We start from the raw sequence: 136,796 nt of genomic DNA on the forward strand, positions 1-136,796 counted from the left end.
CTTACCCTAGGAGACACGGGGAGACTTAAGTACAATTTGAAGGTCTTCTTTAATTTAGTGGAGTATTTCCAATTTTCAATACTTGTACTTTTACTCCACTACAATCATTTGAAAACTTCAGTTACTAGTTACTTTTTAAGCTATGAACAAAATACAAGAGGAAATACCCCTAGAGTCTGAGAGAGGGCGGAAGAAGACTCGCAAACGGATGACATGACAATAGACCCTGGAACGGAAAAGTCTACGAGGAAGACATGCGCATCATCATCGTCCGAGAAAACGCTTCAGGTCTGTCCCTGCAGCTGGAGGAATGTGACATCTTCACTGGGCCTGAAAATACATCAAGGGAGGAAAGACAGGAGGGAAGACAGGGACCACACATTGATATGTACTTCTTGAGAGGTCAATCAAGTCAGTCGAATGAAGTCCAGCCACCAGAATCTCACCAAAGTTCGCAGGACATCAGCCCCCCTGAAGAAGGAAACTCAGGACAGTGGCGGAAGCAGAGGAATGTATGGAGCTCATCCAGCCAAAACCAGCAATGGAGAGGAAGATCAGTGGAAACATACCCCGGGTGAAATGGCCTGGAGCCTCAGAGAAGAAACAATGGGAGACAATAAACAGAGACCTGACTAGTGTCCTACAAAGAATGAGCGGCACAGTTGAAAGACAGCTTGACAAGCTGGGAGACATCGTCTACTCATACGAAGCAGAACGGTGTGGAGTAAGGAGCAAGCAGCGAAAGTTACCAGCACTAGAGAGCAAGTACAGACGACAACAGGAGATCGACCAGCTGATCCGGGAGAGAAGGCAACTCAAGAGGCAGTGGAGGAAGGCTTCTGATAGTGAGAAGGAGGGCATCAACATCCTCCCGGGAAACATCAAAAGTCGACCTACCAATCTGAGACGAGCATAGAACCTGTGAAAGTCACGGCAAAAGAGAGAACGAGCAAGATCACGTTTCTTCAAGGACCCCTTTAAGTTCGTGAAAACTCTCTTCACCAAAGGGAAGGGAGGAAACCTGAAAACATCAAGGCAGGAGTTGGAAACATATTTGGAAAGAATGTATGCGGATGACAAGAGGTGTGAGAAGATAGCTATTCCATCTGACATTCCACCAATCGAGGAACCCGAACATCAAATGGACATTAATCCTCCCAAGTGAGGGAGGTGGAACACGCAGTGAAGGGGCAAGAGCTTCATCAGCCAAATGGAGATACAAGAATGCCCCGGATATTCTTCGTTTTTTGTGGTGACTAATGAGAGTGGCCTCGGAGAAGGGTATCATACCCAAAGCATGGCGCAGGTCAGGAGGAGTCCTGTTTCCAAAAGAGAAGGAATCCACAGATATCAACCAATTTCACGCTATCAGTCTGCTTAATGTAGAGGGTAAGATTTTCTTCAGCGTCATAGCTCAGAGGGTGTCCAGCTATCTGGAGAGGACAACCTTGTGGATACAGCAGTCCAAAAAGCAAGCATCCCAGGGTTCTCTGGATGCCTTGAACACACCAGTATGATTTGGCACCAAATCCAAACTGCTAAGAAGGAGAAGAGGGATCTCCATGTTGTCTTGTCGCAAATGCTTTTGGATCAGTCCCTCACAGTTTCCTCTGGGCATCCTTTGATTTCTTTAGGATACCCGAGACCATCAAGCACCTTGTAAAGTCCTATTTTCAGCTCTGTTTCACCACGCCAGACTTTACCACCACATGGCACCGCATGGAGATTGGCATAATGGCAGGATGTACCATCTTCCCACTGGCATTCACCATGGCAATGGAAGTCATTATAAGAGCCTCCAAGTGGGTGGTGGGCAGTGAGAGGCTGACGTCTGGAATCCGGCTACCGCCCATCAGGGCCTATATGGATGACATGACAACCATGACAACAACAACAACAGTACGATTCTCAGATCTTGCAGCAGAGGCAGAACAGCGGGGCTGGAGAGCAAAGGTCTGCCCAGCAGAAGTCTCATGTCGGGGCTTTGTGACAACATCAACTGTGAGGCTGATGAAGGACCTAGGCATGAGCGGACAAGTCCTACGCCAGGCCACCAAGGAACTTTCCAGGCTGGCAGAGCGGAATAGCCAGTGGCTTTGGCCGAAAAGGAAAGACCCTAGCTGGTCTCCCAAATAAGCCGGCTGGACAGATGCTGAGGGAAGTGTTTCTGGGACGCCAGAAAGCACTGCCGACCCTACTGGAGACGTCGTGGGGTTGAATCAGCGAAACGTTGGTGAAAGTAGGAACCCACTTGATTATCCCTGTGAAGTGTCTGTCCAGCTGACCCAACATTACAGTGCTCAAGTCTCCCATCTGGTGATGATTGACAGACAGAATTGCTCAGTAGCACCCCTCTGCCCAAAAGGACGTTTTGGTATTGCAGCTGAAAAAGCTTGGAATGACAGACAGTCAGATTGTGAGAAAAAATATCTGGATGTTTTTTTAGGCTTACAACCTGTTTAATACGTATTAGGGGGCAATATTTATATATAATATATTTCTTTTTACATTCATGGTGTAGCCCCTTTAAGTACATTTTGATACACAACAATATTGTTGTACTTTTAGTCAAGTAAATTTAGAATTCCGGACTTTTACAGAGTATTTCTACATTGCAGTATTGATACTTTAACTTAAAACATTTGAGTACTTTTTCCACCACTGCTGCAGAGTGACATGGCAAAGGACAAATGTGACTCAGAGGAGCGCCACAGCGTTCTAGACCTGCTAAGGTTCACCAAAACCAGAAACACAACACTCATACTCTTCCTAGTGTGGTGAGTATCCACAGGTTGTTTTGCACTCACCTTATCACACATACTGTAGAAGGGTATGTCTATAAGTATGTGCTTCTTTTGCATGTCTTAAGACACATAGACGTAGCATATGCAGTGGTGTAAAGTAACTAAGTACATTTACTCAAGTACAGTACAGTTTTGGTCTGTATTCTAGTGAATGTTCTGAATCTATAGGGAGAAATTGTACATGTGTGTGTGTGTCCCTCCCAGGTTCACTATAAACACTGGCTACTTTGCTCTGTCCCTGAACACATCCCGTCTTCACGGCGACCGCTTTCTCAACTGTTTCATCTCGGCAGCCGTGGGTTTGCCGGCGTCCGTCTCCAGCTGGCTGGCGCTGCAGTATCTTCCCAGGCGGCTTTCTGTGGCACTCAGTATGGCTCTCGGAGGAGCAATGCTGAACTGCATTCAACTGGTGCCACAAGGTGACAGTAGAGACTTTATCATATAGGAAACAAGACTAGCCTACTCCTTCTCAGTCTAAAGATGAAACCTGTGTGTGTGTGTGTGTGTGTGTGTGTGTGTGTGTGTGTGTGTGTGTGTGTGTGTGTGTGTGTGTGTGTGTGTGTGTGTGTGTGTGTGTGTGTGTGTGTGTGTGTGTGTGTGTGTGTGTGTGTGTGTGTGTGTGTGTGTGTGTGTGTGTGTTTGCGCGCGCGTGTGCATGCGTGTACAAATTCTGCTAATCATTGCAAATTTCGGATATACTGTACATTCAGTAATATGAAGCACTTGCATGCACATATGTACACAATTACATATATACACACAACATATCTAAATAGATAGATACATGCATCTATTCTACTTGTTTCTCTTCTGTTCTTCTGTTTGCTTAGGTTTACCTAACCTGTCCACAGCACTGGAGATGCTGGGTAAATTGTGCATTTCCACCAGTTTCCAAACCATTTTTGCCTACACCGGAGAGCTGTACCCAACAGTCATCAGAAACACAGCTGTTGGCACCTGTGCCATGTTTTCCAAAGTGGGCGGTATCCTTGCTCCCTATCTCATGCAACTGAGTACGTTTCTGTCCATATAGATCTGCACTGTCAACTTCTACTCTGTCAAAGAGTAATAACTATTACTATTTGTAGTAATAACTACTATTGCATCTGAACAGATACTTCCGAAGTGAGTTACTGGCACAGAAAAGTGTACCAATATGACACAGTACTTGGCAAATGGTCTCGCATTTCTATAGCGCCTTTATCCAAATCGCTTTACAAAGTGTGTTACATTCATTCTGCTTACACACACAGTCTAAACTATTAAGTCATTAAAATGTGCTCTTCTCCATATACAGGTATATACTACAAGTATCTACCATATCTAGTGCTGGGTTCTCTGGCTCTTCTGTCTGCCCTTTCCACTCTCTTCCTTCCAGAGACCTTTGGTCGACCTTTGCCTGAAACTATCCAGCAGATGCCTGTGAGAGAAAGGTATGCTCCTGGGAGAGTTACCAGTCGTGATCTTGAAGATAGGACATTTGTCCTACTTTTTTGGGCATGTTTTTTCCCCCTAAATGTTCAAAAAATAGCAAGAATAGCCAATGCACAAGCTTGTACATCTGCAAGTTATGCAATTTTTCCTACGATGAGGTATATAGGGCTTTAGTGGTTATCTGCATTTATACACAACACTAATCCTATGCCTTTTCTTTGCCAGGATAAAGTGTGCATGTTTCGTCAAAACAGAGGATGAGACCCCATCTGTGCCCCATGTACAATATCGACACAATTCTACAAAATGTTAATGTTTGTACATTTCTGTATATTTTCAAACATATATTTATTTGACTAGTATTGGTTGAAATGTGTCAATTAATCACTTTAAAATAAACAACATAAAAAAAGTATTTTAAAAAAAACATACAGTAATGTTATAAATCTGAGTCTAATATGAGCACAGCTCCTAAGGGCAGGTACACACTGTAGGACTTTTAAAGTGGTCGGGGAGTCATCTGATCGTTAAGCATGTCACACTACAGGAGTCTATTTCTTGAATTCGGCTGTCATATATCATTGTGGTTTTCACACTATAGATTGATCGCCGACACAGGATCACACACTGTAGGATAGTTCACTCGGACGCTATCCAGACCCGATACATACATTTGTTTTTTTCCAATGCATTTTAACCAGCGTCTCATGAAAGCGTGCAATAATTAAGGCTCCCGTGATATGCGCGAGACCTAGACAGGGCGCTATTGATTCGACATTAAATAATTCATTCTCTATTTCTCTGTATGTCTCTATCTCTCTCTCTCTCTCTGAAACAAGTCAACCAGCTTAATTCTTGGCCTTATTTGTGTAGTTGCTTATTTGGCCTTGTTTCCTAATTGTTTAAACCAGCACACACCAACACATAATATGTATTTGTCCGCAGACGCCCTTTCTGAAAATATGTTGTGCCATAGATCCCCATACAAGATGTGTGTGGATTTGGAAGATATTTTACAATTTTCATCTGCTATTTTCAATTATCCGATGTATTTGTATATAGGTTTAACATGCTCATGTGGCCTAGTCGCTTTTGTAGGGCATGTTTTCATAGACCTAGTTGCTTATTTCTCTCGCAAAATCTGGCACACACACACACACACACACACACACACACACACACACACGCTGCACACACAGAGATCTCTCTCTCTCTCTCTCTCTCTCTCTCTCTCTCTCTGTGCAATTCCTCTCAAATAAACAGCCCCCACTCGAGCACGCTCGCTCACTCTCTCATCTCAAACGTCACGTCCCTCCCGTTCAATAAACGAACCTTGGGTGACGGGGCCTTCTCGGCGGCTGCCCCCACACTGTGGAACTCACTCCCAGCTCACATCAGAGCTGCCCTCACCCTCGCCATGTTTAAAACCACACTCAAAACCCACCTTTTCAGACTCCCTGCCCCTCCCTTTTGTTTTTGTTTACCTCTACCTTTCTTTTATAGTTTTAACCTTTTTAATTAGTCTGTTCTAATAACGTTGTTTTTATCTGCTCTGGAAAGCGACTTTGAGTACTTAGAAAAGCGCTATATAAATCGTATGTATTATTATTATCCTGTTTTATAATGTTTAACTTAATGCAGGACTGGACAGTAATATTGCGGTTCTATGCGGGCGTCTGTTTGTTGTGGTCAGGTCCAGCAACCCTCTCCTAGCCACTGTGTGTAATGTGCTCTCATTGGCAGTAGCAAGGATCTGCTCACAGAGAAACACTCGGGAACGCATCGCTGAGCGCTATTATTGTGGGTAGATCGTCTCGCAGAGCCTTTCACAAACAGCGAGCATTATTTCGCCGATCAAAGCCCGATCGGCGATCGCCAAAAAAGGTCCCCAACAGCATAATCAGACCAAATATCCTACAGTGTGTACCCACCCTGACTGAATGCACTGTATCGCAGAAGAAGTCTTGCTTTCACAATGTCTCGTTGATGCTTTCTTCTTATCCTGTAGTCTGAGGGAGTTTGTAATGTTTCCTTTTGCAACACCTGAGGGAAACAAAAGAAAATCGTATCTGAACGAAGTGGATGTGCAAATATGTTTTATAAATTGTTAAAAGGTCAAAAATATTTCGTTATTTTGCTTGTGTCACATGTATTTGAAACAATAACCTGGGTGAAATAAAAAATATACTTTATTCAGTGTAAACGTAATATGTTTAAACTGAACACTTAGTAAAAGAGGAGATTGTCATTCAGATCAAATTAAACTAAATCTATTTTTTAAATGTCTTTCTGTGCGGGAAGTCAAGCTCTTCTTTTTACCCCATTTCCACAAAATACACTGTATCTTCCAGTCATTACCAGTACTATTTTACCCCGGTGTTAAGAATACGACGTGACAGAGAAATACAGCCTCACCCAGGGAAGAGCTGCATGTGAGCGATGGTGTCAGGGAGCAGGAGGCTTAGACACACAGACACAGCTGTGAGACTCCCTGTGGTTCATTATGACACAACTGAGATGTAGGTTATTGTTTAAAACCATCTGTTAGAACATTTTTGTAAATCAAAACCAAGGAAGTATTGTACCTGGCTCAAATGTTTCACTGAAGAGCGTGCAAGAGAAGGCTAAGTAATTACCATAGTTGTCACAAATATTTCCTGTGTGACTGTGGTGCAGGATATATGGCAGGATTTGATGTGTAGAAAGTCCCTGGTTCCAATCAACCTTTTGTATACACACTCTGTATCTGAATGCTGAGTAATCAGTTGCCACAATGACCCTTGCATAATTCTGTGGTGCAAGCAGATAAGTCAGTGCTTTGCAAACCAACTGTTCTTGATTCCAAACAACCATAGTGGTGCAGTGGTAAGATACAGAAGTCAAAGATCAGGTTTAGGTAGTTGGTTCAAATTCACCTTTTGCAATATCGTCACTCTGCATGTAAACTCCACTCTGTATCTAAATGCTAACTAATTGGTTGTAACAACAAAAGGTATGCATGCTTCTGTGGTGTGCTAGACCAAGGTTGAGTATTTTTTTTCCAATGTTGTACCCAGCTCTAATCGTTCACTGAATTACATTCTCTATTAAATACTCCATATCTGTTTGGCTCAAGAGATAAAGCAGGGTCTTAAAAACCAAAGGCTTAGGGTTCAAACTACACAGAACATTCCCCCCCCCTGACAGAATCTACAGATACACCCACTGATGATCAGGGTTCATTATGACGCTGAGATTTAGGTTATTGTTTAAAACATGTTCACTCTGCACCCAGATTCTCACCTAGGACTGTTCCATTAAACAACTATGGCTATAAAGTTTTCAACTAGTTTCTCAAACAGTGCTCTGTTATGATCACAGATCCTCTTTGATTAGTTGAATTAAGTTTGAGAAGATAATGTATTTTTTTTAATTGAATGATTCGCTTGTTTTTAAAACAAGCGAATCAAAGTAAGAAAATAATAAGTAAGAAAATAATTTTCCTTATTAGTGTGGTTGCCCTAACAGGGCAACCAGACTATTATACTCTATACACTTTATTTCTTTATTTATTTATAGATAAACTTTTTTTCAAACCGGATCTCCTCCCACAGTTTTTATCCCCTAATGTTGTGCCATATATCAAAATGACCGTCTAAATCGGGAATCGTGCGCTTGTATTTTGCTAAGAGATTGGTTAAATAGTTTAATTGATATTGATTTATTAGTGCATTAAATTTCCCCATCCACTTTAATGTAAAAGTGAAAAAATTCACATTCAAGTATTTTTTTCTCAGAAACCGTAAGAGCTAGAGTTACCACATTTGGAGGAGAGGTTCATAATATTGTCCGAAATTATTGAAAAAATAATTACACCAGTCGGCCTCATGGTGGCGCTATAACAGCCCCCTTTACGTTTTGGCCTACAACTCTTGAACCGTACATCGTAAAATCAAAATTTCTTTTCCCCTACATTCCTTGGGTCATTACGCAACTTTCCATATAGGCCACGCCCATTTGCGTCAGGATAGATTTTTTTATATTGATTTATTAGTGCATTAAATTTCCCCATCCACTTTAATGGGAATTGCAAAAACTCCCATTCAAGTATTTTTTTCTCGGAAACCGTAAAGGCTACAGTTACAAAACTTGGAGGGGAGGTTAATAGTTTTTTGAAAAATTATTAAAAAAATAATCACACCAGTCGGCCACATGGTGGCGCTATAACAGCCCCCTTTACCTTTTGGCCTATAACTCTTGAACCGTAGGTCCGAAAATCAAAATTTATTTTCACCTGGATTCCTTGGGTCACTACGCATCTCCCCATATAGGCCACGCCCATTTGCGTCAGGATAGATTTTCCGCCATTTTGAATTTTCTTCAAAACACACTTTTTGCTCCTTTTCCTTCAATTTTTTTCCAAATCTCACACAAATCGGTACACGTGATCTATGGACCCATGCGATAAACCTATCCAAGCGGAATTTTGATAGTCCGTACCGTCCGTCCGTAAATGGCTTCCAAAGTTAGCGGGAGGGGCCCGTTTGACCAAAAATGCCATAAATCACGAACGAAACGTCCGGTCAATCCCAAATTTGAATCACATGTCGAGGGTGGTATACTAAACCAATCCCCAAAAGCATTTCCACTTTGATCCATAGGGGGCGCCACGAATGCTCAAAATGTAACCGTTTCATGCAAAAACCTTATTTTGGGGGGATCGATCCTCTCAAAATGAAACGCAAGCGATCTCAGGAGTGACGACACAATGTAATTGGCGCAGCCTCCGACGTTATTCCTCCCGGCGTATTCCTCGAGTCCCGGCGGCCGCGACCCGCGACCGGCGTCGGCGCAACCACACTCTGCAATTTCCCCGGAATTGCGACGCGTCTAGTTATTATTATTTTTGCAATAATATAGAAAAAATAATTAGGAAACAAAAAGGGATGTTTACTCGTCACCCCAAGAAATGTGCCTGCGACCCAAAAATGGAGTACAGTACAAACGAACATTATCCATGACCACTGACATTCAAAATACAAATATTGTCATGATATCAAACAGACATTTAATTTCACCCCAAAAGGGGTTCCCGTCTTGAAAGGTATAGTTACAAATAGGGGTTCTAAGCCTGATTTATACTTTGCTGTACGACCATAAAACCTCCCGCATGCTGGGAACACTGCCAGAGCTGATGTAACCCTCACCCTGGCTGTGGAATCTCACAAAAGGCCGTTCAGGCCCGGCGGTCGAACTCGCTGACCTTTTTCTTGATGTGGGACAGTTTGTACTTCAGATATTTACACCTGCGTTTCTTCATCTGATAATCTGCAGACTGTGGGAATAATGGAAAATATATATATGTAATGAATGAAAGGCACCATTATAAATACCGGTTTATTATTATCAGTGGTGTAAAGTAACTAAGAACATTTACTCAAGTACTGTACTTAAGTACAATTTTGAGGTACTTTTACCAATTTTGTATTTCCAATTTTCAGTACTTTTACTTATACTCCACTACATCTCAGAGGAAAATATTGTACTTTTATTCTACCTCAACAATTTGAATACTTTAGTTAGTAGTTACTTTGTAGATTTGCATTATTATTACAAAACAGACAGTAACCACTTCAGCCCTACAGTATATACAGTACATTTCGTCTATTTGAAAACAAGCTCACAACGTGTCGCGATGCGACTCATTGTGAGCTTGTAGATCGGCTATTTTCAAACGATTTTTAGACATTTTATATATTTGAAAACTTGTTAAATGGGACATTCTGCATAAGGAGTACTTTCTATTTTTGATACTTCAAGTACATTTTGATACCAATACTTTTGTACTTTTACTCAAGTCAACTTTTACTTGTAACAGAGTATTTTTACGTTGCAGTATAGATACTTTTAATTTATTTAAAAAAAATAGTACTTTCCACAGAAATAGACAATTTCTGACAACAGAGCTCAAAACTGCCACAGCTAAAATATTGGAGGATTTCACATCTGCCCAAATTCTTATCTATGAAATGTTGACAGAGACTAAAACTATTGACTTTTTCTCTATGATTTGATAGTTAGTTTTCTGAAGGCTCATTTTTATTTCAGATAATTAAAACATAAAGGTGGGTTTACTAGTTGTTCTTTTTAAGGCTTTTAGTTTAAAAAAAAATAGTTTTAGTGTTCGTTTTTTATTGTAATATGGACTATAGTCAGGGGTGAGATTTGATTGAATATTGATTGAATATTTTATTAGGCAAAAAATGTAAAACAGTACATTTACATTTAAAATACTTTGTCTAACAGGTCCGTTCATGAAAGTCCTTGCGGACTTGTTTCCAATGAGGGCCTTGGTATTCAATTCATAGACATGTATAGTGGCACCACTATAGATTGAAACATTTGTAAAAAAATCACACCTGTGTGAAGGTAGCGGCGCCTTTGATACATTTTGTCATAGATATGTGTTTCAATATTAATATCTAATATATAATATCAATATTAGTTTATACCCCAGTTAATAAGAATACAGAGGACGAACATAAGGATGGACATACACCTGGACATAGACACGGACATACGTACACACAGAGAAATACTAGAGAAACAATATTAAATCTCTGTAAAAACATACGTACACACAGAGAAATACTAGAGAAACAATATTAAATCTCTGTAAATTTATTTCAAGGCTTCCAGTGGCACTAAATAGTGCCATTGGAAGCGAATCACCAAATGCATTCCAAGGTAAGTGGCAAAAACTGATCTGTCTAGCTGATAGAGTGGGTACCTAAAAAATAAACTTTGTGTGTCCGTGTGTATACATGTGGTACCAGAAAGATATGTATGTGTTATGAAATAATCTATACAATTTATAAGCCGTACCCAGAGTGTTTATGTTCCGGACTTTTACAGTTTATATAAACCATCTAAATTTGTATTCATGATATAATATTTATGTCATGAATAGTTCCCTTGCCTGACCAATCAGAACGTTGACGGGCCTGACCAATCAGAACCTCGACGGGCCTGACCAATCAGAACGTTGACGGACCTGACCAATCAGAACCTTGGCGGGCCTGACCAATCAGAACGTTGACAGACCTGACCAATCAGAACGTTGACGGAAAAGCCAGGTATAGAGCAGGACCGCTCTATAGAGCGGCGCCAGCGCCGCTAAAAATACGGAAATTGCAACGCATTGTGAGCTTGTAGCTATTATTGATGATTTAGGGTGACTTCTAAAAATATTTGTAGATTTCATATCCACCCAAAATACTATGGTATTTTGGGTGGCATAAGGAGTTTACAATGCAGCTATGCCCAAATATGGAATGTGTTGTCTAATGTGTCGTCATGGCATCAGGGCAAACAAATCAGTCAGCTCCATATATGGGCACAAAAGTGGGCATGCCCACGTACTTATGAGCATATACTGATGACATCAGGGATCTCCATATTTGGGCATAAAGGGGACAAGGACTAACAGATAGCCTACAGAGATCTCCATGTATGGGCATCTCAGTCGGATTTGCGGTGCTAAGTAGATGTGAGGGCCGCGTAGTGGCCCCCAACCTCTAGTCTATGAAATATTGACTAAACATTTTGTCTATGGTTGTAGTTAGTTTCGTAAACACGCAATCCAGTTTCAGATAGGTATAGTTTTCTTGTAAAGGCTCATCTTTTAGTTAACTAAAATGTTTGTTTGGTTATTTTATCAGTTGACTTTACTCTCCCTGTCCTCCACCCAGTACGTCCGTCTGTCCGTCCCGCTGGCCGATGACACCGTGCCCTCGGGCCTCTGTGGCGACTTCACCTGAGACCCGTCAGACGACCTGGGGCTCTGCGGAGCGGGCGTCTAACCAACAACTTGGCGGAGTTGCATCAAAGCTGGGCGGTGGCTGCAGCCTCCGGACAGCACAATGACAGGTTGGTATAGTTCTGGATTTGTATATTCCATTTTGAGGTTTTTTAAATTCCTGTTTAGATTTAATTGTTTTTTTTTAAAGTGGGTAGTGTTTCATTTTTGCCTCTCATACACCAAGAATGGACGGTTAAAGCAATTGTAGCTGCTTACACTTTATTATAGTTTAACATACTCTGTCAGCTTGGCTGCCCTGGTGTGTCACACTGAACTGAGTCGGTGTGGAAACACCGACCCACATACCAAACATAACAATCCTATTGTTACATCCTTTTTCTTTTCTTTTGATGTGTAAACTCTTATACAAATAGAAAAAGTGCAATAACATCAAATAACAGAAAATAATGTCACTTCATCTGTAGGTTCTTGTCCCTTGCATGTGTATTACCACAAACTTTGCATGAAACTGTGTTTGTGTTCTTTTCCTGCCATGCTGTCTGTTTCATCATGTGCACTTCTTCCACTGTATGTCTTGCAAGGGTTCTACTATCACTTTGTGACAGTTCTGTAGCCCTGCTCAACTGTAGGCACATTTATACAATGGCAGGTTGTCCTCCCTGGGCAATCTCTCCCTCGGTCCAGAATCAATAATGCCACATACTATTCTATCACATATGAATGAGTCTCTTCAGGTCTGGATTAACAGCTCTGAGGGCCCCTGGGCACTGAAGCTCCAAAGCTCTCTCTCTCTCTCTCTCTCTCTCTCTCTCTCTCTCTCTCTCTCTCTCTCTCTCTCTCTCTCTCTCTCTCTCTCTCTCTCTCTCTCTCTCTCTCTCTCTCTCTCTCTCTCTCTCTCTCTCTCTCTGTGCCTGTCTCTGTTATATCAGTCTTTTTTTTCTTACATAAGTTAAGGAGAGGCTGTTATATCAGTCTCTTTTTTTTTTTACATAAGTTAAGGAGAGGCTGTTATATCAGCCTTTTTTTTTTCTTTTTACATAAGTTAAGGAGAGGCTGTTATATCAGCCTTTTTTTTTTACATAAGTTAAGGAGAGGCTGCTGAAAATAGCAGAGCTTGTAGATCGGCTATTTTCAAATATTTTTGTACTTTTACTTTTGGTACTTTAAGTACATTTTTATGTCAATACTTTTGTACTTTTACTCAAGTAAATTTTGAATTCCGGACTTTTACTTGTAACACAGTACTTCTACATTGCAGTATTGATACTTTTACTTAAGTAAAACATTTGAGTACTGTCGTATATTAGCCTGTATGGCTTATAGTTATGAAACAGTATTCAAGTAAAACATATAGAATGATACTAAAGAAGTGTAATCTTGCTAAAGTCAGAATAATAATGTGTTGTTGACTCAGAGCCAGCCTGGCTGGCAGCTGCTACTCAAGGACACTCGGCATAGCTGTGAAGTACATTTACATGCCTTTGTCTTATCATCCTGATCACACTTTGAGCAGGATAGAGGAAGCAGTTAGCCATTTGCCAATGTTCAAAGAGACAATGTTTGATCTTCGACTGATCAAAGGGGTGATCTCGTCACCTACAGGGTGACCCCACACCCCACCCGTTTGTTTGTCATGTGAACATACAGTTTAAAAGGTGACCTAAGATGTAGCTCAGGACTGTCTCACACGCCGTTAGGCTGTGTGGGACAGGGGCTCTGCCCCTGGTTCTCATGCTATGCTGTTTGCGGCCTAAGATGAATGAGTGGAAACCTTGTTCTCCTCTACTTTTATAACATCTACCAGCCTGCTAGCCGCAGTTAATGCCTCAATTACACGACATTATTGGCGAGCCAGCTCCATTGTTGTGCATGCTTTTTTGGCTGTGGAGGATGTTTGGTTCGGATCCTTGAGTCTTCCTACGGCGTGGTGGACCGCGACGCCAGCCATGGAGACGTCAGAGCGACCTACGATGGTGAACCTCGCAGCGGCTGCTGTGATGACTACGACGGCCTCCTCATGATCTTAGATGGCTACACGACGCGACTAATCTTCCCATGGTTGCTAGCGGAGCGCGCGGCTGTGGAGGCGGCTGTGCGGGGACCTCGTTGATAGACGGAGGTCCCCGTGGGGGGAGAGGTGAATGGAGAGGCTATCTTTTTGGCTGGAATACAATGATATCACCTGGAACAGCGCTCAGCTTTTCTGCTGAGGTGCTTGGACATTGAGAAAGAGACTACGAAAGCAGCATTATCGGAGGGAAGTGACAGTGTAAAGCGAGGATTTTGTTGTGACACTCTCTGGTCACTGGTATCTAATGTGAGTTTACTTTTTGAGTTATTATTTCATTAAATGTACACTCCTTCTGTATCTGTATGTGGGCATCTCCGTTGGAGTTATCATGTGTAATTAATTGGTACAATGTTAGCTTAGTGAAAAGCTTAATGTTGTCTTTTGGTTACTAATTGTTGCTTGGCGTGGGGGGACATCGGTCTGAGGGAAGTTTTATCGTTTGATGAGGTGTATAATTCAACTGTATACTGTCAGCTTTCAAAGTTTGTTGGCTGTGTAACATTTTATTCCAGAGTTTAAGGTTAACAGAGAGACCTGCACACTGATTTGGAAGGGAAATACATTTTGGTGTAAAGTCTTTTATTATCCCCGGAAAGAACTAGGCGGATAGCAGATAGCCATTTGCCAATGTTCAAAGAGACAATGTTTGATCTTCGACTGATCAAAGGGGTGATCTCGTCACCTACAGTGTGACCCCACACCCCACCCGTTTGTTTGTCATGTCATACAGTTTAAAAGGTGACCTAAGATGTAGCTCAGGACTGGTGCAGTCCTGACGCCGAAGGGCTGAGGGCAGGGGCTCTACCCCTGGTTCTCATGCTATGCTGTTTGCTGCCTAAGCTGAATAAATGAATGAGTGGAAACCTTGGTCAAGACGTCTCTTCTCCTCCACTTTATTACATCTACCAGCCTGCTAACTGCAGCTTAATGCCTCAATTACACGTCAGTACTTTTTCCACCACTGGTCAGGGGGAGTAGACGAGTTGATGGGAGAAAAAAGGAGAGAGGAAAGGGATCGAGGACAAGTACAAGAGGAAGTGTAGAGAGCAGTAAGAGTGTAAGGGGGGCTACGATGGCCTAGTGGTTATGGTGCGTATACCACGTAGAGGCTCTGGTGCAGCCTGACAGCGAGTCGCGGGTTCGATTCACAAGCCTGCATGTCGCTCCCCGTCTCTCTCCGTGTTTCCTGTTACTCTACTATCCAAATAATCCCACAAGATTTTATACCAGGGAGTGGGACCTCGTAAGAGAAGATTTGTGTTAAATAATAGCAGATCTACAAGCTCACAATGTGTCGCATCCTGGCGCGCTGTGACTTTGTAGATTTTCAATTGGTCAAAGTATGCAATAGTTACACTGACTTTGATGCTATATTCATTTTGCTGGGGACCTCCTGGAACGCCCTTAAGGACCCCAGGAGGTCCCTGCACCCCACTTTGAGAACCAGAGCTGTATACATCACTATAATAAACCTAACATACAATGCTACACACTTACAGTAGGTCTACTATGAATATGCATGTTGTTCATATTGTGTTCATATTAGTGGGCCTGTCCCCATTAGACAAGAACCTCAAACCCTGTAAATATAAGTGCTAGTTCTTCTCACTGATTTACAGTTTATATAACACAGGGGTGATGCAACTTTGATGATGGAGAGAGCCACTAAATTTCCACACTCACTCCAGAGGGTCACATTGCATATGCTGTCTCTCCGTATTGTAACTTTTTTCGCCAGTCATACAAAAGTAGCAAAAATAGCCAATCTACAAGCTCAAAACGTGTCGCAGTGCGACGCGTTTTGAGTTTGTAGATCTGCTATTTTTGCTATTTGAGTTTGCTTTTCTGTAGATTGAAAACCTGCTGAATGAAGCAACAACTGATAAATCGCCGGCTGCATCGGTCAATCCCTTTATTTTTTATTCCCTTATTCACTGTTCATCAGAATAGAAGTGTTAACACCACCTTGACCGTAGTTAATGGTGTTCTAGAGATGAGACACTCTTCCAAACAAAAGCCTGCTTAGAGAAAGCTGCGCAAACCAGGCTCATGTTTTAGGAGCGTTGACAATACAAACTAAACAGAACAGCTGGCCGACCGCGCCGACTGTAAACCTTTTGACACCGGATTTCCGATTTTAAACCAACAACTTTGCAGGAACAGGCTGGCCTGACAAAACATTAGGCGACTGTCATCATGGGTGCGGCGGCTATACGACATCCATTATATTATATGATACCCATTGTTCACCCTGCAGCAACGGCATCACATTCCAGATACCAAGTTACAGCAATTGCACTACTGTAGGCTATCTATACTTTGTTGTAGGGAATGCTCCACAACAACACAAGTACCCACAACAACACAGAGCGTCCACTGCTCCAGTGAACGTTGTTTATGTGCAGATACAGATAGCTGCTCTCATATCATGATTATTGGTGGTGGCAATACTAAGAATTTGAGCCTAAGAGGGTCACACGAGAATAGCATGCACATTTTTAAACAAAAAAAGACCAGAACCAGATTTGATTATTTAAGTCTGCTTGAGGCGTAATGCAGCTTTAAACGTAGCAGCCAGTGGTATGTACAGTATACTGAAACTCATCCTCTCCTACAGTAGACCTCTTCCCATGTTCCTTATCACTGCTTTAAAACACACACACACACACACACACACACACACACACACACACACACACACACACACACACACACACACACACACACACACACACTGCTTATGGCTGTCTATCGATTTCCAAGAATGGGTTATCGAGGGGGATTGCGGTTATGACATTGCATGTGACTATGCAGGCCAATGCGTGACCCGCATGGTTTGCCACATGTGGGGCAGATGAAGTCCACACATGAGAGGGGGGCCCCTGCAGCATGAGAGGGGGGGGCCTGCAGCATGAGAGGGGGCCCCTGCAGTGCAGCACGCTGGTGTCGCTGCACACGCTTGCTGCTTTCTCCTCTCTGTGGTCAGCTCCTGGAGGTGTGCGATGCCCTCGTGACTGATGGTGTGGCGATCAGCAGTCAGGTCTTCTAGTGCCGAGGGTTGGATAGCACAGCACTTCAGGAGGGTTTTTATGTGGTCCTTGTAGCGTTTCCGCTGTCCCCCGGGAGACCTACAGCCTTCCTGGAGTTGGCCGTAGAGGATCTGTCGGGGGAGCCTCTGGGTGGGCATGCGGATTACATGCCCCACCCAGCGCAGATGTCTGCGCAAGGTCAGGAACACTTGGATGCTGGGTGTTTGGGTCCGGTCATAGATGTCCACATATGGGACCCTGTCCTCCCAGGTCAGACCCAGGATCCGTTGTAGGCAGCGGATATGGAATCTCTCCAGGATTCTGACGTGCCTTTGGTATGGGGTCCAGGCTTCCGAGCCATATGGCATGTGGACAGACAAACTGCTCTGTATACAGCTGCCTTGGTGGAAACTGTCAGGTTTCTACTCCGAAAGACCCTGGCTTTGAGCCTACCAAAGGCAGCAGAGGCTAAACCTACACAGACCTGGATGTCATTGTTCATGTTACATGTGGGGGACAGGACGCTTCCGAGGTAGGTGAGGTGTGGAACGATGGTGAGCTGCTGGCCATCAATGTTGAAGACAGGCACCTCTGACTGGTGGGTAGAGTGTTGCACAATGACCTGGGTTTTTGATATATTGACCTTGAGTCCTAAGGCACTGTATATGGATGAGAACACGTCAAGTGCACGTTGCAGAGAATCTGGCGTGTGGGCAAGGAGAGCACAGTCGTCAGCATACTGAAGTTCTAGGATGTGTTGTTTTGTGGTTTTGGTGAAGGCCTGAAGGCGCCGGATGTTGAAGAGACTGCCGTCCAGCCAGAACTGTATGTGGATGAACTGTATGTGGATGATGTGGATGAACTGTATGTGGATGAACTGTATGTGGATGAACTGCATGTGGATGAACTGTATGTGGATGAACTGTATGTGGATGAACTGTATGTGGATGCCGTCTGTGGGTCCCAGAACTTTGTGTGAGAGGAGTCTGCTGAGAGGAAGAGGTTGAAAATGACAGGGGCTAGCCTAGGACACACCCTTGCCTGACCCCCACTTTCACATTAAAAGAGGGGGATTGCCGGCCTCTGATGCGAAGACAAGCTTCACACACACACACACACACACACACACACACACACACACACACACACACACACACACACACACACACAAAAATCAAGCAAGCAGTCTAAGAAACCAGGCTAACCGACCTAAGTGTTTGCGAACCTCGAAGGTGCGCCTCCGCCCAAGTGGAGCTTACTATGAAAGTCTGCTCGGCTTGTGTGTGTGTCTGTCTGTCTGTGTGCAGTGCACTGCCTGGGTGCGGCCGACAGAGTGCGCCAGAGTGCAGCTACAGTCAAAACACACACACACACACACACACACACACACACACACAAAGTCCGTAAATACACAATATTTTCGAGCTTCGTTCGCTTCCAGCGTTCGCGCGTCTTACTTGTATACTTTCTGTCTGTCTGTCTGTCTGTCTGTCTGTCTCTCCGTTTCAGTAGCCTAGCCCAACACACAACAAAAAGCGCTGTCCATGGTCCTGAATTCTATAGTCCCCATCTGTCACCAGGTAGCTGCAGTAACAATAACACATGATAATGCCATAAGGCATATATCTATGTGCACAATAGACAGCAGTTAGCCTTCTCTAGCCTACATTATCCATAGCTCCTGTCATATAGGCCTGTATAGCAGATGCAATGCACGTTATGCATATAAAATAAACCCATCACAAACACACAGCAGACAAAGCATCACCGCAGTAGCCTGATTATCAGCCTGAAGCTGCGTAGAGCTTCAGTCTGAAATTAGCTCCAATGTCCGCGATTACTAGGGGGAGGGGATTCAAATTTCCCTAAACCAATCACAAGAGATCTACGGATCCGTCTACATCTAACGTCATCGCACAGCTTGTTTTAGCAGATATTCGCTGATTGGCTCGTCGTTAGACCACCCCCACCTCCGACTCTGATTTGACAGATTTGTCTTAGATCGTGAAAAGCCATAGGCTCACATTATATTATGACACCAGACCAAGAGGAGCTCACTCAGAGAGTGGGCGGGGTCTATGGTCTGGAACCAGGCTATCACCGCAGCACTGACAGCTTAAGATGGTTCTTACCTTTAGAAGTTCTTCTTTCTTGACTTTTTCTTTGAGAGTCCATGATTATGTCCTCAAAGTCCAGGCCCCTCACCAACTCGGACTCCACGGCCATTAAAGAGAGCGCTGACAGTCTTTTCTGACCCATAGTTGTTCTGAGTTCAATCTTTATCTGTTTCAGTTTTGAAAATGTGCTCTCTCCCTCGCAGTTGGATACATGCAGTGTGAGGAAAAGCCTAAGCGCACCAAAAACATTGGGGAATGACGACTGGAGGTTATTCCTCAGTATAACTTGCAAATGTTAGCAGGACTCTTATTGTTTTGCCTTCCAGGCTATTGTCTGTTTTATTTTGAAGGATTTTGTGTGCCTGTTTGTGACCCACTTTCCTTGATTGTATCACCTGTGTAACTAGCAATTGAGGGGTAATCAGTCTGCACCTGTGGGAGGGAGAGAAGGCAGAGAGATGTTTGCTGTGCAGAGAGATGTTGGCTGTGCGGCTTAACACTACAGAAGAAGCATTGTTTGTAAGTTTTGTGTTTATTGAAATGCTGTGATGACAATTATTTGATTGCCTTTTGATGCCTGTATACATCATGCTTATTTTAACTGTATTGCATTTTGTACACTTTACTGTGTTACAGTTTCACTCCTGACAAAGATCAGTAAAAAAAGAGCAAGACGCCTAATGTCCTGTCTCTTTTTTTAATGGAGTTTGGCTGGCTGCCTAATTGTTGTTGCCTTCAATGAGGGCAGTACACTTATCTTGCTCAGTGCTGGCAAAATACCTAAACTGGATCAGCTCATCAGCTAAGGCAGGGTTCAAGTCCGTTGGATATGAGGAGGAAAGGGCCTCAGCCCGTTTGCGGAGATCAGCGCCATCGCATTTCGTCAGCCATGTATGTCTTTGTAGGCATCCAGCCGTCCTGAGAGCAATCTGTCAATGATCACATTGAATGTCTCAACTTGGAACTTTTTACTCCCACTGAGAACCACTTCATTGTCAACGTCCTCATCCAGAAAAACTTTTCCCTTGCTTATGCGGCGAGTCTCGTGGTGATACGTGCGTGTCACGCCTGTGACAGCCAGGGCAGATGTCTCAAATGTGCCAAACTGCCCTCGTAATGAGGCAACATAAGAGCACAGTGATTCCAAGTAGAGTTCTCAAATACTGCCAAATACTATAATGGCCCGACGTTTTCGGGCCGGGCCGAGCCTCGGGTTCCGTAAAAAAGAAAATTCAAAAGAGAATTCAACTGCCCCTAGCGGCCTAACGGTAAGGCTGAGGGAAATGAGAATGGATGTGTTGGATGCAGCTCAAAGTGAACTTTACTCAGGTATCTAGTTTGTCGCCGTCTAGTTTGTCGTGTTATTAAAGAAAAACGGGCCAAATGGCCAAAACTTAATTGAAAATAAGCAAAAGTGGCCGTTTTCAAGATTGTTTGGCCATTATCTCTGGAACGGAAGGTCCAATCTGCTCAGTTCAAAGCTTTTTGGATGCGTGACAATCATGGCTCAATGTGGGGCTCTGATCCATGGACTATTACCAAGAAGACAGGATTTCACACTCACAGTACACATACATGATCATAGGGGCTGATTGAACACAAAGCTTTTCCTGTGTAACAGATTATATATCAATGATAAATAGATTACCACTGGAAAAAGACGTTAATTTTACAATAATGAACAAGACTTATCCATGTAATAAATTCTTACACATACAATTTTAATGTTTTGTACTTTCTGCAATAAGGTAAATGCGATACTGATATTTAATATTAAGAACAGTTATTGTTCTCTGCAATACTGATTTGTAACAGTGTTCAATAAAGTTTTGAAAAGAAAAAAAAGCCACAAGCCAATCGCAATATGCCACGTCATCGTTCAGACGTACAGCCAATCATATTGTGTGACATCAGTCGCAGGCGCAGGACTCCGAACCAATCGCGCAGGCCGAATAGATCTTTTACCCACAACGTCACGCTTTGATCGCGCCGCAAATCGGCCTGCTATGGGCTATTGAGATAGACAGAGCACTTCCGCATTCCATTCTTACAATGGGAGTCAACGCTAGTTTCATAACTCTCCTCTACACTCTGGTAGAGGGGAACGGCGCTGTCTCCTCATCAGATGCACTGTGGTGTTTGAGAAGAACAGACGTCGTATGTAAATCTCTCTCATTGTCTCTTTTCCTGACAGATATGTTTTTAAGCCTGTTAAAATAACATGAGAAATATCCCATTGGCTACAGCAGGTTAATAACAAAATCATAGGCAGTATTAGGCCTATGGTTGAATATGACATCAAGGCATTTAATAGCAAATTAAGTAATACGTTGCTATTAGCCGTCCCCATCACTAAACTGCATACACTCGTCATGTGTTGACAGAGCGTGAAGGTCACTGATACCTATAGTGGACACTAAGGCTATCAGCAACGCAGTTTCGAGCACCAGACGCCCCATGTAGAAGGACATAATGACTGTCAAGGAGGCCTGATAAGGTTTAGTGTGAGTTTCCACACACCATAGCTCGAACCTCTGCTATTACCCGTCGTAGGTTTTTTACGAGTAACCGAGTGAACCGAGATGACACTCTGAGGCAACCCCTCAGTGCTCAGATTCAGTCTCACACGGGCCAGCCCAGAGAGTCAGGCTCTCTGGGTGTTGTCCCCTGCCTGCGCTGCATTAGCATGTTCCTGCGTAACGACAGCTGCCAGGGGCGATCGTACAGCAGAGGTGTACATGCGTGACAATCATGGCTCAATTCGGGGCTCTGATCCATGGACTATTACCAAGAAGACAGGATTTCACACTCACAGTACACAGTACACATACAGTCAGTCATTGTTCTGTGCAATACTGATTTGTAACAGTGTTCAATAAAGTTTTGAAAAGAAAAAAAAGCCACAAGCCAATTGCAATATGCCACGTCATCGTTCAGACGTACAGCCAATCATATTGTGTGACATCAGTCGCAGGCGCAGGACTCCGAACAAATCGCGCAGGCCGAATAGATCTTTTACCCACAACGTCACGCTTTGATCGTGCCGTAAAGCGGCCTGCTATGGGCTATTGAGACAGACCGCATTCCATTATTTACAATGGGAGTCAACGCTAGTTTCATAACTCTCCTCTACACTCTGGTAGAGGAGAACGGCGCTGTCTCCTCATCAGATACACTGTGGTGTTTGAGAAGAACAGACGTCGTGTGAATTCATTCACTCACCCTTTGCCCCCGTTTACAGGTAAAACTGTCGTTCAAACTTTGTCGCTAAAAGTTTGAACAAATATATTCGGGCAAGTTTATGATGTGAACTGTGATATCGTTTTGTATATTTACTTTAAGAGTTTAATTCAGACCAAATGATAATAACTAGTGGATTGTACATGGGCAACTGGCAGCCCCGGGGGCCGGAATACTGATATATTATTGATTTCAGCTGTTACAATTCCAAACATGCAAACATGTCCCGCTTTAATATTAGTAGTAGCTTAATGACTAGTATTAAAATTCTGTTTTATGTCCAATGTATTTGTATTTAAGTTTATAAAGTTAACATAAGTATAACTAACTGCATTTGAAATGAAATAAAACATTGCATTTTCAGGATTCTAATACAAAAATTGCAGCTTAGCGATGTGTTTTGAGCTTGTAGATCAGCTATTTTTGCTACTTTTGTGCGACATAGAATGGCAAAGTACAGCATTCATTTACAGGAAAAAGTAAAAATATGGAGATATGGAGTTTCTGCTCGACAGAGTGTGGACATATGGAGGCCCTCTCCATCATCCAAGTTGCCCAACCCCCTTTAGAGCCACATGGTAATGCCATTGTCCCCACCATCGCTGGGGTTTGCATCACTGCACGTTGTGTATTTAGGGTGACCAGATGTCCCCCATTGCGTGGGACAGTCTCACATTTACATGACTTTTCAGGCGTCCCACAAATTGGGACGCTGTCACACAGCACTGCTCATGCAGCATGTGAATACATTATAGGGTAGGCTACGCTGTTATTGAACAATGCGGTCACGGACATTTATTTTGTTGAGAGACAATGTTCAAAGGAACCGCTGCAGCATTGTTGATCTAAGCAAAAGCTAAATAGGAGTAGTCTACTACAGCATCAACTTAGAACACACGGTTATTTACAAGCTTGTTTTAAAAGCAATGGTTCAAAATGAAACAATGTAATTGTTGCAGTTTTAACCTATCCTCCTAATAGTTGGCTTTCCACTTCTTTTTCAAATCTCTCTCATTGTCTCTTTTCCTGACAGATATGTCTTTAAGCCTGTTAAAATAACATGAGAAATATCCCATTGGCTACAGCAGGTTAATAACAAAATCATAGGCAGTATTAGGCCTATGGTTGAATATGACATCAAGGCATTTAATAGCAAATTAAGTAATACGTTGCTATTAACCGTTCCCATCACTAAACTGCATACACTCGTCATGTGTTGACAGAGCGTGAAGGTCACTGATACCTATAGTGGACACTAAGGCTATCAGCAACGCAGTTTCGAGCACCAGACGCCCCATGTAGAAGGACATAATGACTGTCAAGGAGGCCTGATAAGGTTTAGTGTGAGTTTCCACACACCATAGCTCGAACCTCTGCTATTACCCGACGTAGGTTTTACGAGTAACCGAGTGAACCGAGATGACACTCTGAGGCAACCCCTCAGTGCTCAGATTCAGTCTCACACGGGCCAGCCCAGAGAGTCAGGCTCTCTGACTCTGTTTTGTCCCCTGTTCTATAACCAGGTGTTTAGTGTTGGGTTGTACTGGGATCAGTGTGGTCAAATCTAAATGCCAGGTTTGCATGGAATGAAGTAGACTAAAAGATTTATCATTGACTAAAATGTAAACCGTTTTTGTTGACTGTAACTAAACTAAATACTTAATGTTTTGTTGGACTCAGATAAAGACTAAAATGCTCGACTTTTAGTCCACTAAAACATGACTAAATAAAAACAGGATGAGGTTGACTAAATATGATTAAAACTAACGAGGGTGAACTGGACTTAAATTGAAAAATCAACACTGGTACAAAGCTTAACACAATGTTGAATACGTGTGACTAACAATAGCATAATGTAGTTGTGTTTTCCATCATCACACCAACTCAAAAACAAAAAAATAAGAATTAATTAATGAATTCCTAAAAAAAAAAAAAATTGCGCATGACTCTCCCCTGGCCTAGCACCGGGCCTAACTTTTTTCCTGCAGGAAATCCTGCACAGGGGGTACAGGCACTATTTCTAAATGTCAGTGTTACAACTGGATTTTCAGCCGTTATCTCTGCCACTCTCTCTTTATCTCTGCCACTAGTAATAGACAGCAGAACATGGATCAAAGTCTATCTACAGTAGTAGTGTAAATAGAGGGGTAAGACATTAAACCAGGAAGACGTTACGTATTGTTGTCGGCGGCAGCAAAAAATAGGAGATTCCTGGGCCTGGGGCTATGAGGGGTTATGAGGAGGTCTTGGATAGTTTCCAAGAATTAGTTTCCAAGAATTGTATTTCTTGGGACCATTGTTGACCATTGGACTGACACATCACATGACTAGATGAGGTATTTAATGTCAGCAAGAGGAGGAGATTCTTGAATTTTGATTCTCTTCATTCTCAGACTACTGGGTCTTTGGCCATGAAGGACTATGAGGAGACCACAGCCTTCCTTGGACAGTGGGGACGCTTCCAGCAGATCGTGTTCTTCCTGCTCTGTGCCAGCACCATTCCAAATGGCTTCAGTTCCTTCTCTGTCATCTTCCTGGCTGACACCCCCCGCCACCACTGCCTGGTTCCAGATGTCAACCTAACTGCAGAGTGGCGCAAGGCCATCATCCCAGTAGAGGTGAGCACCTGACGCCAGTGTATTGTTCTTTATGACGGTGGTTCTCAAACTTTTTGTCAAGGACCCCCAACATGACATGTACTGTATTTTGCTACGGATCCCCATCTCAAAATATTTTGTTCCAGGGACCCCCAGAAGCAAAGATTTGAGTACAAATGTTCGCTTTAAAAAATATATATTCAAAGATTTGCACAAATTTTCATGATTTAAAAAAAATAGCAGATCTACAAGCTCATAGTGCGGCTATGAGTGCTATGAGCTTGTAGATCTGCTATTTTTGAATAGCCAAAGTCTAAAATATGGATAAAGGGGTTAAAATGATAGTAATGCTTTATTAACTAATTTTGCTGGGGACCCCCTGGCACTCCCCCAAGGACCCCTGGGGGTCCCCGGACCCCACTTTGAGAACCAATGCTTTACGACATGTTTCCATTCGTTAATATACATCAGTATCGGCTATCTGTTATTGGTCAAATTGTTAATTTATCGGTATCGGTAGGGGTCCAGTATTTCCATATCGGTGCATCCCTGGTCACCATACATACCATACATACGGCTTATTGCACTGTAATAGAGGTTATTATATTTGACAAGGTGGTGAACGGACAGGAGGAGCAGAGCCGATGCCACCGGTACAGACTGGACGAGGTCAGGAACCTGTCTGCTCTGGGCTACATCCCCGGTCGGGACGTGAACCTCACTGAACTGAGACAGGAGAGCTGTGTGGACGGATGGAGCTACAGCCAAGACATCTACCAGTCCACCATCGTCACGGAGGTCAGTGCGTGCGTGTGTGTGTGTGTGTGTGCGTCAGTGGTGGAAAAAGTACTCACATTTCTTAAGTAAAAGTATCAATACTGCAATATAGAAATACTTTGTTACAAGTAAAAGTCCAAAAAGCTCAAATGTGTTGGTATCAAAATACACTCGAAGTACAAAAGTAGAAAGTACTCATTATGCAGAAAGTTTTCAAAAGTATAAAATGCATACAAATCTTTTGAAAATAGCATATCTATAAGCTCACAATGCGTCGCATTTTGAACTCGTAGATCGTCTATTTTCAAATGGCCGAAATGTATATAGGGCTGAAGTGGTTAATGTACAGATGTGCCACTTCAAAACTTCACACGTTACTGTTCTTTCCCTGATAGTGCCCTGAAAATGCATTTTTTTCCTCCCTTTTCTGCCCTTAAAATGCACTGTTTTGCCCCTGAAAAGAAGTTGTCACTACACACCCCCGTTTTTCCCTTCAACAGACATCCATATACATGAGAACAAAAGAATGTGTGTTGAAGAACGTGTCAGACTCATTATGAGGAAAGGTGATTTGACCAGTTGCTCAAATTAATTAGCATCATAAAAGCAGTGATCATCAAAATAATTCAGTATTTTAAATGCCCTTCTTTGTCCCTCTTATTGCCCTGGGAATCCCCTGAAAATGTACTGTCTTGGCGATGGCAGGACATGTGAAGTTTTGAAGTGGCACATCTGTATGTTTTGTAATAATAATCAAAATCTAAAGTAACTAGTAACTAAAGTTGTCAAATAAGTACAGTACAGTACAGTACAGTACAGTACAGTACAGTACAGTACAGTACAGTACAGTACAGTACAGAGTAAAAGTACAATATTTGCCTCTGAGATGTAGTGGAGTAGAAGTAAAAGTATTGAAAATTGGAAATACTCCAGTAAAGTACAAATACCTCAACATTGTACTTAAAGGGACATTTCACCCCTGGAAGAAACTGACCCAATGGTAATGAAGTTTAGGACTCAATTATTATTATTTTTGTGTATGATCTGTGTTTTGAGATATCTAGTAATCTTCGAACTTCTCGTGACGTTATTTACGTCACGAGAAGTTATGTCATTCCTTTTCCGCACTACGTGTTGTCTCGACGCGTCTCACACAGACCAGCTCCAAAGACCGACCCAATGGGGTGTCCCCACACGGCCAGTCACTCCCATTAGCTGCGCCCAGCGGACAAACCCCCCTGCAGAGTGAGACTTTACCTGAGTTATCTTCTGATAGTTGTACTTGAATGTTGACATGAAATAATAATCCTTTGTAGTGTTTCATAAGCGCAAGCGTGAAAAAAAAAGACAGCGTGTAGTGGCAGCGCTGGTAAACAAACCGTCGCGAAAGGCTAGGATAAAAATACCAAGGATTCGACAGTGATGTCACTACTATGCGACACGGAAGTAGAACTGTATGAAGATAGCAAGGATTTGTCAGTGATATGACATCACTAACGAATCCTTGGACATATATGTAACTAGATGAACGTGTCCGTTCTTCAGTCAGTGTTGCCAAATATTGTGAGAGAATTAAGCAACCAGGTCTATGAAAACAAACCCAAAAGACGATAACTAGGCCAAGAGCACTTTACCTAGACATGGGATATTATATATTTGAAAATTGCCGATCTACAAGCTCCCAACGCTTCGCGACCCATTGTGAGCTTGTAGATCTGCTATTTACAAATAAATCTTGAGGGGGAAAAAGTGCAAAATGTGGAATATTTTTGACACACACATATTTGTTAGGGGCTCCCTGGCACAAATTATAATTTCAGATGAAATACATGAACTACATGAACATGTTTGAGAACCACTGGTTTAAACAACAATCAAAACATTTAGAAACAAGCCCAAATATCAACTACATTTTAGAAAGAAGCCGCTTATAATAAGCAGACATGGCAACACTGCCATGCTGTTTCAACGTTGTTGTTGGAGATCCCACCCACACCGAACCTCCCCTGCCACAAGGAGGGGCAGTGCACTGTCGTATCTGGTCATATTTAATATACCAGTATGCAAGTAAAAATAGATGGCTAAAGTAAAATAGATGGAACTGTGAAATGTAACCTACTAAAGTCAGAATAATCATGTTTTGACTCAGGCCCAGACTGGCGTCTGCTAATCAATCAGGGACACTGCATGCAGCTGTGAAGTACAGTCATTTAAATGTCTTTGTCTTCCCATCCTGCTAACACCTTGAGCAGGGGAAGATAGAGAGACAGTACTAACCCTTGCATTCTAATGTGAAGCTATTGTGTTATAAAAGCTGAACTAAAATGTAACTCAGTACTAGGACAGTCTCACACGACGTGAGGCTGTGTGTGGGACAGGGGCTTCTGCCCCTGGCTCTATGCTGTTTGCTGCTATGATGAATAAACAGAATCATGATGGAAACTCTGTGTCCGAGACGTCTCTCTTCTCCTCCACTACTTTTGTAACATCTACCAGCCGGGTAACCGCATTTTGGGCCTCTTCTGACACGTCAGCACCAAAAGCATTATGGTCATTGTAGTAATAAGCAGTCCAGTCAAAACCTAGTCAAACACACAGATTTCATTAATTTTCTGGCCATAGGGTGCAAATTTTAAATTGTGCTACTGTTATCTACTACAAATACTATTACCATTGAGTGATTGCAGTTTCTTCCAGGGGTGAAATGCTCCTTTAAGTAATTGTACTTAGTTACTTTCCACCACTGGTGTGCGTGCATGTGTTTACACTTTTAAGTTAATGCTACACAATCCATAACTTTAGCGTACAATGAATTTCACATGCCTTTTACTTGTAATTGGTATAGAGGGTATGCGCATGCTTAAAGTGAATAGCACATCGAGTGGCAAATCGAGTGGCATAGCAACATGCAAAGTGAGTTTAACGTTGTTTAATGCAATCAGATAGGACTTTTATGTTTGGATGCATGCGTTTCAAGGCCAGGAAATATTTTTTTGCCACTCAGTAGGCATTCCTGCATAACTTCCGGGTTTGATGATGATGTCACACGCATACCCTCTATTGTTGACAATAAAGTTGAACCTTGAGCCTTGAACTCTAGTGAATACAACTTTATTTTAATCAAAGGTGCACCCGGAAGTGTCAATCTTTCTTTACTGTAAATTCTCAACCTGCAGTTTGACCTGGTATGCAGCAACCAGTGGAAGCAACCGTTCACCTCCTCAGTGTACTTCCTGGGAGTTCTGTGTGGAGCCTTCTCCTCTGGACAGATCTCAGACAGGTATATGAAACCCATGACATGCTGATTTAATAATGCCCATGTGTGACATAATGATTCATGGTCATGGTCATGTGACTGCACCCTTTGACCTTCAGGATGGGTTATCCTGTGTTATCGTTGGTTTATCTGGTTTATAATCCACCAATAATAACTAACAGTTTCACCCTTTGTCCAGATGTGTATGGCTGGCCTATTAAAAAGAAGATAACTTATTTTATCTGTGAACGTGTATGTTGGGTGAAAGTACCACTTCTAGATAATGTTTTAGTAGAACGACAACTTTTTTTTATTGTTATAACTGCTCAAAGGCCTCTTTTGAGGCCTTTGAGTACAATATTTGCCTCTGAGATGTAGTGGAGTAGAAGTAAAAGTATAGACATTTGGAAATATTCCAGTAAATGTAAAAGTACCTCAAAATTGTACTTCAGTACAGTACTTGAGTAAATGCACTTAGTTACTTTACACCACTAGTTATTGTGCACATAACGTCACAACATTTAGTATGCGGTTTGCTTGTCCACAGATTATAATGTTTGCCTCACCTGCCTTCTTACTATGTACGTCATTGTTTTTCTTTGTACTCTATTTACGTGATCATTGACCCTATCATTTGTTGACTAGGGTTCCAGCCATTTACTTTGATCTTGCACTTTGTAAGTTGTCCGCCTAGATATGCGCATCTGCAAAATGTCTTAACATGCAGAGGTGGAAAGTAGCTAAGTATATTTACTCAAGTATTGTACTTAAGTACACTTTTGAGGTATTTTTTTTACTTTACTGGAGTATTTCCAATATTCAATACTTTTACTTCTACTCCACTATATCTCAGAGGCAAATATAGTACTTTTACACAATTAACATTTTGAACACAGGCCTTTTACTTGTAACAGAGTATTTCTAATATTGTGGTATTGCTACTAAAGTAAAACGTTTGAGTACTTTTTTCCACCACTGCTAACATATAAATTGTAAATAGCAAAGGAAAGAGAAACAAAACACACTCTTTTTTTTTTAGGTTTGGAAGAAAGCCTGTTATGTTTGCAACTATGGCAGTCCAGATGTTTTTTACCTTTGTCCAAATCTTCTCTCCCTCGTGGGCGGTGTTCTCTATCCTCTTCTTCATCGTTGCTTTGGGACAGAACTCCAACCATATTGCTGCTTTTGTCTTAGGTATGTAACAACTACTCAGATGTTGAGAATGGATGGGAATGTGCTGAATGTAACATGTAGCCTACTATTTAACTTATTTAAGCCTGATTTATACTTTGTTGTGCGATCGAGTCATGGCTGAAAATAACTGACCAACAAGCTCACAACACTTGTTGTGGTAGCTTGTAGATCTGCTATTTTCGGCCTGCAACTCCAGCATTAGGAATGCAATGAAACGATACATTAGACATACTGTGCATATCGATATTATTGCAAAATACAGTGTCTAGGTCAGGGGTGATGCAACTTTGATTATGGAGAGGGCCACTATATTTCCACTGTCACTCCAGAGGGCCACAATGTATATACTGTCGGGCAGACACCTCTTATCTCCGTATTTTTACTTTTTTCATAAATGATGTCACATAAAAGTAGCACAAATAGCCGATCTACAAGTTCAAACAAAACGTGTCACAGTGCAACACGTTTTGAGCTTGTAGATTGGTTATTCTTTTGGGGCCGCATTTGGCCCCCGGGCCGCCAGTTGCCCATGTATGGTCTAGGTCAAACATGGGCAACTGGCGCCCCGGGGATCACATGCCGCCCCCACCTTCACTTAATGCGGCCCGCAGGTTAATATTGGAATACTGGTAAATTATTGATTTCAGCTGTTACAATTCCAAGCATGCAAACATGACCCGCTTTAATTACTTCAGTCTATATTATAGTAGCTTAATGACTATAGTATTAACATTCTATTATAAAATCAAAAAATACTTACCCTCTGGAGTAAGTGTGGAAATATAGTGGCCCCCTCCATCATCAAAGTTGCATCACCCCTGGTCTAGGTTTATGGCAATCTGTGGAACGGAGGAGCTCTAGCCGATAAACGTGTTTTATTTTGGTGTATTTCTCTCCCTCTGCTTCCCTCCAGGTGCTGAGATCTTGTCCGGAAAAGTACGTGTCCTGTTTGTGACTCTGGGAGTGAATCTGTTCTTTACTTCTGGCTACATGATGCTGCCTCTCTTTGCTTATTTCATAAGGAACTGGAGGCATCTTCTGCTGGCTTTATCTCTGCCTGGCCTGCTCTACATGCCCCTCTGGTGGTGAGTTACAGTCATTGTAGAATAACCATCACTACTGAGGTTTTTTTTACTCTATACTATCGGGGGACTTAATGTTATCACTATTACCTGTGACAGCCCACTGTAGTATAGATGCTAATAGTTTCTTTTTGTGACAGGGTGGAAAACGGGATGTTATTATTATTTTTTGTTATTTATATTAATGCACTGTTTCATCATCTTAACCCTCCTTTTAACCTTATTGTTGATGAAAGCACTGTATTTATTATGATGGACATGTTTTCCCCCGGTCCCCACGCCCCGATTGACAATGACAGCGAACAGCTGTGAGATTGACCGAAACTCGGGCGTGGTCCCCACGGCCCAATCCCACAGCAGGTCACGTCACCAACAGCCAACCACGACGGAGGAGGGCGCGGTGTCTCTCGTGAAACGAGTAGACCGGTCGTTTCAAAAAGGAGAGCGAGCGAGTAGGAAGGAGAGCAGGAGTGTCAATTCAATTCAATTCAATTCAATTTTATTAAAGTGTCAAATCACAACAAGTTGTCTCAAGACACTTTACATGTAGAGAAGAGACCCGACAATCCCACCCTGAACAAGCAATTTTTGCGACAGTGGCAACGAAAAACTCCCTCTTAACTGGAAGAAACGTCAGGCAGGCCCTAGGATCTAGGGTGGCGGCCTTCTGCCTCGACCGTGTCGGGGGAAAGAGGAGAGAGAGAGGGAGAGAGAGAGAGAGAGAGAGAGAGAGAGAGAGAGACAGACAGAGACAGAGACAGAGACAGAGAGAGAGAGATACAGTGCAGGTAGTAACAGTAACAATAGTAGCACATATAATAGTGTAATATATGATATATATGATAGTATAATATAGTACAGCAATAATGTGTATGTAGTATATAATGGTATAATATAAGAATATTAAGATAATATACAGTATATATAGTATAGTGGTATAGTGCAGTGTAGTAGAAATCCACGGTCGTGCTCCATGGAGAGGCCCGGTCCGCAGTCACAGTCTTGAGCCGCAGCTGGGGGTCCGTATTGACAGTCCATGGACCTGCGACGTGGGAAATAAAAGAATCTCCGGGGAGCGGGTCCCCGGTTGTAGAATTAGTGGCAGGCCTTACTAGAGCGTGAATCCGTACAGGGTTAATTACGATTGTACCATTGGGACACAAACCCACACAACCAAAGGGAGAACGAGAAGAGAGAGGACGAGAGGGGAGAGGGGGGGAGGGTGGGGAGGGGAGAGAGGATAACTATAGGGTGACTGAGTCTATACACTTCGGCTATAGGCTTTATCATAGAGAAAGGTTTTTAGTCTAGTCTTAAATATACAGAGTGTGTCTGCTTTGCGGACTGAGACTGGGAGAAGGTTCCACAGCTGAGGTGCCTGAAACTTAAATGCTCTGCCTCCTGTTCTAACTTTTTTGGGGTTTCCTGGAGCCGTAAGCATTTTTTCATACTGTGGGCGCAGTGGTGTTCTGGTTGGTTTATGGGGCTCGATGAGTTCTTTGAGATATATTGGTGCCTGTCCATTGAGAGCCTTGTATGTGAGGAGGAGAACTTTAAACTCGATTCTGTATTTAACCGGGAGCCAGTGCAAAGAGGCCAATGAAGGAGTGATATGATCTCTTCTTCTGGTTCCTGTCAGTATGCGCGCAGCGGCATTCTGGACAAGCTGCAGGCTATTTAGGGATTTATTTGGGCAGCCTGATAGTAAGGCGTTGCAATAGTCCAGCCTAGAAGTAATGCGTGGACAAGTTTTTCTGCATCATTTTGGGACAGAATGTGCCTAACTTTTGCAATATTACGCAGGTGAAAAAAGGCATTTCTTGAAATTTGTTTTATGTGGGACTGAAAGGACATGTCTTGGTCAAACGTGACTCCCAGATTTTTTTACAGTGGCCCTGGAGGTCAAGGTAATACCATCTAGGGTAAAATTCTCATCGGCTAATTTATCTCTGAGGTGCTTAGGGCCAAGTACAATAACTTCAGTTTTGTCCGAGTTGAGGAGTAGGTAATTACGGGTCATCCAACTCTTGATGTCTATAAGACATGCTTGAAGTTTAGCCAGTTGATCCGTTTCATCTGGCTTCATTGATAGATATAATTGTGTATCATCTGCATAGCAATGGAAATTTATAGAGTGTTTCCTAATTATCTCACCTAGAGGAAGCATATATAGAGTAAATAGTATTGGTCCAAGTACAGAGCCTTGTGGGACTCCGTATTTAACCTTTTCGCGTAGTGAAGGTGTATCGTTAACGTTTACAAATTGAAATCTGTCAGACAGATAGGACTCAAACCAGTTCAATGCAGCACCCTTAATGCCAACCAGATGCTCAAGTCTATATTTCTAGAGATGAGCGCCGCACCATCCCAAGTTGGATGTATGCAGTCTCTCCCCATCAGACCAGTTTTCCCCTCGAAAGTTTGCCAATGATTTATAAAGCCCACGTTATTATCTGGACACCACCTTGATAACCAGCGGTTGAATGAAGACATACGGCTGTACATCTCATCACCAATCATATTTGGCAGGGGACCAGAGAAAACTACGGAGTCCGACATTGTCTTTGCGTATGTGCACACAGACTCAATATTTATCTTTGTGATCTCTGATCTCTTACGTCGTGTAATATATAAGGATAATTCCTTTTTAACAGGTCGTTCATGAAAGTCCTTGTGGTCTTGTTTCCAATGAGAACCTGTGAGCAATTAGGGGTTAAGAGTCTTGCTCAGGGACAAATTTCATTTCATCGACGCATATGCTGGGATGGCCTGGAATCGAACCTGGGGCAACCAGGGCCTCTGGTTCCCTAGGCGTGCTCACTAACCACCCAGCTATGGCCGCCCCACCGCATTGCCACCGCATTGCCACCGCAGTGGATTACAATTGTATCATAACGTTTATGTTTAATTTTAGCCAGCATTTTTAAATCTGATTCGATGTCGCCCGCTCTGGCCCCGGGGATGCATTTGACTATGGTCCCTGGTGTCACTAACTTCACGTTTCTCATTATAGAACTACCAATAACCAGAGTTTTATTCTCAGTGACACGCGGAGGGGGCGTGTCACAGAGTGGGGCTGACGTCTCACTGCTAAACTCAACGGGTGTAGCAGCGAGTGGGGAAAATCTGTTTGAAACGTGAAGTGGTTGGTGTCCCGTGTGCTTTTGTTTATTTCTACGCTTACGACCAGGAGCAGTCACCCAGCCGTCTTGGGTCGTAGGGTGCGTGTGGGGACTATGATCAGTCACGGTCGGTGACCGTGGCTGGTAATGTCCCCCTGTTCCCTGTTGCACGGGAGCAGAGGCTAGGCTAAAGTGAGCACCACTAGACATGGTTTCCTCTAGCCGCCAGAGCCTCTCCTCCAGCGCTGCAAACAAACTGCACTTGACACAAACATCCGTACATCCAATAAAGGCGTCGGAGCTGTAACTATGCATTTGACATACAGCACAGGAGCGAGGATGAGAGCGAGACGGGAACCCGGGGGGGAAGGAGGGGGGGAAGGAGAGAGAAGCCATCGCCCAGCAGCCCAAAGTAGCCGCTAAGCTAAAGCTAAAGCTAGGCTAACTGTGAAGCCAACAGCCAACGGCAAAGTTAGTCCTTTAGCTAGACAGTCAGCCCAAGCAGCGATAAAGTCGCCACACAGTAGAGAGATAGGGTAGTAGTTAGCAGTGATAGTGTGTGTTCAAATCACAACAATACAATAATATCAACGTTAGCGTCTTGCGCAGCTAAACGATGCACGTCTCGCTAGCGTCGCAGACAGTATAGGAAGTGACGTAACACGCTTACCGTCAGGGCTACGTCAGGGTTGCCAGGTCTCAGTCTCAGAGTGTGTGTGAAAGAACCGGTGCGACACACAAAGTCCCAGTGCGTAGCCGAGGTAAAGGGCAAGAGAGACGGGAGAGCGCGTGCTGCCAGCCACGGAGAGAACGAGCAAACATTGGCAGACGGCTCCATTACAGAAAGACCCGTAGAAAGAGGGGAAGGAGAGACAGCAGCAGAGACCAGACCTTATAAGGAGCGAAGCAGGGCCTGGAGTGGAGCGGACGACAGAGAGGCTAAAGTGTTGCAACGCGCAACTCCATCAGTAGGCAGCTTTTCGCTGCCTTCGGAGTAAGTTTTCAATCCATGCAACACTCGTGTTTGTGATAGCCACTACTGCTAGCAGCCACGGTATCTTGTCTGGAAACAGATGAACTGGCCCCATTGCTTCTGTATTTTCAGACGGAGAAAGAAACAGACGAATATTGAAGAGTCCTGGCTTGTCTTCCCTCTACCTCTTTCCCCCAGCATTCGCACACACATTGTCTTACTTATTTATAGCATTTCATTGTATTTTAATAGCACATATATTTGATATATATTTGATGCACTATTGCTATTATTTGCACATTGCTATTGGCCGAAGAAACCCCTGGTGTTGCACTTGAACTGGCCTAATTAGAAATAGTATTGAAACGCACTTTATTTAGCACCACACTTTACTCACGCAGAGTATTGTTGCCTATTTGCTAATTATTTGCGCTCTGCTATTATTATTGTTTCCGCCCATTGTTGCATTTTAGTTTTGTATTGAATGTATTTTAGTTTAGGTTAGAGGCGCCATAGGATGTTAGGGTTTATATTTTAGGACTGCTGTTTATTTGGTATTTGTTTTAAAGGCACAGAGGCCTCTTGTATCAGGGACAATTATAATAAATGTATGTTTACCCCTTTTTATCCACTGTGTCGATCTCAGTTCCTCCTTGGTTTTAAAAGTGTTGTTCTCCTAAAGTCTAAGTACTTACCCAGTTACCTCGAACCTGTGTGTAGCCTGTTGAAAAGAAAAGAGTTATTTAAGGAGTTCCTAGGCTCCTCCATTCAAACCTAGGTGGCGTAGTCTGCAAAGTTTAATCATTTTATTCCATTGGTATACACAACAATTACGCACCCCGCACTTTAATGTGCATCTGATATTTTATTGTTGTGGACGAATTGTGAATAAGTTAAAGGGTGTCATTATTCTACCAGTAAATTGACACAGTTACATGTGACTCAGTCGGCCACCGTCACATTTCATTCTTTTATGAATTCAAATTCTAAAGGGTTTTTCTTGCATGTATTTATTTTATTTTATAACTTTTTATTTCATTTTACAGGAGAAAAAGAACAGGTACTGATCCTTAAAGGGATATTGCACTTTCAAGGGCTGTCCTCACCAAGACCTGGCCATCACCATTGATAATGCTGTGCTGACGTCAACTCGGACTGCGAGGAATCTGGGTGTGACCCTGAACGACCAACTGTCGCAAACATCGCATCAGTGGTCCTGCAGATTCCTCCTCTACAATCAGGAGGATTCGCCCCTTCCTCACTGAGAAGGCAGTGCAGGTGCTCATCCAGCCTCTCGTCATCTCCCGCCTGGACTACTGCAACTCCCTCCTTGCTGGTGCCCCGGCATCTACTATTAGACCTCTGGAGCTTGTTCAGAAAGCTGCGGCTCGTCTGGTGTTCAACCGGCCCAAGTTCTCCCACACAACTCCCGTTCTTCGTTCTCTACACTGGCTCCCCGTAGTGGCTCGCATCCAGTTTAAAACCCTGGTGCTAGCCTCCGGGCTATGGTCGAGGTTTACACCTCTGCCCGACCACTTCGGTCTGCCGCCTCGGGGCGACTGGTTTCCCCGTCACTCAGTGGTCCTTCTGGCCGATCTATGCGGTCACAGCTTTTTTCTGTTCTGGCCCCACAGTGGTGGAATGAACTTCCCACTGATGTCATGACAGCAGAGTCACTGCCCATCTTTCGCCGCAGGCTGAAAACCCATCTCTTCAGGAAACAATACCCTGACCCTTCCACTTAGCCTTGCCTACTTCTTGTCAATTATTTGTACGAGCTCTTGTTTTATTGGATCTTACTTATTTTTATACACTTATTGGTTTTAGCTCTTGTTCATTTGATTTTCCTATTTCTCTCATCTGTTTAAGAAAGTAGGTAGCTGATATAGTGCACTTTTACCTTAGCGCTAGGTATACTCTTAGTTGCTTGTTTTAGAAGAGAATGCACTTAAAACCTCCGGTGATTAGTAGTTTTCTTGCCTACCTATGTTGAATGCACTTATTGCATAGTCGCTTTGGATAAAAGCGTCTGCTAAATGACCGTAACGTGATGTAATGTAATGTAAGGTTATTTTAGTTTTTTGGAGACTTCTTTTTCTCTTAAAATTATTACATTTTAAAAGGATGATATTTTCTGTTCACTGTAATCACCTGTATGGGACCATGAATTGCTTTTGAGGTAAAGCCCTTCCGACTGTTTGAGCGTGAACCTCTCTCTACTGTGTTCCATAACCAAAGCGTGGACCTTCTCTCTCCTACCTGCGAGGCAGGATCATCCCAGAGTCTCCTCGGTGGCTGATCTCCCAGGGAAGGATAGAGGAGGCTGAGGCCATACTGAGAGAAGCTGCTAAGAAGAACAACGTAGAGGCTCCGAAGGTCATCCTTGAAGGTTATGATGTAAGTTGACTTTAAGTCATACTGTTTAACCTTTTCAATTACATTTATTTCTAATATAGATAATTCTTCACTTGCATATTTTTCATACATGTGTTGTGTGAACACTTCCCTAAACACTATAAAATACTATTTGTAATCCCAGAGGAGAGGGGGCGGGATTAATGGACTGTGACATCAAAGTCCAGGGCCAATCACACATTACTTTTCAGCCTAATTATTCAGAAAACCCAAGACCATAGAAAATCCACTGAATGTTCAAAGTTTAGGTTTTTTGGGTCTAATTGAGGTCATAAAACCCCCAAATAAACATTAAAAAAAATGTGAAAATGAATGTCATAGAACCTTTAAGTAAAACATTTGAGTACTTTTTTCACCACTGCTGCAGAGTGACATGGCAAAGGACAGATGTGACCCAGAGGAGCGTCACAGCGTTCTAGACCTGCTAAGGTTCACCAAAATCAGAACCGCAACACTCATACTCTTCCTAGTGTGGTGAGTATCCACAGGTTGTTTTGCACTCACCTTATCACACATACTGTAGGGTATTTGTCTATAAGTATGAAATAGAAATCTCCCTATTAAGATCCCCATTACTTTGAAATGTTACTTCTTTCATTTCGTTTTCCCAGTAGTTTTTAGCGGCGGATCCTGCTCTATACCTGACTTTGTCCGTGTTCACCGTCAACGCTCTGATTGGTCAGACCCGTCAACGCTCTGATTGGTCAGACCCGTCAACGCTCTGATTGGTCAGACCCGTCAACGCTCTGATTGGTCAGACCCGTTAACGTTCTGATTGGTCAGACCCGTCAACAAAGTGATTGGTCAAGCTTCACGTGACACATGGCTATAAACACATTATAAACACATATCGATGACAAAATGTGTCAAAGGCGCCGCTACCTTCACACAGGGTGTGATTTTTTAAGTATGTGTCACCTGTCTCATAGTGGGTCATAGTGTGTGTGTATTCAGACACTCTTGTGACCGACGGTAGCAAAGGGAAAAGGGAGGGAGCCTTTTGTCTGTTTGAATATGTGAGCGCATGTCAGTGGGGATGAATGTTTGACCTCCGAAAATGTATCACTAATTGTACTTTTTTTCAAGTTAAAATACTGCAAATTCACAGAATAGCACAGTAAAAATCACACCCTGTGTGAAGTGGGCGGTGTGTGGTCATCACAACATGACTCACTTAAAAAAAGGAAAGATGACTGTTTTTTAAGTCCATACTGCTATTCATAGGGCTGCACATGTGTCATGTGTTTCGCTAGCCAATCACAGTCCTGAATTTGGAAAGTCAGCCAATCACATTACAGCTAGTGGTGATGACACTAGCTGTAATGTGATTGGCTGACTTTGCAAAAGTATAGATTTGCATTGACTGTGGAAGGGTTAGGGTTGTAGACTGCGTTGTAGACTATTGGCCAATCACGGTGCAGGATTGGTCAGTGTCCAAAACTCACTTATAGGGGGCGGTTCCGCCCCAAAAATAAAAGCTGAAGGGGTTGGCAAAAATCTGTGGAAATTCAGTAATAACAGTCAGTGTGTGTGCTTCAGAACAGTGTACAGTTTTGGTCTGTATTCTAGTGAATGTTCTGAATCTATAGGGATATATATATATATATATATATGTGTGTGTGTGTGTGTGTGTGTGTGTGTGTGTGTGTGTGTGTGTGTGTGTGTGTGTGTGTGTGTGTGTGTGTGTGTGTGTGTCTATATATATATATATATAAAAAAAAGAAATCACACCCAGTGTGAAGTGAGCGGTGCTATTTAAAAACAACAGTGGTCATCACAGTGATGGAAGCTCACTTAAAAAAAAAGTATTTTTTTTTGGAGTGAGTGGTGCTATTTATAGGTTATTAATTTCATCATGTGTCTCGCTAGCCAATCACAGTACTGAGCAAAGGGTCTGAATACCAATCAGCCAATCACAGTACAGCGTCCCAAACCCACTTATAGGAGCGGCTACACCGCTCAAATATTGATTAATTAATATATAATATGCGTGCATATATCTATCTATCAATCTGCCCATTCATCTAGCCATCATCCATCCATCTGTCAAACATTGATCAGTACTTACTGCTGGGACAAAGACTGTTACTGTGTGTGTCCCTCCCAGGTTCACTATAAACACTGGCTACTTTGCTCTGTCCCTGAACACATCCCGTCTTCACGGCGACCGCTTTCTCAACTGTTTCATATCGGCAGCCGTGGGGGTGCCGGCGTCCTTCTCCAGCTATCTGGCGCTGCAGTATCTTCCCAGGCGGCTGTCTGTGATCCTCTGTATGGCTCTCGGAGGAGGAATGATGTACAGCATTCAGCTGGTGCCACAAGGTGACTGTATAGGACTTTATCATAGGAAACTAATGATTGTTGGAAGTTACAAGACAACTCCTTCTCAGTCTAAAGATGAAACTAAATTCTTCTTTATTCTCTTCTATTCTTCTGTTTGCTTAGGTCTACCTGAACTGTCCATAGCATTGGAGATGCTGGGTAAATGGTGCATTTCCACCAGTTTCCAAACAATTTTTGCCTACACCGGAGAGCTGTACCCAACACCCATCAGAAACACAGCTGTTGGCACCTGTTCCATGTTTTCCAAAGTGGGCGGTATCCTTGCTCCTTATGTCATGCAACTGAGTACGTTTCTCTCCATATAGATCTGCAATGTCAACTTGTACTCTGTCAAAGAGTAATAACTATTACTATTAGTAGTAATAACTACTATATTACATCTGAACAGATACTTCCGAAGTGAGTTAATGGCACAGAAAAGTGTACCAATTTGACACAGTACTTGGCAAATGTCTCGCATAAAGCCTTTATCCAAATAGCTTTACAAAGTGTGTTACATTCACCCATTTACACACCAATGGTGCAGACAACCATCAAATGACACAGGTCTAAGGTTGGGATTTTTAAGATCTACAAATATTCTTGAATAGTTTGACTTATACTTGATGGCAGCGAAGCTTATCCCATCGTTCCTGACCCATCAAATCTACTGCTGCTGCTGCTGCTACTATGGGAAAAGATCTCCTCCGACCCCAGCCTCCAGCTCTGTAGATTCTGCTCTATCTTGTGGCGGGTTCTGCTCTAGCTCGGTGGAGGGGGGGTGTTCGAAAATGTATTGATACTGTATAAATGTGTGGGAACCCTGTGTAGTGCTGCTGCAGGGAGCAGCAGCACATATAGATATGCATATATCTCCATATGCAATAATTAGTTAATGAATTAAGCGTTTCCTGACAGAAGTATGGTACTTCAACACTTGTGAACTCCCATGCACATGCTGCATATTAAACTATTAAGTCATTAAAATGTGCTCTTCTCCATATGCAGGTATATACTACAAGTTTCTACCATATATATTGCTGGGTTCTCTGGCTCTTCTGTCTGCCCTGGCCACTCTCTTCCTTCCAGAGACCTTTGGTCGACCTTTGCCTGAAACTTTCCAGCAGATGCCTGTGAGAGAAAGGTATGCTCCTTGGAGAATTACCAGTCGTGATCTTGGAGATAAAGATAGGACATTTTGTCCTACTTTTTTTGGCATGTTTTTAGGCCGGAAAATATTTTTTTCCCAAATGTTTTCCCAAATAGCAAGAATATCCAATCTACAAGCTTGTACATCTGCAAGTTATGCATTTTTATATAGGGCTTTGGTGGTTATCTGCATTTATACACAACACTAATCCTATGCCTTTTCTTTGCCAGGATAAAGTGCGCATGTTTCAAGGATGAGACCCCATCTGTGCCCCATCTACAACAAAAGTCTACAAAATGTTAATGTTTGTACATTTCTGTATATTTTCAAACATACATTTGTGACTGCCCGTATTTGAAGGGCTCATCCCGCAACGTCTCATTTTCCACCAGAGCAGAAAAGAGCAGGAGAAAAAACTTTTATTTTACTTATTTTTTTCATCTAAAATGTTCTAAACACACTATAGCAATCTGGTAATATCAGGCTACATATCACTTAAATGTCAGAGCTTAACTCGGCATGTAAATATGACATAAATGAATGAATGTGAAGTGGAATCAAAAATAATAGTGCAGTCCACCTGGAGTTAGCCAAATATGGCTAATAGTTAGCTTCATTTTCATTACTCACCCACTGTTTTTAGCCAAACGCGGAAATGTCCGCGCTCCATTAGTTATCGACGCAAGTCGCGTTATTATTCCCGTAATGTTTGTGTATTGTACATCCCAAAAAACTATTATTAACCACACTATGGTGCCATAATGACTTATTGTTTTTACAACATAATAGTGTTGTTTTTTGCTGTTCTAACAAAAGGGGATCGTTTACGCATTTTCTTCTTCGGTGGTGTAAACAATGACGGTGTTGCCAGAATTCTGAGAGAGAAATAAGCAACCAGGTCAATGAAGACAAGCCCAAAGAATTAAGCGACTATTAGGCTACATGAGCACTTTAAACCTATATGCATCAGCTATTTGAAAATAGCCGATTTGGAAATAGCCGATCTACAAGCTCTACAACAAAAAAACTACCAATATTTACAAGCAACTTTACAGAAAACGAGGTTGCTTATAATAAGCAGACATGGCAACACTAGTTGGTGCGTGTGTGTTGTGGAACGCAGCAGCGAAACACAAGCGTTTTTTTTTTTGCATTTTTTCAGACAAACAAACACGTGCACTAGTGTGTGTGTGTGTGTGTGTGTGTGTGTGTGTGTGTGTGTGTGTGTGTGTGTGTGTGTGTGTGTGTGTGTGTGTCACCCACATAGTCAAGCTAAATACCATTTTAAGGTACGGCCCTTGTGATTAAAATGATGCAAACCACTCCAAGATAGCATCAAATCTGAAGCCACAATCAACGTTAAAGTCCGACATACACAAACACAAAACTTGTTTCGTGAAAATAGCAGAACGCACTACGACGCTTTGTAAGCTTGTAGGTCGGCTATTTTGGATTTTTGCACAGTGTAACATTACTGTCCTGTTTAAAAATGAATGCATAAACAAAGTTACTGTAGCAACATTAATGAAACCAAATGGACCCATTTGGGTAATGTTTTCATGTTGGGTACAGTAAGCCAGTAGTGAAAAGGGCAAACGTGCATTTATGCATTAACAACTTGAGCCCTGTTTCAAACAGTGAAATTAGAAGACAATTTGTGAGCTTCACTTTTATAAAGGCTAAATGTGAATTAATAGCAGCATTTTTTATTATTTCCTTTTTTAATATGACTAAGACATTTTGTGTCAACTGTATTCTTGACTACTGTTTATGCAGGAATGCACAAGTACTAAGCAAATGTTTTAGCACTTTAGATTTTTTGCACAGTGCAATTTGCACAGTCAAGATTTTAGTCTGGTGGACCATACTTGATGTTATTATCATGACTGCCCTGTTTAAAAATGAATGAATAAACACTAATAACCAAGGTTACTGTAGCAACATTTTCTGAGGTGCATCTGAGGTGTTTACAAGGCCCCCCTCAGACCCCCACCTTTCAGCAATGCATTCTGGGATAGGTGTTAAAAATCCTCACAGATCACAGAAGTGAACCTTTGAGGTCAGTTTTCTCAGTTCACTGAATCTCTACAAGACATCATTCTATAAGCCATATCTCGAAAACTGGTGGGTCAAACTGCACAAGCAATATGTCAATTTGTAGCTATGATTCCTTGCTTTCATATGACATGAAAAAACGAAAATGAAAAAAGCCTAGATGACTTATCCTTTATCGTGCTGGGTCACATTTATTTTACTAGTATTGGTTGAAATGTGTCAATGAATTAATTTAAAATAAACATTAAAAAAAGTATTTTCCAAAAAACATACAGTAATATTATGAATGTGAGTCTAATATGAGCACAGCTCCTAACTGAATGTACTGTATCACAGAAGAAGTCTTGCTTTCACAATGTCTCGTTGATGCTTTCTTCTTCTCCTGTAGTCTGAGGGAGTTTGTAACGTTTCCTTTTACAACACCTGAGGGAAACAAAAGACAGTGAGCCGCCATGTCTGGGTCAAATATCATTCTTCAACATGATCTTACTCCCTGAACCACATCAACCCTAGATTCCCTATTCTGGGGGCGAACATTCGGTGAAAGCAGATCTACAAGTTCACGCATTGTGTTGCGTATAGTGTTATGAGCTTGTAGAGCGGTTATTTTAGGTAAAGAGATCTGGTGTAGAGGGAAAAAAGGAGGGGGCCTGGTATAGACCCTGGGGGACTCGGGTCAACGAAATACATCGGGCTTAAAGGAAGAGTAACACAATGATAATGATAATGAATTTCATTTGTATAGCACCTTTCCAAACAAAGTTCCAAAGTGGTGCACAGAGCAAGATTAAAAACAACAGACAGCAAAACAAAACAAAACATGAAATTAGAAAAACAACATTACAGTGTATACAGTCATATAAAAATAATTAGGTAAAACACTTAGTGTAGAGGTAGGTTTTCAGAAGTGACTTAAACAGAGGCACGGATGGTGCTAACCTTAGCTGCACCGGCAATGCGTTCCACAGCCTAGGTGCCCGGGCGGCGAAGGCCCGATCTTACCTCGTAACCAGTGTTGGGTAAAGTGCGTTAGTAACGTAACGATGTTACGTAATATATTACCGAATTGCGGTAACGGGTAATATAAGGCATTACTACTTTAAGTCCAGAGCTCGATGAATGTTAGGGACCAAAAAAAAAGTCACTACCAATCAACTTTAAATTGCCTGAAACGTACTCCTAACAGGTTTTTGGGGGAACAATTTTTTTTCCGTTTCGGTAGTGACACCATTGTGTCACTACCGAAACGGAAAAAAAATTACTAAGTCCAGAGCTCGATGAATGTTAGGGACCAAAAAAAAAGTATTCTCTAAAATTCAAATGGTAGCCGATATGTCCTAAGTAGGCCGAACATTGTAGAGTTGGAATGAGTTCGATGAATGTTAGGGACCAAAAAAATTGTCACTACAAAGTACTACCAATCAACTCTAAATTGCCTGAAACGTACTCCTAACAGGTTTTTGGGGGGACAATTTTGGCCTCCACAATTTTTTCGGATTTAACTTTCGTTTCGGTAGTGACCAACTTTCGTTTCGGTAGTGACACAATGGTAGCCGATATGTCCTAAGTAGGCCGAACGTTGTAGAGTTGGAACAGAGTTTGTAGCTAAAAGTATGAAGGACTAGTTAGGGGTCAAAAAACGGGCCAAATACATAGTGACAATAATGTCAAGTGTGCTCGCTAAATATATACTGTTAGGCACATACGTGAAATGTGTCCTCTGCACTTTAACAACTAACAGCCTCAAATCACTCTAAGATTGCCACATTGTTGACCGGACCTGGAATCGTACCCAGGACATCCAGGACCTTTGGTTCACCAGGCAGGCCCACTAACCACTCAGCTATGGCACTCTGATTAACATCATGTCAGAAAATGAAAGGAAGCAAAAGTCTGACTATACTGAGTCAGAGTCAAGCTTTACAAAATGTAAGTTGTGTAATAAAAAGTCTGACTATACTAAGTTGTTATTTGTTTGTTTAAGTCAGGCTATACTCTACTCAGAGTCATAAGTTTACAAAATGTACTAAAGTACAGTGAACGTCTGTGCGGTTTGTCTCCATCACTGAAAATCACGTACATTTAAACAGATATAAAACTGCTGTCCTGTGCAGTTGGGGTGAAAAAACACAACCATTCCACTCCTAATAATACCTATTTGATTTGACAGCCTGACTTGCTGCTGTGGCTGAGCCTTGAACCTGTTACCTGCAGCTCACTAGTCAGTGACTCTATCCATTCACCTACAGCTGTTTCCTTGAAATCTGTGGTTCTAAAACCTTTTGTTGTCAACCCCCCAAATTGACATGTATTTGGGCAGTGGACCCCAATGTGAAAAGTAACACATTTATTTAAGTTATTTGTCTTGTTTGTTGTTCAAGTCAAAGCACCAGGAAGGCTGTATTTCTTGGCCAACAGTTAGCTCAATGGGTTGAGATGCAGTATTCATGATCCAGAGGCCATGAGTTCAAATCCCACTGGTGTCTTTACTGTGATGCTTTCCTTTGCAGACTGGCTTCCAGAAGATCAAGTGAAAACCACCAGGAAGGCTGTATTTGTCATCCAACTGCTTAGCTCAATGGGTTGAGATGCAGTAGAGCGTCTGTCCAATAACATGACTTGACTTGACTGGGTTTGATTCCCACTCGAGTCAAGTGTCCCCGGTAACTTGGGGCAACGGATAAATTGACTGATATCCTTAGTGATGCTTCCCTTTGCAGACTAACTTCTAGAAAAACAAGTTAATTCTAGAAAAACAAGTTAAAACCACCAGGAAACCTGTAACTCTCAGCCAACAGCATAGCTCAACTGGTAGAGCGTCTGTCCAATAACATGACTTGACTTGACTTGACTAGGTTCGATTCCCACTCGAGTCAAGTGTCCCCGGTAACTTGGGGCAACGGATAAATTGACTGATATCCATAGTGATGCTTCCCTTTGCAGACTAACTTCTAGAAAAACAAGTTAATTCTAGAAAAACAAGTTAAAACCACCAGGAAACCTGTAACTCTCAGCCAACAGCATAGCTAAACTGGTAGAGCGTCTGTCCGAAGAGACCGAATTGGCCAGATTCGGTTTCAGTTACTAAGGTGGTGACTGGATTTGAACCAGGACACTCCTACAAGTTATTCTACGGATATCAGTCAATTTATCCGTTGCCCCAAGTTACCGGGGACACTTGACTCGAGTGGGAATCGAACCCACTCAAGTCAAGTCAAGTCATGTTATTGGACAGACGCTCTACCAGTTGAGCTATGCTGTTGGCTGAGAGTTACAGGTTTCCTTGTGGTTTTAACTTTTTTTTCGAGAAGTTAGTCTGCAAAGGGAAGCATCACTAAGGATATCAGTCAATTTATCCGTTGCCCCAAGTTACCGGGGACACTTGACTCGAGTGGGAATCGAACCCACTCAAGTCAAGACAAGTCAAAAAAATATTTTTTCACCATTGTGTCACTACCGAAACGAAAGTTTGTTCGTTTTTTAGAGTTGATTGGTAATTTTACCGGAACGAAAATTACCAATCAACTCTAAATTGCCTGAAACGTACTCCTAACAGGTTTTTGGGGGGACGATTTTGGCCTCCACACTTAGTGATTTTTTCGGATTTAACTTTCGTTTCGGTAAAATAAATTTTACCGAAACGAAAATTACCAATCAACTCTAAATTGCCTGAAACGTACTCCTAACAGGTTTTTGGGGGGACGATTTTGGCCTCCACACTTAGTGATTTTTTCGGATTTAACTTTCGTTTCGGTAAAATAAATTTTACCGAAACGAAAATTACCAATCAACTCTAAATTGCCTGAAACGTACTCCTAATAGGTTTTTGGGGGGACGATTTTGGCCTCCACGCTTAGTGATTTTTTTCGGATTTAACTTTCGTTTTGGTAAAAAAATTTACCAATCAACTCTAAATTGCCTGAAACGTACTCCTAACAGGTTTTTGGGGGGACGATTTTGGCCTCCACACTTAGTGATTTTTTCGGATTTAACTTTCAACAATCATTTGTAGTTTTGGAGATATTTAACTTTAAGCGCCCCATTCATTGTCGATGCGGCAATGGACATTTAAAGGCAGGCTTACAACTACATACTTACGCCTAGCAAACCATGTTTGCCTGAAAAGGAATCTTTGAAATGTTGCATAGTTTTAGAATTGTACTCCTTTAAAAGTTCCACCAGGAAACCTGTAACTCTCAGCCAACAGCATAGCTAAACTGGTAGAGCGTCTGTCCGAAGAGACCGAATTGGCCAGATTCGGTTTCAGTTACTAAGGTGGTGACTGGATTTGAACCAGGACACTCCTACAAGTTATTCTACGGATATCAGTCAATTTATCCGTTGCCCCAAGTACATACTTACGCCTAGTAACCTCATTCATACTTTAAAATGTTCATCTTACTCTGGACATGTTTGCCTGAAAAGGAATCTTTGAAATGTTGCATAGTTTTAGAATTGTACTCCTTTAAAAGTTCAGAGATTTAGAATGGAGGCGGATGGAAGGTTAGGGTTAGGGTATAGGGACCTCAAAAAAATACTTTCACCTAGAAACTCCATTCACAGTTCAAAAATTCCACCTTACTGTGGACATGCATGCTTGAGATTTTTTCTTTTGAAATCATTTGTAGTTTTGGAGATATTTAACTTTAAGTGCCCCATTCATTGTCGATGCGGTAATGGACATTTAAAGGCAGGCTTACAACTACATACTTACGCCTAGTAACCTCATTCATACTTTAAAATGTTCGTCTTACTCTGGACATGTTTGCCTGAAAAGGAATCTTTGAAATGTTGCATAGTTTTAGAATTGTACTCCTTTAAAAGTTCAGAGATTTAGAATGGAGGCGGATGGAAGGTTAGGGTTAGGGTATAGGGACCTCAAAAAAACACTTTCACCTAGAAACTCCATTCACAGTTCAAAAATTCCACCTTACTGTGGACATGCATGCTTGAGATTTTTTCTTTTGAAATCATTTGTAGTTTTGGAGATATTTAACTTTAAGCGCCCCATTCATTGTCGATGCGGCAATGGACATTTAAAGGCAGGCTTACAACTACATACTTACGCCTAGTAACCTCATTCATACTTTAAAATGTTCGTCTTACTCTGGACATGTTTGCCTGAAAAGGAATCTTTGAAATGTTGCAGAGTTTTAGAATTGTACTCCTTTAAAAGTTCAGAGATTTAGAATGGAGGCGGATGGAAGGTTAGGGTTAGGGTATAGGGACCTCAAAAAAACACTTTCACCTAGAAACTCCATTCACATTTCAAAAATTCCACCTTACTGTGGACATGCATGCTTGAGATTTTTTCTTTTGAAATCATTTGTAGTTTTGGAGATATTTAACTTTAAGCGCCCCATTCATTGTCGATGCGGCAATGGACATTTAAAGGCAGGCTTACAACTACATACTTACGCCTAGTAACCTCATTCATACTTTAAAATGTTCGTCTTACTCTGGACATGTTTGCCTGAAAAGGAATCTTTGAAATGTTGCATAGTTTTAGAATTGTACTCCTTTAAAAGTTCAGAGATTTAGAATGGAGGTCGATGGACGAATTTGGGACCTCAAAAAAACACTTTCACCTAGAAACTCCATTCACAGTTCAAAAATTCCACCTTACTGTGGACATGCATGCTTGAGATTTTTTCTTTTGAAATCATTTGTAGTTTTGGAGATATTTAACTTTAAGCGCCCCATTCATTGTCGATGCGGCAATGGACATTTAAAGGCAGGCTTACAACTACATACTTACGCCTAGTAACCTCATTCATACTTTAAAATGTTCGTCTTACTCTGGACATGTTTGCCTGAAAAGGAATCTTTGAAATGTTGCATAGTTTTAGAATTGTACTCCTTTAAAAGTTCAGAGATTTAGAATGGAGGCGGATGGAAGGTTAGGGTTAGGCTATAGGGACCTCAAAAAAACACGTTCACCTAGAAACTCCATTCACAGTTCAAAAATTCCACCTTACTGTGGACATGCATGCTTGAGATTTTTTCTTTTGAAATTATTTGTAGTTTTGGAGATATTTAACTTTAAGCACCCCATTCATTGTCGATGCGGCAATGGACATTTAAAGGCAGGCTTACAACTACATACTTACGCCTAGTAACCTCATTCATACTTTAAAATGTTCGTCTTACTCTGGACATGTTTGCCTGAAAAGGAATCTTTGAAATGTTGCATAGTTTTAGAATTGTACTCCTTTAAAAGTTCCACCAGGAAACCTGTAACTCTCAGCCAACAGCATAGCTAAACTGGTAGAGCGTCTGTCCGAAGAGACCGAATTGGCCAGATTCGGTTTCAGTTACTAAGGTGGTGACTGGATTTGAACCAGGACACTCCTACAAGTTATTCTACGGATATCAGTCAATTTATCCGTTGCCCCAAGTATACTTACGCCTAGTAACCTCATTCATACTTTAAAATGTTCATCTTACTCTGGACATGTTTGCCTGAAAAGGAATCTTTGAAATGTTGCATAGTTTTAGAATTGTACTCCTTTAAAAGTTCCACCAGGAAACCTGGTTTCATTCATTGTCGATGCGGCAATGGACATTTAAAGGCAGGCTTACAACTACATACTTACGCCTAGTAACCTCATTCATACTTTAAAATGTTCATCTTACTCTGGACATGTTTGCCTGAAAAGGAATCTTTGAAATGTTGCATAGTTTTAGAGTTGTACTCCTTTAAAAGTTCAGAGATTTAGAATGGAGGCGGATGGAAGGTTTTGGGACCTCAAAAAAACACTTTCACCTAGAAACACCATTCACAGTTCAAAAATTCCCCCTTCTGTGGACATGCATCCTTGAGATGTTTTACTTTGAAATGATTTGTAGTTTTTGAAATATTTAACTTTAAGCGCCTAATGCATTGTCAATGGCAATGGATATTTAAAGGGAAAAGGGTACAAAGTTTTCGAGGCTAAGTTAACAGAACAAGTCAGAACCTCTGTGGTGCAGTGGTTTAGATACAGGACCTGCAACCAGAAGGTTACCGGTTCAAATCCAACCAGGACAGGTCTTCAACAAATACCTGACTCTTGCACCTTTATCTGATCTTTCACTGAACAGCGTGTAAGACACCATAGAAAGTATGTACCATGATGGAGCAGTGGTTAAGATTCAGGCCTTACACACTGAAGGTCCTGAGTTCAAATCTCGCAAGGACATCTTTCTAACTTTTACCTGGGGCTTTTACCTTTATATAATCTTTCAGACAAATTCCACGCAAGTCAACAGAACATGTAAGGACCTCTGTGGTGCAGTGGTTTAGATACAGGACTTGCAACCAGAAGATTCCTGGTTCAAATCCAACTGGCACACTTTTTTTTCTTTCCCAAGACTCAAGACCCAAAAGAGTCTTGAGTCGAACCAATTACTCCCGCGGAGACATCAAATTTCTCATTAGACTCAAGACCCAAAAGAAGGTGAACTGACTGTAATGATTCAAAATGTCATATATAGAATAGAAACCCCATTCAAACTTTAAAATGTTCATCTTACTGTGGACATGTTTGCCTGAAAGGGAATCTTTGAAATGTTTAATAGTTTTAGAATTGTACTCCTTTAAAAGTTCAGAGATTTAGAATGGAGGTCGATGGACGAATTTGGGACCTCAAAAAAACACTTTCACCTAGAAACTCCATTCACAGTTCAAAAATTCCACCTTACTGTGGACATGCATGCTTGAGATTTTTTCTTTTGAAATCATTTGTAGTTTTGGAGATATTTAACTTTAAGCGCCCCATTCATTGTCGATGCGGCAATGGACATTTAAAGGCAGGCTTACAACTACATACTTACGCCTAGTAACCTCATTCATACTTTAAAATGTTCGTCTTACTCTGGACATGTTTGCCTGAAAAGGAATCTTTGAAATGTTGCATAGTTTTAGAATTGTACTCCTTTAAAAGTTCAGAGATTTAGAATGGAGGCGGATGGAAGGTTAGGGTTAGGCTATAGGGACCTCAAAAAAACACGTTCACCTAGAAACTCCATTCACAGTTCAAAAATTCCACCTTACTGTGGACATGCATGCTTGAGATTTTTTCTTTTGAAATCATTTGTAGTTTTGGAGATATTTAACTTTAAGCGCCCCATTCATTGTCGATGCGGCAATGGACATTTAAAGGCAGGCTTACAACTACATACTTACGCCTAGTAACATCATTCATACTTTAAAATGTTCGTCTTACTCTGGACATGTTTGCCTGAAAAGGAATCTTTGAAATGTTGCATAGTTTTAGAATTGTACTCCTTTAAAAGTTCAGAGATTTAGAATGGAGGCGGATGGAAGGTTAGGGTTAGGCTATAGGGACCTAAAAAAAACACTTTCACCTAGAAACTCCATTCACAGTTCAAAAATTCCACCTTACTGTGGACATGCATGCTTGAGATTTTTTCTTTTGAAATCATTTGTAGTTTTGGAGATATTTAACTTTAAGCGCCCCATTCATTGTCGATGCGGCAATGGACATTTAAAGGCAGGCTTACAACTACATACTTACGCCTAGTAACCTCATTCATACTTTAAAATGTTCGTCTTACTCTGGACATGTTTGCCTGAAAAGGAATCTTTGAAATGTTGCATATTTTTAGAATTGTACTCCTTTAAAAGTTCAGAGTTTTTGAATGTTGGCGGATGGAAGGTTTTGGGACCTCAAAAAAACACTTTCACCTAGAAACTCCATTCACAGTTCAAAAATTCCCCCTTCTGTGGACATGCATCCTTGAGATGTCTTACTTTGAAATGATTTGTAGTTTTTTAAATATTTAACTTTAAGCGCCTAATGCATTGTCAATGGCAATGGATATTTAAAGGGAAAAGGGTACAAAGTTTTCAAGGCTAAGTTAACAGAATAAGTCAGAACCTCTGTGGTGCAGTGGTTTAGATACAGGACCTGCAACCAGAAGGTTACCGGTTCAAATCCAACCAGGACAGGTCTCCAACAAAGACCTGACTCTTGCACCTTTATCTGATCTTTCACTGAACAGCGTGTAAGACACCATAGAAAGTATGTACCATGATGGAGCAGTGGTTAAGATTCAGGCCTTACACACTGAAGGTCCTGAGTTCAAATCTCGCAAGGACATCTTTCTAACTTTTACCTGGGGCTTTTACCTTTATATAATCTTTCAGACAAATTCCAAGCAAGTCAACAGAACATGTAAGGACCTCTGTGGTGCAGTGGTTTAGATACAGGACTTGCAACCAGAAGATTCCTGGTTCAAATCCAACTGGCACACTTTTTTTTCTTTCCCAAGACTCAAGACCCAAAAGAGTCTTGTGTCGAACCAATTACTCCCGCGGAGACATCAAATTTCTCTTTTGGGCCATGAGTCCCAAGACTCAAGGCCCAAAAGAGAAATTTGATGTCTCCGCGGGAGTAATTGGTTCGACTCAAGACCCAAAAGAAGGTGAACTGACTGTAATGATTCAAAATGTCATATATAGAATAGAAACCCCATTCAAACTTTAAAATGTTCATCTTACTGTGAACATGTTTGCCTGAAAGGGAATCTTTGAAATGTTTAATAGTTTTAGAATTGTACTCCTTTAAAAGTTCAGAGATTTAGAATGGAGGTCGATGGACGAATTTGGGACCTCAAAAAAACACTTTCACCTAGAAACTCAATTCACAGTTCAAAAAATCCACCTTACTGTGGACATGCATGCTTGAGATTTTTTCTTTTGAAATCATTTGTAGTTTTGGAGATATTTAACTTTAAGCGCCCCATTCATTGTCGATGCGGCAATGGACATTTAAAGGCAGGCTTACAACTACATACTTACGCCTAGTAACCTCATTCATACTTTAAAATGTTCGTCTTACTCTGGACATGTTTGCCTGAAAAGGAATCTTTGAAATATTGCATAGTTTTAGAATTGTACTCCTTTAAAAGTTCAGAGATTTAGAATGGAGGCGGATGGAAGGTTAGGGTTAGGCTATAGGGACCTCAAAAAAACACGTTCACCTAGAAACTCCATTCACAGTTCAAAAATTCCACCTTACTGTGGACATGCATGCTTGAGATTTTTTCTTTTGAAATCATTTGTAGTTTTGGAGATATTTAACTTTAAGCGCCCCATTCATTGTCGATGCGGCAATGGACATTTAAAGGCAGGCTTACAACTACATACTTACGCCTAGTAACCTCATTCATACTTTAAAATGTTCGTCTTACTCTGGACATGTTTGCCTGAAAAGGAATCTTTGAAATGTTGCATAGTTTTAGAATTGTACTCCTTTAAAAGTTCAGAGATTTAGAATGGAGGCGGATGGAAGGTTAGGGTTAGGCTATAGGGACCTCAAAAAAACACGTTCACCTAGAAACTCCATTCACAGTTCAAAACTTCCACCTTACTGTGGACATGCATGCTTGAGATTTTTTCTTTTGAAATCATTTGTAGTTTTGGAGATATTTAACTTTAAGCGCCCCATTCATTGTCGATGCGGCAATGGACATTTAAAGGCAGGCTTACAACTACATACTTACGCCTAGTAACCTCATTCATACTTTAAAATGTTCGTCTTACTCTGGACATGTTTGCCTGAAAAGGAATCTTTGAAATGTTGCATAGTTTTAGAATTGTACTCCTTTAAAAGTTCAGAGATTTAGAATGGAGGCGGATGGAAGGTTAGGGTTAGGCTATAGGGACCTCAAAAAAACACGTTCACCTAGAAACTCCATTCACAGTTCAAAAATTCCACCTTACTGTGGACATGCATGCTTGAGATTTTTTCTTTTGAAATCATTTGTAGTTTTGGAGATATTTAACTTTAAGCGCCCCATTCATTGTCGATGCGGCAATGGACATTTAAAGGCAGGCTTACAACTACATACTTACGCCTAGTAACCTCATTCATACTTTAAAATGTTCGTCTTACTCTGGACATGTTTGCCTGAAAAGGAATCTTTGAAATGTTGCATAGTTTTAGAATTGTACTCCTTTAAAAGTTCAGAGATTTAGAATGGAGGCGGATGGAAGGTTAGGGTTAGGCTATAGGGACCTCAAAAAAACACGTTCACCTAGAAACTCCATTCACAGTTCAAAAATTCCACCTTACTGTGGACATGCATGCTTGAGATTTTTTCTTTTGAAATCATTTGTAGTTTTGGAGATATTTAACTTTAAGCGCCCCATTCATTGTCGATGCGGAAATGGACATTTAAAGGCAGGCTTACAACTACATACTTACGCCTAGTAACCTCATTCATACTTTAAAATGTTCGTCTTACTCTGGACATGTTTGCCTGAAAAGGAATCTTTGAAATGTTGCATAGTTTTAGAATTGTACTCCTTTAAAAGTTCAGAGATTTAGAATGGAGGCGGATGGAAGGTTAGGGTTAGGCTATAGGGACCTCAAAAAAACACGTTCACCTAGAAACTCCATTCACAGTTCAAAACTTCCACCTTACTGTGGACATGCATGCTTGAGATTTTTTCTTTTGAAATCATTTGTAGTTTTGGAGATATTTAACTTTAAGCGCCCCATTCATTGTCGATGCGGCAATGGACATTTAAAGGCAGGCTTACAACTACATACTTACGCCTAGTAACCTCATTCATACTTTAAAATGTTCGTCTTACTCTGGACATGTTTGCCTGAAAAGGAATCTTTGAAATGTTGCATAGTTTTAGAATTGTACTCCTTTAAAAGTTCAGAGATTTAGAATGGAGGCGGATGGAAGGTTAGGGTTAGGCTATAGGGACCTCAAAAAAACACTTTCACCTAGAAACTCCATTCACAGTTCAAAAATTCCACCTTACTGTGGACATGCATGCTTGAGATTTTTTCTTTTGAAATCATTTGTAGTTTTGGAGATATTTAACTTTAAGCGCCCCATTCATTGTCGATGCGGAAATGGACATTTAAAGGCAGGCTTACAACTACATACTTACGCCTAGTAACCTCATTCATACTTTAAAATGTTCGTCTTACTCTGGACATGTTTGCCTGAAAAGGAATCTTTGAAATGTTGCATAGTTTTAGAATTGTACTCCTTTAAAAGTTCAGAGATTTAGAATGGAGGCGGATGGAAGGTTAGGGTTAGGCTATAGGGACCTCAAAAAAACACGTTCACCTAGAAACTCCATTCACAGTTCAAAAATTCCACCTTACTGTGAACATGCATGCTTGAGATTTTTTCTTTTGAAATCATTTGTAGTTTTGGAGATATTTAACTTTAAGCGCCCCATTCATTGTCGATGCGGCAATGGACATTTAAAGGCAGGCTTACAACTACATACTTACGCCTAGTAACCTCATTCATACTTTAAAATGTTCGTCTTACTCTGGACATGTTTGCCTGAAAAGGAATCTTTGAAATGTTGCATAGTTTTAGAATTGTACTCCTTTAAAAGTTCAGAGATTTAGAATGGAGGCGGATGGAAGGTTAGGGTTAGGCTATAGGGACCTCAAAAAAACACGTTCACCTAGAAACTCCATTCACAGTTCAAAACTTCCACCTTACTGTGGACATGCATGCTTGAGATTTTTTCTTTTGAAATCATTTGTAGTTTTGGAGATATTTAACTTTAAGCGCCCCATTCATTGTCGATGCGGAAATGGACATTTAAAGGCAGGCTTACAACTACATACTTACGCCTAGTAACCTCATTCATACTTTAAAATGTTCGTCTTACTCTGGACATGTTTGCCTGAAAAGGAATCTTTGAAATGTTGCATAGTTTTAGAATTGTACTCCTTTAAAAGTTCAGAGATTTAGAATGGAGGCGGATGGAAGGTTAGGGTTAGGCTATAGGGACCTCAAAAAAACACGTTCACCTAGAAACTCCATTCACAGTTCAAAAATTCCACCTTACTGTGGACATGCATGCTTGAGATTTTTTCTTTTGAAATCATTTGTAGTTTTGGAGATATTTAACTTTAAGCGCCCCATTCATTGTCGATGCGGCAATGGACATTTAAAGGCAGGCTTACAACTACATACTTACGCCTAGTAACCTCATTCATACTTTAAAATGTTCGTCTTACTCTGGACATGTTTGCCTGAAAAGGAATCTTTGAAATGTTGCATAGTTTTAGAATTGTACTCCTTTAAAAGTTCAGAGATTTAGAATGGAGGCGGATGGAAGGTTAGGGTTAGGCTATAGGGACCTCAAAAAAACACGTTCACCTAGAAACTCCATTCACAGTTCAAAAATTCCACCTTACTGTGGACATGCATGCTTGAGATTTTTTCTTTTGAAATCATTTGTAGTTTTGGAGATATTTAACTTTAAGCGCCCCATTCATTGTCGATGCGGAAATGGACATTTAAAGGCAGGCTTACAACTACATACTTACGCCTAGTAACCTCATTCATACTTTAAAATGTTCGTCTTACTCTGGACATGTTTGCCTGAAAAGGAATCTTTGAAATGTTGCATAGTTTTAGAATTGTACTCCTTTAAAAGTTCAGAGATTTAGAATGGAGGCGGATGGAAGGTTAGGGTTAGGCTATAGGGACCTAAAAAAAACACGTTCACCTAGAAACTCCATTCACAGTTCAAAAATTCCACCTTACTGTGGACATGCATGCTTGAGATTTTTTCTTTTGAAATCATTTGTAGTTTTGGAGATATTTAACTTTAAGCGCCCCATTCATTGTCGATGCGGCAATGGACATTTAAAGGCAGGCTTACAACTACATACTTACGCCTAGTAACCTCATTCATACTTTAAAATGTTCGTCTTACTCTGGACATGTTTGCCTGAAAAGGAATCTTTGAAATGTTGCATATTTTTAGAATTGTACTCCTTTAAAAGTTCAGAGTTTTTGAATGTTGGCGGATGGAAGGTTTTGGGACCTCAAAAAAACACTTTCACCTAGAAACTCCATTCACAGTTCAAAAATTCCCCCTTCTGTGGACATGCATCCTTGAGATGTCTTACTTTGAAATGATTTGTAGTTTTTGAAATATTTAACTTTAAGCGCCTAATGCATTGTCAATGGCAATGGATATTTAAAGGGAAAAGGGTACAAAGTTTTCAAGGCTAAGTTAACAGAATAAGTCAGAACCTCTGTGGTGCAGTGGTTTAGATACAGGACCTGCAACCAGAAGGTTACCGGTTCAAATCCAACCAGGACAGGTCTCCAACAAATACCTGACTCTTGCACCTTTATCTGATCTTTCACTGAACAGCGTGTAAGACACCATAGAAAGTATGTACCATGATGGAGCAGTGGTTAAGATTCAGGCCTTACACACTGAAGGTCCTGAGTTCAAATCTCGCAAGGACATCTTTCTAACTTTTACCTGGGGCTTTTACCTTTATATAATCTTTCAGACAAATTCCAAGCAAGTCAACAGAACATGTAAGGACCTCTGTGGTGCAGTGGTTTAGATATAGGACTTGCAACCAGAAGATTCCTGGTTCAAATCCAACTGGCACACTTTTTTTTCTTTCCCAAGACTCAAGACCCAAAAGAGTCTTGAGTCGAATCAATTACTCCCGCGGAGACATCAAATTTCTCTTTTGGGCCATGAGTCCCAAGACTCAAGGCCCAAAAGAGAAATTTGATGTCTCCGCGGGAGTAATTGGTTCGACTCAAGACCCAAAAGAAGGTGAACTGACTGTAATGATTCAAAATGTCATATATAGAATAGAAACCCCATTCAAACTTTAAAATGTTCATCTTACTGTGAACATGTTTGCCTGAAAGGGAATCTTTGAAATGTTTAATAGTTTTAGAATTGTACTCCTTTAAAAGTTCAGAGATTTAGAATGGAGGTCGATGGACGAATTTGGGACCTCAAAAAAACACTTTCACCTAGAAACTCCATTCACAGTTCAAAAAATCCACCTTACTGTGGACATGCATGCTTGAGATTTTTTCTTTTGAAATCATTTGTAGTTTTGGAGATATTTAACTTTAAGCGCCCCATTCATTGTCGATGCGGCAATGGACATTTAAAGGCAGGCTTACAACTACATACTTACGCCTAGTAACCTCATTCATACTTTAAAATGTTCGTCTTACTCTGGACATGTTTGCCTGAAAAGGAATCTTTGAAATGTTGCATAGTTTTAGAAATGTACTCCTTTAAAAGTTCAGAGATTTAGAATGGAGGCGGATGGAAGGTTAGGGTTAGGCTATAGGGACCTAAAAAAACACGTTCACCTAGAAACTCCATTCACAGTTCAAAAATTCCACCTTACTGTGGACATGCATGCTTGAGATTTTTTCTTTTGAAATCATTTGTAGTTTTGGAGATATTTAACTTTAAGCGCCCCATTCATTGTCGATGCGGCAATGGACATTTAAAGGCAGGCTTACAACTACATACTTACGCCTAGTAACCTCATTCATACTTTAAAATGTTCGTCTTACTCTGGACATGTTTGCCTGAAAAGGAATCTTTGAAATGTTGCATAGTTTTAGAATTGTACTCCTTTAAAAGTTCAGAGATTTAGAATGGAGGCGGATGGAAGGTTAGGGTTAGGGTATAGGGACCTCAAAAAAACACGTTCACCTAGAAACTCCATTCACAGTTCAAAAATTCCACCTTACTGTGGACATGCATGCTTGAGATTTTTTCTTTTGAAATCATTTGTAGTTTTGGAGATATTTAACTTTAAGCGCCCCATTCATTGTCGATGCGGCAATGGACATTTAAAGGCAGGCTTACAACTACATACTTACGCCTAGTAACCTCATTCATACTTTAAAATGTTCGTCTTACTCTGGACATGTTTGCCTGAAAAGGAATCTTTGAAATGTTGCATAGTTTTAGAATTGTACTCCTTTAAAAGTTCAGAGATTTAGAATGGAGGCGGATGGAAGGTTAGGGTTAGGCTATAGGGACCTCAAAAAAACACGTTCACCTAGAAACTCCATTCACAGTTCAAAAATTCCACCTTACTGTGGACATGCATGCTTGAGATTTTTTCTTTTGAAATCATTTGTAGTTTTGGAGATATTTAACTTTAAGCGCCCCATTCATTGTCGATGCGGATATGGACATTTAAAGGCAGGCTTACAACTACATACTTACGCCTAGTAACCTCATTCATACTTTAAAATGTTCGTCTTACTCTGGACATGTTTGCCTGAAAAGGAATCTTTGAAATGTTGCATAGTTTTAGAATTGTACTCCTTTAAAAGTTCAGAGATTTAGAATGGAGGCGGATGGAAGGTTAGGGTTAGGCTATAGGGACCTCAAAAAAACACGTTCACCTAGAAACTCCATTCACAGTTCAAAAATTCCACCTTACTGTGGACATGCATGCTTGAGATTTTTTCTTTTGAAATCATTTGTAGTTTTGGAGATATTTAACTTTAAGCGCCCCATTCATTGTCGATGCGGCAATGGACATTTAAAGGCAGGCTTACAACTACATACTTACGCCTAGTAACCTCATTCATACTTTAAAATGTTCGTCTTACTCTGGACATGTTTGCCTGAAAAGGAATCTTTGAAATGTTGCATAGTTTTAGAATTGTACTCCTTTAAAAGTTCAGAGATTTAGAATGGAGGCGGATGGAAGGTTAGGGTTAGGCTATAGGGACCTCAAAAAAACACGTTCATCTAGAAACTCCATTCACAGTTCAAAAATTCCACCTTACTGTGGACATGCATGCTTGAGATTTTTTCTTTTGAAATCATTTGTAGTTTTGGAGATATTTAACTTTAAGCGCCCCATTCATTGTCGATGCGGAAATGGACATTTAAAGGCAGGCTTACAACTACATACTTACGCCTAGTAACCTCATTCATACTTTAAAATGTTCGTCTTACTCTGGACATGTTTGCCTGAAAAGGAATCTTTGAAATGTTGCATAGTTTTAGAATTGTACTCCTTTAAAAGTTCAGAGATTTAGAATGGAGGCGGATGGAAGGTTAGGGTTAGGCTATAGGGACCTCAAAAAAACACGTTCACCTAGAAACTCCATTCACAGTTCAAAAATTCCACCTTACTGTGGACATGCATGCTTGAGATTTTTTCTTTTGAAATCATTTGTAGTTTTGGAGATATTTAACTTTAAGCGCCCCATTCATTGTCGATGCGGCAATGGACATTTAAAGGCAGGCTTACAACTACATACTTACGCCTAGTAACCTCATTCATACTTTAAAATGTTCGTCTTACTCTGGACATGTTTGCCTGAAAAGGAATCTTTGAAATGTTGCATAGTTTTAGAATTGTACTCCTTTAAAAGTTCCACCAGGAAACCTGTAACTCTCAGCCAACAGCATAGCTAAACTGGTAGAGCGTCTGTCCGAAGAGACCGAATTGGCCAGATTCGGTTTCAGTTACTAAGGTGGTGACTGGATTTGAACCAGGACACTCCTACAAGTTATTCTACGGATATCAGTCAATTTATCCGTTGCCCCAAGTACATACTTACGCCTAGTAACCTCATTCATACTTTAAAATGTTCATCTTACTCTGGACATGTTTGCCTGAAAAGGAATCTTTGAAATGTTGCATAGTTTTAGAATTGTACTCCTTTAAAAGTTCCACCAGGAAACCTGGTTTCATTCATTGTCGATGCGGCAATGGACATTTAAAGGCAGGCTTACAACTACATACTTACGCCTAGTAACCTCATTCATACTTTAAAATGTTCGTCTTACTCTGGACATGTTTGCCTGAAAAGGAATCTTTGAAATGTTGCATAGTTTTAGAATTGTACTCCTTTAAAAGTTCAGAGATTTAGAATGGAGGCGGATGGAAGGTTAGGGTTAGGCTATAGGGACCTAAAAAAAACACTTTCACCTAGAAACTCCATTCACAGTTCAAAAATTCCACCTTACTGTGGACATGCATGCTTGAGATTTTTTCTTTTGAAATCATTTGTAGTTTTGGAGATATTTAACTTTAAGCGCCCCATTCATTGTCGATGCGGCAATGGACATTTAAAGGCAGGCTTACAACTACATACTTACGCCTAGTAACCTCATTCATACTTTAAAATGTTCGTCTTACTCTGGACATGTTTGCCTGAAAAGGAATCTTTGAAATGTCGCATAGTTTTAGAATTGTACTCCTTTAAAAGTTCAGAGATTTAGAATGGAGGCGGATGGAAGGTTAGGGTTAGGGTATAGGGACCTCAAAAAAACACTTTCACTTAGAAACTCCATTCACAGTTCAAAAATTCCACCTTACTGTGGACATGCATGCTTGAGATTTTTTCTTTTGAAATCATTTGTAGTTTTGGAGATATTTAACTTTAAGCGCCCCATTCGTTGTCGATGCGGCAATGGACATTTAAAGGCAGGCTTACAACTACATACTTACGCCTAGTAACCTCATTCATACTTTAAAATGTTCGTCTTACTCTGGACATGTTTGCCTGAAAAGGAATCTTTGAAATGTTGCATATTTTTAGAATTGTACTCCTTTAAAAGTTCAGAGTTTTTGAATGTTGGCGGATGGAAGGTTTTGGGACCTCAAAAAAACACTTTCACCTAGAAACTCCATTCACAGTTCAAAAATTCCCCCTTCTGTGGACATGCATCCTTGAGATGTTTTACTTTGAAATGATTTGTAGTTTTTGAAATATTTAACTTTAAGCGCCTAATGCATTGTCAATGGCAATGGATATTTAAAGGGAAAAGGGTACAAAGTTTTCAAGGCTAAGTTAACAGAATAAGTCAGAACCTCTGTGGTGCAGTGGTTTAGATACAGGACCTGCAACCAGAAGGTTACCGGTTCAAATCCAACCAGGACAGGTCTCCAACAAATACTTGACTCTTGCACCTTTATCTGATCTTTCACTGAACAGCGTGTAAGACACCATAGAAAGTATGTACCATGATGGAGCAGTGGTTAAGATTCAGGCCTTACACACTGAAGGTCCTGAGTTCAAATCTCGCAAGGACATCTTTCTAACTTTTACCTGGGGCTTTTACCTTTATATAATCTTTCAGACAAATTCCACGCAAGTCAACAGAACATGTAAGGACCTCTGTGGTGCAGTGGTTTAGATACAGGACTTGCAACCAGAAGATTCCTGGTTCAAATCCAACTGGCACACTTTTTTTTCTTTCCCAAGACTCAAGACCCAAAAGAGTCTTGAGTCGAACCAATTACTCCCGCGGAGACATCAAATTTCTCATTAGACTCAAGACCCAAAAGAAGGTGAACTGACTGTAATGATTCAAAATGTCATATATAGAATAGAAACCCCATTCAAACTTTAAAATGTTCATCTTACTGTGGACATGTTTGCCTGAAAGGGAATCTTTGAAATGTTTAATAGTTTTAGAATTGTACTCCTTTAAAAGTTCAGAGATTTAGAATGGAAGTCGATGGACGAATTTGGGACCTCAAAAAAACACTTTCACCTAGAAACTCCATTCACAGTTCAAAAAATCCACCTTACTGTGGACATGCATGCTTGAGATTTTTTCTTTTGAAATCATTTGTAGTTTTGGAGATATTTAACTTTAAGCGCCCCATTCATTGTCGATGCGGCAATGGACATTTAAAGGCAGGCTTACAACTACATACTTACGCCTAGTAACCTCATTCATACTTTAAAATGTTCGTCTTACTCTGGACATGTTTGCCTGAAAAGGAATCTTTGAAATGTTGCATAGTTTTAGAATTGTACTCCTTTAAAAGTTCAGAGATTTAGAATGGAGGCGGATGGAAGGTTAGGGTTAGGCTATAGGGACCTCAAAAAAACACGTTCACCTAGAAACTCCATTCACAGTTCAAAAATTCCACCTTACTGTGGACATGCATGCTTGAGATTTTTTCTTTTGAAATCATTTGTAGTTTTGGAGATATTTAACTTTAAGCGCCCCATTCATTGTCGATGCGGCAATGGACATTTAAAGGCAGGCTTACAACTACATACTTACGCCTAGTAACATCATTCATACTTTAAAATGTTCGTCTTACTCTGGACATGTTTGCCTGAAAAGGAATCTTTGAAATGTTGCATAGTTTTAGAATTGTACTCCTTTAAAAGTTCAGAGATTTAGAATGGAGGCGGATGGAAGGTTAGGGTTAGGCTATAGGGACCTAAAAAAAACACTTTCACCTAGAAACTCCATTCACAGTTCAAAAATTCCACCTTACTGTGGACATGCATGCTTGAGATTTTTTCTTTTGAAATCATTTGTAGTTTTGGAGATATTTAACTTTAAGCGCCCCATTCATTGTCGATGCGGCAATGGACATTTAAAGGCAGGCTTACAACTACATACTTACGCCTAGTAACCTCATTCATACTTTAAAATGTTCGTCTTACTCTGGACATGTTTGCCTGAAAAGGAATCTTTGAAATGTTGCATATTTTTAGAATTGTACTCCTTTAAAAGTTCAGAGTTTTTGAATGTTGGCGGATGGAAGGTTTTGGGACCTCAAAAAAACACTTTCACCTAGAAACTCCATTCACAGTTCAAAAATTCCCCCTTCTGTGGACATGCATCCTTGAGATGTCTTACTTTGAAATGATTTGTAGTTTTTTAAATATTTAACTTTAAGCGCCTAATGCATTGTCAATGGCAATGGATATTTAAAGGGAAAAGGGTACAAAGTTTTCAAGGCTAAGTTAACAGAATAAGTCAGAACCTCTGTGGTGCAGTGGTTTAGATACAGGACCTGCAACCAGAAGGTTACCGGTTCAAATCCAACCAGGACAGGTCTCCAACAAAGACCTGACTCTTGCACCTTTATCTGATCTTTCACTGAACAGCGTGTAAGACACCATAGAAAGTATGTACCATGATGGAGCAGTGGTTAAGATTCAGGCCTTACACACTGAAGGTCCTGAGTTCAAATCTCGCAAGGACATCTTTCTAACTTTTACCTGGGGCTTTTACCTTTATATAATCTTTCAGACAAATTCCAAGCAAGTCAACAGAACATGTAAGGACCTCTGTGGTGCAGTGGTTTAGATACAGGACTTGCAACCAGAAGATTCCTGGTTCAAATCCAACTGGCACACTTTTTTTTCTTTCCCAAGACTCAAGACCCAAAAGAGTCTTGTGTCGAACCAATTACTCCCGCGGAGACATCAAATTTCTCTTTTGGGCCATGAGTCCCAAGACTCAAGGCCCAAAAGAGAAATTTGATGTCTCCGCGGGAGTAATTGGTTCGACTCAAGACCCAAAAGAAGGTGAACTGACTGTAATGATTCAAAATGTCATATATAGAATAGAAACCCCATTCAAACTTTAAAATGTTCATCTTACTGTGAACATGTTTGCCTGAAAGGGAATCTTTGAAATGTTTAATAGTTTTAGAATTGTACTCCTTTAAAAGTTCAGAGATTTAGAATGGAGGTCGATGGACGAATTTGGGACCTCAAAAAAACACTTTCACCTAGAAACTCAATTCACAGTTCAAAAAATCCACCTTACTGTGGACATGCATGCTTGAGATTTTTTCTTTTGAAATCATTTGTAGTTTTGGAGATATTTAACTTTAAGCGCCCCATTCATTGTCGATGCGGCAATGGACATTTAAAGGCAGGCTTACAACTACATACTTACGCCTAGTAACCTCATTCATACTTTAAAATGTTCGTCTTACTCTGGACATGTTTGCCTGAAAAGGAATCTTTGAAATATTGCATAGTTTTAGAATTGTACTCCTTTAAAAGTTCAGAGATTTAGAATGGAGGCGGATGGAAGGTTAGGGTTAGGCTATAGGGACCTCAAAAAAACACGTTCACCTAGAAACTCCATTCACAGTTCAAAAATTCCACCTTACTGTGGACATGCATGCTTGAGATTTTTTCTTTTGAAATCATTTGTAGTTTTGGAGATATTTAACTTTAAGCGCCCCATTCATTGTCGATGCGGCAATGGACATTTAAAGGCAGGCTTACAACTACATACTTACGCCTAGTAACCTCATTCATACTTTAAAATGTTCGTCTTACTCTGGACATGTTTGCCTGAAAAGGAATCTTTGAAATGTTGCATAGTTTTAGAATTGTACTCCTTTAAAAGTTCAGAGATTTAGAATGGAGGCGGATGGAAGGTTAGGGTTAGGCTATAGGGACCTCAAAAAAACACGTTCACCTAGAAACTCCATTCACAGTTCAAAACTTCCACCTTACTGTGGACATGCATGCTTGAGATTTTTTCTTTTGAAATCATTTGTAGTTTTGGAGATATTTAACTTTAAGCGCCCCATTCATTGTCGATGCGGCAATGGACATTTAAAGGCAGGCTTACAACTACATACTTACGCCTAGTAACCTCATTCATACTTTAAAATGTTCGTCTTACTCTGGACATGTTTGCCTGAAAAGGAATCTTTGAAATGTTGCATAGTTTTAGAATTGTACTCCTTTAAAAGTTCAGAGATTTAGAATGGAGGCGGATGGAAGGTTAGGGTTAGGCTATAGGGACCTCAAAAAAACACGTTCACCTAGAAACTCCATTCACAGTTCAAAAATTCCACCTTACTGTGGACATGCATGCTTGAGATTTTTTCTTTTGAAATCATTTGTAGTTTTGGAGATATTTAACTTTAAGCGCCCCATTCATTGTCGATGCGGCAATGGACATTTAAAGGCAGGCTTACAACTACATACTTACGCCTAGTAACCTCATTCATACTTTAAAATGTTCGTCTTACTCTGGACATGTTTGCCTGAAAAGGAATCTTTGAAATGTTGCATAGTTTTAGAATTGTACTCCTTTAAAAGTTCAGAGATTTAGAATGGAGGCGGATGGAAGGTTAGGGTTAGGCTATAGGGACCTCAAAAAAACACGTTCACCTAGAAACTCCATTCACAGTTCAAAAATTCCACCTTACTGTGGACATGCATGCTTGAGATTTTTTCTTTTGAAATCATTTGTAGTTTTGGAGATATTTAACTTTAAGCGCCCCATTCATTGTCGATGCGGAAATGGACATTTAAAGGCAGGCTTACAACTACATACTTACGCCTAGTAACCTCATTCATACTTTAAAATGTTCGTCTTACTCTGGACATGTTTGCCTGAAAAGGAATCTTTGAAATGTTGCATAGTTTTAGAATTGTACTCCTTTAAAAGTTCAGAGATTTAGAATGGAGGCGGATGGAAGGTTAGGGTTAGGCTATAGGGACCTCAAAAAAACACGTTCACCTAGAAACTCCATTCACAGTTCAAAACTTCCACCTTACTGTGGACATGCATGCTTGAGATTTTTTCTTTTGAAATCATTTGTAGTTTTGGAGATATTTAACTTTAAGCGCCCCATTCATTGTCGATGCGGCAATGGACATTTAAAGGCAGGCTTACAACTACATACTTACGCCTAGTAACCTCATTCATACTTTAAAATGTTCGTCTTACTCTGGACATGTTTGCCTGAAAAGGAATCTTTGAAATGTTGCATAGTTTTAGAATTGTACTCCTTTAAAAGTTCAGAGATTTAGAATGGAGGCGGATGGAAGGTTAGGGTTAGGCTATAGGGACCTCAAAAAAACACTTTCACCTAGAAACTCCATTCACAGTTCAAAAATTCCACCTTACTGTGGACATGCATGCTTGAGATTTTTTCTTTTGAAATCATTTGTAGTTTTGGAGATATTTAACTTTAAGCGCCCCATTCATTGTCGATGCGGAAATGGACATTTAAAGGCAGGCTTACAACTACATACTTACGCCTAGTAACCTCATTCATACTTTAAAATGTTCGTCTTACTCTGGACATGTTTGCCTGAAAAGGAATCTTTGAAATGTTGCATAGTTTTAGAATTGTACTCCTTTAAAAGTTCAGAGATTTAGAATGGAGGCGGATGGAAGGTTAGGGTTAGGCTATAGGGACCTCAAAAAAACACGTTCACCTAGAAACTCCATTCACAGTTCAAAAATTCCACCTTACTGTGAACATGCATGCTTGAGATTTTTTCTTTTGAAATCATTTGTAGTTTTGGAGATATTTAACTTTAAGCGCCCCATTCATTGTCGATGCGGCAATGGACATTTAAAGGCAGGCTTACAACTACATACTTACGCCTAGTAACCTCATTCATACTTTAAAATGTTCGTCTTACTCTGGACATGTTTGCCTGAAAAGGAATCTTTGAAATGTTGCATAGTTTTAGAATTGTACTCCTTTAAAAGTTCAGAGATTTAGAATGGAGGCGGATGGAAGGTTAGGGTTAGGCTATAGGGACCTCAAAAAAACACGTTCACCTAGAAACTCCATTCACAGTTCAAAACTTCCACCTTACTGTGGACATGCATGCTTGAGATTTTTTCTTTTGAAATCATTTGTAGTTTTGGAGATATTTAACTTTAAGCGCCCCATTCATTGTCGATGCGGAAATGGACATTTAAAGGCAGGCTTACAACTACATACTTACGCCTAGTAACCTCATTCATACTTTAAAATGTTCGTCTTACTCTGGACATGTTTGCCTGAAAAGGAATCTTTGAAATGTTGCATAGTTTTAGAATTGTACTCCTTTAAAAGTTCAGAGATTTAGAATGGAGGCGGATGGAAGGTTAGGGTTAGGCTATAGGGACCTCAAAAAAACACGTTCACCTAGAAACTCCATTCACAGTTCAAAAATTCCACCTTACTGTGGACATGCATGCTTGAGATTTTTTCTTTTGAAATCATTTGTAGTTTTGGAGATATTTAACTTTAAGCGCCCCATTCATTGTCGATGCGGCAATGGACATTTAAAGGCAGGCTTACAACTACATACTTACGCCTAGTAACCTCATTCATACTTTAAAATGTTCGTCTTACTCTGGACATGTTTGCCTGAAAAGGAATCTTTGAAATGTTGCATAGTTTTAGAATTGTACTCCTTTAAAAGTTCAGAGATTTAGAATGGAGGCGGATGGAAGGTTAGGGTTAGGCTATAGGGACCTCAAAAAAACACGTTCACCTAGAAACTCCATTCACAGTTCAAAAATTCCACCTTACTGTGGACATGCATGCTTGAGATTTTTTCTTTTGAAATCATTTGTAGTTTTGGAGATATTTAACTTTAAGCGCCCCATTCATTGTCGATGCGGAAATGGACATTTAAAGGCAGGCTTACAACTACATACTTACGCCTAGTAACCTCATTCATACTTTAAAATGTTCGTCTTACTCTGGACATGTTTGCCTGAAAAGGAATCTTTGAAATGTTGCATAGTTTTAGAATTGTACTCCTTTAAAAGTTCAGAGATTTAGAATGGAGGCGGATGGAAGGTTAGGGTTAGGCTATAGGGACCTAAAAAAAACACGTTCACCTAGAAACTCCATTCACAGTTCAAAAATTCCACCTTACTGTGGACATGCATGCTTGAGATTTTTTCTTTTGAAATCATTTGTAGTTTTGGAGATATTTAACTTTAAGCGCCCCATTCATTGTCGATGCGGCAATGGACATTTAAAGGCAGGCTTACAACTACATACTTACGCCTAGTAACCTCATTCATACTTTAAAATGTTCGTCTTACTCTGGACATGTTTGCCTGAAAAGGAATCTTTGAAATGTTGCATATTTTTAGAATTGTACTCCTTTAAAAGTTCAGAGTTTTTGAATGTTGGCGGATGGAAGGTTTTGGGACCTCAAAAAAACACTTTCACCTAGAAACTCCATTCACAGTTCAAAAATTCCCCCTTCTGTGGACATGCATCCTTGAGATGTCTTACTTTGAAATGATTTGTAGTTTTTGAAATATTTAACTTTAAGCGCCTAATGCATTGTCAATGGCAATGGATATTTAAAGGGAAAAGGGTACAAAGTTTTCAAGGCTAAGTTAACAGAATAAGTCAGAACCTCTGTGGTGCAGTGGTTTAGATACAGGACCTGCAACCAGAAGGTTACCGGTTCAAATCCAACCAGGACAGGTCTCCAACAAATACCTGACTCTTGCACCTTTATCTGATCTTTCACTGAACAGCGTGTAAGACACCATAGAAAGTATGTACCATGATGGAGCAGTGGTTAAGATTCAGGCCTTACACACTGAAGGTCCTGAGTTCAAATCTCGCAAGGACATCTTTCTAACTTTTACCTGGGGCTTTTACCTTTATATAATCTTTCAGACAAATTCCAAGCAAGTCAACAGAACATGTAAGGACCTCTGTGGTGCAGTGGTTTAGATATAGGACTTGCAACCAGAAGATTCCTGGTTCAAATCCAACTGGCACACTTTTTTTTCTTTCCCAAGACTCAAGACCCAAAAGAGTCTTGAGTCGAATCAATTACTCCCGCGGAGACATCAAATTTCTCTTTTGGGCCATGAGTCCCAAGACTCAAGGCCCAAAAGAGAAATTTGATGTCTCCGCGGGAGTAATTGGTTCGACTCAAGACCCAAAAGAAGGTGAACTGACTGTAATGATTCAAAATGTCATATATAGAATAGAAACCCCATTCAAACTTTAAAATGTTCATCTTACTGTGAACATGTTTGCCTGAAAGGGAATCTTTGAAATGTTTAATAGTTTTAGAATTGTACTCCTTTAAAAGTTCAGAGATTTAGAATGGAGGTCGATGGACGAATTTGGGACCTCAAAAAAACACTTTCACCTAGAAACTCCATTCACAGTTCAAAAAATCCACCTTACTGTGGACATGCATGCTTGAGATTTTTTCTTTTGAAATCATTTGTAGTTTTGGAGATATTTAACTTTAAGCGCCCCATTCATTGTCGATGCGGCAATGGACATTTAAAGGCAGGCTTACAACTACATACTTACGCCTAGTAACCTCATTCATACTTTAAAATGTTCGTCTTACTCTGGACATGTTTGCCTGAAAAGGAATCTTTGAAATGTTGCATAGTTTTAGAAATGTACTCCTTTAAAAGTTCAGAGATTTAGAATGGAGGCGGATGGAAGGTTAGGGTTAGGCTATAGGGACCTAAAAAAACACGTTCACCTAGAAACTCCATTCACAGTTCAAAAATTCCACCTTACTGTGGACATGCATGCTTGAGATTTTTTCTTTTGAAATCATTTGTAGTTTTGGAGATATTTAACTTTAAGCGCCCCATTCATTGTCGATGCGGCAATGGACATTTAAAGGCAGGCTTACAACTACATACTTACGCCTAGTAACCTCATTCATACTTTAAAATGTTCGTCTTACTCTGGACATGTTTGCCTGAAAAGGAATCTTTGAAATGTTGCATAGTTTTAGAATTGTACTCCTTTAAAAGTTCAGAGATTTAGAATGGAGGCGGATGGAAGGTTAGGGTTAGGGTATAGGGACCTCAAAAAAACACGTTCACCTAGAAACTCCATTCACAGTTCAAAAATTCCACCTTACTGTGGACATGCATGCTTGAGATTTTTTCTTTTGAAATCATTTGTAGTTTTGGAGATATTTAACTTTAAGCGCCCCATTCATTGTCGATGCGGCAATGGACATTTAAAGGCAGGCTTACAACTACATACTTACGCCTAGTAACCTCATTCATACTTTAAAATGTTCGTCTTACTCTGGACATGTTTGCCTGAAAAGGAATCTTTGAAATGTTGCATAGTTTTAGAATTGTACTCCTTTAAAAGTTCAGAGATTTAGAATGGAGGCGGATGGAAGGTTAGGGTTAGGCTATAGGGACCTCAAAAAAACACGTTCACCTAGAAACTCCATTCACAGTTCAAAAATTCCACCTTACTGTGGACATGCATGCTTGAGATTTTTTCTTTTGAAATCATTTGTAGTTTTGGAGATATTTAACTTTAAGCGCCCCATTCATTGTCGATGCGGATATGGACATTTAAAGGCAGGCTTACAACTACATACTTACGCCTAGTAACCTCATTCATACTTTAAAATGTTCGTCTTACTCTGGACATGTTTGCCTGAAAAGGAATCTTTGAAATGTTGCATAGTTTTAGAATTGTACTCCTTTAAAAGTTCAGAGATTTAGAATGGAGGCGGATGGAAGGTTAGGGTTAGGCTATAGGGACCTCAAAAAAACACGTTCACCTAGAAACTCCATTCACAGTTCAAAAATTCCACCTTACTGTGGACATGCATGCTTGAGATTTTTTCTTTTGAAATCATTTGTAGTTTTGGAGATATTTAACTTTAAGCGCCCCATTCATTGTCGATGCGGCAATGGACATTTAAAGGCAGGCTTACAACTACATACTTACGCCTAGTAACCTCATTCATACTTTAAAATGTTCGTCTTACTCTGGACATGTTTGCCTGAAAAGGAATCTTTGAAATGTTGCATAGTTTTAGAATTGTACTCCTTTAAAAGTTCAGAGATTTAGAATGGAGGCGGATGGAAGGTTAGGGTTAGGCTATAGGGACCTCAAAAAAACACGTTCACCTAGAAACTCCATTCACAGTTCAAAACTTCCACCTTACTGTGGACATGCATGCTTGAGATTTTTTCTTTTGAAATCATTTGTAGTTTTGGAGATATTTAACTTTAAGCGCCCCATTCATTGTCGATGCGGAAATGGACATTTAAAGGCAGGCTTACAACTACATACTTACGCCTAGTAACCTCATTCATACTTTAAAATGTTCGTCTTACTCTGGACATGTTTGCCTGAAAAGGAATCTTTGAAATGTTGCATAGTTTTAGAATTGTACTCCTTTAAAAGTTCAGAGATTTAGAATGGAGGCGGATGGAAGGTTAGGGTTAGGCTATAGGGACCTCAAAAAAACACGTTCACCTAGAAACTCCATTCACAGTTCAAAAATTCCACCTTACTGTGGACATGCATGCTTGAGATTTTTTCTTTTGAAATCATTTGTAGTTTTGGAGATATTTAACTTTAAGCGCCCCATTCATTGTCGATGCGGCAATGGACATTTAAAGGCAGGCTTACAACTACATACTTACGCCTAGTAACCTCATTCATACTTTAAAATGTTCGTCTTACTCTGGACATGTTTGCCTGAAAAGGAATCTTTGAAATGTTGCATAGTTTTAGAATTGTACTCCTTTAAAAGTTCAGAGATTTAGAATGGAGGCGGATGGAAGGTTAGGGTTAGGCTATAGGGACCTCAAAAAAACACGTTCACCTAGAAACTCCATTCACAGTTCAAAAATTCCACCTTACTGTGGACATGCATGCTTGAGATTTTTTCTTTTGAAATCATTTGTAGTTTTGGAGATATTTAACTTTAAGCGCCCCATTCATTGTCGATGCGGAAATGGACATTTAAAGGCAGGCTTACAACTACATACTTACGCCTAGTAACCTCATTCATACTTTAAAATGTTCGTCTTACTCTGGACATGTTTGCCTGAAAAGGAATCTTTGAAATGTTGCATAGTTTTAGAATTGTACTCCTTTAAAAGTTCAGAGATTTAGAATGGAGGCGGATGGAAGGTTAGGGTTAGGCTATAGGGACCTCAAAAAAACACGTTCACCTAGAAACTCCATTCACAGTTCAAAAATTCCACCTTACTGTGGACATGCATGCTTGAGATTTTTTCTTTTGAAATCATTTGTAGTTTTGGAGATATTTAACTTTAAGCGCCCCATTCATTGTCGATGCGGCAATGGACATTTAAAGGCAGGCTTACAACTACATACTTACGCCTAGTAACCTCATTCATACTTTAAAATGTTCGTCTTACTCTGGACATGTTTGCCTGAAAAGGAATCTTTGAAATGTTGCATAGTTTTAGAATTGTACTCCTTTAAAAGTTCAGAGTTTTTGAATGTTGGCGGATGGAAGGTTTTGGGACCTCAAAAAAACACTTTCACCTAGAAACTCCATTCACAGTTCAAAAATTCCCCCTTCTGTGGACATGCATCCTTGAGATGTCTTACTTTGAAATGATTTGTAGTTTTTTAAATATTTAACTTTAAGCGCCTAATGCATTGTCAATGGCAATGGATATTTAAAGGGAAAAGGGTACAAAGTTTTCAAGGCTAAGTTAACAGAATAAGTCAGAACCTCTGTGGTGCAGTGGTTTAGATACAGGACCTGCAACCAGAAGGTTACCGGTTCAAATCCAACCAGGACAGGTCTCCAACAAATACCTGACTCTTGCACCTTTATCTGATCTTTCACTGAACAGCGTGTAAGACACCATAGAAAGTATGTACCATGATGGAGCAGTGGTTAAGATTCAGGCCTTACACACTGAAGGTCCTGAGTTCAAATCTCGCAAGGACATCTTTCTAACTTTTACCTGGGGCTTTTACCTTTATATAATCTTTCAGACAAATTCCACGCAAGTCAACAGAACATGTAAGGACCTCTGTGGTGCAGTGGTTTAGATACAGGACTTGCAACCAGAAGATTCCTGGTTCAAATCCAACTGGCATACTTTTTTTTCTTTCCCAAGACTCAAGACCCAAAAGAGTCTTGAGTCGAACCAATTACTCCCGCGGAGACATCAAATTTCTCATTAGACTCAAGACCCAAAAGAAGGTGAACTGACTGTAATGATTCAAAATGTCATATATAGAATAGAAACCCCATTCAAACTTTAAAATGTTCATCTTACTGTGGACATGTTTGCCTGAAAGGGAATCTTTGAAATGTTTAATAGTTTTAGAATTGTACTCCTTTAAAAGTTCAGAGATTTAGAATGGAGGTCGATGGACGAATTTGGGACCTCAAAAAAACACTTTCACCTAGAAACTCCATTCACAGTTCAAAAATTCCACCTTACTGTGGACATGCATGCTTGAGATTTTTTCTTTTGAAATCATTTGTAGTTTTGGAGATATTTAACTTTAAGCACCCCATTCATTGTCGATGCGGCAATGGACATTTAAAGGCAGGCTTACAACTACATACTTACGCCTAGTAACCTCATTCATACTTTAAAATGTTCGTCTTACTCTGGACATGTTTGCCTGAAAAGGAATCTTTGAAATGTTGCATAGTTTTAGAATTGTACTCCTTTAAAAGTTCAGAGATTTAGAATGGAGGCGGATGGAAGGTTAGGGTTAGGCTATAGGGACCTAAAAAAAACACTTTCACCTAGAAACTCCATTCACAGTTCAAAAATTCCACCTTACTGTGGACATGCATGCTTGAGATTTTTTCTTTTGAAATCATTTGTAGTTTTGGAGATATTTAACTTTAAGCGGCCCATTCATTGTCGATGCGGCAATGGACATTTAAAGGCAGGCTTACAACTATATATATATGTGTATAGATATATATATGGATATATAGATATATATATATATTCTTGCTGTTTTTTTTATTTTCTTTGTGTAATGATATTCGAACTGTGATGCCACTATATATGTCTATGAATTGAATACCAAGGCCCTCATTGGAAACAAGTCCGCAAGGACTTTTATGAACGGACCTGTTAGACAAAGTATTTTAAATGTAAATGTGTTGTTTTACATTTTTTGCCTAATAAAATATTCAATCAATCAATCAATCATATCATATCATTAAACCACTAGTAGACTCCATCTTTGGTAAAGTACAGGCTGGTAGCATCCTTTCATATCAGCAGCCACCTCCTACGTCAGAGGGTTGTGTCATCAACCATGAGGAAATGCCTTTAGAGGGATACCAGCTAGATCCAACAGAGTGTACATGAGATCTCTGTCTGTGACCGTGTCTCAGTCACACAAGATTGAAGAGGTAACAAGATGCCTGAGTGGCATTCGCTCAGGAAAGAGAGGGTGACGGCTTCAACATTTAGAGAGGTAAGCCACGTTAAGAGGGCAGAGTTCAGCAGAAACCTGGCTGAGAGGATCATCCGAGGAACACGTCAAAGCACACTCATGAAGCGAGTCCGATCTGGAGACACGGGTGCAACCCAGAAAAACATTAACTTAAGGAGATGTGATGCACCGTGGCTTGGGCCTCACCTGATGGGCTGGTCTATGACCCACTTGAGAGACCATCATTTGGGTTAGTTGAAATGAAATGCCCAAATGCACAAAGCTATATTGAATGCAAGTACCTCAGAGTTGACCACACACAGATTGAAAGAGAGCCATGCATATTATTGGGCAATTGGTGATTACGGATATGATATGGAATGGTGTGCTTCTGTTGTTTGTGCCCTTGATGACATGTTTACGAACATAGTAGTAACTGAAAAGCCACAATACTGCGGAAATTGATAAATATATGCATTACATTGTTCTACTCCATGGTACTTAATCTAAATGAAAGAGTTTCTCAATTCAACATTGTTTTCTTATTTCAGCTTAAAACACTGAGTGCGATTGTAGCTCTTCTGACCGTTATGGCTCCCAATGGAAGAATTTCAGTTAAAGTTCTGGTTCTGGTTGTTTTTTAATAATGGTTTGCTCATTTCATTGGTGCTGTTACATTTAAACTTGGGCTTTTTGTATAGAATTTGGTCACTGACTATACTTAAAGTTTACTACTCGATCCGAGTATACTTACATACTTAAAGTGTACTTAAAGTACTCTCTCTCTAAACTATGATACTATATACCTAAAGTATACTAAAGGTTTACTACTCGATCCGAGTATACTTAAAGTGTACTAACTGTGGTGGGATCTATGGATAACATGAACTGCACAGTGCTATGGTTAGAACCAATTTTAAGCAGCTTTAATGTCTATGCAATACATGTGTTTATCATTGCATTTCATAGTTACAAAAACAAACAGTCAAGTTCATATGATATAGTGAGTCACAAACATGTCAACATGTTTATCAGCCATCTTTAAACAATGTTTTTAAAAGTACACATGATTGCACAAATAGTGAACAAACAACATTGGCTTTTTTTAAGGTTATGAACTTCTTGCCAAACAGCTTCATGGTAATATTGCCCAGCCCTGTGGTTTTGAGATCACATCTCTTTTACCCAGCCTTTGACTAAGGGTCCATTTTGAAAGTTAACCAAGAGGCAGGCTACTGTGTAAAGTTGATTGATGCTACCTGTGAGTGAAAGAGGAATTACTGTATGAAATATTTTGTGCTCCTTCCTTCGAATGAGGCGTTCTACATGGATTCTCAGCCTAACCCCTAGTGCAGACAATTGTGCTCTCTTGAACAGGAAGGCAGGTATGTACACCTTACAGGGCACACAGTCCTCAACAAGGAAACCCTTGTCTACCATGATGGCCATTGTTGGTTTGAGGAGAGGCACGATGCTGCTATAATAAAAGACTATCTTGCTAATAAAGCGTCATGTCTCTCATTTTCTACAATGTATTTGGTATTACCTTTATATTATTTAATAAATCATGCATTTCACTCTATATATTGTCCAGCAACCTTTATGATAAAGGCGCAAAAAGATCTTGAGTCTTGAGACGAACGGGTTAGATCCAAAGTAGACATCAAATGTCTCTTTTGGGGCCTTAAGTCGCAAGACTCTAAGCCCAAAAGAGAAATGTGATGTCTAAATGGATCTAACCTGTTCGCGGGACTAATTGGTTCGACTCAAGACCTTGAGTCTGAGAAATGTGATGTCTCTTACAGGCTGTAACCATCAAAAAGTCAGACCTGTGTATGAGTCGACCCAAAAGATTCTTGAGTCGGGAGTAATTGAGTCCCAAAAGATTCATGAGTCGAACAAATTATTCCCGCGGAGACATCAAATTCCTCTTTTGGCCCTTGAGTCCTAACACGCAAAGGCCCAAAAGAGAAAATTGATGTCTACTTGGGTCTAACCCGTTCGCGGGAGTAATTGAGTCCCAAAAGATTCATGAGTCGAACAAATTATTCCCACGGAGACATCAAATTCCTCTTTTGGCCCTTGAGTCCTAACACGCAAAGGCCCAAAAGAGAAAATTGATGTCTACTTGGGTCTAACCCGTTCGCGGGAGTAATTGAGTCCCAAAAGATTCATGAGTCGAACAAATTATTCCTGCGGAGACATCAAATTCCTCTTTTGGCCCTTGAGTCCTAACACGCAAAGGCCCAAAAGAGAAAATTGATGTCTACTTGGGTCTAACCCGTTCGCGGGAGTAATTGAGTCCCAAAAGATTCATGAGTCGAACAAATTATTCCCACGGAGACATCAAATTCCTCTTTTGGCCCTTGAGTCCTAACACGCAAAGGCCCAAAAGAAAAAATTGATGTCTACTTGGGTCTAACCCGTTCGCGGGAGTAATTGAGTCCCAAAAGATTCATGAGTCGAACAAATTATTCCCGCGGAGACATCAAATTCCTCTTTTGGCCCTTGAGTCCTAACACGCAAAGGCCCAAAAGAGAAAATTGATGTCTACTTGGGTCTAACCCGTTCGCGGGAGTAATTGAGTCCCAAAAGATTCTTGAGTCGAACAAATTATTCCCACGGAGACATCAAATTCCTCTTTTGGCCCTTGAGTCCTAACACGCAAAGGCCCAAAAGAGAAAATTGATGTCTACTTGGGTCTAACCCGTTCGCGGGAGTAATTGAGTCCCAAAAGATTCATGAGTCGAACAAATTATTCCCACGGAGACATCAAATTCCTCTTTTGGCCCTTGAGTCCTAACACGCAAAGGCCCAAAAGAGAAAATTGATGTCTACTTGGGTCTAACCCGTTCGCGGGAGTAATTGAGTCCCAAAAGATTCATGAGTCGAACAAATTATTCCCGCGGAGACATCAAATTCCTCTTTTGGCCCTTGAGTCCTAACACGCAAAGGCCCAAAAGAGAAAATTGATGTCTACTTGGGTCTAACCCGTTCGCGGGAGTAATTGAGTCCCAAAAGATTCATGAGTCGAACAAATTATTCCCACGGAGACATCAAATTCCTCTTTTGGCCCTTGAGTCCTAACACGCAAAGGCCCAAAAGAGAAAATTGATGTCTACTTGGGTCTAACCCGTTCGCGGGAGTAATTGAGTCCCAAAAGATTCATGAGTCGAACAAATTATTCCCACGGAGACATCAAATTCCTCTTTTGGCCCTTGAGTCCTAACACGCAAAGGCCCAAAAGAGAAAATTGATGTCTACTTGGGTCTAACCCGTTCGCGGGAGTAATTGAGTCCCAAAAGATTCATGAGTCGAACAAATTATTCCCGCGGAGACATCAAATTCCTCTTTTGGCCCTTGAGTCCTAACACGCAAAGGCCCAAAAGAGAAAATTGATGTCTACTTGGGTCTAACCCGTTCGCGGGAGTAATTGAGTCCCAAAAGATTCATGAGTCGAACAAATTATTCCCGCGGAGACATCAAATTCCTCTTTTGGCCCTTGAGTCCTAACACGCAAAGGCCCAAAAGAGAAAATTGATGTCTACTTGGGTCTAACCCGTTCGCGGGAGTAATTGAGTCCCAAAAGATTCATGAGTCAAACAAATTATTCCCGCGGAGACATCAAATTCCTCTTTTGGCCCTTGAGTCCTACACGCAAAGGCCCAAAAGAGAAAATTGATGTCTACTTGGGTCTAACCCGTTCGCGGGAGTAATTGAGTCCCAAAAGATTCATGAGTCGAACCAATTATTCCCAAGTAGACATCAAATTCCTCTTTTGGGCCTTTGCGTGTTAGGACTCAAGGGCCAAAAGAGGAATTTGATGTCTCCGCGGGAATAATTTGTTCGACTCATGAATCTTTTGGGACTCAATTACTCCCGCGAACGGGTTAGACCCAAGTAGACATCATTTTTCTCTTTTGGGCCTTTGAGTGTTAAGACTCAAGGGCCAAAAGAGGAATTTGATGTCTCCGCGGGAATAATTTGTTCGACTCATGAATCTTTTGGGTCGACTCATACACAGGTCTGACTTTTTGATGGTTACAGCCTGTAAGAGACATCACATTTCTCAGACTCAAGGTCTTGAGTCGAACCAATTAGTCCCGCGAACAGGTTAGATCCATTTAGACATCACATTTCTCTTTTGGGCTTAGAGTCTTGCGACTTAAGGCCCCAAAAGAGACATTTGATGTCTACTTTGGATCTAACCCGTTCGTCTCAAGACTCAAGATCTTTTTGCGCCTTTATCATAAAGGTTGCTGGACAATATATAGAGTGAAATGCATGATTTATTAAATAATATAAAGGTAATATCAAATACATTGTAGAAAATGAGAGACATGACGCTTTATTAGCAAGATAGTCTTTTATTATAGCAGCATCGTGCCTCTCCTCAAACCAACAATGGCCATCATGGTAGACAAGGGTTTCCTTGTTGAGGACTGTGTGCCCTGTAAGGTGTACATACCTGCCTTCCTGTTCAAGAGAGCACAATTGTCTGCACTAGGGGTTAGGCTGAGAATCCATGTAGAACGCCTCATTCGAAGGAAGGAGCACAAAATATTTCATACAGTAATTCCTCTTTCACTCACAGGTAGCATCAATCAACTTTACACAGTAGCCTGCCACAGTAGGTTAACTTTCAAAATGGACCCTTAGTCAAAGGCTGGGTAAAAGAGATGTGATCTCAAAACCACAGGGCTGGGCAATATTACCATGAAGCTGTTTGGCAAGAAGTTCATAACCTTAAAAAAAGCCAATGTTGTTTGTTCACTATTTGTGCAATCATGTGTACTTTTAAAAACATTGTTTAAAGATGGCTGATAAACATGTTGACATGTTTGTGACTCACTATATCATATGAACTTGACTGTTTGTTTTTGTAACTATGAAATGCAATGATAAACACATGTATTGCATAGACATTAAAGCTGCTTTATAAACATAGCACTGTGCAGTTCATGTTATCCATAGATCCCACCACAGTTAGTACACTTTAAGTATACTTGGATCGAGTATTACACTTTAAGTATACTTTAAGTATATAGTGTCATAGTTTAGAAAGAGAGAACTTTAAGTACACTTTAAGTATGTAAGTATACTCGGATCGGGTAGTAAACTTTAAGTATAGTCAGTGACCAAATTCTATACAAAAAGCCCAAGTTTAAATGTAACAGCACCAATGAAATGAGCAAACCATTATTAAAAAACAACCAGAACCAGAACTTTAACTGAAATTCTTCCATTGGGAGCCATAACGGTCAGAAGAGCTACAATTGCACTCAGTGTTTTAAGCTGAAATAAGAAAACAATGTTGAATTGAGAAACTCTTTCATTTAGATTAAGTACCATGGAGTAGAACGATGTAACGCATATATTTTTCAATTTCCGCAGTATTGTGGCTTTTCAGTTACTGCTATGTTTGTAAACATGTCATCAAGGGCACAAACAACAGAAGCACACCATTCCATATCATATCCGTAATCAGCAATTGCCCAATAATATGCATGGCTCTCTTTCAATCTGTGTGTGGTCAACTCTGAGGTACTTGCATTCAATATAGCTTTGTGCATTTGGGCATTTAATTTCAACTAACCCAAATGATGGTCTCTCAAGTGGGTCATAGACCAGCCCATCAGGTGAGGCCCAAGCCACGGTGCATCACATCTCCTTAAGTTAATGTTTTTTCTGGGTTGCACCCGTGTCTCCAGATCGGACTCGCTTCATGAGTGTGGTTTGACGTGTTCCTCGGATGATCCTCTCAGCCAGGTTTCTGCTGAACTCTGCCCTCTTAACGTGGCTTACCTCTCTAAATGTTGAAGCCGTCACCCTCTCTTTCCTGAGCGAATGCCACTCAGGCGCTGCACTTTGGCATCTTGTTACCTCTTCAATCTTGTGTGACTGGATCTAGCTGGTATCCCTCTAAAGGCATTTCCTCATGGTTGATGACACAACCCTCTGACGTAGGAGGTGGCTGCTGATATGAAAGGATGCTACCAGCCTGTACTTTACTAGTGGTTTAATGATATGATATGATGAGTGCAGATTAGTGGAGTGGAGCCTGGTTTGAAGCCAGCATAGGCAGGAGTAGAAGCCAGCATAGGCAGGAGTAGGGTCAAGCTCACCGCTGTAGGCTCTGTATAGCGTAGACCTGGAATAACAAATAAGTGATCAATTGCCATTTTTGTAACACAGTGTAGTGCAGTGTGCACGTTTACACCAATCCAATCCACTATATTTATAAAGCACATTTAACCCATTAAGACCTAGATTTATTTGGCTATTCAAAAATAGCAGATATACAAGCTCATATACAAGCAGATATACAAGCTCATAGCGCGGCACCGAGTGCTATGAGCTTGTAGATCTGCTATATTTGAAAAATCTTGAATTATTATTATTTTTTTTTTCAAAAAACTCTTAGGATTTAGAAAACATTTTTAAGAACCGTCTTAGGTGTTAATGGGTTAAAACAGCCTTGAACCAAGGTGCTGTACACTCAGTAACAAAAATATATACTAAGAGCAACACTATACACAATAAACATCTCAGGATCCCAGAACCAGAGAGGAGTCACAGGGCTGTGCTGGGTCTGAACACCATGACCTCTGTTTTGCTGTCATTAAAATGTAGACGCAGCCAGAAATAAGTCTGGCAGTGAAAGAGTTAATAAGAAGTCGTTCGACATCAATGAACCGCACGAGAAAAGAGGGAATGATCTACATGGAAATGGTTTAGATTAAGAGCTTTGGTCAAGAGTCAGTATGGTGAGTGGTTATACATTATTATTTAAATGGATATCCACTGAGGATTAATGTCTCTTATTAGTGGTTAATCAAATGATTGATATATAAAATAAATATTTTTTTATTTTTACAAAAAATTATAATGAAAACATTATAATCAGTACTTGCGGGCTTGTGGAGCTCCATGTGTGTGACCTCCTGACCTCCATGTCTTTGGGCCTCCTCTACTGTTCCTGTGTCTGGATTATACACACACACACACACACACACACACACACACACACACACACACTAATTACCTGGAGAGTAATTGCGTTTCAGGTCACAATCAACTGAAGTTGCAACTGAACACACACACACACACACACACACACACACACACACACACACACACACGGTTCTACCCAACATTTCTGATAAACATACAACAGAGGACAAAGGTGAAAAAGGTCAGCAGGGCACCCCAGGGAGTTGAACCCCGTCCCGCTAAAGCAGGAGTACCATACTACCAGCACCTTTTGCTTTTTTGACACCATGTCCTTACCTGCATGTGAATCAGTGTTGATCCAGTAAAAGACAAGTCATTTTATGTTTAGTTGCGTTCGGGTGTTGCCTCTGAAAATAGCCGATCTACAAGCTCACAACGCGTCGCAGTGCGACACGTTGTGAGCTTGTAGATCGGCTATTTTCAGCATGCAACCAGGTGTAAAATCAGCCATTACGACACCATCAAGGCACCGCCGAAATATATTTTAGTCGACTAAATCAAGTGTAGATTTATTCGACTATAATCTTATACTTAGTCTACTAAAACAAACTAGACAAAACATTTCAGAAGACTATGAGTAAAACAAAATCAAAATTTGCTGTCAAAATCAACACTGATGTGAATGAGTAATCAATTAATGTAAAATCAAAAGTTATTAAATAGTGGTCGGAGAGGTTCTCATTATATGGGAAGACTATAAGATGTTCAATTTCAATACCATAGACCAAAACAAGGTCGAGGGTATGGTTGAACTTGTGAGTAGGTTTATCTACACACTGGGAGAAACCGATAGACTCAATTAGCGTAATAAACGCTTTACTGAGGCTAGGTGGACCATAAACACTAAAGGTCCACGGGCCTGTTAACATAACAGCCCCTCTGTAGGACCTTTTGGCACAAAAGATCATCATCCAGCTGTTAACACTCGGGACTCAACGGAGAGCATGCCTGCAGCTCAACAATGCTCCTGGTGGTATTTATTAACAGCCAATAGAAAGGATGGTTTTCTTATAGAGAGGTGCTTCAGAAAAGCTGACCCCTAAGGGGTTCCAAAGGGTCAGTAACCAACATGCAGTAACACAATGTTCAGGGGCCCCGCGTATATATACAGACGTGCCTACGGCTTTTTCTGGACGCAATCCCTTTATAAACCTACAGACCAGTGGTTCCCAAACTTTTTAGCTTTTGTCTCCCCGGGGACCCAAACTAGTGCCATGGGAAGTGGAGCATTGTTTGAGAGAGGAAATTAAGCTTTACTAAATGATTAAAAATGTGAAACGGCAGCGCCGATCAGAGCGCATTAATGCAGATTAACCGCGGTTTAGTATTGCTCTTTTTGGTACCTTTGAGAAATCTCTGCAACTTCCAAGCGACGAGCTATTAGCCCGAGACGAGACAGTGGTACCCGCGACTACGAGAGAGAGTGCTTTGAGCGTCAAGGGACCCTGGATACCGCCTTCCCAAATACAAAAAAGGTAAACAGGGTCCCGAAAGGGGCTAGGTATTGGCAAGAACCTCACGATATGATACGTATCAGGATACTTGGGTCACGATACGATTGTATCACGATCTATTGAGATGCAATATATATTGTGATATTCTACAGAATTTACAGAGGTTCTTTGTAGAGCTGAAAATACAGCTTGCCGTGTACCACCTGGGTAGTCTAATAATATGCATGTACATCACATTATGTTGATAACTCAATGGACAAATGTAGTCACTTAATTTACTTAAAAGAACATTTTCTGTTTACTAAAGAGCTGGAAAGACATGGAGACTCCTGTTACTGAACAAATGCTCTATAGCAATGAGTACTATCAGAATAGGGCTATTTAACACTTGTTTTAACCAAAGAATCACTTACCCTACCATTAAGTAAAAGTATCAATACTGCACTGTAGAAATGCTCTGTTACAAGTAAAAGTCCGGAATTCAAAATTGACTTGAGTAAAAGTACAAAAGGTATTGGCATCAAAACATCCTAAAGTATCAAAAGTAAAAGTACTCGTTATGCAGAATGTCCCGTTTCACAAGTTATCAAATGTCTAAATATCTTTCTCAAACACCAACAAACACTCTTTTTCAATACCTAAAATGCCTCACTTCCTGTACTTTTATAGCTGTTCCTGATACCTCACTTCCTCACTTTTGCTGCTTTTTCCTCACAGCTCCCCTATGAGTGAACCATGTCAACAGAAAATGAATCATAATGGCCATAATCACCTCACAAAAAAAACTGTACACTACATTTAGGTGTTAAATATTCAACCGTATCTTAACCAATATATTCCCCTGTTATCACCGAGTATGTTATGTTTCTTGTATCTCTGTCTTTCAATTCTCATCATACCTGTACAGGAAATACATTATTTCACACATTTATGTGGCAGTGTCACATTGGTACTCCAACATCTCTATGTCACTGAAGACTAAGCTTCAAACCTCCCAAAACAAACGGATTGGACTGCTTCTCGGACTGGGGCCCATGACCCACCTTTCTCCCACTCATTTTGCTAGCTATGCTGGCTCAGGGTAGAAGACAGGGTTAAACAACTAAAATGGGTTTGGTCTTCAAAATTATAAATGAAAATGTGCCCGAAATGCCCCCTATACCCGCATATCTGACTAAAAACCTCCAAAAAGTTAGCGACACCCACAGTCACAAAACTAGAGGGAGTGTTAACAACGATCTGGTAGCACCCACCCATACAACAAACATGGGCAAATTCTCCTTCTACAGCACTGCCCACCCAGGTTTGGAATAGTCTAACCCCATCCCTCAAAAAAAAAAAAACATCCGGCCAAACAAATGTGTGTGATGTGTTTCATCACAAGTGTCCAGAGATCATGTGTGCAGTAGGAGGAGAAAAAAGTGTTTGTGTAAAAGGCTTTTGAAAATAGCAGATCTACAAGCTCACAACGCATCACCATGTGATGTCACCGGCAATTTTGACTATATTTAGCCTTAATAATGTACTATTGTTCCTAGAAACTTAGTGTCAAAAGTCTTCGAAATGTAGGGGAGTGAAAGTCAAAATACAAATGTTAAAGTACAGATACTCAATTTATTTTACTTAAATACAGTACTCAAGTAAATGTACTTCATTACTGTCTACCACTGGAGAGGAGTAGCCGTATATTAGCGGGTCTTAACGCCCACAATGTTGTTCCATGCTGTCTAGCTCAAGACTGAAGGTCATACAGAAGGACACACACACACACACACACACACACACACACACACACACACACACACACACACACACACACACACACACACACACACACACACACACACACACACACACACACACACACACACACACAGCAGTCACTAGGGCTGATTAAGCTTGATCCAGAACAGAACAGTTAAATTCTCTCTTTTCTTACACGTCACTGGTCGAATGAAAATAAAATAGTAATAAAACATAATAGCACAGCCGACTTTGCAGGGAGAACCTCCTAAACAGTGCCATTTTTGCTTGGGTCAGTCCCACAACAAAGGGAAAATATTAAACAAGTGCTGCACTCAATAGCCAGTGAGCTACCAGGGTAAGGTCCAACCAGAGCTACTTTGTTGAACAGAACAGAACAGAACAAAATACACAATACTGTACAATACTGTGACACCAAGATCCCCCACAATGGACAGTGAAAGTTCAAGTTAAATCAGTCCTGAGGCCTGCTGTGTGTCCTCCGCCTCCCCTTCTTGCTGGACCATGCTGCCTTATGAGGTCCTCTGTGGCTTCTGGGTCGAATTTCATGACTGCATCTGCAGAGTAGAAAAAGACAATTGAAAATGCTGTCGCAGTCCCTATCTGACATAATACACAGATCGATGTGTCAGGAAGGCCATGAGCATAATGACTCCTCCCACCCTTCCCACCATCTCTTTGAAACTCCTGCCACCTGGTAGGAGATCTTAGGGGGAGGCACCAGCAGGTCGTCCAACAGCTCCCCTGAACCCTGAATGCTCGCCATATATTGCCCCCAAAACTAACATCTTGAAAGATGGATGGCAAAAATGTGTTGCTTGTACATCCACAACTAGTTTAATACAAAGCCATCTCCCTTCTACACCTAACCACCACAGTTATTTAAAATGTTATGATAGCCAACGGTAGACAGATGGAATTGTATTTTCTAATGTTAACAGGGAAGGAAATGTTTTACCAAATTCAATGTAGAGATTGGCGGGTGCCGCTTATCTGTCCTTGGTCAACATGACATACCTTGTATTGTTCTAGAAGTCTTAGTCTTCTCCAAAGGCGTCTTCTCTTTTTCCCCTTCGCCTTCATGCTGAACTGTGCCATCAGGCTGTTACTGAAGAGCCTGAAGAAAAACAATAGACATTTATGTTAATAATGTAGTAGGATTAGGATTTTTTGTAAAACATGGTATAAACCCTTTATACTACTAATGTTCACTTAATGTTCAACCATTATGTCATTGACATGACATAACAGATAATCTGAGTTCCCAGAAGTTTTCGCCAGCTCTGGCGAGGAACTTCTGGGCCACAGCCCTGGTATTTGTGGGCGGGATGTACGTCACGCTCTGAATCTGAGCGGACACGCCTCTTACCGGTCTGAGAGCTGTGCAACTCGTCTAAAAAGTCCGACGAGAGGCAAACAGCAGTACACAACAATGGCGGCCGAAATTTCTCAAGGGGAAATTGCTTCCCGTCGATCCTATTTAGATGCATCACCCACTGCATGTGGATCCCGCCCCCTTTTCTTCATTGGCTGTTGATTTGAATCACAACGCAGTGGCCGCGCCCCTGCTGTCCAAGCTCCGACGCTAACCCTCCCAGACTACATAACAGAGGGTTCAGGTGTTAAGCTAAAAAAGGCATATGAATGGAAACATGCCCTCACCTAGAAGAATTAACCAAATAATTGTTCAGACATTGAAAACCACAGCGCACCCAAACATCACACAAAGGGTTAATTCATATTGTATGTTGAAACATCAGTGTCAAGAACTTGGACACAGTCCTTAATGTCCTTCCCTCCAATACGGGAAAGTTGCAGCACCTGTTGGAATAAGTCCATGAAAATACCCCAGAGGAACATAAAAAGTGTGCATCTTACAGTGTGTTATGCTGATCATTACTTCCAGACTCTTGTAAACGCCTACCAGGGTATTAAAAGCTTGGACATCACTGAGGAGTTGCTCCTCTCTCTGGAAGTCCTCCATGTTCTCCATTCTCTCAACATGACTGACCGCTGAAGAGGCAGGTAAAATGCTTTCTGACATTATAGACACCACCCTACAATGATACAAAACACTGCTATAATCGAAGAGCAGTGTTTGTGTCCCGATAGGAGAGGAGAGAAAGAGAACAGTAAAGGAAGAAAGGAGAGAAAGGGCAGAAGAGAGAAGGGTTGCAAATTAAGTGTCCCCCAGTTTTCTTGGCCAGTGTCCTGTCTTCATTGAAATAGCTCAGAACTTACCTTGTGTTGGCAATGGGAATGCCCATGTTGGCCTCTCAGTCACTGCATAGCACCTGTAAGAAGAACAAAAGTACATTTTAGAAATTACAAAGTGATATTTTTGCATTAAAACTTTCCAAGACAGATGACTATACATTAGATGAGAAATAATAAATGTGTCATATCCTACCACTCAAACAGAGAGCGTCTCCTTCCCAAACCCCAATGGTTCTAATCAGCCCCCCGCCCACAGGAGTGGCCCAATTCACTCACAACTTGCTACAAAAATCGCTCATGAAAAACTATATAACCTCCTACATTCCATTTTCCACCTTCACATCTGTCTCCTTCTCTAATAATCAAAACGTGCTATATATTTCATCTCGCACTTTACTTCCGGATGGTTCGTTTTGCACCTTCTTTGCCACATCCGTCACGGGACAGAAACAAGCCCTGCCGTGCTCTATGGAAAACAGCCCAAAAGCGCGCCCAAATGAGCCCAACATCGCTTACACACAAAGCAGACCTGGCACCCCATTTCAACGTCACAGCAACATGCAGCCAATCAGCGTCGACGGCAACGCAGCCTACGCCAATCATGTGTGAGAGATCTACAAGCTATGGGGCAGAGACGCCGTGTGCCATGCACCGTATCTTAGCAACAACGAAAGCGCTCACTCTCATTGGTCGTGTCACGCTAAGAGCAGTTCCCAGACAATGGCATCTCAGAGAGCTTGCTGTAGTGTTTATATATCTATGGCTGTAGCCATCAGAGTCAGTCGCAGCGACGACGGACAGGGCGCTGTGATAGTTGCCATGTAGCTAACGCTAACGTGGTTGTCATGCCTGCAGCGGCTGTGCAATCACTTTGTCAACAATGCACGTTCGTGCGGTAACTGTTATTATTGCTGCTCCGTTAGTCCATTGTAGATGGTGTATGTTGTGTGTGTCTTCTGGTGTAGCTCCACATCAACTCCAGTAACTAACGTAATGGCAGGACCGCTCCGTGCAACGCACGTTTAGGCTGCATTATGGTCATGTAGTAATTTCAGATCATTTCGGTCCGATTAGGGCAGTGGCTACCCCCCCCAAAAAAACATATTTGAACTGGGGACCCCCCCAATTTGTTTTGACTCCGTTCCACAAGTCAATATTGTGAAAATAGCAGATCTACAAGCTCACAACGCCTCACGTTGGGAGGCGTTGTAAGCTTGTACATCGGCTATTTTCAACATGTTTGCCTCTTTCTTAAATTATTTGACAATGTGGCCAATGTTTTATAGTATAGTTTGTTGACTACTTTTGTTGCAGTAATGGTCTTTTCCTTAACTTTAGCTTTTTTATTGTCTCCGCCAGGCCGAAAGGGATGGCGCGAGAGTATGTTTTACCCCCTGTCCGTCCGACAGTCTGTGGATAGCTAATCTCCCGCATCGTTGGCTTGATCGCAGCTCAACTGTGCACACACACTCCCTGGATGCCAATTCAGAACCTCTGCCCCATTTCTTTCACATGGCCCTGTTATAGTGCCACCAGGAGGCCGCTTTTTGCAAAACACATTTTCTCACAGTACTGCTACATATTTTGTCCTAACATCACGCAAATCAATACACAGTATCTCTATAGTCATTAACAAAAACACGGTCTTTCAGATTTCTCATTTTCCATCCTGATTGACTAAAATGGCTTCCAAAGTTTCCAGGACTGCTCCGTTTTGACCAAAATGCCTCAAATTATGAACACAGCATGCACTTTCCGTGCAACTTTGCACCCACATTCCCACTATGCCGAGCAAGAAATTCCACTTGAGATTTTTCAAATCAGCCTCATGGTGGCGCTATAACAGTCCAATTTGTGTTTTTACCTATACCTGCACCAATCTGTGTAAAACTTTGTATGTGCACTCTCTAGAGGTCAAGGAAAAACCTTTCCCCTGCATTTCTCACATCTACCTTTTATAGCTCCACCAGGAGGCCGCCTTATGTCCAACATATTTCTTTACATTACTCCTTCCGATTTTATCTACATTTCACGCAAATCGGTACACATGATCTCTATAGTCATGTGATCAAGACTGATCTGTTTAATCTTTCATATTCCATCCCGATTGGCTAAGATTCACATCTAAAGTTTGCACAAAATGCCGCAAATCATGAATGCAGCGTCCGATTGTGGTCAACTTTGCACGCACATTCACACTATGTTGAGGAACAAGTGCTACCATTTTAACATTGGCCTGTGGGGGGTCCCCACCGACTCTACCTGGCCCTTAGGTGGGCCCCACCTAGGCAATTCCATGTGGGGCCGAGGTGGGTCTTAACTGCGATGCCCATGCGGGCTATAAGTCGCTTCTACCTGGCCCTTAGGTGGGCCCCAACTAGCCACGTTTATGTGGGACCAAGGCGGGTCCTAACTGGGTTTGCCCATGCAGGCTTTAACTGGGTTCTACCTGGGCCCTAGGTGTACCCTAACCAACCAGAGTGCAGTGCCCATCGCTCCAAATGTTGTGACGTCAGGGCTCTCAATACTGCACATTGGTGGAGGAGGGCGGCCCGCAGGGCGCCCGCACACATCGCTGAACCAATGGTAGCCCACGGATGTTTCCTCTGGAGATTTAAAATCTGCCCCTCTATGCCACATATCATCCGCGCTACAGGGTCTTCACTGACCGAGCCACGGCCCCACTGGCCCTCATGACGCTATGCCACTTATATGCGCTGCCAAGTGGCCGCGGGCGCTACGTGGGCGTGGCGGCGGGCTAGACGCGAGGCCCTGCGTAGCAGGGCCGAGCTTCTAGTTGTAACAATTAGGGGTGCACGCTACTACTTGCTGAATTGTAAAGGTTTTGATTACTTGGGGCCTTTGGACAACTCACCATGCCTGACGGTGTCCCTGGATCTGTCATGTCTGGACCTGACCGCGTCCCTCGACCCATCACTGCGGTGGGACCTGTCATCATGTCTGGACCTGACAGAGTGCCTCCGAGCTGTTGCTGTACCTGGAGTCGTGGCTGGTCCTGGACCTGATGCTGTGCCGGTATCTGACACTGTGTCTGGAGCCATCACTGTGCCTGATGGCTGGAGCCATCACTAAAGACTTAATACTTGGACATAATACTACTACTACAATACCATGTCACACTGAAAAAGACTATCCCTACTGGTTGGTCTTAGATGTTGACAATCACACATCTCCTCTGATACACATAGTTCAACACATTGAGCCTGTAACTACTTACTCATTGCTTATGAATTAGGTATGGTAATGATTTCTTTAGTATGCACAACATGTAACACCTTGTACTGACTGTACTTTAAATTTGTTGGTGCAATGGATAAGTGAATACTGAGTGAATACTCACGGGGTGTGGACATTTCTCTGCTCCGAGGTGCTACACTTGCATGTCGGGAGCCTGGAAAAGACAAAGAATTTTCTTAGATACCAAATATTGATTTGTAAACAAAAGGTGACTGCTTCAATGTGATACTCACTGTGTGTAGACATTTCCCTGTGCCGAGACCCCTCAGCATGATCCAACTCGACAGACATGGTGTCCACCACGACATCCACCAGGCCATCCAGGGCTGGATTTTCAGAGTCTGAAACAAAACAATCAGCTTATAACTGATTTCATTGTTGTGTGTACCCAATACATCAGTATCATATTTCATAAATTGACATCAATACTCAACAAGCGTTGAGTAACACATTGTTGTCCTGGCTGGACTGCAACTTCCATGGTGTGATAGTAAAGGTGGTCGCCTATACGGATGCACTATAAAGTAAAAAATAAACATATCCATATTAAATATAGACAGCCTTAAAGCATTTGATTGACATTTTTGACATTGGATTTATAAATTGGTTATTGAAAAAAGTTACAGATCAACATCAGATTCTGTTGAAGTACAAAACATGATATAAAACATGGTCTACAATGTGAGGCCCAGTTTCTGTTAACACATTTCACAGTTTCTGTTAACACAATTACTTGAGAAACGGATGAACTCTACATCAGTCATTTCTTTATGTAGTCTGGTGTGACCTCGTTCCACTGTTGTGGTTATTGTGTGTACCATGGTGTCCTTAAATGCTCTCATTTCATCCTGCATTTTGGTGTGATTTCGAGCACTCAGTGATTGTAATGTGTGAGTGAGGCTGTCTTTGACATCTCTCAGTGACTCTGTATTACGTTCTTGCTCTCTCTTTATTTACTGGAAATTGATTTTGACCATTGTTTCCAGGTGGTGATGGGCAATACGCATTCCTTCCACAGCATCAGCCAGTTCCACCAATGTGGGTCCCGGTGCTATAGAAGAGGTTGGCCGCGACATTGCCGCAAATGTCCGTATCAATTAGACTGTAATTGATTGATTGTCCATCTGGCTCGTGGATTTGCTCCGGTTCATTGATTTGAATTATTTCACTCATTGCAGCAGAATGTCCATCCGGTTCATTGATCTGATTTATTTCACTTATTGCAGGTGAATTTCCATCCGGTTCATGTATTTGAGGCTGGTTAGCTTGAGTTGACATTGTTTGAGGCTGATTTGTTTGAGGGTGGTGGGTTTGATACCAACACGGGTGTTGAGTTTCCATTTCATCAAAGTCCCGCAAGTTTCCATCATAATTTGCCATTTTGAAATTGCAAATGTTCCCTTTTCGATTGCGTTTGAATAAACAAAATTGTTATTTTCCACTGAGCTCGTTTACACAGTTTTGCTTGTTTGTTCCTTTGTTGTTGAAAATGATCCGGTTTTGCATCCGGTTTTGCACCTCTCTGCTTGAGATTAAGGTCCTTTTAAACATCTGGGGTGCCACTTTTTGCAACAGTGTAACGGTTTAGCTTTGGTTTTACTGTTTGGGGTGCCAGTTAGGCCAAAGCCTAACACCAATTTAGTCCAGTTTGGACAAAAAACGCTTTTTTAAAAGCCAACCTTACACAGGATTTAAATGCACAATTAGTTGAACCAAATGAACCTTAAAACCTGAAACCAGGGATTGATTACCCACAAAAGAATACCTTCAACTCAATAAACAACAGAATGAATGAAATACACAGACACAAAAAACCTCAGTTTGACTTTGTATTGTAAAATAATCCCCAATCCAGTCCACAGTTTAGTGTCAGTTCACAGAGAGTCACTATTCACAACCCACTGTTCCTTCAAAACAGGTTATTCACAAATGTATTGAAACCTTGATTAACCAAAATGAAATAAAAACAAAATAAAAATGCCCCACGACCTTTACCGTGGTGGCGAACGAATGAATGAGGCAACCAGTGGTATACCGTGTTTGTGTGAGAGAGGGGGGGGGGGGGGGGGGGTAGCTCCAGGAATCCACTCCGCTTTTTCCGGTGTGCCTGTGTGTGTCTGCGGTTTGGATTGTGTAGTTACCTCGCCATGATGTAATTCCAAAGGTCACTGCAAATCAACAAAATGAAACATATATTACAAACATAAACAAACAGATATTACATAGATTACAAACAGAAGTGATACTCAGGCGTCCTCTTCTTTCGTGTGTCATCGTCAGACGTCCAGCTCAATGATGTGCAGCCACGCCCTCGTCTCAGGTCCCACATCAAGAGACCGGCCTCCGATGGGGGTCTGTACAGGACACAAAGGTGATTATATGATCGGCAGTCTGCATAAGCATACTGTGCAGTCTCTCAGGCACAAACTGTGGGAGGAGTAGCGCGGCAAAATACAGTTTATCTAGAAAGAGAGAAGAAGAATAAAGTTGGAAGATTACTATAGTTTACTATAGTCCATACTAATAAACACAGATCATTTGTGGTGCAGTTGATTAGTTACAACATATCCGTCGTAACCACAATTAGACAACAAGCCACTGTACCAAATCCCATACAACAATAATCTCTCAAGAGAAAAATAACACAAATAACAACTTATGTAACCCACATGGTTGTGTAAATCTAAGCATAAGAATCCCAAATCACCTTCACACAACAAAGTTAACTAATACAGGTCTAAGGAGTTAATTAATAGAGTCACACTTACAATGCTTGCCTGGCACAACAACAGAAATGGCAGCAAGGGTTTTAAATGCTTTGGTTTTGGCTGAATAGACTGGGATCTAACTCTCTGTAGCAATGTTTGTGGATAAAAAACTACATTTTTCCCTTCCTGCTTCCTGTCTATAGAGGAAGTTGTGTCATGGACTGTACCATTACACAGGGACACTAGGGGATGCCAAACACTACAACAATATAAAGGGCTGTACCATTACACAGCAATAGTGTAGGGGTGATCAATAACACACCAAGGGATTATAATAGAGCGTCGCAGTTCACGCCCACTTCCTGGTGCCGGAGGTAAATACTCGATGCATTTTTCCCATTGACTTTTACAAAGATATTTATATAAATTAATTTAAGCCTAGAATCAAGCTATCCAGGATACTGGTGAATCATGACCATAAAACGTTTGATTCTGTGAAAAAACTTTGAAAACGGCAAAACAAAGGGTATTTATTAAATATAGTATATCATATCATTAAATATAAAATAAAAAAGAAATCACAGAAAAAAAGGTTTTATGGTCATGATTCACCAGTATCCTGGATGGCTTGATTCTCGGCTTAAATTGATTGATACAAATATTTTTGGAAAAGTCAATGGGAAAAATGCATCGAGTATTTACTTCCGGCACCAGGAAGTGGCGGAACTGCGACGCTCTATAGGCTCTATGCACATCAGCCATATTGTGAAGACATTCACAGGTGTTACCAACGATACTAATGAAGGCTCTGTTCCATTTCGTGTAGCTCAGTGGTTCTCAAATGTCTCAATTTCCACGACCCCCGTAACCCCCGAACCAAATGGACCCTTACGGGTCCATTTGGAAACCCTTCAAGGAACCATGAGGGTACCTGGACCCAAATTTTTTGTCCCACTGCTGTAGCAGAGTTTCCAGTGAGTCGACATGCACAATATCAGCACCCTGACTCTGTTTGACCAGAATGGAACAGAGCCTTCATTAGTATCATTGGTAACACCTGTAGAATGTCTTCACAATGTGGCTGCTGTGCATAGAGCCTATTGACTCAATAACACACCGAGGGATTACAATTGACTGATGGGCAGAACATGCAATCATACATGCAGTATTGCATACTCTCTGGGTTACGTACTGTAATTGTATAACAGACATAGCAGCTCTGACAGTGTGAAACGCTCCCTAATGTGATGAACCCACTCTGGTTCCTCAATGTTGGGTCGGGTTCCTCCGGTTCCAGATCCAACCCTAGTCTCCCCCAGGGAGGACCCCAGACGATTAGCTTAATGTTGCAACATTATTTTCTCACTCGACAGTAAACAACCCAACATACAGTATAAGTGTATACTATATAGTCAGGGGATATTAAAAACATCTTGGAATAAATTCCTTACCAAAAAAATTCTGTGTTTGTAAAAGTGTCTAGTAACACATCTCACAAAGACTGAAATGCAGTTTCCCTAGGAGAATTTATGACAGCTGCTGAAAGTTGGGGTACCCACCATAACCTTATGTGGGGAAAAAAAATCAAAATTTAATTCTGTTTTAAGTAGCATGTGAGGGGTCAAACTAGGGTGTTTTTATGATTCGGAATCCATTGCAAGCATTTGTTTTGCACCAAAACCCACTCCTTGGGCTAAAAACCGCCATAGCCATCCTTTTCCAGGTATACTTTTTGTGTAAAACGCCCATTAGGATTGGGCCGTTTTTAGGTGGATTAATTCAGCAGGGACAACTGGTCCAGCTCCTCCGGGAGCTGGACCAGGAGCTCCACTACAATATGTGACTCAGATATTGTACTTTAGTAAAAGCACTAACAATATACCACAATATAAACATAGTCTGAGGGCACTGTGGAGTAAATGAAAAGAATTTCCGTCTCGGGGACATATTTTATTTTCTGCCCAAAAAGTGTATTTTACAGAGTAGGTGGGGTGCTGAGAGGCTTCCCACCTCCGAGAATAGACTTTCAACAACACAAAACAGCCTTTGCTTCGGTGAGTAGCAAAATGGTTTTGTTTATTTTCACTACTGTTGGAGCCCTCGCAGGGCAGTGGAATTCCTTATACAAGCGCAGAGCCCTGGGTCTTCCAGGGCATTAGAGGGAACTCACTAACGCTCTGAACCAGGGCTAGGTTTAACGAGACATGCAGCGTAAATGAAAATGCGACGTTTATTAAACGTGCTGTCACAGATGATCCGATCATCTTATAAAAAATGTAAGCATACGCCAAGATAACTGAGACTATATAGCTGATGATGAGCTAAATGTATTTGTTTAATGTTGAAGTTTTTATTTTAAAACTTTATGAAAGCCGCACACGCAAAATGGCATCATTTTTGGCGAAGAGAGAGCGAGAGAGAGAGAGACCGCTTCTAAAAATACGTAAATCGCAACACATTGTGAGCTTGTAGCAATTTAGTATGATTAAGGGTGATTTCTAACAATATTGGTGTGGCATAACCATATAAGGGGTTTACAATGCAGCTACGCCCCAAATATGGAGTGTGTTGTCTAATGTCATTACATCAGGTGCAAACAAATCAGTCAGCTCCATATATGGGCACAAAAGGGGGTATGCCCACATATGAGCATATACTGATGACATCAGGGATCTCCATATTTGGGCATAAAGGGGACAAGGACTGACAGATAGCCTACAGAGATCTCCATGTATGTATATCTCAGTCGGAAGTAGATGTGAGGGCCGCGTAGTGGCCCTCAACCTCTAGTCTATGAAATATTGACTAAATATTTTGTCTATGATTTTAGTTAGTTTCGTAAACACGCAATCCAGTTTCAGATAGGTATAGTTTTCTTGTAAAGGCTCATATTTTAGTTAACTAAAATGTTTGTTTGGTTATTTTATCAGTTGACTTTACTCTCCCTGTCCTCCACCCAGTACGTCCGTCTGTCCGTCCCGCTGGCCGATGACGACGTGCCCTCGGGCCTCTGTGGCGACTTCACCTGGGAACCCATCAGACGACCTGGGGCTCTGCGGAGCGGACGTCTAAGCAACAACTCGGCGGAGTTGCATCAAAGCTGGGCGGTGGCTGCAGCCTCCGGACAGCACAATGACAGGTTGGTATAGTTCTGGATTTATATATTCCATTTTCACGTTTTTTTAAATTCCTGTTAAGATTTAATTGTTTTTTTTAAAGTGGTGTTTCATTCTTGCCTCTCATACACCAAGAATGGACGGTTAAAGCAATTGTAGCTGCTTACACTTTACTATAGTTTAACATAGAACGTAGCCCACTGGCTCTGTCAGCTTGGCTGCACTGGTGTGTCACACTGAACTGGGTCTGTGTGGAAACCCATACCAAACATAACAATCCTATTGTTACATCCTTTTTCTTTTCTTTTGAAGTGTAAACTCTTATACAAATTGAAAAATCACACCCAGTGTGAAGTGGGCGGTGTGGTCACAGTGGTCATCACAGTGGGTGATTCACTTAAAAAAATATATAAATGTGTTTTTTTTAAGTGCACAGTCATATTTATAGGACTGCATAAACATGTGTCATGTGTTTCACTAGCCAATCACAGTCCTGAATAGAGTACAATGGTGGCCAATCACAGTGCGGGGTTAGGGCGATACAATGGTGGCCAATCACAGCGCAGGGTTGGGGGGGTGCAATGGGTGGGGGTCCAAACCTCACATATAGGGGCGGTTGCATCGCCCAAAAAGTGCAAATAACAGAAAATAATGGAACTTCATCTGTAAGTTCTTGTCCCTTGCATGTGTATTACCACAGACTTTGCATGAAACTGTGTGTGTGTTCTTATCCTGCCATGCTGTCTGTTTCATCATGTGCACTTCTTCCACTGACAGTTCTGTAGCCCTGCTCAACTGTAGGCACTTATCCAATGGCAGGTTGTCCTCCCTGAGCAATCTCTCCCTCAGTCCAGAATCAATAATGCCACATACTATTCTATCACGTATGAGTGAGTCTCTTCAGGGCTGGATTAACAGCTCTGAGGGCGCCTGGGCACTGAAGCTCCAAAGCCCCCCCCCCCCCCCCTCACCCTGACCCTCCTGTGCTTGCACAGACACACGCACAAAGGCCTACATGTTAAGCTGGCATTAATTTTAAAAATAGTTTTAATCAGTTGACTTGACTTTCATGACATAACGTTGATTTCCATTCACTATAATTAACAATTGGCACTTTAATGTACGGATGATTCTGTCTAAATTGGATCAGTTTTGTTTTGATAATGTTACTTTGCATCTGACCGTTTTTTCCTCTCTCTCTCTCTCTCTCTCTCTCTCTCTCTCTCTCTCTCTCTCTCTCTCTCTCTCTCTCTCTCTCTCTCTCTCTCTCTCTCTCTCTCTCTCTCTCTCTCTCTCTCTCTCTCTCTCTCTCTCTCTCTCTCTCTCTCTCTCTCTCTCTCTCTCTCTCTCTCTCTCTCTCTCTCTCTCTCTCATAGGCGGATTATGATCATCTTGCGTGCGGGCAAAGCGTGCGCAATCTTTTTCAGGGTTTTTATAACGCATGTTTTACCTATAACTAAACAGGATCTACACACTATTACAGCCAACAGCACACATTTAACCAAATACACCGCACTCAACCACAAATAAGACACTTCTATTAACCAAATAATAACATCGCGTCACCATAGGCTTTCCAGACAGTCCGTTACGTACTTTCACTTTCATTGATAGAATTACAAAGCTGTTGCAGGATACATAATTCGTTTCCGGGGACCACCAGTGGTCAACCGTCACTTCCGGTGCGCTGCACAGCGGCTGCAATGTGACCCAGCGTGCCTTGCATGCCTTATTGTTTCGTTTATTTGTATTGTCCGTGTGCCTATGTGTCGTTACATGTTTAAAGATGTGTAAGATGAGAGCCTCACTCTGCTGATTCTGTGGATTATTAACTCCTGGAAGATGCTGGTCGGTCGAACAACTTCAGACTCAACTCAACAGCAACACAAACAGCTGGCGCGAAGACGGCGTGCCCAGGCTCGCTTGTGTGTACAGCAGAGATGCACTGCTGGCACTACGGCCGCCTGAGCCAAATACAACGGCAAGACACATCTACAGATGTGCCACTTCAAAACTTCACATGTCCTGCCATCGCCAAGACAGTACATTTCCAGGGGATTCCCAGGGCAATAAGAGGGACAAAGAAGGGCATTTAAAATGCTGAATTATTTTGATGATCACTGCTTTTATGATGCTAATTAATTTGAGCAACTGGTCAAATCACCTTTCGCCTCATAATGAGTCTGACACCTTGTTCAACACACATTCTTTTGTTCTCATGTATATGGATGTCTGTTGAAGGGAAAAACGGGGGTGTGTAGTGACAACTTCTTTTCAGGGGCAAAACAGTGCATTTTAAGGGCAGAAAAGGGAGGAAAAACATGCATTTTCAGGGAACTATCAGGGAAAGAACAGTAACGTGTGAAGTTTTGAAGTGGCACATCTGTACAGTACCTTCCAGTGTTGGATAACATCCCCGAGGAGTTAATCCGAAATAAAAGGAAGAAGAAACGAGGAAAAAGAGGGGGAATTCGGAGGCACCAGCAATGGTGCTTGGAGACTTGAACCAGTGTTATCTGGACACTGTGTTGCCAGGATTTGAACAGCATGTCAAGGATGCGACTAGGAAAAATAACATTCAGGACAAGTGGTATGTGAACATTCCACATGCATATGTTGCTATTAATTTTTATTTGTATTCTTCATTTTTATTTTACTATTATTTGTATTTTAAGTTGTGCATTTGTAGGCTATTGTATTTGCTTTGTTCAGGACCCCAGGAAGACTAGAGGCTCATTCATGTGACTCTAATGGGGATCCTTTAATAAACATAATTACATGCATATGTTGCCAAGGTTGGACCGCCTATATTGTCCAATACTAAACCCGAACCAAACCCGCACCCTAACCCTAACCGCACGCGGATGCCACATAGTCGGAGAAAAGGTCTGTCGGATTAACGCATGCCTCCCGATCATAATGTTGTGTGCATGACTCCAGTTTATAAGTCAAAACTGAAGAGAGGAAAGCTGGAGAAGAAAGTAGTTAGGACATGGACAAATGAAAGCAAGGAACAACTAAAAACATGCCTGGACTGTACAGATTGGGACACTTTTAGAGATCATTGGACAAAATAACCACAGTTACAAATGATTATATACATTTTTGTTAACAGCTGGTTGTTCCTACATGGAAATTAAAATCTATCCGAACAATAAATCATATGTGACCAAGGACATAAAAGATAAGCATAAGGAAAGCTAATGGGCCGGATGAGTGCAGTGCTTTTCTCCTCCAAAACATTGCATCTGTGTTGGCTCCAGTGTGGCAACCAATATTTCAAACCTCTGTAGACACACACACAATTCCTCTGTTTTGGAAAACAAAAATAGCAGATCTACAAGCTCTAACTTGTACTTGAACTTGTAGATCTGCTATTTTTGAAAAATCGTGAAAATGTGTGCAAATCTTTGAATATATATATTATTTTAACATTAACTCAAATCTTTGCTTCTGGGGGTCCCTGGAACAAAATATTTTGAGATGGGGGTCCGCGGCCAAATTCATATAATTTTGGGGGTCCTTGACATGAAAAAATTTGAAAACCACTGATATAGAAACATACTTTTTTTTAGAAAACCGTTTAGAAGACATTTTGCATAATCGGAACCTCAGGCCTCAATGGGTTAATACTATAAGCTGACTGAGCCAAAGAAAACAAGGTGTGGCTTCACTGTTTACTTACTGTACTTACTGTACTTACTTACTCATCAGATCACAGAGTTTCACTTGAAATAGTTCACTGTCACAGCAGACTGTACCACGCGTTACAAAACGACCCAGAGCTTTATACCTAACGACAGGTGAGTGTCTCAACTTTTTTTCTTTTGGTTCAACTTCAAGGATTGAGAAGCAAATTTAACATGACTCAGTGGGGGGGGCTTTTATTTCGTGTGACCATTGTTCCCGGACACATCACCTGACTTGATGAGGTATTTTGTGTCAGCAAGAAGAGGAGATTCTTGAATCTCTTGATTTTTAGACTCCTGGGTCTTTGGCCATGAAGGACTACGAGGAGACCAATGCGTCTTTGGCCATGAAGGACTATGAGGAGACCACAGCCTTCCTTGGACAGTGGGGACGCTTCCAGCAGATCGTGTTCTTCCTGCTCTGTGCCAGCACCATTCCCAATGGCCTCAGTGCGTTCTCTGTCATCTTCCTGGCTGACACCCCCCGCCACCACTGCCTGGTTCCAGATGTCAACCTAACTGCAGAGTGGCGCAAGGCCATCATCCCAGTAGAGGTGAGCACGACTTTTCTGAAAAACTTCAAATACGTATTCAAAAATTACAACAAATGTATGTTGCTATATACTGTACAAAGCAACAGGAACCCCAAAAGGGTTCCCGTCCTGAAAGGTATAGTTACAAATAGGGGTTCCCGCCCAAAAAAATAGGTTAAGGGTCTGAGAGTGTACAAAATGGAATTTGTATTTTTTTTCATCATGAAGAAGAATAACAACCAAAACAAAATCGGTATCGGCTATCTGTTATCGGTCAAATTGTTATTTATAAACATCGATATCAGTAGGGGCCCAGGATTTCCATATCGATGCCTCCCTAGTCGCCATACATACAGCTTATTGCACTGTAATAGAGGTTATTATATTTGACAAGGTGGTGAACGGACAGGAGGAGCAGAGCCGGTGCCACCGGTACAGACTGGACGAGGTCAGGAACCTGTCTGCTCTGGGCTACATCCCCGGTCGGGACGTGAACCTCACTGAACTGAGACAGGAGAGCTGTGTGGACGGATGGAGCTACAGCCAAGACATCTACCAGTCCACCATCGTCACGGAGGTCAGTGCGTGCGTGCGTGCGTTCGTACGTGCGTACACAATCCATAACTTTAGTGAATACGATTTTGTTTTAACCAAAAAGGTGCCGGAAGTGTCAATCTTCCTTCACTGTAAATTCTCAACCTGCAGTTTGACCTGGTATGCAGCAACCAGTGGAAACAACCATTCACCTCCTCAGTGTACTATCTGGGACTTACGTGTGGATGCTTCTTCTCTGGACAGATCTCAGACAGGTATTTGAAACCCATGGCATGATGATTTAATAATGACCCATGACACTCCGTCTCTTCAGGCTTGTGGGGAAATGGCCTGAAATGAATGAGTACTTCACAGCCTTCCTAGAGTTGCAGTGGAGTCAAAAGGAAAATATTTGTCTTTGAAATGTAGTGGAGTTAAAGTAATCAAAGAAGTATACAAAAAGAGATACTACACGTAAAATGTACTTAAGTGCAGTACTCAAGTAAATGTACACCGTTACTGTCCTCCACTGCCCATGTGTGACATAAGGCTTCATGGTCATGGTCATGTGACTGCTCCCTTTGACCTTCAGTTATCCTGTGTTATCGTTGGTCTATCTGGTTTATAACCCACCAATAACAAACCTATTGTTTGACCCTTTGTCCAGATGTATATGGCTGGCCTATTAAAAAGATGATAACTGTTTTTTATATGTGAACGTGTATGTTGGGTGAAAGTACCACTTCTAGATAATGTTTTAGTAGAATGACAACTTGTTTTTATTGTTATAACTGCTCAAAGGCCCCTTTTGCTTAAAGGATCCAGATGTATGTTGGTTATTGTGCACATAACGTAACAACATTTAGTATGCGGTTTGCCTGTCCACAGATTCTAATGTTTACCTCACCTGCCTTCTACTTCCTACTATGTAGCACTTCATTGTTTTTCTTTGTACTCTATTTATGTGACCATTGACCCTGACATTTGTTCACTAGGGTTCAGCCATTTACTCTGATCTTGCACTTTGTAAGTTGCCCGCCTAGATATGCGCATCTGCAAAATATCTAACATGTGGAAAAAAACGTGGAAAGTATATTTACTCAAGTATTGTACTAAAGTACACTTTTGAGGTATTTTTACTTTACTATATTTCCAATATTCAATACTTTTACCTCTACTCCACTACATCTCAGAGGCAAATATTGTAATTTTACTCCAATACAATTATTTGAAAACTTTAGTTACTAGTTACTTTACAGATATAAACTATTATATAAAACCTACATTAACCACTTTAGCCCTGTTTTATACCTAAGCTATTTGAAAATAGCCAAACATTTTAGTTCTTTATACTTTTGGTACTTTAAGTATATGTTGATGCCAATAAGAGAAATAAAACACATGTTAGTCTAATTTTGTCTCGTTTTTCTTTTTTAAAGGTTTGGAAGAAAGCTTGTTATGTTGGCAACCATGGCAGTCCAGACACTTTTTACCTTTGTCCAAATCTTCTCTCCCTCATGGACAGTGTTCTCTATCCTCTTCTTCATCGTTGCTTTGGGCCAAAACTCCAATCATATTGCTGCTCTTGTCTTAGGTATGCAACAACTACTCACATGTTGAGAATGGATGGGAATGTGCTGAATGTAACATGTAGCCTACTATTTAAGCTTGATTTATACTTTGTTGTGCGATGGCATACTGTGCATATCGATATTATTGCAGAATACAGTGTCTAGGTCAGGAGTGGGCAACTTTGATTATGGAGAGGGCCACTATATTTCCACTCTCACTCCAGAGGGCCACAATTTATATACTGTCGGGCAGACACCTCTTATCTCTGTATTTTAAGTTTTTTCGTAAATGAATGCCGTACTTTGCCATTCTATGTCTCACAAAAGTAGCAAAAGTAGCCGATCTACAAGCTCAAAACGTGTCGCACTGGCTATTTTTGAATTGGAGTCCTGATTATTATTTTTTGCTGTTTTTGACATCTTTATCTTTATTTAATTTCAAATGCATTTAGTTATACTTATGTTATCTTTATGAACTTAAATACAAATAAAATGGACGTAAAAAAAAGACAATAGAATTTTAATAGTAGTCATTAAGCTACTAATATAGTCTGAAGTAATTACAGCGGGTCATGTTTGCATGTTTGCAATTAACAGCTGAAATCAATAATATATCAGTATTCCGAAATTAACCTGCCGGCCGCATTAAATGAAGGTGGGGGCCGCATTTGGCCCCCGGGCCGCCAGTTGCCCATGTATGGTCTAGGTTTATGGAAATCTGTGGAACAGAGGAGCTCTAGCTTAATGTGTTTTATTTTGGTGTATTTCTCTCCCTCTGCTTGCCTTCAGGTACTGAGATCTTGACAGGAAACGTACGTGTCCTGTTTGTGACTCTGGGAATGAATCTGTTCTTTACTTCTGGCTACATGATGCTGCCTCTCTTTGCTTATTTCATAAGGGACTGGAAGTATCTTCTGCTGGCTTTAGCTCTGCCTGGCCTGCTCTACACACCCCTCTGGTGGTGAGTTGCAGTCATTGCAGAAGAACCATCACTGCTCACTTTTTCACTCATAATATTGGGGACTTACTATTATTTATCACTATTACCTGTGACAGCTCACTGTAGTATAGATGCTAATAGTTTCTTTCATTCTTTTAAGAATTCAAATTCTGAAGGGTTTTTCATTTATTTAGTTTATAACATTTTATTTCATTTTACAGGAGAAAAAGAACAGGTACTGAATCCTTAAAGGGATATTTCACTTTCAAACATGTTTGGGGTCATTTTTACGTCTACTTAGGCTTTTGTGAGCACATCAGAAGTTGCTTGATTCAGTATTTAGATATTTGATATTAATTGTATCTGACACGCCCCCCTCCTATACAAACCCATTGTACCTCCATTTGATGGATTAATTGAAAACACCCGTCCTTGGTTCTGGTGACCTTGGTTCTGTGTTTTTCAAATTACTTACTTTTCATTTATTTTATCTTAATTATTTGTTCATTTTCTAAAACAATTATTACAGAACAAAATGAAAAGAAACAAAAAACATGGCCCCCTCACACATTAGAAGTACATTATCAGTCACGTTTAACTGGTATCCTTCTTTGAAGCACTACAATGCATACACACTTGTGCACTTCCTCTGGATAAGAGCATCTACTTAATGACTACATTTTAAAAGGATGATATTTTCTGTTCGCTGTAATCACCTGTATGGGACCATGAATTGCTTTTGAGGTAAAGCCCTTCCGACTGTTTGAGCGTGAACCTGTGTGAAGTTATATAGATAACTTGATTGGCCTTCTGTTGTTCTCTTGTTTGATCTCCTTCCCACTTGCCCCCCACCCCTCTTCTTCTCCACCCCCCCCCCCCCCCCCCCCCCCCCTCTTCTTTCTATGGAAATTAACGTTGCGATGGGAACGATGTACAAAAACGAATTTCACCCACTTTTTTACCTTGTAAACCTGTGATGTGACAATAAACCTGATTCTGATTCTGATTCTGAACCTCTCTCTACTGTGTTCCATAACCAAAGCGTGGACCTTCTCTCTCCTACCTGCGAGGCAGGTTCATCCCAGAGTCTCCTCGGTGGCTGATCTCCCAGGGAAGAATAGAGGAGGCTGAGGCCGTACTGAGAGAAGCTGCTAAGAAGAACAACGTAGAGGGTCCACAGGTCATCCTTAAAGGTTATGATGTAAGTTGACTTTAAGTCATATAACCTTTTCAATTACATTTATTTCTAATATTATATAATTCTTCACTTGCATATTTTTCACAATAACCATTCCACATATATGTGTTGTGTGAACACTTCCCTAAACACTATAAAATACTATTTGTAATCCCAATGTTCTGGCCCCAACACTGGGAGTCACATTTCTAACAGATGCTGTAATGACCACATAGCTACCAGAGGTGACACCAAAACACTTCAAAAAGCATTTTGCACAGACGTTTTGGAGTGCAAGGCATGAAGCCTAATAGACACAGTAAAGGGCCCTGCTACATCTAACATTATGTTCACAAATATACACAGTATAAAGGGCCCTGCTACATCTAACATTATGTTCACACATAGACACAGTATAAAGGGCCCTGCTACATCTAACATTATGTTCACAAATAGACACAGTGTAAAGGGCCCTGCTACATCTAACATTATGTTCACAAATAGACACAGTATAAAGGGCCCTGCTACATCTAACATTATGTTCACAAATAGACACAGTATAAAGGGCCCTGCTACATCTAACATTATGTTCACAAATAGACACAGTATAAAGGGCCCTGCTACATCTAACATTATGTTCACAAATAGACACAGTATAAAGGGCCCTGCTACATCTAACAAATAGACAGAGACCATTATAATTGACTTCAAATTTGTCTTTGATGACAGCCGTAGACACATAACATTTTGCGTGTTGTGATGCGACGCGTTGTGAGCTTGTAGATCTGCTGCTTATCTGCTAGTTTTTTGAAAACTTGAAATGGCACATTCTGCATAATAAGTATTTTTACTTTTGGTACTTTAAGTACATTTTGATAACAATACTTTTGTACTTTTACACAAGTAAATGTAGAATTCCGGACTTACTTGTAACAGAGTATTTCTACATTGCAGTATTGACACTTTTACTTAAGTAAAATATTTGAGTACTTTTTCCACCACTGCTGCAGAGTGACATGGCAAAGGACAGATGTGACCCAGAGGAGCGTCACAGCGTTCTAGACCTGCTAAGGTTCACCAAAACCAGAACCACAACACTCATACTCTTCCTAGTGTGGTGAGTATCCACAGGTTGTTTTGCACTCACCTTATCACACATACTGTAGAAGGGTATGTCTATAAGTATGTGCTTCTTTTGCATGCCTTAAGACACATAGACTAAGTACATTTACTCAAGTACAGTACTTGAGTACTTTACTTTACTGGAGCATTTACTTCTACTCCACTATATCTCAGAGGCAAATATTGTACTTTTTACTCCACTACAATTATTTGAAAACTTTAGTTGTTCTGTCTCTCCCTCATAATATACTTACTTATGGGATAACATCACCCCCTGGCGATGCACAGAGCACAGCACATGGACTCCCGCTACAATTCCTATTGGACAGGGTCATGTTACGCGAATCCGGTATTCCGGAAGGGGTATAAAACCCCTCGCGTCACTGGCAAACGCCCTCTTACTTCACTCTGCACAGCGAATGCGCACGAGCCAAGACAGCAAATCTACGGAGAAACATTCCTCGAAATCCAGCTGATCCCACAGCGAGGGCACCCAGTGCTTCTCTACAGGTATTTCGAGCCAAGTTTTCGTTTACGAACGGTCCTGCGTTATTACTTCAAGTTTTATTCATTTCTTTCCTCTCCGTTTTCTGTAACACGAAGCTTCGAGCTAGCTTAGAGTTGTTAGCAGGCTAGGCCAGAAGCTAACAGCTACAGCTAGGTAGCTACCTAGCCTTTGTTCTTGCTACGTGTCGGAGAAGAAGGAATGGAGGCGCCACGAGAATGCGGCCTACCAGGCTGCAGCCTCCTCGTTGCAGCAGACGATCAACACCGTCTCTGCACATCCTGCCTGGGGCCTAACTACGCTTACCTCGCACGCCACCACGCCGTTGACGAGGATGCCTGTAAGCCCTGCGAAGGATTCACAGTACACCAGCTGGAGCACCGGCTCAACAGAGCCGCGGAGCTAGCGGCCTCGCCAAGCAGCGGCGCTTACCTCGGCACTCCCCTCGCCATGGGACTCAGAGCGTCGGCGGCGAGCGCAGGCCTTGGAGCCATGGGCCCACCACTACGAGCCGCTCCGAGATCCAGTGGTGCTACCAAGAAAGGCCAAAACTGCTCCCCGAGGCCAGCGACATCAGAGGGGCCCTGCAGTATTCGTGGAAGAAAGGGAAAATGGAACCAGAGAAGCTAGGCCTCGTGGTCGAGATTTTCTCCGGTGCGGACTTGGGGATCGCCGGCCTCCCCCCAAAGGACCGGACCCTGGCCAGAGACATCGAGGAAGCGAAGACTGGCTCCGTGAAGGCAGCGGAGGCCAAGCCAATTTTCGCTGACCACGCCAAGAGGGCCAACACCGTGGCGCTGAATACGCTCTACAAGGCCTCGGGCTCAGCAGCTAAAGCGTTCAACGCCGTGTCCCTCCTCCAAGGATCGGCCGCCGCAAGACTCAAGGAGTTGGTGGCCAAGCCCTTGGGGAACAAGTCCGCGGAGGTGATCCACACCGAGTGGGTTGAGGATGCGAAGGAGCTCGAAAAACTGACGCAAATCTCCATCTCCTCCTCACCTGCAACCGGGTAATGTGGACAATGTATCCTTGTTAGTTTCGGGGGGTAATGTATCCTTGTTAGTTTATTTTCATCCGCTTAGTAATATGCTTAAACTCAGCGGGTCGTCTCTGTGCGGACCTGGAGAGGGTAAAATGGGTAAAACGCCCCCATGCCCGACGAACGGACCGATTCAGCACCGTTCAGAAGGGCTACAGGTTGCAATTTTCCAGCAAACCTCCGCTAACAGACAAAGTGTTGTTCTCTCGAGCATCGGGCGAGTAACACATTTTGAGTATTTTTCCACCACTGAGTATAAGACTGCAAATAAAAAAGTATAAAAGCCTGCTAATTCACAGAATAGCAACTAAAAACAAAAGCTGAAGGGGTTGGCAAAGAGTCTCATTATTGGGAATCTGTGGAAATTCAGTAATAACAGTCAGTGTGTGTGCTTCAAAACAGTGTACAGTTTTGGTGTGAATGTTCTGAATCTATAGGGAGTATGTATGTATGTGTATACACACATTGAATTGAATTGTATACACACACACACACACACACACACACACACACACACACACACCTATATGCATGCATATGTCTATCTATCTGCCCATCCATCTAGCCATCATCCCATCCATCTGTCAATCGTTGATCAGTACTGCTGGGACAAAGACTGTTGTTGTGTGTGTGTCCCTCCCAGGTTCTCTATAAACACTGGCTACTTTGGCCTGTCCCTGAACACATCCCGTCTTCACGGCGACCGCTTTCTCAACTGTTTCATCTCGGCAGCCGTGGGGGTGCCGGCGTCCTTCTCCAGCTGGCTGGCGCTACAGTATCTTCCCAGGCGGCTGACTGTGGCAATCTGTCTGACTCTCGGAGGAGGAATGCTGTACTGCATTCAGCTGGTGCCACAAGGTGGCTGTAGGGACTTTATCATAGGAAACTAATGAATGTTGGAAGTTACAAGACTACTCCTTCTCAGTCTAAAGATGAAACAAAATGTCATCCTTAACAGCATTCCATACAGCTTTGGGACGTAATCTTATCTAAAAGAGGAAGGCCAAACTCCAAGAGTGGCTAACTTGGTGTAGCCCTATTGGCATGACTGGTAACACGTCGGACTGGCGAGTGGGAGCCTCGGGTTCAATCCCAGCTCACTGCCGCAGTCGGCAGGACGAGGAGTGTAATATCCTCGTGTGAGGGACATGAGGGACGTCGTGTACGGTGGTCCGCGGCGTGAAGTGTGAAGCGCGAGGAGGCACTCCAAAGATCGGGGGGGTGATTGTACCCCCCACAGTAAAATTGTGTACATATTCTGCTAGAGCCATATGAAATCCGTTTTATTTTTTTCCCAATTCCGTTTTATTTTTTCCCAAATTCTGTTTTTTCCATTTTAATATTTCTGAATTCTGTATTTTGCTTTTTATGCTCATTTTTACCATTAAAAAAGTGTCTGGTAAGTGGAAATGAATAAATGTTCAAGATATAACAGTCCATACATGGCCCTTGTTGTGTTATACGCAAAAATGTTCCAAAAATAATTCGGTCTAATTCGGTCTGAGCATGCGCAAAATTAGTGGAGCGGCTAAATGCTTTTTTCTGGCAGAATCTTTCAGTTGATGATAAAAGCGTGAAAATTGGCATGAGCAGTCTCCATGGGTCACTTGACAAGAATATTGTCTGAGCCATTTGTAATTTCAAGATGGCGGCCATTTTTCAAGATGGCCGATACCTTAGTGGGCAGTTAAGTGATATGATGGTTTATTTGGTGATACAAGCATGAAAATTGGCATGAGCAGTCTCTGTGGGTCACTTGACAATAAGCCACCCACAGCTACTTGAAATTTCAAGATGGCGGCCATTTTTCAAGATGGCCGACACTTTAGTGGAGAATTTAAGTTATATAATGGTTCATTTGGTGATACAAGTATGAAAATTGGCATGAGCAGTCTCTGTGGGTCATTTGACAATAAGTCACCCACAGCTGCTTGAAATTTCAAAATGGCGGCCATTTTTCAAGATGGCCACCACCTTAGTGGAGCAGTTAAGCTTAAGAAATCATTTAGTTGGTGATACAAGCATGAAAATTGCCATGAGCTGTCTCAAAAGGTAATTTGACAAGAAACCGCCCACAGCCACTTGAAATTTCAAGATGTCTGCCGTCCGCCATGTGGATCCTTAAATGATACCTTTTCTCATAGAAATGTATTGGGTTCCTCAAAAAGCTCTGTCAAGAGAGGTTGTTTGACTGTGTTTTGTCTGACTCCTCGCCCACAAGCTGTCCAGTTTGGTAAAACCTGTCAGGAGTTGCCTCCCACCGGCATAGCTCTCAGGGTTCACTGAGGTAGGCTTACACAAGCTCCCTGACCACGACAAGGTAACAGTCACAAGGGAGGATAATATATATCTTTTTTTTTTTTAAACTAACAGCCATTACATGTGTCAAATAGATACTAAGGGGTGGGGAAACAAAAAATAAAATGAATAAATTAACACAGTTGTGGTGCTGATAAGCACAGTTGTGGTGCTGAACGGACAGTGCTCCAAAATTATGAGCAATGGCTAACACTGAATGGCAATAGCCACGGAACCATGACAAACTATACTAAGGAACTAAACTGAAAATGTGCTTCACTGTTAGATATGGCAGTGGAAGGTAGTGGAAGCAATGTTACAAAGTAACAACTGAAAATTACACAGTAATAGACTAGATACAAAGTAAAACATGATGCGCCGATGTGGCGAGGGGAAGCCGAGCCATAGGCCTACACTTGAAAACACAGAGGACAACGGGGAATAACTCTGGCAAAATAAACATGCAAATAGGTTCTAGCAGGGGCAATTACATAGGCATGTGAAACTGGGTCCATATCTGAAGCACTTACACCTTCCAGTACATGCCTTGGTGCACCCACATTTGGTCAACTCCCAACAACTCTCCGCAATAGGTGGAAGTGGAGTCCAGAAGACTTTCCACTTCTCGTCCTGTTCCACCCATCCCCAGTCAGATGGGCTCGGCATTTGTGGAGGTCGCTTCAATGCCTGTCCCCACACGTATCCAGCCTCATAAGAAGCACGTTTGGCATGCTCTTTGAGTGCTGCTTGAGTTGGCAGGATCAAGTCATATCGTCTTTGCTTTCTGGCAAAGAGATCAAGCCTGGCCTCGTTCACAGTTGTGACATCACTGGACCGGTCATACATTAGATCTTCTTAGTCTCTTGACATGGATATCTTTGGTATCTTCAGTGTCTTCAGCAGATGTAGATGCTCTCTTTTGGGCCCTTTCCAGCTCTGTGTTGTTGAACAGCTTGAATGATATGTTGCTCTGTTTCTTGTCAATGTGCTTTCTATGCCATCACCTTCATCTAGTCGGGTTGGACTAAGTAAGATAGGCAGAGCATTGATCTTATGAAATAATGGAACATTTCTTGCAATGGTATCATGACCAGTACGATCGTGCTCTCTGTTGAATAAACTTGGCTGAATGAGTTTTTCCTTGGTGACCTGCTGACAAATGAAACATCTGTCCCAGTCAGTTTTCACAACTGTTATGATGGCTTCTGCCATGTCTGCAGCATAGGCAGAGGCAGAGGGTTTATGCTTTTACCACCTTTTACCAAGCACTTTGATGTATGGGATACAACTAAGTTTGTGCCTTAACCCAACACTTAGTCCGATCGTTCATCCAATGCCATTTAAATCCCATGCGATCTGTACACCATCCGGTTAATTAAAACCCCATTAACCTTGGCTCGGCTCTCCCGCGCTGGCACAACCTGTCAATTCAGGTGCGGCTATCTAACTGTTTTGGGGTAAATTAGACAGCATTTGGGATACTAACTTTCAATTAGCTGACATTGAACCCCACTCTGAGGTTTAACAGCAGTGATATATCAGTGTGCCCTGGTAGTGCAGATATTCACTCTTATCTAATCTATCTATGATCAACAAATCAACACAACTGTTTTAGCATAATAATAATAATAATAATCGTCCTTAATGGAAAAAAAAACGTACATTTCTATGAGAAAATGTATCTTTTGAGGATCCAGGGGGCGACCATCTTGAAAATAGAAATTTCAAGTGGCTGGGAGTGTTTTCTTGTCAAGCAACCCTTAGAGACTGCTCATGCCAAATGTAATGCTTGTATCACCAAATAAACCATTATATAACTTAATTGCTCCCCTAAAGTGTTGGCCATCTTGAAAAATGGCCGCCATCTTGAAATTTGAAGTAGCTGTGGGTGGCCTATTGTCAAGTGACCCAGAGAGACTGCTCATGCCAATGTTCATGCTTGTATCACCAAATAAACCATTATATAACTTAATTGCTCCACTAAAGTGTTGGCCATCTTGAAAAATGGCCGCCATCTTGAAATTTCAAATAGCTGTGGGTGGCCTATTGTCATGTGACCCACAGAGACTGCTCATGCCAATTTTCATGCTTGTATCACCAAATAAACCATCATATCACTTAACTGCCCACTAAGGTGTCAGCCATCTTGAAAAATGGCCGCCATCTTGAAATTACAAATGGCTCAGACAATATTCTTGTCAAGTGACCCATGGAGACTGCTCACGCCAATTTTCACGCTTTTATCATAAATTGAAAGATCGTAGCACTTATCTGCTCCGCTAAATGGCGTCGCCCATGTATTATTGTTTCTATCGTCTTTCTAAGACTATTTCTACGTGGATTTTACTGTTTATAAAGTAGGATGTGGCCATGCAAAATGGTGGTGTCCCGTGGATTTGTAAAAAATCGCGGTAAAAAAAAAAAATTTACCGCGATTTTTTTTTATTTTCCAAATTCTGCAATATTCCGTGTTTTATTCCAATTCCATTTTTATTGGTCATTTCCGCGATTCCGTCCGCGATTCCGTTAACACGGATTTCATATGGCTCTATATTCTGCTAATCATTGCAAATTTTGGATATACTGTACATTCAGTAATGTGAAGCACTTGTATGCACATATGTACACAAATACATACATGCATAAATATATACACACATACAACATATCTAAATAGATAAATACATGCATCTATTCTCTTCTATTCTTCTGTTTGCTTAGGTCTACCTAACCTGTCCACAGCACTGGAGATGCTGGGTAAATTGTGCATTTCCACCAGTTTCCAAACCATTTTTGCCTACACCGAGGAACTGTACCCAACAGTCATCAGAAACACAGCTGTTGGCACCTGTTCCATGGTTTCCAAAGTGGGCGGTATCGTGGCTCCTTATGTCATGCAACTGAGTACGTTTCTGTCCATATAGATCTGCAATGTCAACTTCTACTCTGTCAAAGAGCAATAACTATTACTATTAGTAGTAATAACTAATATTGCATCTGAACAGATATTTCCAAAGTGAGTTACTGGCACAGAAAAGTGTAACAATATGACACAGTACTTGGCAAATAGTCTCGCATTTCTTTAGCTCCTTTATCCAAATGGCTTTAAAAAGTGTGTTGCATTCACCCATTCACACACCGATGGTGCAGACAACCATCAAATGACACAGGTCTACGGTTGGGATTTTTAAGATCAACATAGATTCTTGAATAGTTTGACTTATACTTGATGGCAGCGAAGCTTATCCCATCGTTCCTGACCCATCAAATCTACTGTTGCTGCTGCTGCTACTATGGGAAAAGATCTCCTCCGACCCCAGCCTCCAGCTGTGTAGATTCTGCTCTATCTCAGTGGGGGCGGGGGGGGGGGGGGGTTAGAAAATGTATTGATATAAATGTGTGGGAACCCTGTGTAGTGCTGCTGCAGGGAGCATCCCCAAGAGTAGAAGCGTACCACCAAGTCAAACTATAATTGCTATCTCCATATGCAGTTAATTAATTAGGCGTTTCCTGACAGAAGTATGGTACTTCAACACTTGCTAACTCCCATGCACATGCTGCATACTAAACTATTAAGTCATTAAAATGTGCTCTTCTCCATATGCAGGTATATACTACAAGTATCTACCATATCTATTGCTGGGTTCTCTGGCTCTTCTGTCTGCCCTGGCCACTCTCTGCCTTCCAGAGACCTTTGGTCGACCTTTGCCTGAAACTATCCAGCAGATGCCTGTGAGAGAAAGGTATGCTCCTGGGAGAATTATTAGTCATGATCTTGGAGATAAAGACAGGACATTTGCCCTACTTTTTTGGGCATGTTTTAGGCCGGAAAATATAAAGTACATCTGCAAGTTAAGCAATATTTCCTACGACAAAGTATATAGGGCTTTGGTGGTTATCTGCATTTATACACAACACTAATCCTATGCCTTTTCTTTGCCAGGATAAAGTGCGCATGTTTCAAGGATGAGACCCCATCTGTGCCCCATCTACAACAAAAGTCTACAAAATGTTAATGTTTTTAGATTTCTGTATATTTTTAAACATACATTTACTATTTTAAAGGTATAGTAGGCAACATTAAGCCTTAAAAAATATTTATATATATATTTTTTGCATTTTTTTCCCCTCTATCAGCCACTATATAATGGTGCTGGGGTGTTTTCCTGCATTGAAACACAGTCCTCTTTCTGAAATCCGTATTTTCCCTACTGTTTATGTTTATGTTATGTATGTCGGGACGTAAATTAACGCACACATGTGCGCGTCCGTGTGAACTTTTTACTTTCGGTTTTAAAACGCTCTAAAACTTATTTTTTGAGGCACAGAATTTACTTTTAAGATAGCGTTTGGATAGAATTTAGTCGTTTAACTTCATATATGTGGTCAATTTATCATGAAAGAGCCTATTTAAAAATAAAAATTCAGAGAACCGGCAGGGGCGGGCAGTAACACCCATTGTATCCGAATAAAGCAACCTATTTTCGGCATGGCCAGTTTAGAAGTCCCCTTAACTCTATGGAAGTCCCCCCTGCCTCACCCCCTGGTGGTCGGGGAAACGAACTGCAGTTTTTTTCTTTGTTTATCTCTGAACTTGCCTACAATCCCTTTAACTAGTATTGGTTGAAACGTGTCAATTAATTACTTTAAAATAAACAACATTAAAACATTTTTTTCCAAAAAGCATACAGTAATGTTATGAATCCGAGTCTAATATGAGCGCAGCTCCTAACTGAAGATGATATTAAACTCACCATGGTGACAACAGATGAGGTGTTTAAAAAATTGACACTGGGCCACAGGCCTCGACAATATTCCCTCCAAATTTCTAAGACTCAGCCGCTTCCATTGCTCCAATCATCACCCACATAATAAACCTCTCCATCAAACAAGGACGGGTCCCTAGTGACTTCAAAATAGCAAGAGTGACCCCTCTGTACAAAAAAGGAATTCAATTAGACCCCGGCAACTACCGCCCTATTTCTATTCTTAGCTCCATCTCGAAAGTCATGGAAAAAAATAGTTCATCAACAGGTTGATAGGTATCTTGCGGATAAAAATCTAGTTTACAAACTCATCTGGCTTCAGAAAATCCCACTCCACGGACACATGTCTTCTCTATTTGAACGACTTTATCAAACAAGAGGTCGACAAGGGCAAATATTGCGGCATGGTCATGCTGGACCTCCAGAAGGCCTTTGACACCGTTGATCACATAACTATGAATGATGATTTTCTTTTAATAGCTAAAGAAAAAAATGACAGATTCTTTCACGGTCTAAATGGGTTAACGGCTTTGGTGCGTATACATTTGCTATATTGTATACATTTGCTATACATTTCGACCATTTGAAAATAGATGTACAAGCTCACAATGCGACGCATTGTGAGCTTGTAGATCTGCTATTTTCAAAAGATTGTTTTATACATTTTGAACTTGTGAAATGGGACATTCTGCACAATGAGTACTTTCTACTTTTGGTACTTTAAGTATATTTTGATACTAATACTTTTGTACTTTTACTCAAGTCAATTTTGAATTCCGGAATTTTACTTGTAACAAGAGTATTTCTACATTGCTGTATTGATACTTTTACTTGAGTAAAACATATATTATGGATACAACTACTTTTTCCCACCACTGAAATGTGACATGCCATGAGAGCGTGATGAATTGAGTTGAAATTAATTTGTCTTCAGGGTAAATTTCTTCTTTTCTCTCGCCAGATGAGCCCCCTGCTCACAACACTACACATAACATTACACAACTCACTGCTCTGAATGTAAACTAGCGTGACAAAACCTGTTTGAAAAGAGGAGAGGAGTTCACTAAAAGCTAAATCTCGTCCAACCAGGGAAACTCTCCTCTGTCAGGTGACAAGAAGGTCAGTTGGCTCTAATGCATTGAAGGAGGCATGAGCTCGGCCCTGGCCTCCCTAGGTTGGCAGAGGGAAGGTAGTGCCCAGGATTACATAGACAATTGGCACTGAGTGTAAAAAATAGGGTTACAAAATCGTGGGATAAAAATGTAAAGAAAAAAAAAAGAGCTAAATCTCACACAAAGTTCACAATGATCCTCTTTGTGAAGCAGGTTCTTTCAGAACCCCCAGGGGACCCCACAGGCCGGGGGTCCTTGAGGGGGTTCCAGGGGGAAAAGGCATCATTTGGTAATTCATTTAAAGTGCATTTTCTTTGTTAATATCAGTGCATTGCTGTATTGTTTTAACAATGCATTCACAGAACCTCATAACTTGTGTGAAACCCCCTAATAATAAATGGACCCCCAGACAAGAAGCTTTGTGGTAAAAACATAAAGATAAATCAAAAGTATTCAAGATATTATATTCATAAACATTTTAGATATTTTTTCAAATGTTTTCCAAAATAGCAGATCTACAAGCTCGCAGTGCTAAGTGATGCACTGTGAGCTTGTACATCTGCTAGTTTTGAATAGCCAACGTATGAATGGATAACGTGGTTAAAAATGATTGTGATGCTGTATTAACTATGCTTAAAAGTAACAAGTAAGGACAACCGTCAGACATTTAGTGCCGTCAAAAATACAATATGTGTTCCTGAAATGTCGTGGCGTGAAAAGCCTTGATGAATTGAATACATACTGTAGTAACACAATGGAAACAAGCCCTCAGGGCTTTTTGTGTTATCCTTTTAGCATTATTGTATAACTGTACCCATGGTTCAGTGTCTCGCTCAAGGACACTTCGACACTAGCCCCCCAAGGGGAGCTGCCTGCATGGGGAACATTGAACATTAACCCATTAACATAAGACCTGAAGCCGATTCTACATGTCTCCTAAATCCCAACAGTTTTCTGAAAAATGTTTCTATATCAGTGGTGCTCAATCTTTTTCATGTCAAGGACCCCCCAAAATTATATGTATTTGGCCGTGGACCCCCATCTCAAAATATTTTGTTCCAGGGACCACCAGAAGCAAATATTTGAGTTAAAAATGTTTGCTTTAAAAATATATATATTCAAAGATGTGCACACATTTAAAAAAATAGCCAAAGTGTAAAATAATGCTTTTTTAGCTCAAGAAATTACACAGATGCGTTCCAGGTCTCAATGGGTTAAAAGTTAGCTGTCAAATAATTGTAGAGGAGTCAAAAGTAGCCTGCAGTACTTGCCTATGAAATAAAGTTTTATTGTATTGAAAAATGGAAATACTCAACTAAAGTGCAAGTACCTCAAAATGTTACTCAGTACGAGTAAAGAGTCTTTAGCTCAGAACACAAAGATGCTTCTAGGGGCGTGGCCATTCCAAATGGTGTTGGAGTCATGTGTGGCTGTACAGGGAGGAGAGGAGGGGGCTCAGCAAGCATCCCTGGGGGGTGCTGCAGCGTAGAGGGTCAGGGGGTCAGATGTGATGCTGCCCATTCTAACCACTTGATGTCGAATCCAGTCGCACATGCTTGGGTGTAGCCCTAGGTCTCGGAGCTTTGTGTGAAGCTTTGCTGGGATAATGGTGTTTAATGCTGAGCTGTAGTAGTCAGTGGCTTGCACAGACATTGTGAGGGGCAAGTGCTCAAGTAAAAAAAAAGGGGCACCTTGCTGCCTTAGTAGTGTGAGATTTATAGAAGAAAATTGCAACGCACATTTTGGGGAATTGTTAATATATTAGAAGCTTTTAATCCAGAATTGATCATTGTCACCATGGGCTACATACTGTAAACCAGGGGTCTTCAATATTTTCAGGCCAAGGACCCCCTAGCTGATAGGGGATGAGGGACCCCCTCTACATTGTATAAAATTGTGTTTCAGATAAACTTTTGCTGCTCTTTTTCCCCTTTACACCTATAACTCTTTGCCAAAAATAGCCGATCTACAAGCTCACAACGCCTCGCAGCGCGAGGCGTTGTGAGCTTGTAGATCTGCTATTTTTGGCTAAAGTTCTCCTCAGAAAAGGGATGCTAGGTTTCGAGTGGTTATGGTAAAAAGAAAAATCATATCACATAAAGATTTGGCGGACCCCCTGTAGTAACTCTGAGGACCCCCTAGGGGTCCCGGACCCCCTGTTTAAGACCCCTGCTGTAAACTGGAAAAAAAAAACTTTTGTTTTTATTTTTTTCAAAAGGGCACTTCTGGTCAAGAGGGCAAAGGGCAGGTGCTCTAGCACCACCTAGAGTCTATCTGTGCACGTCCCTGGTAGTAGTCCACAAACAGCATACGTGTATATTTGTCCCTCAACCGCTTGTTATCCATGTGCGAGAGGACATGGTGGTCCCACAGGTGGTCCCACAGGTCCCTTCACATTATCAAAGCGGGTGATGATGTTATCACAAGAAAAGAGGAAATAACTTCCTCTCTAGTCAGTAAGAATACCTTGAGGATTCTTACAGGGGCCCTCATCCAAGGTCATTTCAACTATGCATGCTCCTTGTTGTACCACAACACCACTTCAAGGCCTTAAATATAAAGCTCCAGACATCCCAAAACAAACTAGTAAGGCTACTTCTTGGCCTCAAACCCATCTAACCCCTGCTCATTTTTGCTAGGGTCGGATGGCTCAGGGTTGAGGACAGAGTATGGCAACTTGCAATGGGCCTGGTCTACAAGATACACCACAACATTGGGATACCCATGTACCTGTACTTCAAAAACGTAAATTAAGTCCACAATCACAACACCAGAGGCAGCTCCACTGATCATGTCCCACCCAGATTTGGCACAAACAAGGGGTTGAACTCGTTCTCATGCAATGCAAATAACAAAAATGTGGAATGCCCTACCAAAAGTAGTGAAGGAGTGCAAAACCCTACTTACTTTCAGAACTGCCTAAAGAAATACAATATATACATATTTGTTCTTACCTTTAAAATGTTCATATGATGTTCTGCATAGTAGTGTATATCTGTCTGTATTTTAATGTCTCCATGCATTGAGTATATGTGAGGATCCCATATGAAAAACAAGCCATTGCGGCTGTCATGGGCGATCCATTTTGTTGAACCTGTATTGTAAACTGTACTTCCATGAGCTTTTTCTCTGCAAACTTCTAAATAAAGTATTCAATCAATCAAAGTTTGACAGCACTATCATCAGTGTTGTGTAACGTACATGTATTTTTGTTTGTTTGTTTACATATTATCTATGCTAATATGTTGGATTCATACATTATTTTATTTTTTTGGGGGGGACAACCCTCCTGTCACATACATATTTGGTCCCCCCCCCCCCCCCCGTAGTAATTCTGAGGATCCCCTAGGGCATTGGTTCTCAAAGTGGGGTCCGGGGACCCCCAGGGGTCCTTGAGGGAGTTCCAGGGGGTCCCCAGCTAAATGATAGATTAGGCACCAAATGAAGCCTTATGGGTCTGTAACTCTGAGAGTGTACAAATGGAACCAAATGGACCCGTTAGGTCCATTTGGTTCCATTTGTACACTCTCAAAGTTAAATTGACATAGATTTTACAATATAAATTGCGGTCCAAGTGATAAAAATGTCATTAAATGGGGGTCTGTAGCCCTAATGCATGTTAAACTGGGGGTCCTTGAAATTAAAATGGTTGAGAATCACTGCTAGAGCCGTAAAAAATCTTCTCTTATGGGGGTCCCTGGCATATCTTTTGAAATGGGGGTCCGTGGGCTAATATGTGTCAATTTGGGGGTCCTTGACATGAAAAAGTCTGAGAACCACTGCCCTAGGGGTCCTGGACCCCCTGTTGAAGACCCATGGTCTACAGTGATTTTACCTCCTCACTAACCTCGCATCACCAGACTTTCCACAATGCATCGCATTGCGACGCATTGTGAGCTTGTAGATCTGCTATTTTCAAAAGATTGTTTTATGCATTTTGAACTTGTGAAATGGGACATTCTGCACAATGAGTACGTTCTACTTAACTTTCTAAAGAAACATTTGAATTCCGGAATTTTACTGAGTAAAAGAGTATTTCTACATTGCCGTATTGATACTTTTACTTGAGTAAAACATATACTATGGATACGAGTACTTTTTCCCACCGCTGATTATGTGACATGCAATGAGAGCGTGATGAATTGCGTTGAAATTAATTTGTCTTCAGGGTAAATTTCTTCTTTTCCCTCGCCAGATGAACCCCCTGCTCACAACACTACACAACTAACTACACACAACACTACACAATTACACACAACACAACTCACCGCTCTGAATATAAACTAGCGCGTTACAAAACCTGTTTGAATAGAGGATTAGCAGTGTGTCATGTTGTCAAGGTGTTAATTAAGCCTTTGAGACCTAAGACGCATCTGTGCCATTTTAAGATTTATTTGGGCTATTCAAAAATAGCAGATATACAAGCTCAACGAGCTTGTAGATCTGCTATATTTTTTACAAAAATGTTAAAGCAATTTTTAAAGCAAACATGTCATGTTTTACACAAATCTTTGCTTCTACAAATGTCTTCTAAATCGTAACAAAAATCCTAAGAAAAAAACGTATGTTTTGCTATAATATCAGTGGTTTTCAAACTTTTTCATGTCAAGGACCCCCAAAATAATATATTTGACCGCGGACCCCCATCTCAAAACATTTTGTTCCAGGGACCCCCAGAAGCAAAAGATTTGAGTTAAAAATGTTCGCTTAAAAAAAATCTATATATATATTCAAAGATTTGTGCACATTTTCACAATTTTTCAAAAATAGCAGATCTACAAGCTACGAGCTTGTAGATCTGTTATGTTTGAATAGCCCAAAGTGTAAAATAATGCTTTTTTTTTTTAGCTCAAATCAAAAAGTGACACACAGATCTTACTGGGTTAAAATGTCAGAACATGGAGTTTGTGCCCGAGAGCAACGACAGTATACTGTAACGGAAAAGGTGACAATTCAGGAGGAGTCAGATTCAGACACACGCCTTACATAACCACGGCAGCAGCATAAATGGAGGCCGAGCTGCGGTTCAGACTTCACCTGCCTCTTCACAGGTCGTCTGGTGACAAGCATCCATCCGACAGGTAAAAACATCTAAAACTACTGTATCTTCTAGGCAGTGGTGGTAAAAGTACTAACATTCTTTACTTGTAATATGTTGGATTCATACATCTTTTTTTTTGGGGGGGGGGGGGGGAGACAACCCTCCTGTCACATACACATTTGGCTAATATGTCAAACTGGGGGTCCTTGAAATTAAAATGGTTGAGAATCACTGCTAGAGCTGTAAAATTCTTCTCTTATGGGGGTCCCTGGCATATCTTTTCAAATGGGGGTCCACGGGCTAATAGGTGTCAATTTGGGGGTCCTTCACATGAAAAAGTTTGAGAACCCCTGCCCTAGGGGTCCTGGACCCCCTGTTGAAGACCCATGGTCTACAGTGATTTTACCTCCTCACTAACCTCGCATCACCAGACTTTCCACTAGTCTAAGCGCCCAGCAGCGGGTTCCCTCTCTAACGAGAGACAGCATGAACTTCGGGTTTGGTAACATAAACATGTGACATAATGGATTTGACAGTGGTGAGCTTCCGGGCGGAGGTGGAATCCTTTCAATGGAAGAGAGACATCAACACGTCTTAGTCAGTGGCGGGCATCTTGGTTTGTTTCCGTGGCAACCAATTTCCTCCAAGCTTAATCAACTCAAGTTCATGTTGTGTGTCCAGAGTTGGCGTGGCTTATATGTTCTGATAAGTTCTTAGAACAATCCGAGATTAACCTACTATTGTTATTGTTAAATCATTTTCAACATATCTTCATTTAATATGTCCTCACTAATACTCATGATAAAATGGTAAAACATTGTTCTACTCTGTCTGTGTCTCAGAGGACTGTGGACAGTCCAGAAACCCGTCTACAAGTGACATCATCGTTAGGCAGGATTTTTCTTTCCAACAAGATTTCACATTTTTTATTTAGATTTTTATCGCAAGAACAATGGCTTCTATTATTGCATTGCCACTTTCCAGGAATACAAAGCCTGCCGACAACTCGATGATGTCACTGGTAGACGGGACTCTGAACTGTCCACAGCCCTCCTCTGAGACAGACTGAGTAGAAACAAATGGTGCCATTTTATCATGAGTATTAGTGAGGACCAATCTTGCCACATTAATTGACCAGCACACTCATGGAGTGTACATGAGTGTATGTGCACAGTCTCAGAGCAGACACATGGCTTAACTAACTCCACACTTTCCACAAAAAAATCCTCAATATTCTGCCTGTAACACCAGCTGCTCCCCATACCGTTACTGTACTTGCACGATATACAATTAATATGAAACGCATTATGACCCAATAAAAATCACTTCCGCAGGCAGTGCAACGTATTATATGAAGATAGGTTGAAAATGAGTGAAGTCGTCACTAACTAAAGTCTTTAACATACCAGGATGAACCCGTCAGACCAAAACAAAGTTAGTGGCAGAACGGAAGCAGACAGTTTGACCTTGCATAGGGAGAGAAAATAGGGTTCAACTCCAAGGATTGAGAAGCAAATTTAACATAAGTCAAGTTAGGCCAAATAAGATACTAAAATATGATATGATGACAGGTTTAGACATATATCAATATTATACATAAAATACATAGTTTATTAGAGCTATCAGGTGGGTTCCGTTTCTGCGCCACTTTGTTTTGGTTCCCCCTGTTAGCATTTAAATGCTAAATCAAGTATAACTACTAGTTTAGTCTCTCCAGTCGCTACGAGTTAGCCTGGCTCCAGCCCCTGAAATCGCTAGCCTCGCATTCAGGGTGACGCTGTAGAAGGCGGGGTTTTCTCGGTTGAAAATCTAACCGGCGGCCCGGCCCAATCGGGATCCGTTTAATCCAGTATGAATCAATCGCTAAAGAGTCCCACTTTAGCCACGCCCCCATCTCAGAAATGGGCTCCACTGAGAGGGCTTTCAGACTGAATAATGGAGTGAAACGAAATGAAAATTCAGGCTGAGTGTCAGGCTAGCTACGAGTTGGAATAAAGGACGGATATACCAAACGAACTATGTCTACAAGCTAAACTACGCCGCATCAAGGGTTTCATTGGGTACGCCTTAAAATTAAAATACCCTTGATCGCGGGGAATTATTTTGGGGTGATGCACAGGCACCCGTGGGTCCGGCTTGTGGGTTCCGGCCGCCTGACCGGATCAGAAACCCGAAAATGGTATTGAGCCCACGCTAGCCCTTGATACCACGATAGGCCTACTCGCCTGGCTGCAGTGGTAGAAGCGGTGTGAACAGGTTGTGGCTGGGGTGGCGAATGTCCTTGAGGATACGCTGAGCTTTGAGTCTAGCACTTTTGGAACACCTTTTCAAATTACACTGAGTGATTTGAAAGGGAAGTTAACCACTTTTTAATTTATACTTAGTTGTACAAACGATTAATGAAAACAGCAGCTCTACAAGCTCAGATCTACTATTGTCCCTATTTTTGAAAGCTCACTAAATAAATAAATACAAGTTTGAGCAATTCAGAAAAACTTCCAGCTATAATGACATGTTAAAAATAGGGATGCCAGGTTGAAAGTAGTTAACCCACTAGTGCTTGCTGGTCTTGATGGGGCCTGGTGCAATGTGTGTAGCCTATAGCTGTGGTTTCCAAACCTTGGGTTGTGACCCAAGGTCTCACTCTTTTTTTTTTGCACAGAGAAGAAAATAAATCCATTGTTTACTTTGCTTGACACAATTTTAAGGAAAGCTGTTTAATACCTTTTAAATAAAATTCCATGCAATATTTGTGAGTATACTGTATATTCATAACACTTGCATGTAGGGTTTTTCTGAAATTGAAACTACTAGGCCGGTGCCCGTTGTGCTGGCCTACACGGGAACGATGCAAGTCAGAAACAATCCAAGTTGGGAATGCATGCCCTACTTATTTTACTGCAAACATTTGTGCGTGGGCCCTGGGCCACAAATACATTCACAGGCAGTACAGGCACTATTCCTAAATGTCAGCGTTACAACTGGATTTTCAGCAGGTATAGCTATCTTTATCTCTGCCACTAGTAATAGACAACAGATCATAGATCAAAGTCTATCTACAGAAGTGCTGTAGATGGAGGGGTAAGACATTAAACCAGGAAGGCGTTACGTATTGTTGTCGGCTGCAGAAAAAAATAGGAGATTCCTGAGCCTGGCACTGTGAGGGGTTATGAGGGGGTGTTGGACAGTGGGGGGGGGGGGGGGGGGCGGCAGTGGGGGGGCTTGTATTTCGTGTGACCATTGTTCCCGGACACATCACCTGACTTGATGAGGTATTTTGTGTCAGCAAGAAGAGGAGATTCTTGAATCTTGATTCTCTTGATTGTTAGACTCCTGGGTCTTTCATTGGCCATGAAGGACTACGAGGAGAACAATGCGTCTTCGGCCATGAAGGACTATGAGGAGACCATAGCCTTCCTTGGACAGTGGGGACGCTTCCAGCAGATAGTGTTCTTCCTGCTCTGTCTCAGCACCCTTCCAAATGGCTTGAGTGCGTTCTCTGTCATCTTCCTGGCTGACACCCCCCGCCACCACTGCCTGGTTCCAGATGTCAACCTAACTGCAGAGTGGCGCAAGGCCATCATCCCAGTAGAGGTGAGCACCTGACGCCAGTGTATTGTTCTTTACGATATGTCAGTATGGTTTAATGCATTGGTTCTCAAGGGAGGGGTTTATAGAAATCCAGGGGTTCTTGAGGGGGTTCCGGGGGTCCCCAGCTACCCCCGGATAAAAAGCAAAAGGACACTTAAGGGTCTGTAACTCTAAAAGTGTACAAAATGGAATTTGTGATTTTTTTCATCATGAAGATGTATTTGCTTTTTCTAATGTGAATTAATAACAACAAAAACAAAATCGGTATCGGCTATCTGTTATCGGTCAAATTGTTATTTATAAACATTTGGTATCGTAGAGGACCAGGATTTCCATATCGGTGTATCCCTAGTCGCCATACGTACCAAACATACAGCTTATTGCACTGTAATAGAGGTTATTATATTTGACAAGGTGGTCAACGGACAGGAGGAGCAGAGCCGATGCCACCGGTACAGACTGGACGAGGTCAGGAACCTGTCTGCTCTGGGCTACATCCCCGGTCGGGACGTGAACCTCACTGAACTGAGACAGGAGAGCTGTGTGGACGGATGGAGCTACAGCCAAGACATCTACCAGTCCAACATCATCACGGAGGTCAGTGTGTGCGTGCTACACAATCCATAACTTTAGTGAATATAATTTCATTTTAACCAAAGGTTCACCCGGAAGTGTCAATCTTTCTTCACTTTAAATTCTCAACCTGCAGTTTGACCTGGTATGCAGCAACCAGTGGAAGCAACCGTTCACCTCCTCAGTGTACTATCTGGGAGTTCTGTGTGGATCCTTCTTCTCTGGACAGATCTCAGACAGGTATTTGAAACCCATGGCATGATTATTTAATAATGACCCATGACACTCCGTCTCTTCAGGCTTGTGGGGAAATGGCCTGAAATGAATGAGTACTTCACAGCCTTCCTAGAGTTGCAGTGGAGTCAAAAGGGAAATATTTGTCTTTGAAATATAGTGGAGTGAAAGCAATCGAAAAGTATACAAAGAAATACTAATAGATACAGATACTCATAAAATGTACTTAAGTGCGGTAAACTCAAGTAAATGTACACAGTTACTGTGCTCCACTGCCCATGTGTGACATAAGGATTCATGGTCATATGACATAAGGAGAAAGTCATGGGATTGTGACTGCACCCTTCGACCTTCAGGATAGTCAGTTATCCTGTGTTATCATTGGTCTATCTGGTTTATAATCCACCAATAATAACTAACAGTTTGACCCTTTGTCCAGATGTGTATGGCTGGCCTATTAAAACATATTTTATCTGTGAACGTGTATGTAGGGTGACTTTTAGATAATATTTTAGTAGAATGACAACTTTTTTTTATTGTTATAACTGCTCAAAGGCCTCTATTGATTAAATGATCCAGATGTATGTTGGTCGTTGTCAGTGGTGGAAAAAGTAATCAAATGTTTTACTTAAGTAAAAGTATCAATACTGCAATGTAGAAGTACTCTGTTACAATTAAAAGTCCGGAATTCAAAATTGACTTGAGTAAAAGTATAAAAGTATTGGCATCACAGTGATGCGACGCGTTGTGAGCTTGTAGATCAGCTATTTTCAAAGATCCTTGGTATAAAATAGGGCTACAGTGGTTAATGTATGTTTTATAATATAATAATTTATATCTACAAAATAACTAGTAACTCAAGTTTTCTAGCATTTCTTCGTAAGAAACTTACTTATGGGATATCATCGCCCTCTGGCGATGGCACAGAGCACAACACATGGGCTCCCGGTACTAATTCCATTTGTTTAGGGTCATGGGACGCAAAACCGGATACCGGCTTGGGTATAAAACCCCTTGCGTCAAAGGGAACGCCCTCTTCCTTCACTCTGCTAAGCGAAAGCGCACGGAGCCTGAAGCAACACTACAGCACGAGGAAACTTTTGCGAATCCCAGCAACTCCCATAGCGAGGGCCCGAGTATCACTCTACGGCTGATTCGTGATTAAAAGTTTTGGTTATTTTATATAACGCTCCCGCGTTACTTGAATTTTCTTTCCTATCCTCTTTAGTTTTCTTGCCTCGAGGCAAAAGCTGCACCGCTATTGCTGTGAAGCAGGTAAAAGCTAAAGCTAAGTGCCAAGCTAGGCTAGGGCTAGTGCTAGGCTAGTGCTACCTAGCCTATTAGCCTCGAGGGAGAACAAGAGGAAGAAGATGGAAGCGCCACGTGCCTGCGGCTTGGACAGCTGCAGCCTCTTCGTCGACGCTGAAGATCGTCACCGCCTTTGCATCTCCTGCCTGGGGCCCAACCACTCGTGGCTAGCCCTGGATGGTCCGAAGGGTTCGGACGCCTGCAAGGCCTGTGGCGACTTCTCCCGACACCAGCTGGAATGCCGCTTCGACAGAGCCAGGGCTCTATGGCGTCGGCGGCGAGCACAGGCCCAGGCATGGGCCCACCGCTACATGCTGCTCCACGTTCCAGCGGTGCGGTGAAGGCGAATCAGCGCGAGACGCTCACCTCTTCGCCGATCGAGGCTCCTCTATCTCCCGCTGTCTCCCTCGCCTGGGACGGCTCCCAGCCTGAGATCATCGGATCGGACGGCGATGGATCCGAGGGAGACGACGTCATGGACGAAGGCGGAGAAGAGAGCGAGCTCACCCCCTACCAAGTCAGCCAGGAGGCGGCTGTGGCCGGTCCGGATCCTCCTGTGGCTCCGGTGGCGGATCCCAGCGGGGCGGCGGAATCCTCCGAACCCGTGGCGACCATCCTGAAACGGGCTATCTCCAGATGCGGACTGGAGCAACCCATGGTGGACGTGAAGGTGGCTACCGGGGCCCCCATCCCTGGTTTCCAGGGGCTGGAGCCCCTCACTCCTCGACAGATTGAGTCCTCACTGCTGCCCGAGGCTGAGGGAGTCAGAGCGGCTCTGCACTTCTCGTGGCAGACGGGGAGGAAAGTACCGGAGAAGCTTCAATTCCCCATCAAGATTATCTCAGGCGCGGACATGGGGGTCCTGGGCCTTCCTCCGATGAACCTCACCTTGGCGAGCGCCATCGAGCAGGCAAAGAGCGGTTCAGTACGACACGGCCCGCAGAACAGGCCCATGTTCGTGGACCGCACGAAGAGAAAGCACACCGAGATGCTGAACACGCTCTACAAAGCCTCGGGCTCAGCTGCAGAGACTTTCAACGTGGTGTCGCTTCTCCAGGGGCCGGCCGCCGCTAAACTCAAGGAGCTGGCGGCTAAGACCCTGCTACCTACAACACTCGCGTCGGTGAATGCAAAGAAGGAGAGACTGATGCAAGTCGCCATCCTCTGCACATGCCATGGGCTGATGTGGACCGGCCGGGCCATGGCCCTCGCCGCGGACCTGGAAAGGGTCAAGTGGCTGGACCTCGCCACAGAATGTAAGGCGATTCTATCAACTGGACTCCTAGCCCTACCGCTCAAGGCGGACAATCTTTTCGACACCGCCGCGGATTTGATCACCAAATCCGCGGCCAAATCGATTCGTGTCCCGAATCGATGAGCCCTCAGTGTTCGGTTTGCGTCTTAAGGGCAAACATTCCGAACGCTGTAGGGACAGGTCCTGTGCATGCAATGAACGTGGTGAATCAAGTGCAGGTAGTACTACCTTTTGCTGTGAATCAAATGTTTCTAAAGAATTGCATTCTAGGTGTACAACTGTAAAAGGAAAATTTCTAACTGCGACATTGCAGTTCCCTCTTCTGTCCGGCAGATGGCTGCAAAGCGTGTCTGCAGGACAGTCGGGGTACAAAATGGCGGACTCCCTTTACCTCGCCAAAATGGCGGAGTAGGTGAGGCGGAAGTTTCCTTGTCAGAGGGCCCCGGTGTTACACCGGCGGAACTCCCCTTGTGGGATGTAAGTTTCGTTCCGGGTAACATCAACAACACCGCACAAAAGGGCCGGGCCAACCGACCTCACCAAGATGGAGGACGTTTGGAGACGGACGTGGTCAAGGCAGTGGGCCCCGGTGTCGCCCCGTCAACACTCCCCAGGTGGGTCGAGAATGTCGCTCCGGGCCACAACTCCAACACTGAGGGAAGGTTCCGCTGTCTCACCGCTCGAAGCAGCGGTGCCCATGCTTCCCGCGGGGACGGGCACGCGCTTCGGCTTGATGACCTTATCACATCTGCCGCACGCACTGACGCTGCTGCGTCTGCCCCTGGTGGACGCCTCCTGAATGATCTGGACGATCAAAATGGAGACGTCGCTGGTTTCCTAGGAAACGGGCGGGCACTCCTCGGAGCAGGTGACGTCAGTAGCCCCAACCTACCGCACGACCCCTCTGGCTCATTGACGAGAACCCTGGAAAACTTGAGATCCGGACCTCTGGACGGACCAGACGGGCTGCGATTCGTATTGTTTCAGCAGACTTCCATCATCGATAAATGTTTTGTCTTTTCAGGCAATGGGCCTAACCGCCCGAATGCTGGTAACAGGGGTTTCGTCACTACGGAGCGGAGGCGTGATCAGAGAAATATTACCGGAACGGAGCCCACTGGACTCCTTTTCAACATATTTCCTGACGAAGGAGAAGGGGGGGGGGGGGGCGTATAGCCTTCTCGGTACCTGGCGGTTCGGATCAGGTCCCTGAAAGCTATCGTCTGGCGAGGGCTGACAATGGACACGCTGTCTTTCTCGACACGACGAATGGATTGAGTAGCGAGGTTGGGTCCTTTGGACGCACACCATCGCGCCCCAGTCTAGCCGTGATGCCTACGGTTCCTACGCTGCGGCCTCGGAACCACGGTGGCCCACTACACGGTGCTTCCGCCCGGCAGACCACGGAGCCCCGGGGTTCTAGCGGACTGCTCGGACGAGGACATGGTGCAGTAGCAACAGCAGGGTCTCTTCTGGGAGATAGTCCTCATTGCTCTCGGACACCTTGTGCACCACATCGTAGGCCCTCGTTGCTCACTGAAACCATGGCCGCCCGCTCCAGCGTGGCACGGTTGGAGGTCGGGAGCAATTCCTCCCCCCCGCCGAGGGCTACAGACTCCCCTGTGGTTCGGAGGAGCTCTGGGGCGGGAAGGGGTCGTGGCGTCCTGCGGACACCCCCAGGGGCCAGACCAGTGGGTTTGGCCCGTGAGTGTTCAGGTTTGAGCTCACAGGGGCTGCCTCTTGATGTGGTGGCCACCATTCAGGGTGCCAGGGCTAGTTCCACAAGGTCTCAGTATGACGTCAGGTGGAACATCTTTGAGTCCTGGTGCGACGGACGCTCGCCCCCAGTGATAGCCTTCCAGGCACCCGTGTCCAGCGTCCTGACCTTCCTGCAGAGCAGGATGAACCAGGGCCTGGCCTTCTCCACCGTTAAGGTGTACTTGCCAGCTATCTCCGCGTGCCATGTGGGGTTCAATGGCAAGTCAGTGGGCCTTAATTCACTGGTGCAGCGTTTTATGGCCGGAGTGAAACGGGGAAAGCCGGTCGTCAGACCCTTGTTCCCTAAATGGGACCTGGTGGTGGTGCAAGACGCTCTCTGCCTCCCCCCGTTTGAGCCACTTGAGACTGTGAATCTGAGGATGATTAGTCTCAAGACGGTCCTTCTGGTGGCCCTGTGTACGGCTAAGAGCGTGGGCGACTTACAGGCGCTCTCGGTGAGCCCTGAATGTATGCAGTTCTCAGGTGATGGCAGGAGGGTTTTGCTTGGCGGCAAACTGGTCGTGTCCTTCCACATTTGCCTCGTTCTATAGCCTGGACGTGGCGGCATCTGAGATGGCGCACATGGTCCTGGGCATGGCGGCCAGTAGCAGTCAGGCGGCGGAGAACAGGGCCTGAGCTCTTGTCGCCTCCCACTGGTGGGGTGGACTAGGGTCAAGGGGCTCTTGACCTTGGGGCCGTCTACTTGGCCGTGGCAAATCTGTGCTTCCCCTGGTCCGGCATGGCTTGGTCCAGGGGGAAGGAGAACCTGGTCTTCTGTGCCGGGGAGGTGACGGGGTGCAGAGTGAAGGGTTATGAGGGCGTTCCCTGTGACGCAAGGGGTTTTATACCCAAGCCGGTATCCGGTTTTGCGTCCCATGACATTTCAGACATTTTCAAACATTTCAGATGACTAAAATATGACTAAAACTAAATGGAATTCGATTCAAAGGACTATGACTGAAACTAAACCAAAATTGGCTGTCAAAATCAACACCGGTCCACAGATTCTAATGTTTACCTCACCTTACCTCGCCTTCTTACTATGTAGCACTTCATTGTTTTTCTTTGTACTCTATTTAGTTTGTACTTTTACATAAGTAACATTTTTAACACAGGCCTTTTACTTGTAATAGTATTTTTATATTGTGGCATTGCTACTTGTACTTAAGTAAAACATTTGAGTACTTTTTCCACATGTTAGCTAATTGGGTCCCCTTTTTTTTAAGGTTTGGAAGAAAGCCTGTCATGTTTGCAACCACGGCAGTCCAGGCACTTTTTACCGTTGTCCAAATCTTCTCTCCCTCGTGGACAGTGTTCTCTATCCTCTTCTTCATCGTTGCTTTGGGACAGAACTCCAACCATATTACTGCTTTTGTCTTAGGTAACAACTACTCACATGTTGAGAATGGATGGGAATGTGCTGAATGTAACATGTAGCCTACTATTTAAGCCTGATTTATATTTCGTTGTGCGACAGAGTCATCGCTGAAAATAACTGATCAACAAGCTCACAACACGGCACGGTACCTTGTAGATCTGCTATTTTCGGCCTGCGACTCCAGCATTAGGAATGCAATGAAATGATAAATTAGACATACTGTGCACATCGATATTATTGCAAAATACAGTGTCTAGGACGTTTATGGAAATCTGTGGAACGGAGGAGCTCTAGCCGATAAATGTGTTTTATTTTGGTGTATTTCTCTCCCTCTGCTTCCCTCCAGGTACTGAGATCTTGACAGGAAACGTGCGTGTCCTGTTTGTGTCTCTGGGAATGAATCTGTCCTTTGCTGTTGGCTACATGATGCTGCCTCTCTTTGCTTATTTCATAAGGGACTGGAAGTATCTTCTGCTGGCTTTAGCTCTGCCTGGCCTGCTCTATATGCCCCTCTGGTGGTGAGTTGCAGTCATTGTAGAAGCACCATGACTACTTTTTCACTCATCATAATATTGGGGACTTAATGTTATCACTATTACCAGTGACAGCTCACTGTAGTATAGATGCTAATAGGATCTTTTAATTTTTTTATAAATTCAAATTCTGAATGTTTTTTATTTTATTTATTCATTTATTTATTTTATAACTTTTTATTTCATTTTACAGGAGAAAAAGAACAGGTACTGAATCCTTAAAGGGGTATTTCACTTTCAAACATGTTTAGGGTCATTTTTACATCTACTCTGGCTTTTGTGAGCACCCTAGAAGTTGCTTGATTCAGTATTTAGATATTTGATATTCATTTGTTACTCTTCTTTTAACCATGATGGATTCATTGAAAACACCCGTCCTTGGTTCTGGTGACTGATTGTCCTTCTAATGTGTGAGGGGCCGTGCTTTTTTCATTTTCCAAAACAATCATTACAGAAAAAAATTAGAAGTACAATATCAGTCACGTTTAACTGTTGTCCTTCTTTGAAGCACTGCATTGAAACTGAATACACACTTGTGCACTTCCTCTGGATAAGAGCATCTGCTAAATGACTAAATTATAACGTAACATTTTCAGTACAGATTTGAAGGTTATTTTTGTTTGATTCTCTTAAAATGATTACATTTTAAAAGGATGATATTTTCTGTTCTCTGTAATCACCTGTATGGGACCATGAATTGCTTTTGAGGTAAAGCCCTTCCGACTGTTTGAGCGTGAACCTCTCTCTACTGTGTTCCATAACCAAAGCGTGGACCTTCTCTCTCCTACCTGTGAGGCAGGTTCATCCCAGAGTCTCCTCGGTGGCTGATCTCCCAGGGAAGAATAGAGGAGGCTGAGGCCGTACTGAGAGAAGCTGCTAAGAAGAACAACGTAGAGGCTCCGCAGGTCATCCTTAAAGGTTATGATGTAAGTTGACTTTAAGTCATACTATTTAACTTTTTAAATTACACTTATTTCTAATATATATAATTTTTCACTTGCATATTTTTCATAATAACCATTCCACATACATGTGTTGTGTGAACACTTCCCTAAACACTATAAAATACTATTTGTAATCCCAATTTTTTGGCCCCAACACTGGGGATCACATTTCTAACAGAGGTGTCACCAAAAACCCTTCAAAAAGCATTGTGCACAGACGTTTTGGAGTGCAAGGCATGAAGCCTAATATACACAGTATAAAGGGCCCTGCTACATCTAACATTATGTTCACAAATATACACAGTATAAAGGGCCCTGCTACATCTAACATTATGTTCACAAATAGACACAGTATAAAGGGCCCTGCTACATCTAACATTATGTTCACAAATAGACACAGTATAAAGGGCCCTGCTACATCTAACATTATGTTCACAAATAGACACAGTATAAAGGGCCCTGCTACATCTAACATTATGTTCACAAATAGACACAGTATAAAGGGCCCTGCTACATCTAACATTATGTTCACAAATAGACACAGTATAAAGGGCCCTGCTACATCTAACATTATGTTCACAAATAGACACAGTATAAAGGGCCCTGCTACATCTAACATTATGTTCACAAATAGACAGCGCCCATTATAATTGACTTCAAGTAGACACATAACATGTTGGCATGGAGGGAGAATACACAATGAACTGAGAGGGAGGCTGATGCTTTGTGTCCTGCAGGGCAGTGGTGTAAAGTAACTAGTAAATTCACTTAAAAGTATGATTTTGAGGTATTTTTAGCGGCGCTCCTGCTCTATACCTGACTTTGTCCGTGTGCGTACGTCAACGTTCTGATTGGTCAGGTGCGTCAACAAAGTGATTGGTCAAGCTTCACGTGACACGTGGCTATAAACACATTATGAACACATATTGATGACAAAATGTATCAAAGGCGCCGCTACCTTCACACAGGGTGTGATTTTTTACTTTAGTGGAGTATTTCCAATGTTCAATACTTTTACTTCACTACATCTCAGAGTTACATATTTTACTTTTACTCCACTACAATCATTTGAAAACTTTAGTTACTTTTTAGATTTAGATAAGTAAAACATTTGAGTACTTTTTCCACTACTGCTGCAGAGTGACATGGCAAAGGACAGATGTGACCCAGAGGAGCGCCACAACGTTCTAGACCTGCTAAGGTTCACCAAAACCAGAAACACAACACTCATACTCTTCCTAGTGTGGTGAGTATCCACAGGTTGTGGATGTATCACTAATTGTACTTTTCTTTTTTCAAGTTAAAAAAACATTCACAGAATAGCAACTAAAAACAGAAGCTGAAGGGGTTGGCAAAGAGTCTCATTATTGAGAATCTGTGGATATTCAGTAATTACAGTCAGTGTGTGTGCTTCAAAACAGTGTACAGTTTTGCTCTGTTCTACAGCAGGGGTGATGCAACCTTGAGGATGGAGAGAGCCACTATATTTCCACACTCACTCCAGAGGCTCACATTGCATATACTGTCTCTCCGTATTTTAACTTATTTCGCCATTCTGTGTCACGCAAAAGTAGCAAAAATAGCCGACCTACAAGCTCAAAACGCAGAACAAAGAATTTTTGTTTGCCATTTTTTTGGGGGAATCCTGAAAAGTAACATTTTTTTTTATTTCAAATGCATTTAGTTATACTTATGTTAACTTAAACTTAGATTCAAATACATTGGACACAAAAAAGACAATAGAATGTTAATACTAGCCATTAAGCTACTAATATAGACTGAAGTAATTAAAGTGGGTCATGTTTGCAATTGTAACAGCTGAAGTGTGTGTGTGTGTGTGTGTGTGTGTGTGTGTGTGTGTGTGTGTGTGTGTGTGTGTGTGTGTGTGTGTGTGTGTGTGTGTGTGTGTGTGTGTGTGTGTGTGTGTGTGTATATATATATAGCCCATCTGATCCCCATGAAATATAGAGAAGGGGAGTTATTTAAATTATATTAGTTTGTTTTTAAAGAAATTAATCCCCAATTAGCACTTTATATGAAAACCTTAATTACACCTCTTAGAGTAAAAACCTTAGTTATAACTTTTTAAGTAACTTAGACAGACACCTGGACATGCATTTTAAGGGTTTTTTTTAGTAATGAAATGTAGTTTTAGGGAAAAGGGGAATGGATAAAGTTAAATAACAAATTGACAAATTGACTCATCAAAAAGGACAAAAAAGTGCAAGAACAAAATACAGTAGTCTATCTAGTGTAAATAGAATAACCCAACACTCAGTTACTCTTCAAATAGCCATTTAGAATCACATTCAATGTTTCACCAAATACCTCAGTGCACTAGTAGTTACTTAATAACCTAAGCCGGCATCTAAAACAAAAACAAAACCAACTGAATGCCAAGGACCTCAATGGAAACAAGGTTTTGGGCGGACCTTTCAGACAAAGTATTATAAATGTAATTGTTATGTTTCCATTTTTTTTTTGCCTAATAAAATATTCAATCAATAAAAATAAAATAAAAAACAACGTTGCAGGCCTGTTCACTGTCGTGTCCAGAAGAGGGCGTCCTCGCTCAAGGAATGGCTAAAGCAGTGGTTCTCAAACTTTTTCATGTCAAGGACCCCCAAAATTGACACTTATTAGCCCGCAGACCAGACCCCCATTTGAAAAGATATGCCTCAGGGACCCCCATAAGAGAAGATTTGTTACGGCTCTCTAACAGTGATTCTCAACCATTTTAATTTCAAGGACCCCCAGTTTGACATGCATTAGGGCTATGGACCCCCATTTAATGGCATTTATATCTCTGTGACCCCAATTTACATTGTAAAATCAATGTTAATTTAACTCTGAGAAGTGTACAAATGGAACCAAATGGACCCACTCTCTGAGTTACAGACCCATAAGGGTCCATTTGGTTCCTACCCATCATTTAGCTGGGGACCCCCTGCCCTGGAACTCCATCAAGGACCCCTGGGGGTCCCCGGCCGGACCCCACTTTTAGAACCATTGGGCTATAAAGTACTTACAGTTCAGACTTCAGACGTTCCTTTGTTTACAGTTTCAAACAAACACGTTCCAAACAGACAGCTCCGTCGTCGAGTCCAAAGTTTCCAAACTTAAAGCTCCACACAGTCTTTTAGTGGGATTGAATGAGTCCTTGTACTCCTTCTCTTGGATGTCCAGCCTGTGGCTAACCAGCCGGCTATATGCTGACACACCGTGGGCCAACCTAGAACGCAGCTAGCTTTAGCTAAAACAAACACTCGCTGAAGAATGACAGTCACAATCTTGCTTAGCTCCGACGGAACCTCTCCCTCCTCTGTATAGCTCCGAGATGAGGTTCCTCGTTTGTCTCTGCTGCCGTTTGAGCGGGACATTGTCGCACATTTTCCTCTTTACATGTTTCTTACCCCTTTCTGCACATCGTATTCAAAAAGTAAAGCATTTCCGCCACTCTCTCAGATGTTTTAAGTTCTAGCGCACCATAAAAGCTATCCAACGAGTTGAAGAAAGTATTTAATTTGTCTCCGTCCTCATCCGGTTACATGTTTTTAAGACATTGCGCAAGAGTTGCGCCCGTAGAGATAACACTACTGATTCCCCTACTGGTCAAATGTTGAATTGCATCTTCTAATGCAAAATATTATGGAACCGGATGAAGACAGAGGCAAATTAAATACTTTCTTCAACTCGTTGGATAGATTTTATGGTGCGCTAGAACTTAAAACATCTGAGAGAATGGCGGAAATGCATTACTTTTTGGATACGATGTGCAGAAAGGGGTAAGAAATGTGTGGAACATGTGCGACAATGTCCTGCTCAAACGGCAGAGGGAAACGAGGAACCTCATCTCGGAGCTATACAGCTGAGGGAGAGGAGAGGTTCCGTAGGGGCAATCCACAGTTCAGCCTTATAGTCTTCCCAGTGATATGTCATCACATGACTATATAAGAATGTCCAGCACAAAACCGTTTGTCACGTTGCTACATGTATATATATATATGTTTCATTCATTCGCTTCACTTCTTATCACCGGCATCTCTCGCCTCTTTGATCTTTACGCTCCGTAGTGTTTGCTGTCTCTCACTTCCCATCAGCTGACTGTCTCTTTCACTCCTGATTGGCTCTGCTTCTTCTTCTACGACAAGTAAAAACCGTTGAGTACCAAAAACATCTGACAGTTGAGCTTCAAAAAATACAACCCAGTAAGTATAACATAGACCCACAGCTAAATACAATACTAAAGGTAAATATAACACTTTCTTAGGTAAATTCAAGGTAAGTAATATAAGTAAGAATACCCATTTCTTTTAACAATAAACCTGAATGTCACAATATAGAAAAATCACATGAAATAATGACTATTTTTATTAACCCAAAAATAATAGCAGGGTTACACCTATATATATTATCCCTATATGCGTGC

General features: G+C 41.7%; 2 protein-coding genes across 3 annotated transcripts; both read left to right on the forward strand.

Annotated features, from left to right (window-relative positions):
* Positions 1-24,907: 24,907 nt before the first annotated feature.
* On the forward strand, positions 24,908-80,755 carry LOC311037214 (organic cation/carnitine transporter 2-like; the record flags this gene model as incomplete). Its single annotated transcript, XM_084046334.1, has 11 exons — positions 24,908-25,114; positions 25,709-25,891; positions 29,047-29,150; positions 30,166-30,320; positions 31,234-31,405; positions 37,768-37,894; positions 38,280-38,386; positions 40,020-40,234; positions 40,358-40,540; positions 41,243-41,378; positions 80,647-80,755. 11 exons carry the CDS (start codon positions 24,908-24,910, stop codon positions 80,753-80,755), a joined length of 1,698 nt encoding a protein of 565 aa, XP_083902460.1.
* An 18,142-nt stretch (positions 80,756-98,897) lies between these two features.
* On the forward strand, positions 98,898-108,574 carry LOC311038381 (organic cation/carnitine transporter 2-like). 2 transcript variants are annotated; one of them, XM_084047876.1, is made up of 10 exons: positions 98,898-99,056; positions 100,181-100,269; positions 100,413-100,709; positions 101,083-101,265; positions 101,394-101,497; positions 102,662-102,816; positions 103,583-103,754; positions 104,808-104,934; positions 105,921-106,027; positions 108,220-108,574. In XM_084047876.1, exons 3-10 carry the CDS (start codon positions 100,467-100,469, stop codon positions 108,464-108,466), a joined length of 1,338 nt encoding a protein of 445 aa, XP_083904002.1. In that variant the 5' UTR covers positions 98,898-99,056; positions 100,181-100,269; positions 100,413-100,466; the 3' UTR covers positions 108,467-108,574. The 2 variants fall into 2 exon arrangements, with proteins under 2 accessions (XP_083904002.1, XP_083904003.1); XM_084047877.1 differs by having other exon boundaries at positions 100,449-100,709.
* Positions 108,575-136,796: the final 28,222 nt, after the last annotated feature.

This window comes from Gymnoscopelus microlampas, assembly GCF_963454915.1.
Source record: "Gymnoscopelus microlampas genome assembly, chromosome: 21".
Lineage (NCBI taxonomy): Eukaryota > Metazoa > Chordata > Actinopteri > Myctophiformes > Myctophidae > Gymnoscopelus > Gymnoscopelus microlampas.

Excerpts from the sequence above, each read along its gene's own strand:
- LOC311038381 (XM_084047876.1), top strand. The coding sequence starts at position 100,467 with ATGAAGGACTACGAGGAGACCAATGCGTCTTTGGCCATGAAGGACTAT. Across the intron at positions 101,498-102,661 it reads TCTGGACAGATCTCAGACAG|GTTTGGAAGAAAGCTTGTTA; the intron begins GTATTTGAAACC and ends TCTTTTTTAAAG. Across the intron at positions 103,755-104,807 it reads CTCTACACACCCCTCTGGTG|GTTCATCCCAGAGTCTCCTC; the intron begins GTGAGTTGCAGT and ends CCTGCGAGGCAG.